At 45.5% G+C, this 122,225-nt stretch overlaps 1 protein-coding gene and 1 long non-coding RNA gene across 3 annotated transcripts; one reads left to right on the top strand and one right to left on the bottom strand.

The window, feature by feature from the left end:
- Positions 1-11,535: 11,535 nt before the first annotated feature.
- LOC134935404 (uncharacterized) lies at positions 11,536-13,048 on the bottom strand. The gene is made up of 3 exons (XR_010180115.1): positions 12,975-13,048; positions 12,750-12,861; positions 11,536-12,413 (listed from the first exon to the last, which is right to left on the bottom strand). It is a non-coding gene; the product is annotated as an uncharacterized LOC134935404 (long non-coding RNA).
- Positions 13,049-48,095: 35,047 nt separating this feature from the next.
- On the top strand, positions 48,096-114,327 carry YEATS4 (YEATS domain containing 4). Of its 2 annotated transcripts, XM_063927507.1 has the most exons (7): positions 48,101-48,493; positions 63,186-63,305; positions 80,483-80,549; positions 80,893-80,987; positions 95,393-95,485; positions 113,058-113,145; positions 113,843-114,327. In XM_063927507.1, exons 1-7 carry the CDS (start codon positions 48,443-48,445, stop codon positions 114,010-114,012), a joined length of 684 nt encoding a protein of 227 aa, XP_063783577.1. In that variant the 5' UTR covers positions 48,101-48,442; the 3' UTR covers positions 114,013-114,327. The 2 variants fall into 2 exon arrangements, with proteins under 2 accessions (XP_063783578.1, XP_063783577.1); XM_063927508.1 differs by lacking the exon at positions 95,393-95,485 and having other exon boundaries at positions 48,096-48,493.
- Positions 114,328-122,225: the final 7,898 nt, after the last annotated feature.

Below are 122,225 nucleotides of genomic sequence, written 5' to 3' on the forward strand. Positions count from 1 at the left end.
GGCGTGAACCGAGACAGGATAATAACAAGGGGACCTCTAACTAAAGCAAACAGAAGGCTAAGGGCTACTAACAACCCTAAAACTAAATATATGCGCGGCACGCCGCCAAAGAAAAAGAACAACAAAAGATACCACTGTCCACACCCCCACACGGCACCGTCGTGTACTGGAGAAGACAGTGAAAAGCGGAAACCTCCGCAAAACCACCAGTACAAAATAAACGCAAGGACTAAGCGGCCTAGGCCGCAACACGCGGCAGAAGCCGCTACTCACGAAACCGGGAGAGAACCCCAATAAGCGAGAACCCCCAGATGACTGCAACAGGTTCACTTGGACTGGAAGGATTCCCAGGACCGGCTTCAGAACTCCAGGACTCAGGAGCACAGGGAGCAGGAACGACCAGATACAGCTGACCAGAAACAAACGTTGCAAGGCAGGAACAGCATACAGGAAGCTATCACCGGCGAGGCTGCGGTGTGCTGGCTCCCATAAAAAGGCCCTGCTGGCCAATGACAGGAGGGCCAGCAAGACCAGCCCCCAGACCCTAATTACTAGTTGCCGTGCAGCTGCCCTGCTGCACGAACAACTAATCAATTTTATCTGGCAACGGGGAACGCGGTCCGCCAATGGCGTCCCCGTTGCCATGGACCCAGCGGCTGTGAACGCCCAGCGTCCTAGCGTTGCCAGGGACCCGGCGGCTACAGTATGCACGGCGTCCTGGCGTTGCTAGGCGCCGGGCGGGCAGGGAGGGAGGTGCGGTGGCCGTGAGCGTTGCTCGGAAGCAGACCGAGCGGTGCCGCGGACCGCGGCACCTAACAGATGCCCGGTTTCAATCTCCATCGGCGGCAGCGGTAGGGGATCAATCTGAATAAGGCACCGGTTTACTAGCCAATCAGAGCTCATGGACCGGCAGCCAAGGCTCCTGAACGGGCGCCTCATTTCAGATTGACCCCACCGCTGCCGCTGGAGAGTGAGACCGGGCATCAAAGAAAATTTTGCGGCAGGAGAGGCGCTGCGCTCTCCTCTCCTCACATAGAAGAAACAGCCAGCAGGAAGGGGGGGAGGAATGAGCGCACAGTGGGGCAATGTAAATCTGGCACTGGGGGGCATTGTATATCTGGCACAGTGGGGCATTGTATAGCTGGCACAGGGGGGCATTGTATATCTGGCACTGTGGGGGCAATGTATATCTGGCACAGTGGGGGCATTGTATATCTGGCACTGTGGGGGCATTGTATATCTGGCACAGTGGGGGCATTGTATATCTGGCACAGAGGGGCAATGTATTTCTGGCACTTTGGGGGCATTGTATATCTGGCACAGGGGACATTGTATATATGGCACAGGGGAGCAATGTATATTTGGCACTGTGGGGGCATTGTAAATCTGGCACAGGGGGGCATTGTATATCTGGCACAGGAGGGCATTGTATATTTGGCACTGTGGGGGCATTGTATATCTGGCACTGTGGGGCAATGTATATCTGGCACAGGGGGGCAATGTATATCTGGCACTGTGGGGCAATGTATATCTGGCACAGGGGGGCAATGTATATCTGGCACTGTGGGGGCAATGTGTATCTGGCACTGTAGGGGCATTGTATATCTGGCACTGTGGGGCATTGTGTATCTGGCACAGTGGGGCAATGTGTATATGGCACAGTGGGGCATTTGCATATCCGGCTCAGTGGGGGCATTTGTGTATCTGGCACAGTGGGGCAATGTATATCTGGCACTGTGGGGCAACATGTGTCTGGCACTATTGGGGTCATATGTGTATCTGCCCAAAACATATGTGTATCATGCCCCCATTTTCATTGGCCACGCCCCATGTGACATTTCTATATCTGGCACTGTGGGGGCATTGTATATCTGGCACAGGGGGCATTGTATATCTGGCACAGGGGGGCAATGTATATCTGGCACTGTGGAGGCATTGTATATCTGGCACAGGGGGCATTTTATATCTGGCGCAGGGGGCATTGTATACTGGCACTGTGGGGCAATGTATATCTGGCACATGGGGGCAATGTATATCTGGCACTGTGGGGACATTGTATATCTGGCACTGTGGGGGCATTGTGAATCTGACACTGTGGGGGCATTGTATATCTGGCACTGTGGGGGCATTGTGTATCTGGCACAGTGGGGCAATGTGTATCTGGCACAGTGGGGGCATTTGCGTATCCGGCACAGTGGGGGCATTTGTGTATCTGGCACAGTGGGGGCATTTGTGTATCTGGCACAGTGGGGCAATGTATATCTGGCACTGTGGGGCAACATGTATCTGGCACTATTGGGGTCATATGTGTATCTGGCCAAAACATATGTGTATCACGCCCCCATTTTCATTGGCCACGCCACATGTGACATTTGAATACACCCATTTTTTGATGCACGTGCGCACACAATACCTATAAGACATTTTTTCTACTTGCACCACTGGGGCATGCATTTACTTCTCTACCGAAGGATTCACTTGTCGCCCCAGGCCAGGACCTCGTTAATTTGGTGGTCGGTCCACAATGGATGGGGAGCAGTACTGGACAACCATCAGTTTCAGGGAAGATGGTCACCGCAGGAGAGCAGTCTTCCAATAAATGTACTGGCGCAATGCATTTTTTATGGCGGAAGACCTAGTATGGGCTTAGCACGTGAGAGTGCAGTCGGAACAATGTGAAGGCAACAGCATACGTAAACCATCAGGGAGGGACAAGAAGCCTCATGGCTTTAAAAGAGGCCACAAAGATTCTGTCTTGGACAGAAAAGCGCAACATAATCCTGTCAGCAGTCTTCATTCCAGGAGTGGACAATTAGGAAGCAGACTACCTCAGTCGTCAAGATATGCATCCAGGAGAGTGATGTCTACACCCACAGGTATTCAATGCAGTGGTAAGAAGGTGGGGTCTACCACAGATAGACCTAATGGCCTCTCAGAACAACCATCAGCTGCCAAGATATGTGGCCAGGACATGGGATCCAGCAGCAGAGGGTGTTGGAAAATGTGAAATGGGAAGGAGCGTGGGTGATTTTAACAGCACCAGACTGGCCTTGCAGAAGTTGGTACTCTGACCTTAGGGGACTCCTGGCAGAAGATCCTTGGAAACTGTCACAGAGGGAGTACCTGTTGTCACAAGGCCCATTCCTTCACCCAGATCTGAACCATCTACGTTTGACGGCGTGGTTCTTGAAACCCGGAATCAGCTATTCCTACCATATTAGGGGCAAGGAAGTCAGTCACGGCGACACATTACTATAGAATTTGGAAGAAGTACATGGACTGGTGCCAGCCTAGGGGATGGAATCCCAGAGAGTACCACTTTACTAGACTGTTAAGGTTTCTCCAAAAAGGTTTGGATATCGGTTTGAGATTGGGATCCTTGAAGGTACAGGTCTCGGCCCTCTCGATCCTTTTCCAGCAACATTTTTACAAGGTGTGTTGAGAATACAACCACCTTTCGTCTGCCCATGGCCCCAAGGGATCTAAATTTGGTGCTAGAATTTTTGATATCGGACACTTTTGAGCCTTTGGAAAGGGCAGATCTAAAATATATGAGCTGGAAAGCAGTCCTGCTGCTAGCTTTAGCATCAGTAAGAAGGGTCTCAGAGTTAGGTGCCCTGTCATGTAAAAGTCCTTTCTTAGTTTTTCATGAAGACAGAGCAAAGCTCCGCACAAAGGTAGAGTTTTTACCTAAGGTGGTTTTGGGTTTCCACATAAACCAGCCGATTGTGGTTCCCTCCTTCCAAGGATTGTCTGAGGGGGACCTGTTCTTAGATGTGGTCAGAGCCTTACAGGGGTATGTTCAGGCTACTAGTCCTATTAGAAAGTCAGATGCTATGTTTGTACTGTATGATGGCCCCAGGAGGGTTTGGACGGCTTCAAAACAAATCCTGGCCATACGGATACGACTATCCCTCAAACAGGCATATATTTCTTGTGGTAAGAGAGTTCCTTTTCGGGTAGGTACTCATACCACCAGATCAGAAGGGGCTTCGTGGGCTGCGACCAGAGGAGCTTCCACTGACCAACTTTGCAGAGCTGCAACGTGGTTATCAGCGTTTCTACAAGTTTGATACATTTGCATTTGATAGAGAAAAGAGGATTTTGGTACTTACCAATAAATTAATTTCTCTGAATCCACTTGGGGACACTGAATGCCCACCTCGGTGCTGTCAGCCTAAATTTAGTTCAAACAGTTTTGTTAATGTGTCATTAGTTCTTGGTTGTTGTTTGACGTGTTGGTACGGTTGGTTCTTTCCTGTATGGCTTTGATCTTCCATGTTCCCTCTTATCTCCATTAAGTTTTCAAACTGGAGGGATGGGGGGAGCGTGAAGGGGGAGAAGTCAGCTATGCATAATTTTTTAGTTTTACATTGTGCTACCTCCGGTTTGCATCCTTCTAGATCTCCAGTGTCCCCGAGTGGATTCAGACAAATGGATTTATCGGTAAGTACCAAAATCCTCTTATTTATATAAATTCATTTATAGGCATTTGAACAATTCCTGCAGTGTGGTATGCGTGACCAGCGGACCACCGGTCACATAACTACATCCCGTACATTAGCATATATGCAGACCCTCTATTAATGGCATCACAGTGAAAGGGATTTTACTGGTCAGCAATAAATGTTTAAAAAATATTGTAATGATTTCGGAAATTGTAAGTTCATGAGGTTCAATCTGCTATTATAGATCAACTTATTGAAGTACATGGTTTATGTTTCTGATCCAGCTAATGTTCAGTCTGTTTATTCCCATAAAATTCATGTGTCATGTTAGTCTGGTCATGTAAATGCTACATTTAAGGCAGGTAACAGTTCAGGTTACAGTAATTCTGATTAATATATGTTAATTCTGCAATAGGTTAGAGAGTAAGTGAAGACTTTAACAGTGTCCGCTTTGGAACAAAATGTTAGAGGTGGCAGAACTGGGTAGATCGTAACAGTGGCGTGCGGTGAGGTCAATGGCTGGTGAGGCACGGCAGCCATAATGTCTGTCAAGTCCCACCTAAGACTCTTATCCACCGCCAAGCCAATTCCCGCTACTGCCGCTGCTAATGGTCGCTGCCCCATTTTTTGGGGGGGTACTATGTATAGGGGGCCAGTGTGCAGGGTGGCCAATGTGTGTTCCTGGGGCCGTGGGGAAGAGGTAGTAAGGTGGGTAGTGTATGTACCCGCTGGTCTGTATGTTAAGGAGGACAGGGGTAGAGCATATTACGGGTATGTTCCAGAGGCAGGGGTGTTTGTTAGGATGGGTACTGTACTGTGAGGCATGGAGCACAAGCTTTACACACTCTGCCACACCAGGGGTCAGGGTGGGAGTAATAGTTGGAAGCAGAGGGCAGGATGGAAGTAGTAGAAGTGCAGAGCAGGGAGCAGGCTGAGAGTAGTAGTAGCGAGGAGCAGTCTCTCCCTAGCCCTCCCCCTGCGTTCCTCTCAGCTGCTCACTACCTAGCCCTCCCCCCTGTGTGCCGCTCACCTGCTCTATCCCTAGCTCTCCCCCAGTGCTCCTCCCACCTGCTTACTCCCTAGCTCTCACCCATTGTGCCAGGATGACACTATACGCAGCAGCTAATGTAAGCTGGACGGGTGGCTAACGTTTGCAGTAGCCAGCCCGAGAATAGGGGTGGTTTTGTGATGGGCAGCACAGATGAAACAATGGCACCTAAAACCATCCTGGCATCCGGCCAGGCCAATCTGCCCTGCTGCTGAGCACAGCATGTTTGCTGCTCATTTGGACCGGCCCATATAACCCTCCTCTTCCCCTATGGCACCTGGGTTAGTTCTAAATCCAAGTTGGGTAAGGGACCTCTGACATCACCAGGAGGAGGAGCCACGTCACCAGGGGGAGGTGCCATGCGCAAACAGGTTACCCGGGTACTCCGCTCCGCTTCGCTCGCCACCGGTTAACTAAAGGTAGTAGTTGGAGGCATGGATAGTAGAAGAATATCCCGCTGGCCTAGCTCCTGCCCCTGGTGATGTGGCTCCTCCCCGTGATGTCATAGGTCCTTTAGGCAACTTGATTCTAGCATCTACCCTGTCTCCTGTGTCCTCACCTCTTCCTCCCGGGGCTGGGCATCCGCAGAAAGGGGGGCGTGTCCCGGGGAAGTCTCATACAGCTACCGGGCCCCCTCATCCTCCTCACCCCAGGGCAGCAGCAGCGGCAGTAGTGACAGAGCGGAGGAGGGACACGGGTGCTCCAAGCAAGCAGGGGATGGAGCGGCGCAGTGGGCATCAGGCAGACGTAGAGTAGCAGCAGAGGTTGGCAGCGGGGGAGAAGACGGGAGGTGGGAGGCATCTGCAGAACAGCCAGTTTGGCCCTGCCCGCTGCCCAATTACATCTGCTCTAGTGACAGGGGCGTGCTTTCATATGGGCTGAAAGCACGCCTCTGTCAAAGAGGCACCTCTAGAGGTGCCGCTTACAGGGCTTTTTTTTAATGGGCTATTACTGCCTGATGCTTGCCCCTCTCCCTCCCTCACTTCCAGCCCTATCACAATGACAGCAGGAGGCACCGAGAGCATTTAAAACTTTTTTTCACACAATACAAATAATAAAAATAATATAAAGGCTGATGCATATACTTATGACACAGTAGCTGTGTCATAAGTATCTTCTTTGTATTATTTTAATCATTAATGACAGGGGAAGAACTGCCTTCCCTGCCTCACATGACTGCACGTCCCTGGATCATAATGAATGTAAAGATAAAATTGGTGGGGGGATTTAAACATTTGTAGACAGACCAGGTGGTTTTGTTTTGAATACCCCTTTCCATTGTGAGAAATAAAAGGGAGATAAAGCCCTGGCTATTGTAGAGAGGCACTGCCTGATTTAAGAAACCCCTGCACAGGAGGTATGCAATCTAGTTGGGATCCTGTTTTCCAATAAGCTGCAAAAGTCGGGAAGACCAGAAGCGGTGGGTGAAAGGGACTTTCAAGTACCTACTTGGATGGTCAAGTACACCCTGCAAATCTCACGTGCATGCCATAGCCATAGCCGAGTACACATCAGAACGACGTGTCCCCGCCCAATCCGCGAGTCGACATATTGCACCGTGCAAACACACTGTAGGATGCAGTGGTAAGACACCATGATGTAACATGCCATTCAGCATGGCATCGTGCACGATATCTTCTGATTGACCGTGCAGCACGGGCAACCAGAAGAAATTGTTAACGACCTGCGGGAGCACTCAGTTGAGGGTACACACTGAACGATCTGCACAATTTGTCATTCGAATTAGCATGGAATTACAAATCATGCCAATGTCTTGGTCTGCACACAAATGACCGAGTGTCGCTAACAGTGGTTCTTCCTTGCGGTTATTCACCTCCTCCTGCAATTGAAACAACAACACTCCCTCCTGCCAGGACTATCTGCACCAACTATAGTGCCGACGGTAACAGTGGTTTCCACGCTCATACTGAGCAGCTATCCAGAGGGGTAATTATTTAGTGGTTATTCATGCTGCCTTCAAACTCTTCCCACTTGCTGAGGTAAATATATTATTGGGAATTGATCGTGCACTGGGACGCAAGTGTCAGGCGGGTTGGAAATATTCCCTTTAAACTGAATAATTACAGGACTGCACCATTGCATCCTCATGCACACTAGATGTAATGGCGGCGCCCACAGTCAGAGGGCCTGCCGGAGGCAGCACTACCCGCACACCGGGACCCGGAGACACAGCGCATCTGAAGGGATAAGCGTGGCGGCCGCCGCTACTTGTTGGTGAAACTAGGAGATTCATTCCGACCCGTTCGCTCGCTGCGTTTTCACGCAGCAGAGCGAACGGGTCCTTGCTGCACATGCGCCGGCGCCTTTGTGCGCCGGCGCCTTTGTGCGCCTGCGCATGCAGAACGGCCGATGGCCGTAGCAGGACAGCGATCGCCTCTGCCTGATTGACAGGCAGAGGCGATCGATGGGCGGGAGGGGGCGAAACGGCGGCATTTGGCTGCCATTTCGGAGGCGCGGTCCGGCCAATGCAGGCGTGGGGGCGGGCCGCAGCGGTTGCGTGACATCATACACAGCCACTGCGGGCCAGGGAGCGAGGAGTAGCTCCTGGCCAGCATGCTAAAGCTGCGTTGACCGGGAGTTACTCCTGAAGTGTAAAGGCATCGCTGCTGTGCGATGCCTTTGCACTTCTGCGAGAGGGGGCCGGACTGACATGCGGGGCGGACTAGCCCCATGCTGGGCGTCCCCCCGCATGTCAGGAAAGTTGATCATAGCTGTGCAAAAGTATTGCACAGCTACGATCAACTCGAAATGACCCCCCCATGTTACAGTGTATTTCTGGAAATCACTGTAATGTAGCATTTCATATGCAGACACAGTCACAGTTGCGCACAGAATATAGGCATGCTGCATATCATTTTAATCAGCAGAAGCTGCTTATGCATCCTAGCCACATAGTAATGCAAATAAGACACATTTTCATCAAAAAGGCGCCCAACGTTAGCAGTGCTGCCAGTTGACTCATGCCAGACATCTCCTGTTGCATGGCATATTGAGACAAGTGAGGTAGATAGATGTATTGAGCTTAAGCAGTATCAGCCATTTTGTTCAAGTAGCAGCCATGATGTAGTGAATAAGAAGTATGCTTTGCTAATAAATCATAATAATGCTGACATTTCACAGTTAGTACGTTCTGTGCGAAGCAAGGTCATAGCTATAAGTCTTGAAAACATGTTATTAGACAGTTTCTGTGTGTTTAGACTTCTTGTGAAGGACACGAAGGAGGGTGTCAGCTAAAAAGGAGTTATGAGAAGAGATGCATTATTGTTTTAAAATGTGCCGTGTATCAAGTGTTCATGCAAGTACCTTTTTGCTATATAATGTCATGCTGAATAAAGTAGCTTCAGTCTCATTTTGTGGACATAACTGTGTGTGTTGTCTGCTTCCTGGGATTCCCAATCGATTGGTAAACAAACGGTATCATACAGACAATTGAAGGGACTTGATAGAAGGAGGTTTATCTCCAACAGTTACATGGGGGCTATTGTTCCAGGATCGATTTGCTTATCAATATCAGATGACAATATGACTGCTGGATGTGTGCAACTACTGACATACCTGGGTAAGTAATCTGAAGATTGAGCATTATATATCAACCTGATTACTCTGTATTTGTATACAGTCCTCTGGTCTGTTCATCTGATTAGGTAAGCAATACTCGATCATTTGGACCCAATGGTCTGTTTGAAAAGCATTTATTATTTTTCTGTGTACGCTGATAATGTTATAAGTTTTAGTTTCACTGTTGCAAGGGAAAATGTGTTTGTTTAAAGTTATAAGTTTCAGATTCAATTTTGCAAGGGGAAAAATTGTGGTTTAATTTTTAAATGATGTGTCAGACCTGCAAATGCTCATTACTTCTATGGTATAATCCTGCTATTTAGTCTGAATATTGTGAATTTAAAGGTATATTGCAAAATAGTGATTTCAATTTTATAGGGAACCTAAGACAGGTTTTGCAACAGTTGTGGGATGGCATGTTGATAAGGTGGTGATAGAAAAAATTATTGGTGATAAATTTCCGTATTATCTTGATAAATTACCTGTTAATTATATACCCCTTGGTTCCACAGTTATAGTTAGTGAAGGAAATTCTACTGATTGTAAACAAGTACGGTAAACAGTACGGTTAAGACACTGAACACTCACATACTCAGCCTTTTTAAATCCAGAATCTGCAGCCGAGATTTAACATACAAGGTTTGGTAATAATGGTATCAGGTTTTTTTCAGCGTAAAGCATACTAAGTCTTTTTGTCACTTAAAATGTATTCCTGGCTAACTCAAAGAGATTAACGTTGTTAGCAGATGTTAAATCCATTATTGACAAAGGTAACTTATTCATATATTTAATAAAAAACTATGACTCAGTTATTTAAGAAGTCTTTGTAAACTAGATAAAGTCAAGTCAGTAATAACAGAATTTTGGTTGGTTGTGTCAGAGGATTAATATCCAAGTGGTTTGCTTCATTTGATCCTTTTTTGTGGAATACAGAAAACACTTAAATAATATAAGTGTGATGTTTAAAAGAAGATATATCTTTTAAACTGAGGTATTTTCCTAAGAAAACACTTAATCCAAGTGTAATGTTTAGAATACTACATTTTCTAAACTGAGAGTTCCCTAGAAAACACTTATTACTATAAGTGTGATGCTTTAAAGAGTAAATCTTTTAAGCTATGGTTTATATTGACTTTTATTTTTGATACTGCGCAGTATAAGTAAAGGTGCAGCACCGAAGGATTTCGCAAAGTGAATTGATCAATCACACGTGAAGGGACAGCACAGTAAATTGTCAGTACTAGGGAAGGAATAATAGGCACTTATTGGTGCAATTTGTGTAAGGGGCAAACTTCCCAGAGGAAGGGAAGTGTTGACTAATGAGGGAGATTTGAAGTAAACAACAAACACTGGATTGAAAAACGAGGTTTTACTGACACTGATAAGAATTTGGCAGACTGTTTCAGGGGCATATTGTTTAATACATCACCTGTATTAATAAGTAGTTAAAAGCGTATACACATGTCAACAGAAGACATATACTCAGAGTTTTTGTGTGTGGCAGTCATAGAAAAGAAAGGGCAGGGCCCTTTTATATTGAGAGCTATTTCATTTTGTGCTGATCCAGGAGTGTGGAGAAACACTACAGACTCAGTAGAAAGTGTTTATATATTGATGGAGTGTCACTTTATTCCAAAACCAAGTGATATCGGCAAAGAGTGGTTGGGTTTCCTAGCTAGTTCAGGAAATCAAGCACATAGCTGTATATCCCACGATCCTTTACATCCTGGATATTGATACTTGGAAAGTACCTAAGTGTTAATGTTACCTAAGGTTAATATACTTGAGTGTTAAAAATACTTAATGGTTTAGTTGTACCCAACCCCCAGAATAATTTTTTTATGTCATCCACAAGAACAGTGGATCCAAATTGTTCCCTGGTTTATACAAAAGTATCTGGATGGAAATGTACAAATAGAGATTGTCAAAATTGTAATGTTCCTAGGTCTGAAAAATGCAGACCTAATAAATCTGGGGTACTGCCCACAGTACGTAGTACTAGAAGTACTAGAAGCGGTAATAAGGGAAAGTTAAGGGTTACTCCCTATAAGCAAGGTTCCTGGAAATGTGAATGTGATAAGCAAAGAGAAAGGAACAACAGGCAAAGAAATCATACAGCTACAGCCTGTTTATGTTGTAAATCCCTTAGGGAAGCCACAAAAGCTGATTGTATGTGGACAAAGTCCCAGTGTGTAAATCCAAAATATTACAAAATCTGAATAGATAATTGATATATCACAGTTTATCGTAATAGTAACATTATCAATTATAATCTGTTATTCTATGTGCTCTGTAAATATACAGGCTGGGGATGGGATGTAAGGTAACAATTCACCTGTTAGTTCTACGTGACTAATGACATGCGGATGTACATATGTTTATGACTACAGAATATGGATAATATAACAGTAAGCAAAAATTGCATTAGAAAAATAATTGTCATTTTATTCCTGAATGCCTTAGAAGGTTTTAAAGATAATTAGAAAACAGTAAGTTTCATAGAACATGCTACTGCAAAGTATATTAATGGGTAACTACGCATAATTATGCAGATTTATGTACTTCCATAAAGTCATTTTTCATATATGCAATGTGTATTTTAGTGTTGGTTTAGAGAAACATTCTCAGCTGTCAGGTAGCTGAAGATAGTAAGCATAGTGCTGACAGTGTGTTGCTATTATTTAAAAATACTAAAATTTTTGTGATGCAGGGGAAAATGAGTTGGACATTGCAGCTCCAAACATATTAATTGAGAACATTGCATACCATGGTGCCAGTCAAATGTGTTGGGAATTTAAACAAGTCACCAGGTATGAGGGAATAGAATCATGCTGCACTCTTTGAGTAAATACATGTGTGATGTATGATATATATATATATATATATATATATATATAAAACAGATACTCTCCCTTTTGCGCTATTAAACAGAAAGTGAGAAAGGATTGGGGTTGGGCTGCCAAATTCCACTAAGTCCCTTGTTAGGAGGGACTAAAAAGATACAAATATGTGCCAGTAGATGAATGGGCGCACTTGGGTTGTTTTTCCACCCAATATTCAATGGGGAAAAACAGCAGTCTCCCTAAGATATTTACTCCTAATTCGTGAGCATAAAACCACATTTAACATGTTCCATGTAAAAATGTATTACAACATAAAAGCAATGATACAAAACGGTATAGTATCTCTTCTTGCAGATAACACCATATAGTACAGAGGACCAGTTGAAATAACTTTGATAGATTCCTCCTTCTCCTTTGACAATTCGGAGATTTGATGTTTATGAACAAATAACCCGACGTGTTTCGTCTTACTCTAAGACTTCATCAGGGGTATGTCTAAAAATATATATAAAATATTATATCAGAATATTATCCTGATTAAAACAATAATATGAGGGAACATGTCAATAAAAGAGGAAAAATGCAAGACAGAACTTAAAACATGTCAAAATAAACAAATATATATATATATATATATAAATATGTGAGGAAAAAATATACATACACATATGGTATAACATACAAGGAGGATGATCTTAAAATACACCCATGGAAAACAATTATGTGATACAATCTCAGAACAAAGAATTCACAATTATACCAAAGAGAAAGAAAAAGACACATAAAGAGGAGTTCATCATCACAAGAACATAATAATTACATATGGCATACCTCTAGTGCTTGATAAATACTGCTAGTGCATCAATGAAATGGCAATTACGTATTCTGGATACTTGAAAAAACCACACACCGGTGGGGTACACAGGTGAAAGTTAGATTAAGCCTAATTGGGGAAATATACGTTTTTAGTACTAACAACAATTAATAACATATTCTGCATAATACTGGGCTCAATAATAACAAATAAATGAATATATCTGTACATTGAACACATACCTTATGGTTAAGTGCTTGAATAACAAGTTCAAACGCATAGGCCTGAACGCAAGTTCATATAGGTATGTGACCTATCAAAAATTATTAATATTCACTAATTAGAGATATATAATGTAACAGCCTTTATATAAATTGGTTAATGTGCTAGTAGATTGAAACACATACCTTATGATTCAGGGATTTGGATAACAAGTTCAAATACACAGGTCTACCACAATTTCATATGCGTGTGTAAACTGGTAAATTAGAGGAATATGATTCTTGAGACAGAGAACTTGCTCATAACAGGTGTGAGAAGTTTTAATTTAATAAACTCCCTTTAGAAAGGGGGGGAGAAGGATACACTAGTTTTGAAAATTCATTAATTCGATTAAATCCTACGTGAAATTAGTTCCCCAAGGGGGTATAAAACGTATTAAAAATATCGATAACCATATGTTATCCTTGAAATTCAGAACGTTGAGTTAATTCTCATCATCTCATAAGATAATATTAATAAACTTTCATATTGTTACTAATAGTCATAATAACACCCCCTATTTACAAAATAAGCAGGACACAGTGAAAACAAGGGATTCCATTCACATAAAGTGCTAAATGGAGCCATATTTAAAAGCGGTGCTCACAAATAATAAATAATGAATCTTACCTTACCAGTAGCTACAATAGCTTCAAGTCACAACCAGTGTAATGAGGCTGTGTGCTGAGACTTACCCTTAAATAGGAAACAGAAGTGACCTCACTTCCCCTAATGCAGTGATTGGGGTATTAAAAACCTTAAATAATATTGGAATAAGTCCTATGTTACTAGCTGAAATCGTTACAGTGATTAAACATTAAAGTGAGAAAATTGATGGCTTTAAAGTGAACTTTTAAAATACACTATAAGGGATAAAAAAACCCTTAATTGTAAATACATCCCATAATGCATCTGGTCGTTACAGACCAAACTGACATGATTGACAGGGCTACTCACCAATAAAACTGGTTAAGTGAAAACAGACCTAATCTCTATCCCATACGTCCCATAATGCATCTGGTCGTTACAGACCTGACTGACATGATTGACAGGGCTATTCACCAATAAAACTGGTTCAGTGGAAACAGACCTAATCTCTATCATTATAAGTATAATAGTATTAATCTCCTCTGTGCATTACAAACAAAGTGTGAAAAAAGCTGTCCTGGTGTGAATTATAAACACCTCAGTAGTGGGGAAACTTATCCCCTTAAACAGTGTTTTCGTGATAAACTAATCCCGCCGCGCTGGGACTAGAACACTGATGTCTCGGCGTCGATAAGGCCAGTGTCCCACAGAGCTAGTTACATCTAGATTGCGCCGCTGAGTAAAACGGCTTGCGTTCCAGCGGCGCGATTGTTTGCGTTCCACAGTTCCGGGATGGTGTCACGTGATTGTATCACCTGACACTCGGACACATGATCTGAACTGGCCAATAGGTGCTGAACAGGGCAGCTGGTGTTCAGTGACGCGGACGTTAGTACTCCACGCAGCTGTATCTCACCACATGACCACCCCACGTGACAATTAGACATGTGGTTTGGGCGGCCAATAAACGGATCAAACTAGGTAACCTAGGAGACCGCTACGCAATCGCTACCAAAAATAACATTTGTTAGTGTATAATAATGTGTATATACACATAGTAATGAATAATGTGATAAGTGCGATACTCTACCTAATCTATTAACTAACACCTACATTATTAGCTACATATATATGATGATTATATAATTTATATATTTTTCTAAATCATCATATATATGTAGCTAATAATGTAGGGACACTGGCCTTATCGACGCCGAGACATCAGTGTTCTAGTCCCAGCGCGGCGGGATTAGTTTATCACGAAAACATTGTTTAAGGGGATAAGTTTCCCCACTACTGAGGTGTTTATAATTCACACCAGGACAGCTTTTTCACACTTTGTTTGTAATGCACAGAGGAGATTAATACTATTATACTTATAATGATAGAGATTAGGTCTGTTTCCACTGAACCAGTTTTATTGGTGAATAGCCCTGTCAATCATTTCAGTCAGGTCTGTAACGACCAGATGCATTATGGGACGTATGGGATAGATATTAGGTCTGTTTTCACTTAACCAGTTTTATTGGTGAGTAGCCCTGTCAATCATGTCAGTTTGGTCTGTAACGACCAGATGCATTATGGGATGTATTTACAATTAAGGTTTTTTTATCCCTTATAGTGTATTATAAAAGTTCACTTTAAAGCCATCAATTTTCTCACTTTAATGTTTAATCACTGTAACGATTTCAGCTAGTAACATAGGACTTTTTCAAATATTACTTAAGGTTTTTAATACCCCAATCACTGCATTAGGGGAAGTGAGGTCACTTCTGTTTCCTATTTAAGGGTAAGTCTCAGCACACAGCCTCATTACACTGGTTGTGACTTGAAGCTATTGTAGCTACTGGTAAGGTAAGATTCATTATTTATTATTTGTGAGCACCGCTTTTAAATATGGCTCCATTTAGCACTTTATGTGAATGGAATCCCTTGTTTTCACTGTGTCCTGCTTATTTTGTAAATAGGGGGTGTTATTATGACTATTAGTAACAAAATGAAAGTTTATTAATATTATCTTATGAGATGATGAGAATTAACTCAACGTTCTGAATTTCAAGGAAAACATATGGTTATCGATATTTTTAATACGTTTTATACCCCCTTGGGGAACTAATTTCACGTAGGATTTAATCGAATTAATGAATTTTCGAAACTAGTGTATCCTTCTCCCCCCCTTTCTAAAGGGAGTTTATTAAATTAAAACTTCTCACACCTGTTATGAGCAAGTTCTCTGTCTCAAGAATCATATTCCTCTAATTTACCAGTTTACACACGCATATGAAATTGTGGTAGACCTGTGTATTTGAACTTGTTATCCAAATCCCTGAATCATAAGGTATGTGTTTCAATCTACTAGCACATTAACCAATATATATAAAGGCTGTTACGTTATATATCTCTAATTAGTGAATATTAATAATTTTTGTTAGGTCGCATACCTATATGAACTTGCGTTCAGGCCTATGCGTTTGAACTTGTTATTCAAGCACTTAACCATAAGGTATGTGTTCAATGTACAGATATATTCATTTATTTGTTATTATTGAGCCCAGTATTATGCAGAATATGTTATTAATTGTTGTTAGTACTAAAAACGTATATTTCCCCAATTAGGCTTAATCTAACTTTCACCTGTGTACCCCACCGGTGTGTGGTTTTTTCAAGTATCCAGAATACGTAATTGCCATTTCATTGATGCACTAGCAGTATTTATCAAGCACTAGAGGTATGCCATATGTAATTATTATGTTCTTGTGATGATGAACTCCTCTTTGTGTCTTTTTCTTTCTCTTTGGTATAATTGTGAATTCTTTGTTCTGAGATTGTATCACATAATTGTTTTCCATGGGTGTATTTTAAGATCATCCTCCTTGTATGTTATACCATGTGTATGTATATTTTTTCCTCACATATTTATATCGTTTATTGACATGTTCCCTCATATTATTGTTTTAATCAGGATAATATTCTGATATAATATTTTATATATATTTTTAGACATACCCCTGATGAAGTCTTAGAGTAAGACGAAACGCGTCGGGTTATTTGTTCATAAACATCAAATCTCCGAATTGTCAAAGGAGAAGGAGGAATCTATCAAAGTTATTTCAACTGGTCCTCTGTACTATATGGTGTTATCTGCAGGAAGAGATACTATACCGTTTTGTATCATTGCTTTTATGTTGTAATAAATTTTTACATGGAACATGTTAAATGTGGTTTTATGCTCACGAATTAGGAGTAAATATCTTAGGGAGACTGCTGTTTTTCCCCATTGAATATTGGGTGGAAAAACAACCCAAGTGCGCCCATTCCTCTACTGGCACATATATATATATATATACCCTGTTAAGTAAATTTAGAACAGGTTTTAAAAGCACGCCAATAGGTTTCTTATCAGCCATATGTTAGGCAGCACACATGAGATGATAGAATGTGAGGGTGTGCAACCCCTGTGTCAGCGACAGCAACAGTGTACCCAGCCGCCACTGGCAATTTGACAAAAGTTACTTTACCCACAGGAGACACAAGGGCTTCAAGAACTTTTTTTTTAATGCACAACTAGATTTCTCCACATTTGCTTCCAGATCAGGCCATCGAAGCAACTGGATTGGGAGGTCAAGCCCTACCCCCTGCAAGAAAGCAAGATGTACCTACAACATTCCAGCAAAGATGTAACCTGAAATATAAGCTGCTATACAAGTCTACCTCTCACAGGGAAAGTAAAACAAAGAGGGACAACAACTCCCAGCATGGACATCATTATGTTGAACACCAGCATGAGTGGACTTGGACTAAGAAGATGACATGCCAGCAGCAGAAGGGAAAAATATGCAAGTGAAGAAAGGACAAAGTATGTAGAATAATGGATGGATCATCAAGAAAGGTGATTGGAAAAAGAAAAGTTGAGAAGCAATATGAAGGTTGCATGAAAGTTTGAAGACTAAAGAGTCTGTTTTAAGAGAGACAAAGAAAGACACCTGACAGTGGTCAGTATTATATGGCAAGATTACAGCGGTAATCCATGAGAAGACGATTTGAAGCACCAGCAGCTTCAGAGTTAAAGCAAGTTCTAAGGAACAAGACAGGAGAAGTCCCAGAAGACAAATGAATGATGCTTCTTCTGCCAAAGTGAACGGAGTACATGTCCAGTGACTTTGCTGAAGAACAATGTACTGAAGCTTATCCAAGCAAAAATACAGTACACCCCAGCAGAAGTTGAGTTTTCCAGCAACTTATCAAAGGAGATGCAGAACCATTTAGAAGCAAGTTGGAACAGAAGTTCAGTATTGGCTCATTCCCAGTACCAGTTGTAGAAGAAAGTAAGCAATACTGCTAAACCAGTGTACCCCAGGGAGGGGCTACATCACCAAGTGATTTATCCAAAAGACACACTGCTAACACAGTATGTGAGTGACCTGCTGATTGCCACCACCAATGAAAGAAGTACCAAGAAGAGACAGTGTCCTTATTGCAGTTTCTGGAAGAAAAAGACTGCAGAGCCTCAGAAGGAGAAATTGCAGCTAGCAAAGTAAGAGCTAATCTTCCTAGAACACTCAAGGTATCCGACATCTAACAGAAGAGAAAAATACATTCATACTGCAAGCTAAGATGCCAACTAGTGTCAAGAAAGTCAGATGATCATTCCTGGGCCTAGTAGGATACTGCAGAGAATGGATACCTCTAGCATCAGTCTACATGCAAGCATTGTATTACAACACTGAAAGGGAGGAGGGTCCACATCCTACACACAGTAACAGATGAATGAGGCAATTGAACAATTGGAAGCAGCAGTTGTCTCATCTCAAGCCCTAGAACTACTTGACTATTGAAGAAGAAGACCATACATAGAAGTCCTTACGCAAAATTATGGACTGAGGTGAAGACCAGTGGCCTACCACTCAAGCAAGTTTGACAGCAGTACTCTAGGAGCACCTACTGGCATCAGAGCAGTGGCAGCAGCAGCAGTCCTAGAAGAGGCAAGAGCACAGGCATAGTGCTGAAGCATGAGCTTATCATCCAGGTACCGTATGCAGGTACAGCAAAGCTTCAACAAGCAAGAACCAAACACCTGTCAGCGGCAAGGCTGACCATGTATGTAGTAGCATGGCTAAAGTGCAACAACGTAACCATGAGAAGATGTACTACTCTCAGCCCAACAATCCTTTTTCCAGCATTACTAAATGAAGGTGTTGAATCTCCAGATTCAAAAGGAGGGAGAAACAGAATATCTTCATTATATACTGATGGATCAGCAAGAAAATAAGATGATCATAAGGGCCAGGAAGGTGGTTCAGAAGAGCAAGACAGAAACAGATCATCATGGATGCAGGACCAGAGTGATGGTCCAGAAGAGGAAGAGAATAATTCTAGTAATAATGTTTTTTTCCCCTTTTCCGTGTGTGGCGTTAATGGAACAAGAAACTCCACTTGCCATATGTTACAGACGCAGCCCTACCCAATGCTCAGCATGGGCTATATCTGGATGGATCAAGGTACTATGAGGATGATAAAAAAACAATCAAAAAGTGGGCGCTAAAAATTAATTTATGTGTTATTGAAAATATACTATTAAACGGCAGCTCACACAAAGAGGATCTGGACATCCTCAAATACAGGACTCAAGGTCCAAAAAGTTAAATATCTAATGTGAGCGCACTAGTGGGTGTAATCATGAACATCTAGTTTATTCAAAGGCTGCTGGTTTAATAAAAAATACCTTTATTCAGCTGTTAAAAACAATAAATTTAAACATAATCAAACCATCATGATAAAACAGTCAAGACTGAAGAAAAATAGATAAATTGTACAATATAAGCTCTCGCCAATTAGGCTTTGGTGTTAGTAACTATTCATTACTGCTAAGCATTTTGCCTTACAAAACTGCCAAAACCAACAAACTTTTCTACCATTATTAGTGCGGGACTGTGACTTTTCAAATGTGGCACTTGCTATGCTTATTTAACAACAACTAATATTGATATTAATAAGTCCCTTGGAGGGAGATAACAGCTTTACTAACCAGTAGATCTGTATGAAAAGATTGTGCTGTGCCTAACGGACCATTACATCGGATTGCATGCCTTCTACTAACACCAAAGCCTAATTGGCGAGAGCTTATATTGTACAATTTATCTATTTTTCTTCAGTCTTGACTGTTTTATCATGATGGTTTGATTATGTTTAAATTTATTGTTTTTAACAGCTAAATAAAGGTATTTTTTATTAAACCAGCAGCCTTTGAATAAACTAGATGCGCTCACATTAGATATTTTACTATGAGGATGGAAATACTTATATAAGCAGTGACCACTGAACATTAAGTTGTGGATTCAGGATCCTTACCATCCCAGTACAAGAGTGTGGAAAAGCGGAGGCTTCAAGAAGGCAAGTGGCGAAGACATACAACATGTTGCACTGATCAGACACCAGTTCAGAGCTCTGCAAGGGCCACAGAAAAGATTGCAGTAATGAAGATCCAGGCACATGCAGGAAATGACACTCCTGAAACAAGAGGCAACAATCTGGCAACATGCTGAAGCCAAGAGGGCAGCAAGATGCCCCAGCAGGAAAGGCAAGCCTATCCAGTAACCACTCCAGTGCCAGACCAGATGCCTGATTATGCTACACTGATTGAACTTCAGAACCAAGCAGGAGAGAGTGAGAAAGTAGCCTGTGGAAAAAGAAAGCAACCAAACAACCAACCAGTAAAGGTAGCCGTCTACACCACACATACAGAAGTAACAGAAAGAAGCAAAGCCTCAAATGCCTGATCTACAGGATTTGAAGAAATTTTAGGAACAAGCAGGTCCTGAAGGAAAAGCAACATGAAAGAGAAGAGGAGCCAGACAAGAAGAAGACACTGGCTTATGGAAATGAGAAAAGAAGTTATGCTTACCCAGAAGCTTATATCCACTTATGTGTCAAGTCAGCCATGGACTCACACACCTGGGAAAGGATCAAATGGGACATTCAGTTAATAAAAGATGGATAGTTCCAGGATGTTATCCTGCCGCAGCCAAGTTTGTACAAGCCTACTGGATATGTAGGCCTACTGAAAATGTCCAATCCAGGACAGAAGGTCAAGACAGCAATCCCCCAAAAAGTTATTTTCCATTTCAAAGACTGCAAATTGACTATATTTAGTTGCCAAAAATGTATTGGTAGCCACATACATTTTCAGTTATTTGCCAATGGCAGGAGCCATAGCAAAATCAATAGCTAGAAAATTAGTTTCAGAAGTTATTTGCAGATATGGAGTACCAAAAGTTATAGTAGCAGATAGCGGTATTTATTTCATTAAAGAAATAATGTAGCACATAAGGTATGATTTGGGAATACAACAAGCATTCCATGTATCCCCCACAGGTTAGTGGGTGTGTCACAGAAACCACAAAGTGTTTATTTTTAGTACTGGTTAATAGTAGAACCATATTCAGTAAAAAAAAAGAATTTACTCACCGGTAATTCTATTTCTCGTAGTCCGTAGTGGATGCTGGGTACTCCGTAAGGACCATGGGGTATAGACGGGCTCCGCAGGAGACTGGGCACTCTTAAAAGAAAGATTAGGTACTATATCTGGTGTATACTGGCTCCTCCCTCTATGCCCCTCCTCCAGACCTCAGTTAGGGAAACTGTGCCCGGAAGAGCTGACATTACTAGGAAAGGATTTGGAATCCAGGGTAAGACTCATACCAGCCACACCAATCACACCGTACAACTCGTGATAACTATACCCAGTTAACAGTATGAACCATAACTGAGCCTCTCTCAACAGATGGCTCATACAATAACCCTTTAGTTAAGCAATAACTATATACATGTATTGCAGAGAGTCCGCACTTGGGACGGGCTCCCAGCATCCACTACGGACTACGAGAAATAGAATTACCGGTGAGTAAATTCTTATTTTCTCTGACGTCCTAGTGGATGCTGGGTACTCTGTAAGGACCATGGGGATTATACCAAAGCTCCCAAACGGGCGGGAGAGTGCGGATGACTCTGCAGCACCGAATGAGCAAACTCAAGGTCCTCCTCAGCCAGGGTATCAAACTTGTAGAATTTTGCAAAAGTGTTTGAACCCGACCAAGTAGCAGCTCGGCAAAGTTGTAAAGCCGAGACCCCTCGGGCAGCCGCCCAAGAAGAGCCCACCTTCCTCGTGGAATGGGCTTTTACTGATTTAGGATGCGGCAGTCCAGCCGCAGAATGTGCAAGCTGAATCGTGCTACAGATCCAGCGAGCAATAGTCTGCTTTGAAGCAGGAGCACCCAGCTTGTTGGGTGCATGCAGGATAAATAGCGAGTCAATTTTTCTGACTCTAGCCGTCCTGGAAACATAAAGTTTCAGGGCCCGGACTACGTCCAGCAACTTGGAATCCTCCAAGTCCCTAGTAGCCGCAGGCACCACAATAGGTAGGTTCAAATGAAACGATGATACCACCTTAGGGAGAAATTGGGGACGAGTCCTCCATTCTGCCCTTTCCATATGGAAGATCAGATATGGGCTTTTACATAACAAAGCCGCCAATTCTGACACACGCCTAGTCCAAGCTAAGGCCAAAAGCATGACCACTTTCCACGTGAGATATTTTAGCTCCACGGTCTTAAGTGGCTCAAACCAGTGGGATTTTAGGAATCCAACACACGTTAAGATTCCAAGGTGCCACTGGAGGCACAAAAGGGGCTGAATATGCAGCACCCCTGTAACAACGTCCGAACTTCAGGCAGTGAAGCCAGTTCTTTTTGATAGAGAAAGGGACAGGGACGAAATCTTGGCCTTTATGGATCCTAATTTTAGGCCCATAGTCACTCCTGACTGTAGGAAGTGCAGGAATCGACCCGCCTGGAATTCCTCTGTAGGGCCTTCCCGGCCACACACCAAGCAACCTATTTTCGCCATATACAGTGAAAAAGTCTTGCTGTCACGTCTTTCCTAGCCTTTATCAGCGTAGGAATAACTGCATCCTGAATGCCCTTTTCCGCTAGGATCCGGCGTTCAACCGCCATGCCGTCCAACGCAGCCGCGGTAAGTCTTAGATCAGACAGGGTCCCTGTTGCAACATGTCCTGACTGAGAGGCAGAGGCCATGGGTCCCCTGAGAGCATTTCTTGCAGTTCCGGGTACCGTTGGCCAATCCGGAGCAAAGAATATTGTTCACACTCCTCCGTTTATTACAATTCTCAGCCCTTGGGTCTGAGAGGAAGAGGAGGGAATATATAGACCGACTGGAACACCCACGGTGTTACTAGTGCGACCACAGCTATCGCCTGAGAGTCCCTTGACCCAGCGTAAAACCTTTTTTATCTTTTTATTGAGGTGGGACGCCATGTAGTCCACCTGAGGCAGTTTCCATCAATATATGGCCCTTAGTTTCAGGATATTGATGTGAAGGCAAGTCTGTTGGCTTGACCACAAACCTTGGAATTTTCTTCCCTGTGTAACTGCCCCCCACCCTTGGAGGCTTGCATCCGTGGTCACCAGGACCCAGTCCTGAATGCCGAATCTGCGGCCCTCGAGAAGGTGAGCACTCCGCAGCCACCACAGGAGAGACACCCTGGCCCTGGGGGATAGGGTGATTAACCGATGCATCTGAAGATGTGATCCGGACCACTTGTCCAGTAAGTTCCATTGTCCTTGCATGGAACCAGCCGAAGGGGATGGCCTCGTATGATGCCATCATCCTTCCCAGGACTCGAGTGCAGTGATGCACTGACACCTGTTTTGGTTTTCAATAGATTCCTGACCAGTGTCATGAGCTCCTGAGCTCTCTCTATCGGGAGATAAACCCTCTTCTGGTCTGTGTCTAGGATCATGCCCAGGCGAGGCAGATGAGCTGTAGGAACCAACTGCGACTTCGGAATATATAGAATCCAGTCGTGTTGCCGTTTCACTTCCAGAGAAGGTGATACGCTGTCCAGCAACTGCTCTCTTGATCTCGCTTTTATGAGGAGATCATCCAAGTATGTGATAATAGTGACACCTTGCTTCCGCAGGAGCACCATCATATCCGCCATTACCTTGGTGAAATTGGTAATGACAATCCCGTACCGCAATTCTGAGGTACGCCTGATGAGGTGGATAAATGGGGACACGAAGGTATGCATCCCTTATGTCCCGATTCATTTCAGGCTTGCAATGACCGCTGTTAGCTATTCCATCTTGAACCTGAACCTTTTCAGGTATATGTTCAGGGATTTTAATTCAATATGGGTCTAACCGAACCGTCTGGTTTCGGGATTATAACATGGTCGAATAATAACACCCTCTTGTTGAAGGAGGGGACCCTTGACCACCACCTGTTGAAGATACAATTTACGAATTGCAGTTAACACTGGCTCCCTCTCTTGGGGGGAAGCCCGCCGGGTCCTCGGTGAGGGGGCATCTTCTCACAGTCCAGCCTGTATCCCTGCGATACAATTTCTAATGCCCAGGGATCTAACAGGGAGTGAACCCACTTGTGGCTGAACTTACGAAGGCGTGTCCCCACCGGGCCTAGCTCCGCCTGTGGAGCCCCAGCGACATGCGGTGGATTTTTGTAGAGGCCGGGGAGGACTTCTGTTCCTGGGGACTAGCTGTGTTGTACAGCTTCTTTCCTCTGCCCCCGGCTCTGACAAGAAAGGACGCACCTCAGACTTTCTTGTTTCTTTATTCGAAAAGCTGCATTTAATAATGTCGTGCTTTCCTAGGCTGTGCAGGAATATAAGGCAAAATATCAGAATTACCAGCTTTAGCTGTGGAGACCAGGCCCGAGAACCTTTCTCCACACAATCCTCAGCCTTCCATATGCCTCTTAAGTCGGCATCATCTGTCCAATGTATATTCTACAGGACACGTCAAGCAGAAATCGACATAGCTTTTGTCTCTAGGACCCAGTATACTCATGTCCCTTTGGGCATGCTTTATAATTATATATCTATCACTTAAGATAGCATCTTAAAATATTTATATGCATACTAGGGTCTCAATCTCTGCTGATAAGGTACCTGTCCACGCTGCCACAGCGCTATAAACCCATGCCGACACAATCGCCGGTCTGGGTAGTATACTAGAATGTGCACACTATCTGCAGGATCCCTGAGAATAGCTAGTGCAAACAGGACACCCAAGGGGAAGATTCTCAACACATCCTGGCCCTAGTGGGGAAGTATCCAGCCTGAGAATTCTCTTGTGGGAAGCTGCCGTCTCTTGTCTGGAGATTCCCGCTCTTTTTCCTCATGAGAGGAGGGAAATTTACCTCAGCATTCTTCCCCTTAACATGTGTACTCTCGTGTCAGGGACAGATGAGTCATCAGTGATATGCAAATCATCTTTTATTCCAATAATCATATATTGAATATCTTTTAGCCCTCTTGGCTGTAACTTTGCATTATCGTAGTCGACAGTGGAGTTAAACTCCGTGTCGATACTTTGTTATTTTGGATAGTGAGCATAGAGAGACTCTGAAGGACTCTGTGACATAGGGACAGACCAGGGTAGATTTCCTTTCTGTTCCCTAACCTTTTGTGCAATAATTTTACCTCAGCACTTACACATATCCAAACAGGTGTCGGCGTTGTTGACGGAGACACCCTCCCACACACTTATCCGCTCTATCACCTCCTTAGAGGAGCCTTTTACCTCAGACATGTCGACACACGCGTACCGACACACCACACACACAGGGGATGCTCTATTTGATGACAGTTCCCCCACCAGGCCCTTTGGAGAGACAGAGAGAGAGTATGCCAGCACACACCACAGCGCTATATAATACAGGGATGTACACTATACTGAGTGATTTTTCCCCTATAGCAGCTTATATACACAGTTTTTCGCCTAAATTTATGTGCCCCCCCTCTCTTTTTTACCCTTTGTGTACCAGGATACTGCAGGGGAGACAATAGACAAGAAAAAGCGCTGGGATACTGGATGAGAAATTTCTGACAATTTTAATATGGAATATAAATTAATTACTGTTGCAACAGATAGTTAGAAAATTCATTAGAATCGATTAAAAATAGGGCCTTGTATAGCACTGCAAAATATTTTAAAAAAACCATATATTGCATATGGTGTATATGCTTTGCCGGTACTCAAATGAAACAGTTCATCCCAAAAGCTTATTTGCCACAGTCCAGGAACAATATTGCAAATGGAAAGAAGAATTACTGCAATTAGATGACCTTACGTAGCTAGGTTCAAGATGCTGCTTGATCCATTAATTTGCTCAGGTCCAATGATGCAGTTGTCCAAATAGCTGATGCAAAAAGTTCCTATATCCGACTTCTAGGCGTTTGTAGGGGGATGTATAGTCAGAGTCCAGCAGCTCCACCGACGCGTTTCGCTGTTATACACAGCTTTCTCAAGGTGATTGTAGTGCAGTGACTAGGTGCCCTTTATATAGCAGTGCTAATAGCCCATTCAAAACAGGTGTAACAAATTAGAAACATGTAAATATTATTAAAAATGAAATTCCATCCAGTTTCCCTAAATAGTGACAGACACTAAGACTTAAATATTCAGAATTGGTAAAGTTATTATAGGTATAAAGCCTTTTTTAATAGCATTAAATGATCATGAAGATCGGTTCCCGATCACATGATCGCAGCCTCACTTCCTGTGTTTGGAACGCAAGCTTGTTCCAATTTCCTGTATGTGGAACACAACCTGCAATACATTGGTTAGCGTGGAGCAAAATGTTTGGATACACTATGTTTAGTGACCCCATTGATGATGTTCCTTCTATGTTCCATGAATCTTGTTTTTAACATCCTGGTCGCTCTGCCCACGTATTTAAGGTGACATTCACATTGTAAGAGATACACAACCCACATGGTGTTACAATTGATAAAACTTTTTATTGAAATATTTCTCCCCTCTGAAGCTAGGGGGATGGTTGTAGTTTTATCACATGTATGAGTACATGTTGTGCATCTTGTAGTACCACATTTATAAAAACCTCTAATATTGCTTTTTAACCATGTTGTGCCATGTCACCTTAAATACGTGGGCAGAACGACCAGGATGTTAAAAACAAGATTCATGGAACATAGAAGGAACATCATCAATGGGGTCACTAAACATAGTGTATCCAAACATTTTGCTCTCCATCATAATAAAGATCCATCCTCTCTAAAAATTACGGGATTAGAGCATATCCCTAAAACAACGAGAGGAGGTGATAGGTTTATCAGACTATGCAGACAGGAAATCTTTTGGACGTTTCAGCTCAATACCCTTTTTCCTAGTGGCCTAAATGAGGCCCTAGAATTAAACGCTGTTTTATATTTATATTCAAAACTCCCTGTAGATTTTTCCATATAATATAAACATTCATGTATATATTTATGGTATCATGATGAGTGTATTAAGTCATGTCCTTCATGTTCTTTCTTTGTATCATAGATTAAGACCGGTGATTGATTGTAATAATTCTTTCTTCCTTTATAAACTGATATTTATCTATTGATTTAATCCATTTCCGATAATTGTTGATTAAATGAATTTTTTCCGGATTCTATATGAGTTTTGAATAAAGATATTTGGTAATTCTCTGATGAATAAATAAATAACAAGAAAAAATATGAGAGGAGTGCCATGCTATACCATTTTTTCACCACAAGATGGCACTAATTCAACAATACATATAATATAATATATACTTATCTAATGTCTTTCAAATATCCACCTTTGTTGATATATTTATATTGAAAAAATATTTAGTGATGATTTGTCTGTAATCTTTAGTAAAAAAATTTCTGTAGGGCATAACAATATTTCATTTAATCTGTTACCAGTTGAACGAATTTCTAAAATGTCATTGGTCCGGACGGTCACGTGCTATGTAAATTTGCTTTACTCCAAACACCATTCATACAAACAGTGACGTCTGGAGTCCGGTCACGTGACTGGAACGGGCCTCCTCGTGTAGTCTGTCTCCTGGTAACAGGATGCAGGGTCTGCCGGGGGGTGGCCTAGTTCCGGTCACGTGTCCGGACGCTAACCAATGTATTGCAGGTTGTGTTCCACATACAGGAAATTGGAACAAGCTTGCGTTCCAAACACAGGAAGTGAGGCTGCGATCATGTGATCGGGAACCGATCTTCATGATCATTTAATGCTATTAAAAAAGGCTTTATACCTATAATAACTTTACCAATTCTGAATATTTAAGTCTTAGTGTTTGTCACTATTTAGGGAAACTGGATGGAATTTCATTTTTAATAATATTTACGTTTCTAATTTGTTACACCTGTTTTGAATGGGCTATAAGCACTGCTATATAAAGGGCACCTAGTCACTGCACTACAATCACCTTGAGAAAGCTGTGTATAACAGCGAAACGCGTCGGTGGAGCTGCTGGACTCTGACTATACATCCCCCTACAAACGCCTAGAAGTCGGATATAGGAACTTTTTGCATCAGCTATTTGGACAACTGCATCATTGGACCTGAGCAAATTACTGGATCAAGCAGCATCTTGAACCTAGCTACGTAAGGTCATCTAATTGCAGTAATTCTTCTTTCCATTTGCAATATTGTTCCTGGACTGTGGCAAATAAGCTTTTGGGATGAACTGTTTCATTTGAGTACCGGCAAAGCATATACACCATATGCAATATATGTTTTTTTTTTATATTTTGCAGTGCTATACAAGGCCCTATTTTTAATCGATTCTAATGAATTTTCTAACTATCTGTTGCAACAGTAATTAATTTATATTCCATATTAAAATTGTCAGAAATTTCTCATCCAGTTTCCCAGCGCTTTTTCTTGTCTATTGTTTCAGTTATAGGGTCTAACTAACCCTGGTATATCAGCTGCTCTAAGAAAAACCACTCACTACGAGCGCCAAAGGTTTTACTTGTTAATTCCATTATTTTTACATATACTGCAGGGGAGAGCCTGGGGAGCTTCCTTCCAGCTGAGCTGTGAAGAGAAAATGGCGCCGGTGTGCTGAGGAAGAAGGCCCGGCCCCCTCAGCGGCGGGCTTCTGTCCTTTTATGTACTTTAATGGCGGGGGTTAATGCACATATACAGTTTATCAGACTGTATTATGTGCTTTTCGCCAAGTAAGGTAATCTAATTGCTGCCCAGGGCGCCACCCCCCCCCCCAGCGCCCTGCACCCTGCACCCATCAGTGACAGGAGTGTGTGGTGTGCTAAGGGAGCAATGGTGCACAGCTGCAGTGCTGTGCGCTACCTTAATGAAGACCGGAGTCTTCAGCCGCCGATTTTCAACTTCTCTTCGTTCTTCTGGCTCTGCAAGGGGGACGGCGGCGCGGCTCCGGGAACGGACGACCGAGGACTGGGCCTGTGTTCGATCCCTCTGGAGCTAATGGTGTCCAGTAGCCTTAGAAGCCCAAGCTAGCTGCAAGCAGGTAGGTTCGCTTCTCTCCCCTCAGTCCCACGTAGCAGTGAGTCTGTTGCCAGCAGATCTCACTGAAAATAAAAAAACCTAACAAATACTTTCTTTTCTAGGAAGCTCAGGAGAGCCCCTAGGGTGCATCCAGCTCTGGCCGGGCACAGATACTAACTGAGGTCTGGAGGAGGGGCATAGAGGGAGGAGCCAGTGCACACCAGATATAGTACCTAATCTTTCTTTTAAGAGTGCCCAGTCTCCTGCGGAGCCCGTCTATACCCCATGGTCCTTACGGAGTACCCAGCATCCACTAGGACGTCAGAGAAATCATAGGTTATTCACCTTTTGAAATATTGTTTGATAGCATACCTAAGATAGGATGTTATTGTCCACAAAAGTTACAGCATAAATATGATGATAATAATATGACTGCATATGTAAAAAGTCTTACTAAAGAAACTGACACCTCTGTATTTTCAAGTTTTGCCTCTCTCCCAGACTCAGGAGCAGATCTGAATCCCCACAAGCTTTAACCAGGAGATTGGGTGTATCTGGAAAGACACATGAGTCACTTGAGCCCAGATTTGATGGTCCATATCGAGTGTTGCTGACCCCGCCCACTTCTGTGTCAATTATGGAAAGAGAGACTTGGGTTCCACTGCAATTTTGCTCAGGTTAAGCTTGAACAATGAAATACATAACCGTGCAGAGGCCAATTGGGCCTAAACTAGACAGACCACTATGGGTCATTATATTGGGAACTTCAGTACTTATTGTAATCATAATATACTCTAAATCCCTCACAGGAGAGGGCAGAGGGAAACTGGCATGTCTGCCAAGCCAAAGTTACGTACCAGTGTTTAGTATATAAGTATGTGCTTCTTATAAATGTGGTATATATATATATATATATATATATATAGTATATAAGGAGTGTTGTATCAAAGTCACTAGATCTTATGTTAAGCAAATTAAAGTAAAGATCATGAAATCTCTAGGATTTCAAAAATACCAGTTAGTTAAGAAATGCTGAGCTCACATGGACCCACATCTGGAAAAGGAGGGGAATGGACATCTGTCCCCACTACATATAAGTGTATAAGGGTTTTAATTTTTTTTTTAAATACATACTACTAAATAGAGTGTAATATTTTTTAGAATATGTATGAAGAGAACTCCAAAAATGTGTTGTATATTTATTACTAATGAAACAAATAGTGCGCAAGAAGTGGTTTAGAGAAATGTCCTGCTTAAGCAGTATCAGCCATTTTGTTCAAGTAGCAGCCATGATGTAGTGAATAAGAAGTATGCTTTGCTAATAAATCATAATAATGCTGACATTTCACAGTTAGTACGTTCTGTGCGAAGCAAGGTTGTAGCTATAAGTCTTGAAAACATGTTATTAGACAGTTTCTGTTTAGACTTCTTGTGAAGGACACGAAGGAGGGTATCAGCTAGAAAGGAGTAATGAGAAGAGATGCATTATTGTTTTAAAATGTGCCGTGTATCAAGTGTTCATGCAAATACCTTTTTGCTATATAATGTCATGCTGAATAAATCAGAATCAGAATCAGCTTTATTGGCCAGGTATACTTGCGTATACTAGGAATTTGTCTTCAGTTTGCTATACAACAGCCAAGTAGGTAACAGATAAGCAGGGGGGGGGGGGGGGAAGTAAAGTCACACAGATAGGAATACCATAGGGACGCAAGTTAGTTACATGTACGTCTAGTCAGTCAATGTTCAGGAGTTCAGCAGGCAGACCGCTTGAGGAAAGAAACTTTTGAGGCTTCTGGTGGACCTGGCGGGGACGGCCCTGTAACGCCTGCCTGAAGGAAGCAAGAGTAGCTTCAGTCTCATTTTGTGGACATAACTGCGTGTGTTGTCTGCTTCCTGGGATTCCCAATCGATTGGTAAACAAACGGTATCGTACAGACAATTGAAGGGACTTGATAGAAGGAGGTTTATCTCCAACACAAGATGTATGAGGACACATCTGTATCCAAGCAGAGGCAGAGGTCACAGTGTTAGCAGCCATGTAAGTGCTGTGTGTAGGTGGGTTGGTTGTACAGTAGTGTTCGGCATATTTGTAAGGGGCATTATGTGTGTCATGTGTATAAATGCATTAATAATGTGCGGCAAATGTGTAAGGGGCACCATGTGTGTCATTATGTGTATAAGTGCACTAATAATGTGTGGCATATGTGAAAGGGACATTATATGTGTCATTATGTGTATAAGGTCATTAATAATATGCAGCATATGTATAAGGGACATAATGTGTCTAAGAGCATTAATAAAGGTTTGCATAATGTGTTAGGTGCATTATGTTTATAAGGACAGTAATAATGTGTGTCATATGTGCAAGGGGCATTACTGTGTGGTATAATGTGTTTAAATGCATTACTAATTTGTGGCATTATGTGTATAAGGTGCTCTACTGTGTGGTGTAACATGTATTAAGGGCACTACTGTGTGGTCTAATGTGAATAAAGAGCAATATGGTGTGGTGTAATGTGAATAAAGAGCAATTCAGTGTGATGTAATGTAAATAAGGGGCACTACTGTGAGGAGTAACATTTATAAGGTAAAGTGGTACTACTGTGTGATGTAACATGAATTAGGGACACTATTGCATGGTAAAATGTGAATAAAATTGCACTACTGTGTGGCGTAATTTCAATTGTGGGTACTATTGTGTGGCCATGCCTTCCCAGCAAGAACACACCACTTTTTGGACTGTTCGCCGAGTGTGCGCATTGTTCTATTTAAAATATAGGGGGTAGGAACACCAAAATGAGGACTTTTGTGGGTGAGGGGTGATGATGCTGGGAAAGTGCTAGGGTGCAGCAGCCAAAATCTTGCCTAGGGCATCATATTGGTTAGGGCCGGCTCTGACCAGGACTCTTCCTAGAGCTGGCCGGCCGTCTAAACTGAGCGATCGGGTGAGAAGGGCCCTAGTCAGGGAGGTGACTAAGAACCCGATGGTCACTCTGCCAGAGTTACAGCATTCCTCTGTGGAGAGAGGATAATCTTCCAGAAGGACACCCATCTCTGCAGCAATCCACCAATCATGCATGTATGGTACAGTGGCCAGACGGAAGCCACTCCTTAGTAAAAGCACATGGCAGGCCACCTGGAGTTTGCCAAAATGCACCTGTAGGACTCTCAGACAATGAGAAACAAAATTCTTTGGTTTGATGAGACAAAGATTGAACTCTTTGGTGTGAATGTCAGGCATCATGTTTGTGGGAAACCAGGCACTGCTCATCACCAGGCCAATACCATCCCACCAGTGAAGCATGGTTGTGGCAGCATCATGCTGTGGGGAACTTGGAGACTAGTCAGGATAGAGGGAAAGATGAATGCAGCAATGTACAGAGACATCCTGGATGAAAACCTGCTCCAGAGCGCTCTTGACCTCAGACTGGGGCGACGGTTCATCTTTCAGCAAGATATCAAAGTGGCTTCAGGACAACTCTGTGAATGTCCTTGAGTGGCCCAGCCAGAGTACGGACTTGAAGCCGATTGAACATCTCTGGAGAGATCTTAAAATGGCTGTGCACCGTTGCTTCCCATCCGACCTGATGGAGCTTGAGAGGTGCTGCAAAGAGGAATGGGCGAAACTGCCCAAAGATAGGTGTGCCAAGCTTGTGGCATCGTATTCAAAAAGACTTGACGCTGTAATTGCTGCCAAAGGTGAATCAACAAGGTATTGAGCAAAGGCTGTGAATACTTACGTACATGTGATTTATTAGTTTTTTATTTTAATAAATTCAAAAAAAATCTCAAAAAACTTTTTATCACGTTGTCATCATGGGGTATTAGTGGTCATTCTGAGTTGATTGCTAGCTGCATTTGTTCACAGCGCAGCGATCAGGCTAAAAAATGGCCTTTCTGCGGATGTGTATGCGCCGCAATGCGCACACGTGACGTACGGGCACAATGAACGATGCAGTTTTGCACAGAGTCTAGCGATGCATTTCAGTCGCACTGGTTGCCGCAGAGTGATTGACAAGAAGTGGGCGTTTCTGGGTGGCAACTGACCATTTTCAGGGAGTGTTCGGAAAAACGCAGGTGTGCCAGGGAATACGCAGGTGTGGTTTGGCGAACGCTGGGCGGGTGTGTGATGTCAAATTTGGAACTGAATAGTCTGAAGTGATCACAAGCGCTGAGTAGGTTTTGAGCTACTCTAAAACTACACAAACATTTTTTGCAGGCACTCTGCGATACAACCGTTCGCACTTCTGCTAAGCTAAAATACACTCCCAGTGGGCGGCGGCATAGCGTTTGCACAGCTGCTAAAAACTGCTAGTGAGCGATCAACTCGGAATGACCCCCATTGTGTGTAGAATTTTGAGGGGAAAAAAATTATTTATTCCAGTTTGGAATAAGGCTGTAACATAACAAAATGTGGAAAAAGTGAAGCTCTGTGAATACTTTCCTGATGCAATGTAATTATGTCAAGTGAATAATAACTATTACTGTTAATATTACGATGTGTATGTATATGTATCTTTTTTAAGAAACTAAGTAAATATTTTTATCTTTAAGCAAGTCTCTTGTGTATCAATTGAGTGAATGCAAACACAGACATATACTAAATATTTTATATTTTTGTAGATATTTCCTGTCAGTTTGCCAAGCGCAAAAATTACTTTTCTGTTTTTATACAGTGATGTTATTCATTATTAACAGACCCAGAGAATATATTAGAATATGAAGACTAAAGAATTTCTAAGGAAGAAATCATAGTAATTTGATTCAGCTGTATAATTAATAATCTTCCAGGCAACAAAATTTGAGGTTTGCTTTGATTATACTTGATAAAGCTGATTCTATACTCTACAACACAAGCTATTAAATCTATACTGTGAAGCCGTAATGGCCGCTGCACCTCGTGCACGTGCTACGCACTCAGTACGCTATTTGCGTAAGAATACCTTGCACGTGGTACGCAAGTTACGTACAAACGCTGCGCTGGGTGTACGGAAAACACACAGCGAGCGTACGCGCAGATGATAACCTTTTAAACCTTACACAGCGTATGAATATACTATAATGATAAGACACTGGTTAACCTTGTTAATCTAAAAAGCTATTTGAGCGATCGAGACGCTCCTATTACCCATAGTAATGTAATAAACACTCGATACTTTGCTAAGGTTCCAAAACCTTTACTAACAAGCTTTTAGTTATATCGGAAAGGGGAAAACAGTTGACAAGTCATACACTACAAGCTAACATATAATTCTAACAGAATATCTAGACAGAAATATACACAATAGTAGACGATCACAAATACAAATACATAGACTAAGAATGAATGGCTAACATTACACGGGTAACAAAATGGTCACAGAGAAACATACCATACGGGGAACACTCGCAAGCGCAACCGGAATCCAGTCCTCCAATTATCAGAGATAAATGTTGAAGAGAGAGAGTACTGGCCGGTCTGGGGACAGTGACCCTTATATACACAACATACAGTGTACTACAAAGGGCCCTACAATCTTATTGTTCATTGGACACAGGAATGTCTCTCTGCACTGTAACAAAAGGTCATAGGTGGATTTGAACAGGTGGGCTGTGGCTATTACAAACTGCTCAGGTGGGAGGGAATCGCCGGATTCCCGCCGCATGGATAATGAACTGCAAATATGAGAAATGTCCAGAAACTACTAATGGGCATAACTATATGCAGGAGCGATTAATCTTTACCTAACCAACACCGGATTGTAGCTATTAAAATACTCTTCGGTTAGGTACCAGACACCACTGTTCAACCTTAATCAGACCCTTTGTACCACGTAAAGAGGGATTCCCAAGTCCATGAACAGGTTACCTTAAACAAACTTACAGTTATCATTAAGGGGAACACAAAAAACAATTCCTGCGCACTGATCAAGGGTATAAGACACTCTATTAGATGTCAGTAAATAAAAAACCCAGAAGTCAGTTGGCAGGTTTGTCCTGGCCCTGAGCCTGAATTACCCTAGATGCTGAACCTTGGTCAAGATGTTCTTCTTATCTATCTCTTCCACAGAGTAGGAGGATACCACAGCTACGATCAGACTTATATACTTTACAACAATCGAATACACACGTTAAAATAAAGAATTTATTGAACTGGAAACGGGAACCCCGTTGTACTCTATACCGTAGACACAGAAAAGGTCTAGATAAAGCTTGAGGACAGAGACAAAGAATTGAAAAATGGTTGGGTTGACTGAATTCAAGTTTTATCACGTTTACTGTTTGGTTGGAGGACCCAGAACGAGGCCAGATAAGAGAATCTACATTTGACTGTTAAAATTAATTTTATTGGGACATTGCTTCAAACTATTGGCCTGATCTTCTATATTTAAAGGAGATCTGCAAAAGGATTGACTGTAGTATATACATATATTTTTTTGAATTTTAACCGTCTCTGAAATTGATCCACTGAGACTGTTCTTTCATACCCATTCTGAACGCTAAACATAGATGGGTTTTTTCATTTACTGACATCTAATAGAGTGTCTTATACCCTTGATCAGTGCGCAGGAATTGCTTTTTGTGTTTATATTGTGTCTTAGTGATTGGTGCGAGTCACGTTTAATTTCTGCAGCCAGACTTTAAGCAAGGAGCGCAGTTGATTATTCATTTTTTGCATTCACGTATCATTAAGGGGAACATTATCTATAAAACATACTATTTGGTTTTATTATTTAACGATTGAGTCGCCCGCTAGACGCACACGAACTCTACCGTAAATGCACATACCATGCGCTCGAGCGCACGCCCGTAGAGGCGCCGTCACGCAATTGCGAATATGTGCACGCACGCCAGAGAAAGTGCATGTGCAGCGGGCAAGCGCATGAGGTGAATATATGGCAATGTGTAGCATGATATTTTTCCGACTTTGACATACTGTACTTAAAATTTGATCTGTAGGGAACTTTGACAGAATATAGACAACAGCAAATCATAATTTATATACCGTACACTTAAGCAACAAAAGTCATGGGACAGGGGCTTATGGTGCCCATACACTTGTGCGATGCCCTGGCAGTTCAGGTGCGATAGATCGCATGGTAATCACGTGATGGGCACGTCACCGCCGAGTGGGAGCAGCTTCAGGCCGCTCCCGGCGGTTGCCCATCGCACATCGCAGTGCGATATATTGCATGTGTTAAAAAAAAACACATGCTACCGCACTGCGATGCAAGAAATATTATGTGCAGCACTTACTATCATGCCGCTCGAATATCGCGTCTCATGGTACCTTAAATGTGCATATAATCCTTCGATTTCTCTCACAGATGCTATCGAAATCGAAGGATTGTATGCCCGATCACACAAGTGTATGGGCTACATAAGTATCGTGTATGACTCCCTCTATCCTTGCGAAAATGCAGCAACTCAACATGGCATCGATTCCACAATTGGAAAGAAGACCTCTGAAGTGGTGTTGACCCATACCATCTGGATAGATTCCCACAGCTCCCTAATATTTGTAGGTGCAGGATCTTGGGTATGAATGGACTTCTACACCATGTCCCATAAATGCCCGATTTAGTTCATGTCAGGCAAACGTGGTAGCCACACCATTCGTTAGAACTCTCCAAAATGCTCCTCGAACTAATCCTGGACAACTTGGGACCAATGACATGGTGCATTATCCTGATGGAATATTCCACCATTGTGGGGGTACATGAAGTCCATGAAAGTCTACAATGGTCATCAAGCACTGCAATGTAGCAGTTGCCGGTCAATGATATGTCCAGGCGGACCAGCGGATCCTACCCATGCAATGTGAACACAACCCACACCATTATAGAACCACCACAAGCCTCCACAGTGCCTTGTTGACAACTGGGGTCCATGGCATTATGAGGTTTGCACCACACCTGGACCCTACCATAAGCCTGAAACAACTGGAACCATGACTTATCAGACCACACCAACCATTGCTAGTCCTCCAGGGTCCAATTAACTACATTACTATAGTTAGGTGCTGTGCCCAGTGTCATAGTGTTAACAGGAGCAATCTGGTGAGTCTTCTGCTCCCATGGAACCTAAAGAATGCTGCACTGACCTGCTGGATATGTGTCTGTTATTCTTACATTGAATGTGGATGTGATTAAAGCCAGTGTCGCTTGTCTGTTACAACGGACAATTCTAATTCTGGCCAGGGGCTGTCTGGCAACTTTCAGCCTGGGGGGCAGACTCAACCAAGCAGCCCAGCTTTTACAGGGAATCTGTAGTCAGGTGGCCCTGGAACACTTAAATTACACTGGCCCGGGAGGCAGATGGCACCCTGCCCCCCTGCCCAGCCAGCCCCTAATTCTGGCTACACGCCGCTGGTCACGTTCATTAAGTATCTTTGGTCGGCCACTGCGCTGTCCACCATTAGGTATTCCCATTACACATGTGACATCGTAGATAAAGGAATGTTGAATGTTTGCACAAATTCGGAAATGGAATGTCCCATCTGTCGGGTGCCCACTATCATGCACTGTTCAAACTCCTATAAAATTCAGGTTGCCTAGCCGGTGTTCAAACTGACTCACGAGATGTCAGACTACAACTGATGCAACTCTGCCCTTTTCCAAGATGTCACAATACAGTGGCGCCACCTACCGTTAACTTTACATACTGCTATCCTATGACTTGTTTTGCAGATGGTTCTTGTGCATTCCGAGTAATATGCAACTTATTTGAATCTCCCCATGCGGCCAAATGGGAGTAACTGGGTTGCAACAGGGCATTTGCATGTAAGCTAAGTGTTCTGTGGGCATTTGGGCAGAATTGTGGGCCATTCTGAGATGAGCATGTGCAGTTATCTGTTTAATTTAGGTTGGATCTCTTGAACTAGATGTAGGGCTGGGGCAAATCCAAGCTCATAGTGAGTATAATAGAAATGTATTGCAGACAGGTGTCATGCGCAGGGAGTAGTAACGGCGTGATCACGTCATTGTGGTCCTGCACTCCGACTATACAATGCCGAAATTACCTGCATAGTAAAGTCCGGGACATGGCCACAATGACACAAATCAGTGCAGATTGCGTCATCAGCCGCCCACTTTACTCAGGAAATGGAGAGCTCCCGGAGACTTGAATGCTATTCCGGACAGCCGGGAGCACCACCTGAGATTTAGGAGAGACGACTGTTCTGGGAAAAGTAGGCATGTATTTACTACAGACAGGGGCGGAACTCCTGGAGTCATCGGATGCCGCCGGGCTCCAGCCCTGAAGGGGGCACCTGGCTCCTCCATTGTCTCCTGACCGTCGCAGTGGCTGGCTGGGCGGGGGGCAGGATGACATCTGCTCCCTGGGCTGGTACTCTTTAAAGCATTTGGGGCCACTGCGACAGCAGCAAGGGAAAGGCTCCAGCCTCCTCGTTCTCCCTTCACTTACAATCAGCGGCTGCAACCCGGCTTACAGGGCTCTGCAGCCCCTCTCTAAGCCGCAGGCAAGGAGATGTGGTCGCTACCTCAAGCATGCTACAACAAGCCAAATTGCTGAGCTGCCGGCCGCTGCTTTGAAATGCTAGCAGCACACCGGCCCGTGCTATCCCCGTCTCCCTTTCACGTGTTTGGCTCCAGCTAGCTCCACTTCCTGCTCCAGCATGCAGAGACTAGAGCTGCTGCCTGACATGGTACCTCTCATCCTAGGAGGAACAACCACAATCAGCATAAAAATGTTAAAAATGCATGGTATGGTGATCATTAGGTATATAAGTGGACGGTAGGAGGGGTGATTTGATAGGTATATACTGCAGTATAGGTGATAGGCATTATGTATATAAGGGGAGTGAAGTATAAAGTATATTATGGGTGTGGGGGGAGGGGTGATAAGCGTATACATATATATATATATATATATATATATATATATATATACCATACTTGCCTACATTTTGGAGCAGCCAGGTCGCATAGGAGGGGGAGTGAAGGATGTGGTACGGGGGTGTGGTGATGCGATCGCGTCATTGTAGCCCTGCCCCGCACTTTTTTTTTTTTTAAACATTACATTTTTATTGAAGAGTTTACACAAAGAAATGGGGAACAGAAAAAAGAGATAAGGGAAACACAGGGGAAGTCCGGAATGGTTACCATATGCAAATACAAACAACGCACAGTCGGAGCAATATACAATTGGCTACATTAGGCGTACAGATACATGAGAAGGAGAAAGCACTGAGAAAAGACATGGAAGAAGAAAAAACAATAAGGACTAAAATACAATAAACTTAGAGAATACCTGATAGCACAACATTCTTGTAAAGGTCAATCTAGGTGGGGTAAAGCACAGACAAATCAATTGGAGAGCTATAAACGGTTAGCCTACCTTCTCTACTCCTATAATCGGACCATCCTAACCATTTCAGGTGGATAGAGTTAGCCGAGGAGGAATATTTAGCCTCCGCTGTTTCGAAAATGAAATGTTTGTGAATCTTATTTTGAATAATCGCTAAGGTAGGAATATTCTCAGATTTCCACAATTGTACTATAGCAGCTTTAGTGGCTATCAAGATATGCCCCAAAACATAGCGATCACCTGCGGAGAGGCGATCTACGTACAAATGAAATAGTGCTAGAGCTGGGTCCATGGGGATGCTGAGCCCTAACACCATGCTAGCCATATTTAAAACTTCTCTCCAAAGTGGTTGTATACGAGGGCATGCCCAGAAGATATGAAAGATATCCCCCGTAGAGCCGCATTTCCTCCAACATGATTTAGATTGTGAAGGCCAGATCCTGTGTTGTCTATCAGGGGTGAAGTAGGCCCTCTGTATAAGCTTGTAGAACATTTCGGAGTGGTTAACACATTTGGAGACTTTAAAACAAGATCTAAATATACTGTCCCAATCTGCATCAGTAAAGGACCTATTCAAATCTCTTTCCCATAAAGTCTGAGCTTTTAATTTTGTCTGTGGGCCATTAGTCAATTGAAATTGGTACCACCACGTAATCCCATATTTATGCGAGGACGTCTCCAATCGGCTTATAATATAAGCCGGAAGAGAAGGTTTATGGAGATGTGAGGGAGTAAATTAGTGTAACCAACTTCTCACCTGCAGGTACTTGAAAAAGTCTTGAGTCCGAATCCCAAATCTCTCTTGCAGTTGAGAAAAGGACATCAAGACGCAGAGCCGGCCATAGGTATAGGCAAACTAGGCAATTGCCTAGGGCATTTGATATGCCTAGGGGCATCAGCAGCTTCTGCTGATTAAAATGATATGCAGCATGCCTATATTCTGTGTGTAGCATTTCATATGCAGATACAGCCACAGTCTCACACAGTATATAGGCATGCTGCATATCATTTTAATCAGTAGAAGCTGCTTGTGCATCCTAGCCACATAACAATGCAAATAAGATGCATTTTCTTTAAAAAAGGTGCCAGATGTTAGCATTGAGGCAATATTTATGAGGACACATCTGTATCCAAGCAGAGGCAGAGGTCACAGTGTTAGTGGCAGTGTGATTGCTGTGTGCATGTGAGTGGGTTGGTTGTGCAGTAGTGTTCAGAATATGTGTAAGGAGCATTATGTGTGTCATGTAAAAAATAAGAATTTACTTACCGATAATTCTATTTCTCGGAGTCCGTAGTGGATGCTGGGGTTCCTGAAAGGACCATGGGGAATAGCGGCTCCGCAGGAGACAGGGCACAAAAGTAAAGCTTTTACAGGTCAGGTGGTGTGTACTGGCTCCTCCCCCTATGACCCTCCTCCAGACTCCAGTTAGGTACTGTGCCCGGACGAGCGTACACAATAAGGGAGGATTTTGAATCCCGGGTAAGACTCATACCAGCCACACCAATCACACCGTACAACTTGTGATCTAAACCCAGTTAACAGTATGATAACAGAGGAGCCTCTGAAAGATGGCTTCCTAAACAATAACCCGAATTAGTTAACAATAACTATGTACAAGTATTGCAGATAATCCGCACTTGGGATGGGCGCCCAGCATCCACTACGGACTCCGAGAAATAGAATTATCGGTAAGTAAATTCTTATTTTCTCTATCGTCCTAAGTGGATGCTGGGGTTCCTGAAAGGACCATGGGGATTATACCAAAGCTCCCAAACGGGCGGGAGAGTGCGGATGACTCTGCAGCACCGAATGAGAGAACTCCAGGTCCTCCTTTGCCAGGGTATCAAATTTGTAAAAATTTACAAACGTGTTCTCCCCTGACCACGTAGCTGCTCGGCAGAGTAGTAATGCCGAGACCCCTCGGGCAGCCGCCCAAGATGAGCCCACCTTCCTTGCGGAATGGGCCTTAACAGATTTAGGCTGTGGCAGGCCTGCCACAGAATGTACAAGTTGAATTTTGTTACAAATCCAACGAGCAATCGACTGCTTAGAAGCAGGTGCACCCAACTTGTTGGGTGCATACAGTATAAACAGCGAGTCAGATTTTCTGACTCCAGCCGTCCTTTAAATGTATATTTTTAAGGCTCTGACAACGTCCAACAACTTGGAGTCCTTCAAGTCGTCTGTAGCCGCAGGCACTACAATAGGCTGGTTCAGGTGAAACGCTGATACCACCTTAGGGAGAAAATGCGGACGCGTCCGCAGCTCTGCCCTATGTCGAATGGAAAATTAAATAAGGGCTTTTATAAAACAAAGCCGCCAGTTCAGATACTCTCCCGGCCGAAGCCAGGGCCAGTAACATAGTCACTTTCCATGTGAGATATTTCAAATCCACCTTCTTTAGTGGTTCAAACCAATTTGATTTGAGGAAATCTAAAACTACATTTAGATCCCACGGTGCCACCTTAGGCACCACAGGAGGCTGTATATGCAGTACTCCTTTGATAAAAATCTGGACCTCAGGGACTGAGGCCAATTCTTTTTGGAAGAATATTGATAGGGCCGAAATTTGAACCTTAATAGATCCCAATTTGAGACCCATAGACAATCCTGATTGCAGGAAATGTAGGAAAACGACCCAGTTGAAATTCCTCCATCGGAGCACTCCGCTGCTCGCACCACGCAACATTTTCGCCAAATACGGCGATAATGCTTCGCGGTGACTTCCTTCCTTGCCTTTATCAAGGTAGGAATGACTTCTTCTGGAATGCCTTTTCCTTTTAGGATCTGGCATTCAAACGCCATGCCGTCAAACGCAGCCGCGGTAAGTCTTGAAAAAGACAAGTACCCTGCTGAAGCAGGTCCCTTCTCAGAAATAGAGGCCACGGATCGTCCGTGACCATCTCTTGAAGTTCCGGGTACCAAGTCCTTCTTGGCCAATCCGGAGCCACTAGTCTTACTCCACTTTGCCGTATAATCCTCAATACCTTTGGTATGAGAGGCAGAGGAGGAAACACATATACCGACTGGTACACCCAAGGTGTTACCAGCGCGTCCACAGCTATTGCCTGCGGATCTCTTGACCTGGCGCAATACCTGTCCAGTGTTTTGTTGAGGCGAGACGCCATCATGTCCACCATTGGTTTTACCCAACGGTTTAATAGCATGTGGAAAACTTCTGGATGAAGTCTCCACTCTCCCGGGTGAAGGTCGTGTCTGCTGAGGAAGTCTGCTTCCCAGTTGTCCACGCCCGGGATGAATACTGCTGACAGTGCTATCACGTGATTCTCCGCCCAGCGAAGGATCCTGGCAGCTTCTGCCATTGCCCTCCTGCTTCTTGTGCCGCCCTGTCTGTTTACATGGGCGACTGCCGTGATGTTGTCCGACTGGATCAACACCGGTCTTCCTTGAAGCAGAGGTTCCGCCTGGCTTAGAGCATTGTAGATTGCTCTTAGTTCCAGAATGCTTATGTGAAGAGACTTTTTCAGGCTCGACCACACTCCCTGGAAATTTCTTCCCTGTGTGACTGCTCCCCAGCCTCTCTGGCTGGCACCCGTGGTCACCAGGATCCAATCCTGCATGCCGAATCTGCGGCCCTCCAATAGATGAGCCTCCTGCAACCACCACAGAAGGGATACCCTTGTCCTCGGCGACAGGGTTATCCGCAGGTGCATCTGAAGATGCGACCCTGACCATTTGTCCAACAGATCCCTTTGCATGGAATCTGCCGAAAGGGATTGCTTCGTAAGAAGCTACCATTTTTTCCCAGGACTCTTGTGCATTGATGTACAGACACCTTTCCTGGTTTTAGGAGGTTCCTGACCAGGTCAGATAACTCCTTGGCTTTTTCTTCGGGAAGAAAAACCTTTTCTGAACTGTGTCCAGAATCATCCCCAGGAACAGCAGACGAGTTGTCGGCATTAATTGGGATTTTGGAATATTCAGAATCCATCCGTGCTGCTTTAGCACCTCTCGAGATAGTGCTAAACCCATCTCTAGCTGTTCTCTGGACCTTGCCCTTATTAGGAGATCGTCCAAGTATGGGATAATTAATACGCCTTTTCTTCGAAGAAGAAATATTATCTCGGCCATTACCTTTGTAAAGACCCGAGGTGCCGTGGACAAACCAAACGGCAGCGTCTGAAACTGATAGTGACAGTTTTGTACAACGAACCTGAGGTACCCCTGGTGTGAGGGGTAATTGGAACGTGGAGATACGCATCCTTGATGTCCAAGGATACCATAAAGTCCCCTTCTTCCAGGTTCGCTATCACTGCTCTGAGTGACTCCATCTTGAACTTGAACTTCTTTATGTACAGGTTCAAGGACTTCAGATTTAGAATAGGCCTTACCGAGCCATCCGGCTTCGGTACCACAAAAAGAGTGGAATAATACCCCTTCCCTTGTTGTAGAAGAGGTACCTTGACTATCACCTGCTGAGAATACAGCTTGTGAATGGCTTCCAAAACCGTCTCCCTTTCTGAGGGGGACGTTGGTAAAGCAGACTTCAGGAAACGGCGAGGTGGCTCTGTCTCTAATTTCAACCTGTACCCCTGAGATATTATCTGCAGGATCCAGGGATTTACCTGCGAGTGAGCCCACTGCGCGCTGTAATTCTTGAGACGACCGCCTACCGCCCCCGAGTCCGCTTGCGAAGCCCCAGCGTCATGCTGAGGCTTTTGTAGAAGCCGGGGAGGGCTTCTGTTCCTGGGAAGGAGCTGCCTGTTGCTGTCTCTTCCCTCGTCCTCTGCCTCGTGGCAGATATGAATAGCCCTTTGCTCTCTTATTTTTAAAGGAACGAAAAGGCTGCGGTTGAAAGGTCGGTGCCTTTTTCTGTTGGGGAGTGACTTGAGGTAGAAAGGTGGATTTCCCGGCCGTAGCCGTGGCCACCAAATCCGATAGACCGACCCCAAATAACTCCTCTACGCATCGCCTGTCCACTGTCGTGTCCATAAAGCTCTTCTGGCCGAAATGGACATAGCACTTACCCGTGATGCCAGTGTGCAGATATCTCTCTGTGCATCACGCATATAAAGAAATGCATCCTTTATTTGTTCTAACGACAGTAAAATATTGTCCCTGTCCAGGGTATCAATATTTTCGATCAGGGACTCTGACCAAACTACCCCAGCACTGCACATCCAGGCAGTCGCAATAGCTGGTCGTAGTATAACACCTGCATGTGTGTATATACCTTTTTGGATATTTTCCATCCTCCTATCTGATGGATCTTTAAGTGCGGCCGTCTCAGGAGAGGGTAACGCCACTTGTTTTGATAAGCGTGTTAGCGCTTTGTCCACCCTAGGAGGTGTTTCCCAGCGCTCCCTAACCTCTGGCGGGAAAGGGTATAAAGCCAATAACTTCTTTGAAATTAGCAGTTTTTTATCGGGGCACCCCACGCTTCATCACACACGTCATTTAATACTTCTGATTCGGTAAAAACTACTGGTAGTTTTTTCACACCCCACATAATACCCTGTTTAGTGGTACCTGTAGTATCAGCTAAATGTAACATCTCCTTTATTGCCAAAATCATATAACGTGTGGCCCTTTTGGAAAATACGGTTGATTCGTCACCTTCACTACCGGAATCAGTGCCTGTGTCTGGGTCTGTGTCGACCGACTGAGGCAAGGGGCGTTTTACAGCCCCTGACGGTGTTTGAGGCGCCTGGACAGGCACTAAGTGAGTGTCCGGCCGCCTCATGTCGGCAAACGACTGCTTAAGCGAGTTGACGCTATCCCGTAATTCCACAAATAAAGGCATCCATTCTGGTGTCGACCCCCTAGAAGGTGACATCCTCATATTTGGCAATTGCTCCGCCTCCACACCAATAACGTCCTCATACATGTCGACACACACGTACCGACACACAGCAGACACACAGGGAATGCTCTATACGAAGACAGGACCCACTAGCCCTTTGGGGAGACAGAGGGAGAGTCTGCCAGCACACACCAAAAAGCGCTATATATGACAGGGATAGCCTTATGATTAAGTGCTCCCTTATAGCTGCTTTTATATTAATATATTGCCATTTATTTTGCCCCCCCTCTCTGTTATACCCTGTTTCTGTAGTGCAGTGCAGGGGAGAGACCTGGGAGCCTTCCTGACCAGCGGAGCTGTGACAGAAAATGGCGCCGTGTGCTGAGGAGATAGGCCCCGCCCCTTTTCCGGCGGGCTCGTCTCCCGCTATTTAGTACATTTAGGCAGGGGTAAATATCTCCATATAGCCTCTGGGGCTATATGTGAGGTATTTTTAGCCTTTTTAAAGGTTTACATTTGCCTCCCAGGGCGCCCCCCCCCAGCGCCCTGCACCCTCAGTGACTGCCGTGTGAAGTGTGCTGAGAGGAAAATGGCGCACAGCTGCAGTGCTGTGCGCTACCTTAAGAAGACTGCAGGAGTCTTCAGCCGCCGATTCTGGACCTCTTCTTGCTTCAGCATCTGTGAGGGGGCCGGCGGCGTGGCTCCGGTGACCATCCAGGCTGTACCTGTGATCGTCCCTCTGGAGCTTCATGTCCAGTAGCCAAGAAGCCAATCCATCCTGCACGCAGGTGAGTTCACTTCTTCTCCCCTCTGTCCCTCGTTGCAGTGATCCTGTTGCCAGCAGGAATCACTGTAAAATAAAAAACCTAAGCTAAACTCTCTAAGCAGCTCTTTATGAGAGCCACCTAGAATTGCACCCTTCTCGGCCGGGCACAAAAATCTAACTGGAGTCTGGAGGAGGGTCATAGGGGGAGGAGCCAGTACACACCACCTGACCTGTAAAAGCTTTACTTTTGTGCCCTGTCTCCTGCGGAGCCGCTATTCCCCATGGTCCTTTCAGGAACCCCAGCATCCACTTAGGACGATAGAGAAATGCATTAATAATGTGCAACATATGTGTAAGGGGCACTATGCGTGTCATTATGTGTATAGGGGCATTAATAATGTGCGGCATATGTGTAACAGGGTACTACTGTATGTGTGTCATTATGCGTATAGGGGCACTAATAATGTGCAGCTAATATGTAGCGGCACTATGTGTGTCATTATGTGTATAAGGGCATTAATAATGTGCGGCTTATGTGTAAGGGACATTATGTGTAAAAGGGCATTAATAAAGGTTGTCATAATGTGTAAGGCGCATTATGTTTATAAGGACATTAATAATGTGTCTCGTATGTGTAAGGGGCATTACTGTGTGAAATTATGTGTATAAATGCATTACTAATGTGTGGCATTATGTGTATAAGGTGCTCTACTATGTGGCGTTGCATATAGAAAGGGCACTACTGTGTCATCTAATGGGAATAAAGAGTAATAGGGTGTGGTATAATGTGAATAAGGAGCAATTCAGTGTGATGTAATGTGAATAAGGGGCTCTACTGTGAGTAGTAACGTTTATAAGGTAAAGTGATACTACTGTGGGATGTAATATGAATTATGAACACTATCGCATGATCAAATGTGAATGAAGTTGCAGTACTGTGTGGCGTAATTGGAATTGGGGTTACTATTGTGTGGCCATGCCCCTTGCCAGCAAAAACACACCCCTTTTTGGGCTGTGCGCCAAATGTGCAAACTCTTCCTATTTAAAATATAGGGGGTACAAACACCAAAATAAGGACTGCTATGGGTGAGGGGTGATGGTGCTGGGAAAGAGGTGCAAGGTCAGAGGCGGAACCAGCGGTGGTGCTAGGGGGCACCAGCCAAAATCTTGCCTAGGGCATCATATTGGTTAGGGCCGGCTCTGTCAAGACGTCTCCTACAAATAAATCACCCACAGTGGAGAGCCCCTTCCGAAACCACTCCTCTAGGGAAACATTAGGAATCAATGACATAAGAGCAGTTAACGAAAGGCAGGGGGCGGGTAAATTAATCTCTTCCGAAGAGAGTACTAATTTATGCCATGAATCTAGGGTCGTTTTAATAGACTTGCAGGATCCGGCCCTACTCCGAGCAGCAGACAGTGGTAACCAAAACAAATCAGGGAGAGAAACAGCGTCTAAGCATGAAACTTCCAGGATAACCCAAGGTTTCAGACTCGAGGTGTCGAACCAGTCTCTAGACTGACTCATCAGACATGCAGCATGGTATTTTTCTACCTGCCCCGCACTTTAAAATGCCCACATTACTGGCATTGTAAAGCAGGGGGAAAGGCTACGATGACATGATTTAGCACAAATTGCTTCATCGCCCCGCCTACTTCTGTGTGACGTGATGCTGCGGGGAGATAGGGTGGGGTGTGGTGGGGGGTGAGCAGCATGCGGGAGACTTGCCCACTTTCCTGGGGAAGGGGGGTGGGTGGGAGTGCCACATGATTTTCGTCAACCTCCCGTCCTTTCTGGGAAAGCAGGCAAATATGATTACATATATATATATATATAAACAAAAAAATAAAGAACCCTTTTTTTGCGCTAATAGATAATATAGCTCGTACCACTAAGAAATGCCTCCTGTCAGACAAGGCACAAAATTAAGAATAGGAAAAAAGAATTCTCATGGGAGCTGAACCACCTCAGATGTCACATATAGATGTATTTATTCTTAAAATTTAACAGTAAATACTGCAATATTACATAAAAACATCAATAAAACAAGTAGATAACTTTATACCATAAGTGAACAATATAGATTGATAATCATCTGGCGAATTTTGTTTAGTGATAACTACACTTGAATCGAATATCAATTCTTCCACCAGAGAGTTCAGATGTATACTCAAATTCACAAATTCGTGAAAACCCTCGGAATATTTGGATATGGGATACTCAACCTGTAGTGATCATTTAAGAGGGACACTATAGCAGCACGCCGCAGCGCCCCCTACACCACAATCAAATAAGTTACACTGGGAGGTTCAAATGACGGATGACCTGTTCTCTGGCCCTGGGGGTTAGCAGCAGCTAGTAGCGGACGGGTACAGCGACCAGTACGTCACCGCGTGGCACCACCCCCTTGATTCAATCGTAGGTGCGCCCGTTGCCCTGACAAAGAGGAGGGTGCCTGGCTGGACTGTACCATTCTCACAATAGAATAGGAGGGAGTTCGAGTGCTGCGGAAGGTTTGCATCAGGACTGCGGGAACGGCCTGAGCCGCTGAAATTCCCGCACCGGTCACCGCGGCGGCCGCTGTCTCCCCGTCACTGTCCGGTCGCTTCCCGCGGTGAGTGGCGCTGGCTCACCAGTGAGCTGCCCCTGCCCCTCCCCGGTCGCCTCCCGCTGCTGCAATATGTTCAAGAGGATGGCTGAATTCGGCCCGGACTCCGGAGGGAGAGTTAAGGTGAGGGGCCTGTGACCCTCCAGCACATCCAGCCGGAGCAGGGCATCCGTCCCTAGGTGGCCTGTGCCCGGCGCTTGTCTGCCCCTCACTTATGCATTATCCCGCTGCTTGTAGTGCAGAGATCTCATTGAAACCTCTGTGTGTGTGTGGCTGGCGCTCAGAGTGTGTGGCGTCCATCACCGTGTGCTGGGGCCCGGCAGGCAGCACATGCTGTGCGGGGGATATATACCACATTCTATAGTGTATGCACGGGCCGGCTGCTGGCACTGTGGGCACACCTGTTATAGAACTTGCTGTGAGCGGCCGCTGCCTGTGGGCACAGGGATTTACACTGCTCCGGTGTGCTGCTCCAATTACAGCGATGAGAATATCTCGCCGGCTGTATGGAACTTATGTAAATACAAACAAAAAGTATTTTATAAACAACGGTTTAAAAACAAAACTAAAACGACAGCAGCAGTGTGGAAATGAGAGCGTAATGCCAATAAGGGGACGCAGGCTGCCTAGACAGTGATGGCTAACATTGACACTCCAGCTGTTGTTGAACTACACATCCCAGCATGCCCTGCTACAGTTTTGGAATTTGGCCTATCTAAAACTGATGCAGGGCATGCTGGGATGTGTAGTTCAACAACAGCTGGAGTGTCAAGGTTAGCCATCACTGGCCTAGGAGATGGGTGACTGATTGATTAGAGCGATGCTTCAACAGGACGGACAAGCTCCTCTGTTTTGCAGCCCTGGTCACATTGTGTAACATTGTATATCACAGGGATATAAATATTGTTCACTAGATACAATAATGATATGTCTTAAATCTACCACTTTTCTTGATATTGTCGCCTTTCATTCTATCTCCAAGCAGCTTTAGGCTAATTAGAACTCTGTAATGTACTGCTCCTGTGTGGTCTGAGTTTTACAGGCACCAGGTTTGTTCTTTAATACCAACAATTGTTTAAAAACTTTGTTCTTACTGATCCCTTTTCCCAAAATGTCTAAATTGCTGCTTGTTCATGTCTGGAGTTCACAAAAGCATCAATAGCACATATTTATTTACTAGGTGGTTCATCGCGCCCTACGGGCGCTCTTCACACCGTCGCAAGGGGTTACGCCCCCTTAAGCCTTGCACGGCCTTTGGGCATGCAATATGTTGTTTATATGGAGTATTACCTCCACACATAATTGTGTGATTGGTTAAATAGTGCGCGGACAAAGGGCGTGTGATGGTTAAGGGGCCGTAGCCCCTTGCGACTGTGTGAACAGCGCACGCAAGGCATGATGAATCACCTAGTATGGTGGAGGGGGGCTGGGGGAGGGGTGGTTGCAGGAGTGCTTAGGGCGGTAGAGGGGCGGATGAGGTGGGGACTGCGGATGGAGGAGGGTGAAGGGGGTGCGGATGGGAGAGGAGGCCGGAGGTGCTGTGGATGGGTGTTGGGTGTGGGATAGACGCGGATGGGGAGGGTGTCCAGGGGTGCGGGGAGCGGGGGAGAGTCATGAGTCACTGTGGTAGGGGGGGTGCAGTTGGTGGGGGTGGGCCGGGTGCGGTGGTTGGGGGAAGGGCGGATGCAGGGGTGCCGCGGTGGGGGTGGTGGGCCGGAGCCACCGCTGGTGGGGGAGGGTGTGGTGGTGCTGCGGTTGGGAGTGGTGCAGGATTGCATGAGGTGCATCCAGGTGGTGCACCGCAGAGGTGACAGTATAGGGGACACAGGCACAGCATAGGTGACACATGGCGCCGCAAAGGTCATGACCGGCAGAGCCGCGACACAGCAGCAGAGCTCCCGGAGACAGGCAGCGCAGAGCCGGGCCATGTGTTGTGCACGGCAGAAAAGGGGAGAGCAGCAGCACACTGCCGGCCTCCTGCAACCCTCCGCTGTTGCAGCCGTGCTACTTACTGAAGTCCAGCCGGTAGTCTCCTGTGTGGAGACGCCTCCTCTCCTTGGTGCTGTAGCGCAGCATGCAGCTGAGCCAGCCGCGGTGACACGCTACGGTGCTCCCTCCACGGCACGGCTTCCGGGCAGCGGGAGCTGCTCGGCAGAGGCTAAATGGTGGTCCGGAGCGCCACAGCACGTGCATGTTACTCTGGTGGCGGAGGCGCGGGCCCTACACACAGCCGCAGCAGTGCTATCCGACACTGCCGCTAATACCAAGTTGTAAAGTGACCTCTGATGTCACCAGGGGGCGGATCTACGCTATCGCTAACCCAATGAGTGCTCCTAGCCACGTTAGCCACACATCACTCTGGGCTATTATGTAGGAAATGCACGACGAAGGGGGCGTCCGATGGTGAAGGGGGCGTAGCCCCTTGCGATGGTGGAGGGTGTCTGGAGGCGCTGCGGTTGGAGGAGGGGTGGGTTTGGGGGTGCCGCAGGTGGGGTAAGGAGGTTACGGAGATGGGGCGGGTGGGGGAGGGGCTTGGGTGCGGCAGATGGGGAAGAGGTCTGGAGATGGCGCGGGTGGGGGAAGGGTTGGTGCGGGGGTGCCGCGGATGTGGGAGGAGGTCTGGAGACGCTGCGGTTAGTGGAGGGGCGGGGGTGCCACGGATGGGGTAGGAGGTTACGGAGGTGGGGCGGTTGGGGGAGGGGCATGGGTGCGGCAGATGGGGAAGAGGTCTGGAGATGCAGCGGTTGGAGGAGGGGCGGGTGCGGGGGTGCCGCGGGTGGGTGAGGAGGTATGGAGAAGCTGCAGTTGGTGGAGGGGCAGGTGCGGGCGTGCCACGGGTAGGGTAGGTGGTTCCGGAGGTGGGGCGGGTGGGGGAGGGATGTAGGTGCGGCGGATGGGGGAAGAGATCTGGAGATGCGGTTGGTGGAGGGTCGGGTGGGTGGGTGCCGCGGGTGGGCGAGGAGGTATGGAGGCGCTGCGGTTGGTGGAGGGGCAGGTGCTGGGGTGCCACGGGTGGGGTAGGTGGTTCCGGAAGTGGGGCGGGTGGGGGAGGGATGTAGGTGCGGCGGATGGGGGAAGAGATCTGGAGATGCGGTTGGTGGAGGGTCGGGTGCGTGGGTACCGCGGGTGGGTGAGGAGGTATGGAGGCGCTGCGGTTGGTGGAGGGGCAGGTGCGGGGGGTGCCACGGGTGGGGTAGGAGGTTCTGGAGGTGGGGAGGGACATGGGTGCGGCGGATGGGGGAGGAGGTCTGTATACACTGCGGTTGGTGGAGGGGCGAGGGTGCCGTGGGTGGGGGAGGAGGTATGGAGACGCTGCGGTTGGTGGAGGTGCGGGGGTGCCACGGGTGGGGTTGGAGGTTCTGGAGGTGGGGTGGGTGGGGGAGGGACATGGGTGCGGCGGATGGGGGAGGAGGTCTGTAGACGCTGCGGTTGGTGGAGGGGCGGGTGTGGGCGTGCTGCGGGTGGGGTAGGTGGTTCGGAGGTGGCGCGGGCGGGGGAGGGGTGGATGCGGGGGTGCCAGAGAGTACTGCCCTACATACACACACATGTAGCTGCAAACACATGTACACACCCCACATGTCACAATGTCCCCCTAGCTGCAGGATATAAGTAATGGCCATCCTCATCTAGTGGCAGGGCCCCCTGCGCAGCCATTGTGTCAGCAACAGGCAGAGAATGATGGGGGCAGCTCATTGTGCGGGGCCGAGGCCGGACCCGGGCGCTCCCTTCGTGCAGCTGCAGGTCCGGCTGCTCCAGGCCGGGAGCAGGGATGGCGATGGGCCGCAGGCATCGGGGTGGGGGCTGCCTGCTCTCGCTGTGCGCTGTGCTCTCCTGAGCGGTGGCTGCCGCCTCCTGCTGCACAGTGCCCAGCATACACACAGCAGCAGGCAAGCCAGCAGAGGAGAGGAGGAAGGCGGCGCTTACCGGCTCCCGGCACCACACACCGCTGATCACCCGCGTGAGACGAACGGGTGAGGAGGACGGGGCGGTGCAGGGGAGTCGGTCTCCTTGGTCGGGGCGAGAGCCGGACAGTAGGAGGCGGGGTGATGGGGGTTTGTGTGGTAACCTATTAGGCCAGATCTGTGACTCCGCCCAGCATTGTGACTCCGCCCAGCGTTAGCAAATGAGTCACAAAGTCACAGATCTGGGCTAATATATAGGAGATTTATTAAGAACTACAGTGTCAGCATCCCTTGCAGGGTAAACATACAAACCTTTTAAAGGAAAAGTACCAAATATAAAAAAAAAGTAGTTAATATGGGTAAGTGCATGACAATACGCAAAAGCTAGCAGAAGAATAATACAGAAGTTAAGATTGATTTCAGTACTCTGTGATCCTGAAATCATCATTTATGCAAGAAAACAGTGTTGTTAAAGGGGAGAATGAGACAAGGGAGCAAAGCGCTAGTGACATAATAGGCTTTATTTACGAAACGCTTCCTGGCAGGTTGGAGGTAAACATGTGAAATCTGTACTCGCACACGGTGTAAAGCATGATAGACTGTAAACTGACTGCAAGGACCGGGTTTTTTTTTCTCTTAAATTCCTTTTCCCCTCCATTCCACCAGAAAGCGGAAGCTTACCAAAGCTGCCGGCTTTCTAAATAAAGCCCTAAGGGGGGATTGTATTATAGTGTCTCTTCCTGATTCCCCTTTTCTCTGACGTCCTAGTGGATGCTGGGACTCCGTAAGGACCATGGGGAATAGCGGCTCCGCAGGAGACAGGGCACAAAATAAAAGCTTAAGGATCAGGTGGTGTGCACTGGCTCCTCCCCCTATGACCCTCCTCCAAGCCTCAGTTAGATTTTTGTGCCCGGCCGAGAAGGGTGCAATCTAGGTGGCTCTCCTGAGCTGCTTAGAATAAAAGTTTAGTTAGGTTTTTTTATTTTCAGTGAGTCCTGCTGGCAACAGGCTCACTGCATCGTGGGACTAAGGGGAGAAGAAACGGACTCACCTGAGTGCAGAGTGGATCGGGTTTCTTAGGCTACTGGACACTAGCTCCAGAGGGACGATCACAGGTTCAGCCTGGATGGGTCACCGGAGCCGCGCCGCCGTCCCCCTTACAGAGCCAGAAGAGACGAAGAGGTCCGGTGAAATCGGCGGCAGAAGACATCCTGTCTTCAGACTAAGGTAGCGCACAGCACCGCAGCTGTGCGCCATTGCTCTCAGCACACTTCACACTCCGGTCACTGAGGGTGCAGGGCGCTGGGGGGGGAGCGCCCTGAGACGCAATATAACAGAATACCTTAGGTGGCAAAACAGAATACATCACATATAGCTCCTGGCCTATATGGATGTATTTTAATCCCCTGCCATTTTACACAAAAAAGCGGGAGATAAGGACGTCGTGAAGGGGCGGAGCCTATCTCCTCAGCACACAAGCGCCATTTTCCCTCACAGCTCCGCTGGAAGGACGGCTCCCTGACTCTCCCCTGCAGTCCTGCTTCAGAATCAGGGTAAAAAAGAGAAGGGGGGGCACGTTTGGCAGCAAATAAATATATTAACAGCAGCTATAAGGGAGTAACACTTATATAAGGTTATCCCTGTATATATATATAGCGCTGGGTGTGTGCTGGCAGACTCTCCCTCTGTCTCTCCAAAGGGCTAAGTGGGGTCCTGTCCTCTATCAGAGCATTCCCGGTGTGTGTGCTGTGTGTCGGTACGCGTGTGTCGACATGTATGAGGAGGAAAATGATGTGGAGGCGGAGCAGTTGCCTGTGTTGGTGATGTCACCCCCTAGGGAGTCGACACCTGACTGGATGATTGTATTTAAACAATTAAGTGATAATGTCAGCAATTTGCAAAAAACTGTTGACGACATGAGACAGCCGGCAAATCAATTAGTGCCTGTCCAGGCGTCTCAAACACCGTCAGGGGCGCTAAAACGCCCGTTACCTCAGTGGGTCGACACAGACCCTGACACAGATACTGAGTCTAGTGTCGACGGTGACGAGACAAACGTAATGTCCAGTAGGGCCACACGTTACATGATCACGGCAATGAAAGAGGCATTGAACCTTTCTGACACTACAAGTACCACAAAGAAGGGTATTATGTGGGGTGAGAAAAAACTACCAATATTTTTTCCTGAGTCAGAGGAAATAAATGAGGTGTGTGAAAAAGCGTGGGTTTCCCCCGATAAAAAACAGCTAATTTCTAAAAAATTATTAGCATTATATCCTTTCCCGCCAGAGGTTAGGGCGCGTTGGGAAACACCCCCTAGGGTAGATAAGGCGCTCACACGTTTATCAAAACAAGTAGCGTTACCGTCTCCTGATACGGCTACCCTCAAAGAACCAGCTGATAGAAGGCTGGAAAATATCCTAAAAAGTATATACACACATACTGGTGTTATACTGCGACCAGCAATCGCCTCAGCCTGGATGTGCAGTGCTGGAGTCGCATGGTCGGATTCCCTGACCGAGAATATTGATACCCTGGATAGGGACAATATTTTGTTAACTATAGAACATTTAAAGGATGCATTACTATATATGCGTGATGCACAGAGGGATATTTGCACCCTGGCATCAAGAGTAAGTGCTATGTCCATCTCTGCCAGAAGAGCGTTATGGATGCGACAGTGGTCAGGGGATGCGGATTCCAAACGGCACATGGAAGTATTGCCGTATAAAGGGGAGGAGTTATTTGGGGCTGGTCTATCGGACCTGGTGGCCACGGCAACGGCTGGAAAATCCACCTTTTTACCCCAGGTCACTCCACATCAGCAGAAAAAGACACCGTCTTTTCAAACTCAGTCCTTTCGTTCCCATAAGTACAAGCGAGCAAAAGGCCACTCCTTTCTGCCCCGGGGCAGAGGAAGAGGAAAAAGACTGCACCATGCAGCCGCTTCCCAGGAGCAGAAGCCCTCCCCTGCTTCTGCCAAGTCTTCAGCATGACGCTGGGGCTTTACAAGCAGACTCAGATATGGTGGGGGCCCGTCTCAAGAATTTCAACGCGCAGTGGGCTCACTCGCAAGTGGATCCCTGGATTCTACAGGTAGTATCGCAGGGGTACAAACTGGAATTCGAGGCGTTTCCCCCTCATCGGTTCCTGAAGTCTGCTTTACCAAAGTCTCCCTCCGACAGGGAGGCAGTTTTGGAAGCCATTCACAAGCTGTATTCCCAGCAGGTGATAATCAAGGTACCCCTCCTACAACAGGGAAAGGGGTATTATTCCACGCTGTTTGTGGTACCGAAGCCGGACGGCTCGGTGAGACCAATTTTAAATCTGAAATCCTTGAACACTTACATAAAAAGGTTCAAATTCAAGATGGAGTCACTCAGAGCAGTGATAGCGAACCTGGAAGAAGGGGACTATATGGTGTCTCTGGACATCAAAGATGCTTATCTCCACGTCCCAATATACCCTTCTCACCAAGGGTACCTCAGGTTTGTAGTACAAAACTGTCATTATCAGTTTCAGACGCTGCCGTTTGGATTGTCCACGGCACCTCGGGTCTTTACCAAGGTAATGGCCGAAATGATGATTCTTCTACGAAGAAAAGGCATTTTAATTATCCCTTACTTGGACGATCTCCTGATAAGGGCAAGATCCAGGGAACAGTTAGAAGTCGGAGTAGCACTATCTCAGGTAGTGTTACGTCAGCACGGGTGGATTCTAAATATTCCAAAATCGCAGCTGATTCCAACGACACGTCTACTGTTCCTAGGAATGATTCTGGACACAGTCCAGAAGAAGGTGTTTCTCCCGGAGGAGAAGGCCAGGGAGTTATCCGAGCTAGTCAGGAACCTCCTAAAACCAGGACAGGTCTCAGTGCATCAGTGCACGAGGGTCCTGGGAAAAATGGTGGCTTCTTACGAAGCGATTCCATTCGGAAGATTCCATGCAAGAACGTTTCAGTGGGATCTACTGGACAAATGGTCCGGATCGCATCTGCAGATGCATCAGCGGATAACCCTGTCGCCAAGGACAAGGGTGTCTCTCCTGTGGTGGCTGCAGAGTGCTCATCTACTAGAGGGCCGCAGATTTGGCATTCAGGATTGGATCCTGGTAACCACGGATGCCAGCCTGAGAGGCTGGGGAGCAGTCACACAGGGAAGGAATTTCCAGGGCTTGTGGTCAAGCATGGAAACATCTCTTCATATAAACATTCTGGAACTAAGGGCCATTTACAATGCCCTAAGTCAAGCAAAACCTCTGCTTCAGGGTCAGGCGGTGTTGATCCAATCGGACAACATCACATCAGTCGCCCACGTAAACAGACAGGGCGGCACGAGAAGCAGGAGGGCAATGGCAGAAGCTGCAAGGATTCTTCGCTGGGCGCAAAATCATGTGATAGCACTGTCAGCAGTGTTCATTCCGGGAGTGGACAACTGGGAAGCAGACTTCCTCAGCAGACACGACCTTCACCCGGGAGAGTGGGGACTTCACCCAGAAGTCTTCCACCTGATTGTAAACCGTTGGGAAAAACCAAAGGTGGACATGATGGCGTCACGTCTAAACAAAAAACTGGACAGATATTGCGCCAGGTCAAGGGACCCTCAGGCAATAGCAGTGGACGCTCTGGTAACGCCGTGGGTGTACCAGTCAGTGTATGTGTTCCCTCCTCTGCCTCTCATACCAAAAGTACTGAGAATCATAAGAAGGAGAGGAGTAAGAACTATACTCGTGGTTCCGGATTGGCCAAGAAGGACTTGGTACCCGGAACTTCAAGAGATGCTCACGGACGAACCGTGGCCTCTACCTCTAAGAAAGGACCTGCTACTGCAGGGGCCTTGTCTGTTCCAAGACTTACCGCGGCTGCGTTTGACGGCATGGCGGTTGAACGCCGGATCCTGAGGGAAAAAGGCATTCCAGAAGAAGTCATCCCTACTCTGGTCAAAGCCAGGAAGGACGTAACCGCAAAACATTATCACCGCATTTGGCGTAAATATGTTGCGTGGTGTGAGGCCAAGAAGGCCCCTACAGAGGAATTTCAACTGGGTCGTTTTCTTCATTTCCTGCAAACAGGACTGTCTATGGGCCTAAAATTGGGGTCCATTAAGGTTCAAATTTCGGCCCTGTCGATTTTCTTCCAGAAAGAACTGGCTTCAGTACCTGAAGTTCAGACTTTTGTAAAAGGGGTGCTGCACATACAGCCTCCTTTTGTGCCTCCAGTGGCACCTTGGGATCTCAATGTTGTGTTGAGTTTTCTAAAGTCACATTGGTTTGAACCACTTTCCACTGTGGACTTAAAATATCTCACATGGAAGGTGTCGATGCTGTTAGCCTTGGCTTCAGCCAGGCGTGTGTCAGAATTGGTGGCTTTATCATATAAAAGCCCTTACTTAATTTTTCATTCTGACCGGGCGGAATTGAGGACTCGTCCTCAATTTCTACCTAAGGTGGTTTCTGCATTTCACATGAACCAACCTATTGTGGTACCTGCGGCTACCAGGGACTTAGAGGACTCTAAGTTGCTTGACGTTGTCAGGGCCTTGAAAATATATGTTTCCAGGACGGCTGGAGTCAGAAAATCTGACTCGCTGTTTATCCTGTATGCACCCAACAAGCTGGGTGCTCCTGCTTCAAAGCAGACGATTGCTCGTTGGATTTGTAGTACAATTCAGCTTGCACATTCTGTGGCAGGATTGCCACAACCAAAATCAGTAAAAGCCCATTCCACAAGGAAAGTGGGCTCATCTTGGGCGGCTGCCCGAGGGGTCTCGGCTTTACAACTTTGCCGAGCAGCTACTTGGTCAGGGGCAAACACGTTTGCTAAATTCTACAAATTTGATACCCTGGCTGAGGAGGACCTGGAGTTCTCTCATTCGGTGCTGCAGAGTCATCCGCACTCTCCCGCCCGTTTGGGAGCTTTGGTATAATCCCCATGGTCCTTACGGAGTCCCAGCATCCACTAGGACGTCAGAGAAAATAAGATTTTACTTACCGATAAATCTATTTCTCGTAGTCCGTAGTGGATGCTGGGCGCCCATCCCTAGTGCGGATTGTCTGCAATACTTGTATATAGTTATTGTTACAAAAATTCGGGTTATTATTGTTGTGAGCCATCTTTTCAGAGGCTCCTTTGCGTTTATCATACTGTTAACTGGGTTCAGATCACGAGTTGTACGGTGTGATTGGTGTGGCTGGTATGAGTCTTACCCGGGATTCAATATCCTTCCTTATTATGTACGCTCGTCCGGGCACAGTATCCTAACTGAGGCTTGGAGGAGGGTCATAGGGGGAGGAGCCAGTGCACACCACCTGATCCTTAAGCTTTTATTTTGTGCCCTGTCTCCTGCGGAGCCGCTATTCCCCATGGTCCTTACGGAGTCCCAGCATCCACTACGGACTACGAGAAATAGATTTATCGGTAAGTAAAATCTTATTTTTACTGAGGTACAGCAGGAAGCAGTACTGACAAGATATATTGACATCTCATCTGCCGGAATGGGGGAGTGAAAAGTCCCTCCTTCGGCGGTCCCTGTCAGAGCCCACAGCGAATCAGCCCAGAGCTAATGCTCCAGTGGGTATGTGCGAGATCTCGTAATGCATCGCAAAATCTCGCGTGCAGCCTGGAGCCTAGAAGCCAGGTACACTGCTGTGGTGCTGCTATGACAGCTGCAGCTGTCGGAATTGTCAGTGCCACTGGCTGGCACATCGATGCACTATCTTGTAGATAGCGGCGGCTGCTCGCCATCATTGCACACACATCACATTAATACATGGAGAAGTGATATTGGCGAATATAACATGCGCTGATACCACTAAACTTCATAACACCTAATAATACTTCTCCCCCTAAGTATGCTAGGGAAGGATGGTCCTACTGTAAGAGTGTACATACTAAGAGTAAATAATGAACTGGGAAGGATACATGATGGAGGGGTAGAGTAGAAAAGTATTGTGTAATGTTGTGTGGAGGGCTGATACGCTATAATAAGTGGAGTGGCTGCTGTATGGTGGGTTGAGGAATATATTGGGAGAAGTCATATTATTGAGTTCTGAATTCTTAGTCATCCTTAATTGTGATTGCTATCAAGTAATTGTGTTACGGGGTTAAATACTGTAGAATGCTGGCTGTTTATCAAGCAGTGGATATCATACTGCTTATGGTATGTTTAATATCAAGAATATATATGCTTTTAGGTGTACCCAAACCTAGAAGACTGCTGTAATATTTCTTTAATGCAAATGGAAAACCCCCCAAAACTTTCACAACGGTAAAGGAAATGGAATCTATGGGGGTTATTCAGTTTTGTTAGAAAATCCAAAAGGCTCACTAATGGGCAAAACCATGTTGCACTTTTGGGGGTGGGGGTGGGGGGGGGGCAGACATAATTTGCAGAGAGAGTTAGATTTGGGTGGGTTATTTTGTTTCTGTGCAGGATAAATACTGTCTGCTTTATTTTTACACCGCAATTTAGATTTCAGTTTGAACACACCCCACCCAAATCTAACTCTCTCTCTGCACATGTTACAGTGCATCCGGAAACTATTCACAGCACTTCACTTTTTGCACATTTTGTTATGTTATAGCCTTATTCCAAACTGTAATAAATTAATTTTTTTCACTCAATATTCTACACACAATACCCCATAATGACAATGTGACTTTTTTTTTTAGATTTTTACAAATTTATTAAAAACAAAAAACTAACAAATCACATGTACAGTTGTGCTCATAAGTTTACATACCCTAGCAGAATTTGTGATTTTCTGGCCGTTTGTCAGAGAATATGAATGATAACGCACAAACTTTTCTTTCACTCATGGTTAGTGGTTGGTTGAAGCCATTTATTACCAAACAACTGTGTTTACTTTTTTTAAATCATAATGACAACAGAAACTACCCAAATGACCCTGATCAAAAGTTTACATACCCCAGTTCTTAATACCGTGTATTGACCCCTTTTACATCAATGACAGCTTGAAGTCTTTTGTGGTAGTTGTGGATGAGGCTCTTTATTTTCTCAGATGGTAAAGCTGCCCATTCTTCTTGGCAAAAAGCCTCCAGTTCCTGTAACTTCTTGGTCTGTCTTGCATGAACTGCACGTTTGAGATCTCCCCAGAGTGGCTCAATGATATTGAGGTCAGGAGACTGAGATGGCCACTCCAGAACCTTCACTTTATTCTGCTGTAGCCAATGACGGGTCGACTTGGCCTTGTGTTTTGGCTCATTGTCATGTTGGAATGTCCAAGTACGTCCCATGCGCAGCTTCCGGGCTGATGAGTGCAAGTTTTCCTCCAGTAGTTTCTGCTAACATGCTGCATTCATCTTGTCATCAATTTTGACCAAGTTTCCAGTGCCTTTGTAGCTCACACATCCCCAAAACATCATCGATCCACCTCCGTGTTTCACAGTAGGAATAGTGTACCTTTCATCATAGGCCTTGTTGACTCCTCTCCAAATGTAACGTTTATGGTTTTGGCCGAAAAAAGTTCAATTTTGGTCTCATCACTCCAGAAGTTTTGAGGCTTGCCTCTGTGCTGTTTGGAGTATTGTAAGCGGGATGCTTTGTGGCATTTGCGTAGTAATGGCTTTCTTCTGGCAACTCGACCATGCAGCCCATTTTTCTTCAAATGCCTCCTTATTGTGCATCTTGAAACAGCCACACCACTTTTTTTCAGAGAGTCCTGTATTTCAGCTGAAGTTATTTGTGGATTTTTCTTTGCATCCCTAACAATTTTCTTGGCAGTTGTGGCTGAAATTTTTGTTGGTCTACCTGACCATGATTTGGTTTCCACAAAATCCCTCATTTTCCACTTTTCAATTAGCGTTTGAACACTGCTGATTGGCATTCTCAATTGCTTGGATATCTTTTTATATCCCTTTCCTGTTTTATACAGTTCAAACACCTTTTCCCGCAGATCCTTTGACAATTCTTTTGCTTTCCCCATGACTCAGAATCCAGACACGTCAGTGCAGCACTGGATGAAAGATGTAAGGGTCTTTCAGGAGTCCAGAAACTCATTGACCTTTTATACACACACACTGATTACAAGCAAACAGATCACAGGTGAGGATGGTTACCTTTAGTAGCCATTCAAACCCGTTTGTGTCAACTTGTGTGCATGTTATCAGGCCAAAATCTCCAGGGTATGTAAACTTTTGATCAGGGTCATTTGGGTAGTTTCTGTTGTCATTATGATTTAAAAAGAGTAAACACAGTTGTTTGACAATAAATGGCTTCACCCAATCACTAACCATGAGTGAAAGAAAAGTTTGTGAGGTATCATTCATATTCTCTGACGAATGGCCAGAAAATCACAAATTCTGCTAGGGAATGTAAACTTATGAGCACAACTATATATAAGTATTCGCAGCCTTTGCAATGAAGCTCAGAATTGAGCTCAGGTGCATCCTGTTTCCACTGATCATCCTTGAGATGTTCCTACAGCTTAATTGGAGTCCACCTGTGGTAATTTCAGTTGATTAGACATGATTTGGAAAGGCACACACCTGTCTATATAAGGTCCGACACATGATAGTGCATGTCTGAGCACAAACCAAGCATGAAGTCAAAGGAATTGTCTGTAGACCTCCGAGACATTGTCTCGAGGCACAAATCTGGGGAAGGGTACAGAAAAATATCTGCTGCTTTAAAGGTCCCAATGAGCACAATGGCCTCCATCATCCTTAAATGGAAGAAGTTCAGAACCACCAGGACTCTTCCTAGAGCTGGCCGTCCATCTAAACTGAGCGATCGGGGGAGAAGGGCCCTAGTCAGTGAGGTGACCAAGAACCCGATGGTCACTCTGTCAGAGCTACAGCATTCCTCTGTGGAGAGAGGAGAACTTTCCAGAAGGACAACCATCTCTGCAGCAATCTACCAATCAGGCCTGTAAGGTAGAGCGGCCAGACGGAAGCCACTCCTTAGTGAAAAGCACGTGGCAGCCCACCTGGAGTTTGGCAAAATGTACCTGAAGGACTCTCAGACCATGAGAAACAAAATTCTTCGGTCTGATGAGACAAAGATTGAACTCTTTGGCGTGAATGGCAGGCGTCATGTTTGGAGGAAACCAGGCACCGCTCATCACCAGGCCAATACCATCCCTACAGTGAAGCAAGGTGGTGGCAGCATCATGATGTGGGGAAGTTTTTCAGTGGCTGGAACTTGGAGATTAGTCAGGATAGAGGGAAAGATGAATGCAGCAATGTACAGAGACAACCTGGATGAAAACCTGATCCAGAGCACTCTTGACCTCAGACTGGGGCGATGGTTCATCTTTCAGCAGGACAACGATCCTAAGCACACAGCCAAGATATCAAAGGAGTGGCTTCAGGATAACTCTGTGAATGTCCTTGAGTGGCCCAGCCAGAGCCCAGACTTGAATCCGATTGAACATCTCTGGAGAGATCTGAAAATGGCTGTTCACCGACGCTTCCCATCCAACCTGATGGAGCTTGAGAGGTGCTGCAAAGAGGAATGGGCGAAACTGCCCAAAGACAGGTGTGCCAAGCTTGTGGCATCATATTCAAAAAGACTAGAGGCTGTAATTGCTGCCAAAGGTGCATCAACAAAGTATTGAGCACAGGCTGTGAATACTTATGTACATGTGATTTCTTAGTTTTACATTTTTAATAAATTTGCAAAAATCTAACAAAAAAAAGTTTCCACATTTTGAGGGAAAAAATGAATTTATTCCAATTAGGAATAAGGCTGTAACATAACAAAATGTGGAAAAAGTGATGCGCTGTGAATACTCTCCGGATGCACTGTACATCTGCCCACCTGCAATGCACATGGTTTTGCCCATTAGTATGCTTTTTTTTGGTTTGCTAACCAACCTAAATAAGGCCCTCTGTCATTAATGATTTTAATTGAGAATATTTATGCACTTTGATTATAATTTATTTTTATTCATAGGGAATTACAATTGTGAAACCTATAGTTTATGGAAATGTGGCACGATATTTTGGTAAGAAAAGAGAAGAAGATGGACATACTCACCAGTGGACAGTTTATGTGAAACCCTATCGTAATGAGGTACAAATAACAAAGCATATCTGTATTTTGTTAAAGAAACCTTACTATGGCACTGAATGCAAGTCGGGTGTAATTATACTGCATTGTGTGCATTGACAATTATGTGTGTATTTCTTATATATAAAGTTGTATGCATCTATGCTACTGCTCTGCCCGTATACATAGACTTCATTTCATAGCTGTCCTCATTATCAATGCCTACTTGCCATAGCCCTATAGTTGGTGCAAGATCTCTGTCGGCAAACAGGCATAATTACATGTACACACATCTCTGCATGACCTGCTATACTACTGACATACCTTCACTGAGTGCACAATTACAGCCTATGTACCCTTAAGCCATTCTTGTTGTTTCATGTGACTTTATTGTGTATGACTTTCCACTGCACATACAGATATGTCCTCTTACAACTTTGCACTTCAAGTCGCATTACACATAATGCGTAAATGCTATGTGACTCAGAAGCGACGAGCATTGATGCAAAAAAAAAAAAAAAAAAAAGACGCTCGGCGCTACTGAGTCCCGCCGCGGCATGGCGCGACTTGAAGGGCTATTTAGCGTGACTGCAGCAAGGCTGTAAGAGGACACATCTGTAGATGCCTGGGCTCAGCGTGAGATCCATCTGTAAAACTGCAGAAATAGGCCCCTATAACTAATCTACAGTATCATGAAGAATCTGTATTTTCATTCACAAATGTATATCCAAAACCTCATTAACCAAGCTAAGGTATGAGCTCTGGGAAAGTTTTCATGTGCCTCTAGTCTTATTAAAGGACCCCCAATGGTGTCACTCTGCTTAGTGATAAAGTAAAGACGTGCCGTTACCATTTTCCCCTTTCTTGGTAATAATCGTTTCTTGGGCACCGCAAAGGAGAAGGAGCAAGTCAGGGATATTTACACAGTAAGTGTAAACACTTAGGGGGTTATTCTTGTTAAGTGCTGTTTTTTCAACTGGTCGTAAAAAATGGCACTAATTCGACACAGGGTATTCAATAACGGGCATTTTTTTATCTATTTTCGCCCGTGCGGTTTCACTTTCTTTTTTCTTTTTTTTGTCGAATCGGCATGGACAAAAATTGCGCCAAAAATTGGGCGGAAACACCCGCAAATTTGCCGAAACACGTATATCAGCGGCGAATTCACCGATGCACATGGTTTTCGCCAGTGCAGGATTTTTTGACCAGTCAAAAAAACAGCATGGGCATTGAACAGGTCGAATATAAATTCGACCTATAAAAGTGCAGTTTTTTCGACTGGTCGAAAAAATGGCACAAATTGAATACCCCCCTTTAAACTCTTGATTAATTAGCCATGTAAAGTTTCCCATCAACATTGAAACGTGAGTGGTGCAATTTTATGAAGGATAATAGATAGGCTTCTGCTGTTCTATTTTTATTCTACCATACTTTTCAGTGCCATTTTTATTCCATACTAGCTGGAGTACCTGGCGTTGCCCGGGATTTTAAGAATGTCTGTTTACAGAAATAATTTAAAATATTAAACACACAGTATAAATAACATTGTAGATAGCTGAATACCCGTGCTTTGCTACAGGATGAGGATGGTAAATTAGGATGTTAAATTAGAATGATAGCTGTTCGTTAATTTACGTTGGTTGGAGATCTAGTATATAGGCATATCTTGCTTCCTTGATGCACTTTGTATAGTGGCCGGACCCCTTTTTGGTCCCCCAAGGAACCCTGCTCTTCCCACTATACAACTCTCTGTGGCTTCCTGCTGCCTCCATTCCCCTCCTCACATCATGTCAGTGCCTCTGTGAAATTATCTATTTTCTTATTTTTATTTTACAGTTTCTTATATAGCGCAGCACATTATGTATCTCCTGATATACTCTGTGCTGCTGGGGGACCGTGCTACTTCCACTATATAACTCAATGTGTGGGTTCGTGCTACCTCCATTCCCCTCCTCACATCATGTCACTGGCCCTGTCACATGCAGTCCTGTCATCACTGACATATCATGCATGTCCTGATATAGTCTGTGCTGTTGGCCCACCCCTAAGGGTGCTAGGGGTGTCTGGCCCCCACAGTTTGTTCCCAGATTGTAAGTCATATGTTTAGGAAGTTTGGTGTAAATTGCTCCAGGCCTTCCACAGTTTTGCTGTCTGCTGACATACTCTGTGCTGCTGTCCCACCCCTAGGGGTGTCTTCCTCCCACAGTGTTTGTTTCCAGCGTGTAAGGCATATGTGTACCAAGTTTTGAGTACATTGCTCCAGCAATTGCGGAGTTATGCTGTCTCCTGATATACTCTGTGCTGTTGTCTCCCCCCTAGAGGTGCTAGGGATTTCTAATTGTTTTACTTGCCTCCGCCGTGTTTTAATACGCTCGTATGTAAAGTTTCACGATCTTCGCTTGTAAACTGTGGATTTGTATAGAAAGACAGAAGGACACATTTTCGCTTTTATATAGTAGTAGATAATGAGCCCACATAAATAAATAAAATGTTACAACAGAAATTTATTTATTAAAAGCAAAGTATATATAAATTCATCATTAGAGCAATCAAATTGGGACACTGTATTTTTTTTATTTGTTTTATCCCAACTTTGGACGATATCCTATTAGCCACGGTAATGTGATCGCTGCTAATGTGATCGCACCTATCTCCTGAATAATCAGCTTATCGTAGACTTTAGGGTACTTTAAAAAAAAAAAAGAAAAGACAAAAGAAATGGACCGATTACTCTAACAGTATCCCACTCATAAAGCACCCCAATATACCTGTCCCGTGCCTTGTACCCCAATTTTACAATTTTACCTCCAGGGGGTCTGATCCAAATCACAACATTTTTACCTTTTTTTAAAATATGGATTTTGCACTACTTCGCCTCTGATCAGAGATGGTGAAGAGAAAGTTGTGCCAAACGCTATGGGGGCAGATGTATTAAGCCTGGATAAGTGATAAAGCAGCAATAAAGAAGTGGAAGGTGATGACGCACCAGCCAATCATTACGAGTTTGAAAAATGACAGGAGCTGATTGGCTGGTGGGTTATACCCTTCTGCTTATCACTGCTTTATCACTTCTCCATGCAGGGGTTATTCAGATTGGATTTCAGATTCTGCTAAAAATCTGACTCTGCAATCCATTCTATCGCTTGCTGGGGGCCGCCCAGCATGCTAATTGGCATCCAGCAATGCGATTGCAAAACAGTTGCGATTGCATCGATGTGTCCAGATTTAATGACAACCGCCTACAGCTATAGCTAGGCTGCTTATGCAGGCAGTCTGGTGTCATTTTCTTCATCGGAGGGGCTGCTTTGATGACATGCAGCTGCCCCGAAAACAGTCCTGCCACGTCTGCATTGGTTGGACCACTCGGCCGCAACGTTGCCTCCCCTGACGGCCCCTGCAGTCAATCACAGTGTGATCGCATCCTTCAGGGATACGATCAAACTGTGATTGCATACGCATGTGGTGTGCGGCCGCAGCGCATGCGCAGTGTACAGAAAATTGCTCGATTGTGATTTATGGAACACTGCAATCCATACTAAATAACCCCCTTAATATATCTGTTCTCTTGGGGGAATTTTCTCTAGCATCCATAAGGGATATTGGGGAATTTAGTACGATGGGGTATAGACGGGGTCCAAGGAGCCAGTGCACTTTAAATTTAAAACTTTTATTATTTTCGGTATGCTGTCTGGGCAACAGCATACCTGCACCGTGGGAGTTGGAGGGGGGGGGGGGGGGGGGGGAGCTCACTGGCCTTACGAGGTGCAGAGCCGCTTCCCGGCTGCAGGACCACCGTCCTGAGGGGTTGTTGTTCAGCGGGGCACTGTGCCTTGGCTGTCACAGCCGCAGCATGACGCACACCCCTAATGCTGCCTGAAGGTGACATCGGTGATGAGTACAAACCAGGGGCCCCGCTAGGGGATCCTCCCATTCAAAGTGGGGCTGACCACAGGTGCGGCGTACGGGACCCTTCCGAGGGGGTCCCGCTAAGTTCCCCCCGTGTAGAACTGGCACAAAAGGGCTTGACTAGCACTTGTGTGATGTTTTAAGCTAATAAGACTTTTGCCAGTATAATATATGTATGTAACTCTGGCGCCATTGGAGGGGGCGGAGCTACCTCAGAGCGGGACCTGAGGCATTTTGGCGCCTTCCTCTGCTTAATGCAGCCATATACAGCACACACAGCGCTTCTTCACTCCTCAGCCACTCTGGATATCTGATACAGGGTGTAGCAAAATGGGAGAGCTGCGTGTGTACACTAGCCTGATCCTATTTAGGGCCAAAATTCTTAGTGTTTTAGTGAGCTGACAGCTTCACTGGGGCTGTGCAGTTTAGGGTGTGCTGGTGTCCCCCCCCCCCCCCTCCCCCTCTCTCTCTCTCTCTCACAGTAGGGCAGGCTTGCTGCATTATATCTGTCTGTGTGTATGTTATTGTGCTTACTATGAAATATGGGTAAACACAAGCTGTGCAATGTATGTCACACCAGATTCTCTCCATTATATACTGACTCTGTTTCCTGTGAACAATGCAGTCAATCTTCACAAATCAGTAAAGGAGCTGGGGGAGAGGGTCCAGAGCCCCACTGGTTAGGGTCTCTTAAGACTATGATGTCTGATATGTCATCCTAGCTCACTGCTAATGTGCAGAAAACTCAGCTACTACAACAAGCTGTTGCAGATTTAGCTGCTAGGGCAGATGCACAGCGCCCCTCTCTCATGCAGGTCCTCAGAAGCGTGGTTTACCTGCTATACTATCTGATACAGATGATGATATGCAGTATGATGGGGATGACCTGGATCTCGTTAGTGGGGATCCCCATGCTGCTCAGAGTATTGAACCCCTCATTTTGGCTTTAAGGGATGTGTTAAAGCTCCCTCTAGAGGACGCTGCATCACAGCAGTCGTTTTTCTTTGTAAAAACAAGCCTAATGTTACTTTCCCTGATTCTACAGAGTTAGATGACTTATTCAAACAGGCCTGGAAAAATCCAGGCAAAAAATTCCAAGTGTCCAAAACGTTTTTGCGCACTTTTCCCATTTGCTCCTGAAGGTAGAAAATTTTGTGAGGAACCCCCTAGGGTGGATGTCTCTCGCTTGTCTAAAAAGGCGGTGCTGCCCACCCTGGGCTCCATTACCATGAAGGATCCTGGGGATAGGAAGATAGATACTGCACTATAATCTATATAAACAGCAGCCGGTATATCACAAAGACTGGTCATTGGGGGTTGCTGGATGACCCATCTTATTCATTTTTGGGTCACTCAAATTCAGGGGGGCCTCTCGGGGGATATGCCCTTAGTTACTAAGGTAACCCTCTGAAGCACATTCAGGACACTACCCGTGTCCTCTGTGATTCCTTCAAGGAGATGAGGAGCATTAATGCTCGGACTTCTGCCATGGCGGTGTCGGCGCGCAGGGCCTTGTGGTTGCATCGGTGGATTGCGGACGCGGAATCCAATTGTAGTGTGGAATCCCTCCCCTTTTCGGGGGAAATGGCTTTTTGGGGTTGAATTGGATACCTGGATTTCCAAAGTTATGGCTGGAAAATCCACGTTTCTCCCCTCTGGGGCCCCGCCGGCGAGACGCTCCTATCTGGGGCCGTCTGTCCAGTCCTTTCGGTCTCCCAGATTTCGGTTCAGAGACACCAGAGGTAAGTTCAGAAAACCTGCAAGTACCAGTTCTCAGGAACAGTCCACCGATTCTGCTTCCACAAAGGCCTCCGCATGACGGTGCCCACCCACCCCGAGGGGATCTCGAGGTGGGAGCTCGACTGCGTCACTTCAGCCGCGTCTGGGAGACTTCCTGCCAGGATACCTGGGTCAGAGAGCGCGTTTCTCAGGGCTACAAGCTAAAGTTCAAAAGCATTCTTCCAAACTGCCCCCACCCCCCTTCCAACAATTTTTCAAATCAAGCTTACCAGCTTTGGAGGATATGCAAGTTGCGTTGCAACGGGCTATCCAAAAGTTGGTCTAGTCCCACGTCATTGTTCCAGTACCACTACTGCAACGCAGCAAGGGGTTTTACTCAAACCTGTTTGTGGTGCCGAAACCGGACGGTTCAGTCGGGCCCATTTTGAATCTGAAATCATTGAATACTTATTTGAGGGTGTTCAAGTTCAAAATGGAATCTCTGTGAGCAGTGATTGCAGGCCTGGAAGAACAGGAATTTATGGTCTCCTTGGATATCAAGGACGCCTATCTCCATATTCCGATTTGGCCGCCTCATCAGGCGTACCTGCGGTTTGCCCTGCTGGATGATCATTTCCAGTTCTAGGCTCTGCCCTTCGGCCTATCTACAGCCCCGAGGGTATACACGAAGGTGATGGTGGAGATGATGCTTCAACTCCGGGTCCAGGGGGTCAATGTGGTCCCTTATCTGGACGATCTTCTGATAAAGGCAAGATCCAGGGAGCTTTTGTTGCTCCATATCAACCGCACCATCCATCTTCTGTCAGACCATGGGTGGATCCTCAACTTACAGAAGTCCCACCTGGAGCCAACCCAGAGGCTCCTGTTCCTGGGGATATTGCTGAATACTGTGGCCCAGAAGGTGTTTCTACCAGAGGACAAGGCGAAAACACTTAATTTAATGGTCCGCATGGTGCTCCGACCTTCTCGAGTGTCCATCCATCTTTGCATAAGATTGTTGAGAAAGATGGTCGCCTCATATGAGGCGATCCAGTATGGGAGGTTCCATGCCAGAACATTTCAGTTGGATCTCCTGAGCAGCACCGAATGATTCGTCTGTCACCTCAGACCAGGATTTCCCTCCTGTGGGGGCTACAGTCCTCCAGTCTCCTGGAAGGCCGGGGTTTCGGGATTCAGGATTGGACCCTCCTCACGACGGATGCAAGTCTACGGGGATGGGGAGCTGTCACCCAGGGGGCGCAGTTCCAGGGCAGGTGGTCAACCGACGAGGCCCTCCGTCCGATCAACATTCTGGAACTTCGGGCAATCTACAATGCTCTGTTTCAGGCCTCTCCTCTGCTCACGGATCAGATGATCCAGGTACAGTCGCACAATGCCACGGTAGTGGCGTATATCAATTATCAAGGAGGGTCATAAAGCAGATCCTGCATGTGAGAGGTGTCAGATACTCCTCTAGGCGGAAAGAAATGCAAGAGCAATGTCTGCAATCTTCATTCCGGGTGTGGATAACTGGGATGCGGACTTCCTGAGTCATCACGATCTCCACCCGGGGGAGTGGGGACTTCACCCTCTGGTGTTCCAGCGGATCATCGCCCGGTGGGGTTGCCCACAAACAGACATCATGGCTTCTTGTCTCAACAAGAAACTTCCCTGGTATTGCTCACGGACCAGGGACCCTCAGGCGAGGGCAGTAGATACACTGACAACGCCTTGGGCTTACCGTCTGGTCTACCTGTTTCCTGTGATTCCGTTGCTCCCAAGGGTGCTCAAGCGAATCAGAAATCAGGGAGTCAAGGCAATTCTGATTGCCTCGGAGGGTGTGGTATGCGGATCTTCTGGACATGTCTGTCGAAGACCCTAGGCCTCTACCACTAAGAAGCGATCTTCTTCAACAAGGACCGTTCGTCTACCCGGACTTACGGCGACTTCGTTTGACAGCATGGAGGTTGAGCCGAACATCCTAGCTCATAAAGGCCTTTCCAAAAAGGTTATTGCTACCATGGTTCAGGCTAGGAAACCTGTGATGTCAAAACACTATCATCATATCTGGAGGAGATATGTATCTTGGTGCGAGGAACGCATGTATCCGCCTGCAGAGTTTCACTTGGAACGTTTCTTACATTTCCTGCAGGCTGTTGTGGATAAGGGCTTACGTCTGGGTTCCATTAAGGTCCAGATTTCAGCCCTCTCCATTTTCTTACAGAAGAAATTGGCAGTGTTGTCAGAAGTTCAGACCTTCTTGCAAGGGGTGCTTCACATACAACCTACTTTTATGCTGACTATGGCACCCTGGGATTTGGATGTTGTGTTGGCGTTTCTACAGTCCTCCTGGTTTGAACCTCTGACTGTAGAAGACAAGTACCTCACGTGGAAGACTGTGATGTTGCTGGCCCTGGCTTCTGCTCGACCTGTCTCGGAATTGGGGGCCTTATCGTGTAAAAGTCCGTACTTGGTCTTTTATGAGTATACAGCGCAGCTCCAGACTAGACAGCAGTTCCTGCCGAAGGTTGTCTCCGCGTTTCACTTGAATCAACCTATTGTGATTCCATCCAGTTCTGACGCTTCTGCTTCTCCAGAGGCATTGGATGCTGTGCTTGCCTTGAAGATCTATGTCAAGCGCACAGCTCGGGTCAGAAAGACGGATTCCTTGTTCGTGCCCTATGATGCGCAGAAAAAGGGTTGCTCTGCTTCAAAGCAGTCCATTGCTTGTTGGATTAGGCTTAGTATCCACCAGGCCTATGTGTCGGCAGCCTTACCGGTTACCAAGTCTCTGAAGGCCCACTCCTACAAGATCGGTGGGCTCTTCCTGGGCGGCTGTCCGTGGAGTCTCGGCCTTGCAACTATGCCGGGCTGCTACCTGGTCGGGGAAGAACACCTTTGTGAAGTTCTACAAATTTGATACCCTGGCCAAAGAGGATACCCAGTTTGGGCAGGCGGTACTGCAGCAGTCTCCGCACATTCCCACCCGTTCTGGAAGCTTTGGGACGTCCCCATCGTACTAGATTCCCCAATATCCCTTATGGATATTTTAATACCTACCGGTAAATCCTTTTCTCGTAGTCCGCCTCAGTGCGTTGACTTTTCTGCAGGTTCTTGTTATGTAGTTACCTGTTCAGCTGCTGTTGTTATTACCAGCCGTTGCTGGTTGTTTTATGTTAGTGGTGTGCTGGTGTGTAAATCTCACCCCCCTATGTTCCTTCTCTCATATATGTCCTTTCTCCTTAGGGCACGTTTTTACCTATAACTGCCTGTGGGAGGGTACGTAGAGGGGAGGAGCCAGCACACCCAGTTGAAGAAATTTGAAGTGCACTGGCTCCTTTGGACCCCGTCTATACCCCATCGTACTTGATTGCCCAATATCCCTTATGGACTACGAGAAAAGGAATTACCGGTAGGTAATTCAAATCCTTTTTTTTTTTTTTTATTTAACCCTAATAATGTAATACATTTTTACAGCAGACTACAGAAAGGGAAGTTCATCAAGCTATCTTGCTATATCAGCAAGTTGTAGGTCTTAAAAGTTAGCTTCCTGTGAATAAGTACACTTACACTAGTGCTTTGTAAATGTAAAATGTTAAGGTGATCCCAAAATTTATCAGCCAATAATAGCTAAGCAATTGCATGATTCTACCCAATGGGAAATCTTGTGCTGTTATATACACATGTACTTACACTGAAAGCTCACAATCTATATAATATTTCTTGCTGTGTTGAACAGTTGGAGACGATGCCTGGGATGTAATAAAGTCCGAGTTTGATGGTCATATGGGATGCCGGCCGAACTCGAATGTTATTTTAAAGGGGCAATTATGTACAATGCTAAACTATGGTGGTTGTGGTTCTTTTAGGTAATTTAAAGTATAATGGAGATTCCTCTTTATATATTTCTCTAACGTCCTAGAGGATGCTGGAACTCCGTAAGGACCATGGGGGTAGACGGGCTCCGCAGGAGACATGGGCACTTTAAGAAAGACTTTGGATCTGGGTGTGCACTGGCTCCTCCCTCTATGCCCCTCCTCCAGACCTCAGTTTGATACTGTGCCCAGTGGAGACTGGGTGCTTTCAGGGAGCTCTCCTGAGTTTCCTGTAAAAGAAAGTATTTTAGTTAGGTTTTTTATTTTCAGGGAGCCTGCTGGCAACAGACTCCCTGCATCGAGGGACTGAGGAGAGAGAAACAGACCCACTTCTGAGTTTCAGGGCTCTGTTTCTTAGGCTACTGGGCACCATTAGCTCCAGAAGGATTGGTACGCAGGTCTCACCCTCGCCGTCCGTCCCAGAGCCGCGCCACCGTCCTCCTCGCAGAGCCGGAAGAAAGAAGCCGGGTGAGTATGTGAGGAAAAGACTTCAGAGGTGACAGAAGACACATTGATCTTCATAGAGGTAACGCACAGCAGTGAAGCGGTGCGCCATTGCTCCCATTCACCTCACACACTTCGGTCACTGTAAGGGTGCAGGGCGCAGGTGGGGGCGCCCTGGGCAGCAATAAACACCTCCTGTGGCAAATACACATATATACATGTACAGCTGGGCACTGTACATGTATAAAAAGAGCCCCCGCCATGTTATTAGTAAATTTGAGCGGGACAGAGGCCCGCCGCCAAGGGGGCGGGGCTTTTCCCTCAGCACTCACCAGCGCCATTTTTTCTACACAGCACCGCTGAGAGGAAGTTCTCCGGACTCTCCCCTGCTTGACGCACGGTGAAAGAGGGTTTTAAAGTAGAGGGGGTGGGGGGGCACATAATTGGCGCATATACATGAGACAAAAGCGCTACTGGGTAAACATTCTGTGTTTTTTCCTGGGTCATATAGCGCTGGGGTGTGTGCTGGCATACTCTCTCTCTGTCTCTCCAAAGGGCCTGGTGGGGAACCCGTCTTCAGAAAAGAGCTTCCCTGTGTGTGTGTGGTGTGTCGGTACGCGTGTGTCGACATGTCTGAGGTTGAAGGCTCACCTAAGGAGGAGGGGGAGTGTATGAATATTAGGTCTCCGTCGGCAGCGCCGACACCTGACTGGATGGATATGTGGAATGTTTTAAGTGCTAATGTTAATTTATTGCACAAAAGATTAGACAAAGCTGAAGCTAGGGTACAGTCAGGGAGTCAACCCATGTCTGTCCCAATGTCGCCGGGACCTTCGGGGTCTCAGAAGCGCCCACTATCCCAAATAGTTGACACAGATACCGACACGGATTCAGACTCCAGTGTCGACTACGATGATGCAAAATTGCAGCCAAGGGTGGCTAAATGTATTCGATATATGATTATCGCAATTAAAGATGTTTTGCATATTACTGAGGAACCCCCTGTCCCTGACACGAGGGTACACATGTATAAGGGAAAGAAACCTGAGGTCACTTTTCCCTCTTCACATGAGCTGAACGAGTTATGCGAAAAAGCGTGGGAAACTCCAGACAAAAAACTGCAGATTCGCAAAAGGATTCTAACAGCGTATCCTTTCCCGTCACAGGACAGAATACGGTGGGAATCCTCCCCTAGGGTAGACAAAGCTTTGACACGCTTATCAAAAAAGATAGCGCTCCCGTCCCAAGATACGGCTACCCTCAAGGATCCTGCTGACCGCAAGCAGGAGGTTACCTTGATGTCCATTTACACACATTCTGGTACGTTACTCAGGCCGGCAATTGCGTCGGCCTGGGTTTGTAGTGCTGTAGCAGCATGGACAGATTCTTTATCAGCGGATATTGAGACCCTTGATAAGGATACCATTTTAATGACCCTAGTGCATATAAAAGATGCTGTCTTATATATGAGGGATGCTCTAACAGACATTAGTTTACTGGGTTCCAGAATAAACGCTATGTCCATTTCTGGTAGGCGAGTCTTATGGACCCGACAGTGGACGGGGGATGCCGACTCAAAGAGGCATAGGGAGTTTTTGCCTTACAAGGGTGAGTAATTGTTTGGAGAGGGCCTCTCGGACCTCGTCTCCACAGCTACGGCAGGTAAATCAAATTTTTTGCCTTATATTCCCTCACAATCTAAGAAAGCGCCTCATTATCAAATGCAGTCCTTTCGTTCAAATAAAAGCAAAAGAGTACGTGGATCGTCCTTTCTTGCCAGGGGTAAGGGCAGAGGAAAAAAGCTGCACAACACAGCTAGTTCCCAGGAACAGAAATCCTCCCCGGCCTCTGCAAAATCCACCGCATGACGCTGGGGCTCCCCTGAGGGAGTCCGCTCCAGTGGGGGCACGTCTTCGACTTTTCAGCCATATCTGGGTTCAATCATAGGTGGATCCCTGGGCAATGGAGATTGTTTCCCAGGGATACAAGCTGGAATTTGAAGCGGTGCCTCCTCGCCGGTTTTTCAAATCGGCGCTACCAACTTCTCCCCTGGAAAGGGAGATAGTGTTACATGCGATTCAAAAATTGTGTCTTCAACAAGTGGTGGCCGAGGTTCCCCTGCTTCAGAGAGGGAAGGGGTACTACTCAACTCTGTTTGTGGTCCCGAAACCGGATTGTTCGGTCAGACCCATTTTGAATTAAAAATCCCTGAACCTTTACTTAAAACGGTTAAAGTTCAAGATGGAATCGCTCAGAGCGGTCATCGCCAGCCTGGAAGGGGGGGATTTTATGGTATCGCTGGACATAAAGGATGCATACCTGCATTTTCCCATATATCCTCTTCATCAGGCGTACCTGAGATTTCTATCTAATGTGGATTTTATTTTTCCTTAAATATTAATATATCCTAAACGCACATTATATACTTATAGTGCCGGCCGGCAATACACAAAATCAATAAAATGTCACAATAAACACAATATTTATGCTCTAAATACTTAGTTTCATATGCACATTTGGGTTATAACCACAGCAACTCTGGCTTGAGAGGGATAAAGTGATTGTCATTTAAGCTATGTCCATTTAACTGTGTGCATCTTACATAGAAGGATAAAATACATTTCGTTAAAAAGAAGGGGGGAGGGGGGGGGGGCTAATATATTTACAGCAGGGATGATATAGGTGTTATCCATAAATAGAATGGTTATCTGTCCATTATAGCCAATCCTGGCAGGGATTTAATGGTTAATCGAATATCAGGGGTGAGAATAATTAAATCATATGAGGGGGTTCAGTTAAGTTAAGAAAAGAGGAAGAATATTAATATAAATTGATAAATATGACTAATTATGGTTGTCATATACTTTCAAATATATTGGATTGGAAGATAATTAGTATATATTTGTTGTAAACCGCAATAACTAATATGGAAGGATGGAGTGCGGTTTGGTATGATAAATAATTGCTCATTATGCTCTGCAATATAATTACATTGGGAAAATATATGAGTATTTAATGCTTGATAGAATACTATTAAAATGTCAAAATAGGCAATTATGATAGGCGCCCAGTAGAGGGTGCCGTATTGGCAATATCTAAATAGGGAGATATATACTCCCGTTTTTTTATGTGTGTGTCCCTTTATATATGAATTACGCACTATATATATATATATATATATATATATATATATATATATATATATATAATAGAGAGAGAGAGAGAGAGTTGTTTTTACATAATTTTATAATAAGCGTGATTAATATAGTTGTATGTGTTTGTTTAGAAATAATATGGAGACTTAAGAAGTAATTTAATGCACATGTACCAATTAAGGAATCGGCTATTTAAAAAGAGGAAGTAGAGGAGAGAGTTTATGACACTGTGGAAGCCGCCGATGCTTGCGAGTAGGCGGGGAAACGTGTCTGTCAGCATCTCCGTTTGCACACTACAGCGGACAATCTCTATTAGCCGGCCAGCTGAGCTCTATCCCCATAGCAGGGGGACGCCTCTTCAATCACCTGCCCACGGACTCCGGATAAGGCCGAGGGTACTTGCACCGGCCGGGAGGGAAAAAGTCACCGCACCGTGGAAAAAGCAGATACTTGTTCTACTCCGTTAAAAGGCTACCCGTGAAAGATTAGCCAGGAGGACCGTTGCTTGCATTGTGACTGAACAGAGGCTTTTGTACGGTACACAAATCTATTATACATCACTGCGGGACAGTGATTTTCTTTTACAATCAGCTGCTGCATTAACTGCTTTAAGTATCACTAACAAGCTGATATTAAGACTGCTCAGTTCATTGCTATTAACACGTGTTTTATTAACCATATTAATGGACATATGGACATAAGTACTATATAACATTGCTACAAAGGTACATGGTCCATTGTTAACTTGGGTAAGTTATTACAATGTATCTGAATGTAAGAGTTCGTTACATGTTTTGCACATAATATCTGTCTCACTAGAGAGACGTTACAAGCCAGAGTTGCTGTGGTTATAACCCAAATGTGCATATGAAACTAAGTATTTAGAGCATAAATATTGTGTTTATTGTGACATTTTATTGATTTTGTGTATTGCCGGCCGGCACTATAAGTATATAATGTGTGTTTAGGATATATTAATATTTAAGGAAAAATAAAATCCACATTAGATGTGAATAGCGCTCTCTCGTTTGGTTTTTCCTTTTCTTTTTCTATTGTAGGGGTAAAATACCAATTGCCCCTGAGAGAGCAGCATACACACCTATTTAATCACAGCGCCAGGAATCTTTCTTGTTTTGTACCTGAGATTTGCGATACAGGATTGTCATTACCAATTTCAGACGTTGCCGTTTGGGCTTTCCACGGCCCCGAGAATTTTCACCAAGGTAATGGCGGAAATGATGGTGCTCCTGCGAAAGCAGCGTGTCACAATTATCCCGTACTTGGACGATCTCCTCATAAAAGCGAGATCACGGGAGAAGTTGCTGAACAGCGTATCCCTTTCACTGAAGGTGTTACAGCGACACGGCTGGATTCTCAATATTCCAAAGTCCCAGCTGAATCATACGACTCGCCTGTCCTTGGGCATGATTCTGGACACAGACCAGAAAAGGGTTTTTCTTCCGGTAGAAAAAGCGCAGGAACTCATGACTCTAGTCAAGAACCTGTTGAAGCCGAAACAAGTGTCAGTGCATCATTGCACTCAAGTCCTGGGAAAAATGGTGGCGACATACGAAGCCATTCCCTTCGGCAGGTTCCATGCAAGGACTTTCCAATGGGACCTATTGGACAAATGGTCCGGGTCACATCTGCACATGCATCAGCGGATCACCCTGTCCCCCAGGGCCAGGGTATCTCTCCTGTGGTGGCTGCAGAGTGCTCACCTTCTAGAGGGCCGCAGGTTCGGCATTCAGGATTGGTTCCTGGTGACCACGGACGCGAGCCTCCGAGGATGGGGAGCAGTCACACAGGGAAGAAATTTCCAAGGCCTTTGGTCAAGAGACTTGTCTTCACATCAACATCCTGGAACTGAGGGCCATATACAACGCCCTACGTCAAGCGGAGACCTTACTTCGCGACCGACCAGTGCTGATTCAGTCGGACAACGTCACCGCAGTAGCTCATGTAAACCGCCAAGGTGGCACAAGGAGCAGAGTGGCGATGGCGGAAGCCACCAGAATTCTTCGCTGGGCGGAGAATCATGTAGGTGCACTGTCAGCAGTGTTCATTCCGGGAGTGGACAACTGTGAAGCAGACTTCCTCAGCAGCCACGACCTGCATCCAGGAGAGTGGGGACTTCATCAGGAAGTCTTCGCACAGATTGCAAGTCGGTGGGGATTGCCCCAAATAGACATGATGGCGTCCCGTCTCAACAAAAAGCTACAAAGGTATTGCGCCAGGTGAAGAGATCCTCAGGCGGTAGCTGTGGACGCCCTAGTGACACCAGGGGTGTTCCAGTCGGTCTATGTATTTCCTCCTATTCCTCTCATACCCAAGGTGTTGAGAATAATAAGAAAAAGAGGAGTGAGAACAATACTCATTGTTCCGGATTGGCCACGAAGGACCTGGTATCCGGATCTGCAGGAAATGCTCACAGAAGATCCGTGGCCTCTTCCTCTAAGACAGGACCTGTTGCAACAGGGTCCCTATCTATTCCAAGACTTACCGCGGCTGCGTTTGACGGCATGGCGGTTGAACGCCGGATCCTAGCGGAAAAAGGTATTTCGGATGAGGTCATTCCTACGCTAATAAAGGCTAGGAAGGACGTGACATCTAAACATTATCACCGAATATGGCGAAAATATGTTTCTTGGTGCGAGGCCAGGAATGCTCCTACGGAAGAATTCCATCTAGGCTGTTTTCTTCATTCCTACAGACTGGAGTGAATTTGGGCCTAAAGTTAGGCTCCATTAAAGTTCAGATGTCGGCCTTATCCATTTTCTTTCAAAAGGAATTGGCCTGTCTGCCTGATGTACAGACTTTTGTGAAGGGAGTACTGCATATTCAGCCCCCATTTGTGCCTCCGGTGGCGCCTTGGGACCTTAACGTGGTGTTAAGTTTTCTTAAGTCACATTGGTTTGAACCACTTAAAACAGTGGAGTTGAAATATCTCACTTGGAAGGTGGTCATGTTGTTAGCCTTGGCTTCGGCTAGGCGAGTTTCGGAATTGGCGGCTTTATCACATAAAAGTCCCTATCTGGTTTTCCATATGGATAGAGCGGAATTGCGGACCCGTCCTCAATTCCTACCTAAGGTGGTCTCATCCTTTCATATGAACCAACCTATTGTCGTGCCTGTGGCTACACGGGACATGGAGGATTCCGAGTCCCTTGATGTGGTTAGGGCTTTGAAGATTTACGTGGCCAGAACGGCTAGAATCAGAAAAACAGAAGCACTGTTTGTCCTGTATGCAGCCAACAAGGTTGGCGGCCCTGCTTCAAAGCAGACTATTGCTCGCTGTATCTGTAACACGATTCAGCAGGCGCATTCTACGGCAGGATTGCCGTTACCAAAATCGGTTAAGGCCCATTCCACTAGGAAGGTGGGCTCGTCTTGGGCGGCTGCCCGAGGGGTCTTGGCACTACAGCTGTGCCGAGCTGCTACTTGGTCGGGGTCAAACACCTTTGCAAAGTTCTATAAGTTTGATACCCTGGCTGAGGAGGACCTCCTGTTTGCTCAATCGGTGCTGCAGAGTCATCCGCACTCTCCCGCCCATTTGGGAGCTTTGGTATAATCCCCATGGTCCTTACGGAGTCCCAGCATCCTCTAGGACGTTAGAGAAAATAAGATTTTAAACCTACCGGTAAATCTTTTTCTCGTAGTCCGTAGAGGATGCTGGGCGCCCGTCCCAAGTGCGGACTATTTCTGCAAGACTTGTATATAGTTATTGCTTTCATAAGGGTTATGTTATAGTTTCGTCGGTTTTGGACCGATGATATGTTGTTGTTCATACTGTTAACTAGATTTTATATCACAGGTTATACGGTGTAATTGGTGTGGCTGGTATGAATCTTGCCCTTAGATTAACTTTCCTTTCCTCGTACTGTCCGTCTCCTCTGGGCACAGTTTCTCTAACTGAGGTCTGGAGGAGGGGCATAGAGGGAGGAACCAGTGCACACCCAGATCCAAGTCTTTCTGAAAGTGCCCATGTCTCCTGCGGAGCCCGTCTATCCCCATGGTCCTTACGGAGTCCCAGCATCCTCTACGGACTACGAGAAAAAGATTTACCGGTAGGTTTGAAATCTTATTTTTTCACTTATTTCAGGACATGTCTGCCTATGTCAAGAAAATTCAGTTTAAATTGCACGAGAGCTATGGAAATCCTCTAAGAGGTAATGTTACTCTCCCAGCTCCTCAAAGTGTCTGTGTATGGGTATGCCATAATCCCGACAGGGGTGCTGAACTAAACTAACCCTAACCCTTACCCGGCAAACTTACATTTGAGATTCCGGCCTCAGTCTCTTGTCCCGCCGGCATACCGTACATTTGGATACCAACTACATCTATCTCATCTGTCTATCTCATCTGTCTATCTCATCTGTCTATCTCATCTATCTATCTCATCTATCTATCTCATCTATCTATCTATCTATCTATCTATCTATCTATCTATCTATGTTTACTTTTTGTTTGTTTATATGCAATAATTATGAAATTGTTCTATTTTAATTATAGTGGTTACCAAGCCCCCTTACGAAATTACAGAGACTGGCTGGGGAGAATTTGAGATAATCATAAAAATATTTTTTATCGATCCAAATGAAAGACCAGTAAGTATTTTATAGATGCCACAGTATGTGTGTTCCCTGCCCCCATGACTTGTAATAGAGGAGAATGATTTTCAACATTTGAACACAGATTAAGCTTTTATTTATTTGCAGTTTTTTTGATGCAGTAACATTTGTTTGCTTTTCTTAGTCTAATTTGAGGGAATTTTACATTTGTATGTTTGATTTTGTGTTTTCCCTTGATGTAAAATACTCCTGAAAGGACTGGTAAACATACAGATGTGTCCTCGTACATCCAGCCTCAATACACCATGCAGAGTGAAATGCCTGGCATGGCATGGCTGAGCTTCCAGGTCCTGTGAAACTGCTAATGTCTGGCTTTTTTTTTTTTATGCTGAAAATGTGTCTTATTTGCAAGGCAATGCTAGGATGCTGAGGAGACTGAGCTGATTAATTTAATATGACACTTTTTATATATGTGTGTGACTGAGACTATTCAGCTGAAACTCAGAAAATTAGAATATTGTGCAAAAGTTCATTTTTTTTCAGTAATTCAACTTAAAAGGTGAAACTGATATAGTCTCATTACATGCAAAGTGAGATATTTCAAGCCTTTATTTGTTAAAAATTTTGATGATTGTGGTTTACAGCTTAAGAAAATCCAAAATCTCAGAAAATTTTAATATTGTGAAAAGGTTCAGTATTGTTGGCTCAAAGTGTCACACCCTAATCAGCTAATTAATCCAAACCACCTGCAAAGGGTCCCTGAGCCTTTAAATGGTCTCTGTCTGGTTCAGTACAATTCACAATCATGAGGAAAACTGCTGACCTGACAGTTGTGCAGAAAACCATCATTTACACCCTCCACAAGGAGGGAAAGCCTCAAAAGGAAATTACAAAAGAAGTTTGTTCTCAAAGTGCTTGTATCAAAGCACATTAATAGACTGTTAAGTGGAAGTGAAAAGTGTGGAAGAAAAAGGTGCACGAGTTGCGAATAAAACACATTTTCGGCAAAAAAAATGCCTGACACTAGAAGATTCTCACGTGACCTAATGTGCCAAGAGGGGTTGTTTGACGTGACTACAGCAAAGATGTATGAGGACACATTTGTAGTCCTAAAACCCTATATTGTGATGTACTTTCTACCAAGTAGTGTAAACATAGACCTATATAAAAAAAGAATAATATCCTAGTACTCCTGAGCATAGAGAAAACTAATATGTGTTCTTTATGCAAGGTTTATACTTCTATTGGTTGAAACGTACTGTATATTTCTTCTTCAGTCTCCATGGCAGCCCTTACGGTTGGTTAGTACTCCTATCCCCTATAAGCAGATGGGAAGTTTTTTCCACAGGGACCTCCCACTGAGTGTATATAAGATAGCTTCTGCTCATGTGAACTGTGGCAGTAATGGCGGTTTTGTGTGACCGCCCGGCGGGGGAGACCATGATGCAGCAGTCTAGCATGCATTGCTGCTTGGTACTGCGCATGTGCCCACCCAAATCTGATTTCACAGGGCTTCAAAAATGGTGCCACTGAGAGAAGAAGCTGCTTTGGCCTTACGTTTTCTGTGAAGCTGGAACAGTGCAGTTATGGAAAAGGAGCCTTCCCCAACAGCCAAATTGCGCCCAAATGATGTAAATCCTCATAAACGGGGGGGGGGGTGGGGGCTGGCTATGCGTTTTTATAGATTAGTTTATGATACTGAGAAAATGACTTATTTTATTTTCTGCAGTGTGCCTAATTCAGTGGAGCGTTAGAAGTTATCAAAAAAGTAACCTATAAATGCAAGATGTGCAGCACGTGACCTATACTTCACTGGGGATCAGGATATAGTTTTCTATGATAATTATATGCAAAAAACTTACACCAGTGCATAGTCAACAGTCTAGTCAGATTAAAGAGCTAATGGAATGGATGAAGAGATTAATTGTTTCTAAGGAGTATTTTTTTAGCACTCCAGGGGTCTAGGAGATTTAGATCCTGGACAAGACTTGATTATGAAGACTTAGATTCCTCAGAGTATGGTAAAGAGAACATTTTGTGAAAATTTCCAATGAAGAAAAAAGGACTTTTATTATGCACATAATAGAGTATGCTGAAAAATATTTACAAATCTGTGAATTACAGGTTGAGTATCCCATATCCAAATATTCCGAAATACGGAATATTCCGAAATACGGACTTTTTTGAGTGAGAGTGAGATAGTGAAACCTTTGTTTTTTGATGGCTCAATGTACACAAACTTTGTTTAATACGCAAAGTTATTAAAAATATTGTATTAAATGACCTTCAGGCTGTGTGTATAAGGTGTATGTGAAACATAAATTAATTGTGTGAATGTAGACACACTTTGTTTAATGCACAAAGTTATAAAAAAATATTGGCTAAAATGACCTTCAGGCTGTGTGTATAAGGTGTATATGTAACATAAATGCATTCTGTGCTTAGATTTAGGTCCCATCACCATGATATCTCATTATGGAATGCAATTATTCCAAAATACGGAAAAATCCCATATCCAAAATACCTCTGGTCCCAAGCATTTTGGATAAGGGAGACTCAACCTGTATAAAGAAATGTCTGAAGAGGTTGATCAGCAGGATTTATTGTTTGGAGACAGATCAAAAGAAACAAAGTTTTTCCTATACACAAGGTTGTGAAGGAGATTGTGATAAAGGAGAGACAGAATTTGAATAAAGGACAGGGAAGTCTTGCCAGTATTGATCATATGTATCCAGTGAAGGCCGAACAATGTCTTAAATGTTGTGTTGTACCTAGAGTGGATTCCGCTGTTGCTGAATTAAGGTCTAGAACAACCATTCCTCTAAAGGATGGAGCTTCATTTAAAGACTCAATGGATAAGAGGATGGAGGTCTCAAAAAAAAAAATTAAAAAAATCTGCATGTTTCTGTCTCTGGAGCCTTGAGATTATGGCGCTCATCTGTACACACAGATTTGGAAGGAAATCTATCGAAGCAATATTTATTTAAAAAATTGGAAATAATGCAGAAAGCTCTATTGCCACCAGGGTAGTAACAAGTAGGGCAGTGTGGCTACGTTCTTGGTCGGCATATGCTCATTACAAAAACAGGTCATCAATATTACCCTATAAGGTCATTGTTTGGAAATAATTGGAGTCTACGATACAAAAAAAATTACACGTGGCAAATCTACTAAATTTTACTTTAGTATAGGTGGACAGTGTATCAGGTGCCACCTTATTTTAAAGAGGCCAGAAGCTACAAGCCGGGGAAATCATACAATAGAAAATATTCTGCGGGTATGACAAAGCGGTACTTTCGTCAGGCCTATTGTAGATCCAGTGCAAGAAGGCAATGACTATGCCCAGTCCTTTTCAGTCATGCTACTAGGGATCAGCCTTTTTAGGTTTGCAAGAAATTATAAATAAGTCACTCAAGACAAATGGGTTCCTAGAGATAGTATTCAAAGGTTACCAGCTAGGTTTCAAGAAAATTGCCAGGAGGGACATATTTGTAATATCAAAGGTATCTTCTGCAGAACTGATTGTTCTAAAAGAAAGTTTGACAAAGTTAATCAACTTGCAAGCAATAAAGTTAGTACCTCGAGAATGAAAGCCTTTCCCTCTTTCTGCTAAATTGTTTCTCTGAAAGAAACCTACAGAAGATTTCAGAACAATATTAGATTTAAGGGACTTAAACAAGTTTGTTCTAGCAGAAAAGATTTTGTATGGAAACTTCAAAAACAATTCTGGCGAAAGTAAAGAGATTTTCTGGCTTCAGTATTCTCTGTAAAGGACTGCGGAATATGTGTGTGCTATATAAATAACTGGTAATAAATATATAAATAGACTTAAAAAATGCCTATTTTTAAGTACCAGCCAACAAGTGACATCCAGGCTAATGAAGATTTTGCATCCTAGGCAAACAGTTTCCAGTTTGTTTGTCTTCCTTTTTGGTCTGGCAACTTCACCAAAAATATTCACAGAGGCTTTAATAGCTCTTATATCTCATCTATGAAAACAGGGACTGTTGATCTGGCTGTACTTCAGTAATATGTTGATTTCAGGAAGATCAGAACAGAAATTACGATCAAAACCATGCGCTCGTATGGTTGGATCACAAAATGGGAAAAAATCCAATTAGTACAATTTCTAGATAAACACTTATCTGTCTGAGGTTACACTCTCAGAGGAGAGATATGGGAAGATCAAAGAACTGTCCACATTAGTACAGTGGTGCAACAAGGTACAACTTTGCATGTGACTTTGTCTATAAGGTATTGTGTTGTCAGCCATAGGTATAGTCCCACGTGGTTGGTTCTTGACTTTGCGGAGCTCAGGGCGAAAGTTTCCTTTGGCACCCCCCCACCCCATATGAATCGTGGTCATGTCTGGAAAAAAGATCTAAAAAATAGTAATTGTGGGGCTGCTTCAGAGTTGGTGTGGGTCAGTTTGCCAGGAAGCCGGAGGAAATCAGTACCTCCTCTTTGCTTCTGCTTGTTCTATCCGCAGTGTGTTGGGGTCAGGACGGTCGGGACTGTCACAGGGTCTTCTCCTTGGACTCAGGAAGGCAGCGCACAAGTGGAGTGGAGATGCGCTGCTACTGCCCTGGGCTCTGACTAAATTACATCCTACCATTACTGCACACCGCACTGCACTACATCCTACCATTACTGCACACTAACATACTGAGTTTGGTGCTGCAGATCTTTATATGAGTATTTTGAGCTCCTTCTCTGCAGGCCACTATAGTTTGCCAGGCTGTCGCTGCCTCACACACTGTGCCAGTGTCGCAGGGTCAGTCCCTGGCGCTGGTGTGTCACTGATCAACAGCAGGAGCACAGTTAAGCTATATTGACAATCCCAGCGACCAGGGCTGGTTCTAGTTGGAGAAATCTAAAAAGGAGGAACAGGTCTGTTTCACTATTGCATCCACAATTCTGGAAATTAACAACAGATAACAGTTCAATAGGATGGGGGGCACATCTACTACAATACGTAGCACAAGGATGGTGGTCCCCACAGGAAAAATTACTCTCCTAAAATCAGGGAGAAGTGAAAGCAGTATGAAAGGCAATAGTCTATTTCCAAGATCAGCTCAAGGGTTCTCATCTAAAAATTTTCTCAGACAATGTGACAGTATTTGAATAATCAAGATGGCACCAAAAGCAGAAAGAAGATTCTACCAGGAGAATGAGAACTGAATACACAGTATTCCATGCAATAGTAAGGAGATTTGCTTGTCTAGAAATAGACCTGATGGAGAATAATCTGAATACAAACCTTCCACAATTTTATTTACATATAGTGTTCCTGGCGGGTGTACTACAATTCACCAATGCTTAGTATCCCGGTGCCCAGTATACCAGCACCGGGATCCTGACCGCTGGAATGCTGGCAGCGGGGCGAGTGCAATAGAGCCCCATGCAGGCTCGCTGCGCTCGCCACGCTGCGCTCGCCACGCTGCGGAAACGGTGGCGTGCTGCGCTATTTGTTCTCCCTAAAGGGTTGTCGTGGACACTCCAAGAGGGAAAATAGTTGTTGGTATCCCAGCAGTTGGGATCATGGCGCCGGTATGCTGCGCGCCAGAATCCCGACAGCCAGGAGATGGAGTGCCACCCGTTCCTGAGACTCAGGCCATAGATGCTCTTTCAATGAGATGGAGCGTTCAACTGGGTTATGTATTCCCCCCCCATTTCTCTAATGTCCTAGAGGATGCTGGGACTCCGTAAGGACCATGGGGATAGACGGGCTCCGCAGGAGACATGGGCACTTCAAGAAAGACTTTGACTCTGGGTGTGCACTGGCTCCTCCCTCTATGCCCCTCTTCCAGACCTCAGTTTGATACTATGCCCAGTGGAGACTGGGTGCATTTCAGGAGCTCTCCTGAGTTTCCTGTAAGAAAGCATTTTTGTTAGGTTTTTTATTTTCAGGGAGCCTGCTGGCAACAGACTCCCTGCATCGAGGGACTGAGGAGAGAGAAACAGACCCACTTCTCTGAGTTCAGGGCTCTGTTTCTTAGGCTACTGGACACCATTAGCTCCAGAGGGATCGGTACGCAGGTCTCACCCTCGCCGTCCGTCCCAGAGCCGCGCTGCCGTACTCCTCGCAGAGCCGGAAGAAAGAAGCCGGGTGAGTATGTGAGGAAAAGACCCATCTGAGGCGGCAGAAGACACTTGAATCTTCACTGAGGTAACACACAGCACTGCAGCTGTGCGCCATTGCTCCCATACACCTCACACACTCCGGTCACTGTAAGGGTGCAGGGCGCAGGGTGGGGGGGGCGCCCTGGGCAGCCATATAAACCTCTCTTATGGCACAGATGTATATATACATGTACAGCTGGGCACTGTACATGTATAAAAAGAGCCCCAGCCATGTATTGAAAAAATTGAGCGGGACAGAAGCCCGCCGCCGAGGGGGCGGGGCTTCTCCCTCAGCACTCACCAGCGCCATTTTTCTCCACAGCACCGCTGAGAGGAAGCTCCCCGGACTCTCCCCTGCTTGACACACGGTGACAGAGGGTTTTAAAGTAGAGGGAGGGGGGGGGGCACATAATTGGCGCAGATACATAAAACAGCGCTGCTGGGTAAACATTAATTTACTGTTATTCCTGGGTCATATAGCGCTGGGGTGTGTGCTGGCATACTCTCTCTCTGTCTCTCCAAAGGGCCTGGTGGGGAACCTGTCTTCAGAAAAGAGCTTCCCTGTGTATGTGTGGTGTGTCGGTACGTGTGTGTCGACATGTCTGAGGTTGAGGGCTCACCTAAGGAGGAGGGGGAGTTTATGAATGTTAGGTCTCCGTCGGCGGTGCCGACGCCGGACTGGATGGATATGTGGAATGTTTTAAGTGCAAATGTTAATTTATTGCACAAAAGGCTAGACAAAGCCGAAGCTGGGGCACAGTCAGGGAGTCAACCCATGCCTGTCCCTATGTCGCCGGGACCTTCGGGGTCTCAGAAGCGCCCACTATCCCAAATAGTTGACACAGATACCGACACGGATTCAGACTCCAGTGTCGATTATGATGATACAAAATTACAGCCAAAGTTGGCTAAAGGTATTCGATATATGATTATCGCAATAAAAGATGTGTTGCATATCACTGAGGAACCCCCTGTCCCTGACACGAGGGTACACATGTATAAAGGAAAGAAACCTGAGGTCTCCTTTCCCTCCTCACATGAGCTGAACGAAGTATGTAAAAAAGCATGGGAAACTCCAGACAAAAAACTGCAGATTCCCAAAAGGATCCTAACAGCGTATCCTTTCCCGTCGCAGGACAGGATACGGTGGGAATCCTCCCCTAGGGTGGACAAGGCCTTGACGTGCTTATCAAAAAAGATAGCGCTTCCATCCCAAGATACGGCTACCCTCAAGGATCCTGCTGACCGCAAGCAGGAGGTTACCCTGAAGTCCATTTACACACATTCTGGTACGTTACTCAGACCGGCTATTGCGTCGGCCTGGGTTTGTAGTGCTGTAGCAGCATGGACAGATTCCTTATCAACGGATATTGAGACTCTTGATAAGGATACCATTTTATTGACCCTAGGGCATATAAAAGATGCGGTCTTGTTATATGAGGGATGCTCAAAGAGACATTAGTTTACTGGGTTCCAGGATAAACGCTATGTCGATTTCTGCTAGGCGTCTCTTATGGACCCGACAGTGGACTGTTGATGCCGACTCCAAGAGACATATGGAGTTGTTGCCTTACAAGGATGAGGAATTGTTTGGAGAGGGACTCTCTGACCTCGTCTCCATGGCTACGGCAGGTAAATCAATTTTTTTGCCTTATATTCCCTCACAATCTAAGAAAGCGCCTCATTATCAAATGCAGTCCTTTCGTTCCAATAAAAGCAAGAGAGCACGTGGATCGTCCTTTCTTGCCAGAGGTAAGGGCAGAGGGAAAAAGCTGCATAACACAGCTAGTTCCCAGGAACAGAAGTCCTCCCCGGCCTCTGCAAAATCCACCGCATGACGCTGGGGCTCCCCTGAGGGAGTCAGCTCCTGTGGGGGCACGTCTTCAACTGTTCAGCCACGTCTGGGTCCACTCACAGGTGGATCCATGGGCAATAGAAATAGTTTCCCAGGGTTACAAGCTGGAATTCGAAGAAGTGCCTCCTCGCCGGTTTTTCAAATCGGCCCTACCGAAACAACCCCTGGAAAGGGAGATAGTGTTACATGCGATTCACAAATTGTGTCTTCAACAAGTGGTGGTAGAGGTTCCCCTGCTTCAAAGAGGGCAGGGGTACTACTCAACTCTGTTTGTGGTTCCGAAACCGGACGGTTCGGTCAGACCCATTTTAAATTTAAAATCCCTGAACCTTTACTTAAAACGGTTCAAGTTCAAGATGGAATCGCTCAGGGCGGTCATCGCCAGCCTAGAAGGGGGAGATTTTTTGGTATCTCTGGACATAAAGGATGCATACCTGCATGTCCCCATATATCCTCATCAGGCGTACCTGAGATTTGCGATACAGGATTGTCATTACCAATTTCAGACGTTGCCGTTTGGGCTTTTCACGGCCCCGAGAATTTCACCAAGGTAATGGCGGAAATGATGGTGCTCCTGCGCAAGCAGGGTGTCACGATTATCCCGTACTTGGACGATCTCCTCATAAAAGCGAGATCACGGGAGAAGTTGCTGAACAGCGTATCACTTTCACTGAATGTGTTACAGCGACACGGCTGGATTCTCAATATTCCAAAGTCGCAGCTGAATCCTACAACTCGTCTGCCCTTCTTGGGCATGATTCTGGACACAGGCCAGAACAGGGTTTTTCTTTCGACTAAAAAAGCGCAGGAACTCATGACTCTAGTCATGAACCTGTTGAAACCAAAACAAGTGTCAGTACATCATTGCACTCAAGTTCTGGGAAAGATGGTGGCAACATACAAAGCCCTTCCATACGGCAGATTCCATGCAAGGACCTTCCAATGGGACCTATTGGACAAATGGTCCGGGTCGCATCTGCAATTGCATCAGTGGATCACCCTGTCCCCCAGGGCCAGAGTATCTCTCCTGTGGTGGCTAAACAGTGCTCACCTTATAGAGGGCCGCAGGTTCGGCATTCAGGACTGGATCCTGGTGACCACGGACGCGAGCCTCCGAGGTTGGGGAGCAGTCACACAGGGAAGAAATTTCCAAGGACTTTGGTCAAGTCAAGAGACTTGTCTTCACATCAACATCCTGGAACTAAGGGCCATATACAACGCCCTACGTCAAGCGGAGATCTTACTTCGCAATCGACCAGTTCTGATCCAGTCAGGCAACATCACCACAGTAGCTCATGTAAACCGCCAAGGCGGCACAAGGAGCAGAGTGGCAATGGCGGAAGCCACCAGAATTCTTCGCTGGGCGGAGAATCATGTCAGCAGTGTTCATTCCGGAGTGGACAACTGGGAAGCAGACTTCCTCAGCAGACACGATCTGCATCTGGGAGAGTGGGGACTTCATCAGGAAGTCTTCGCGCAGATTGCAAGTCGGTGGGGACTACCCCAAATAGACATGATGGCATCCCGTCTCAACAAAAAGCTACACTGGTATTGCGCCAGGTCAAGAGACCCTCAGGCGGTAGCTGTGGATGCCCTAGTGACACCGTGGGTGTTCCGGTCGGTATATGTGTTACCTCCTCTTCCTCTCATACCCAAGGTGTTGAGGATAATAAGAAAAAGAGGAGTGCGAACAATTCTCATTGTTCCAGATTGGCCACGAAGGACCTGGTATCCGGATCTGCAAGAAATGCTCACAGAAGATCCGTGGCCTCTTCCTCTAAGGCAGGACCTGTTACAACAAGGTCCCTGTCTGTTCCAAGACTTACCGCGGCTGCGTTTAACGGCATGGCGGTGGAACGCCGGATCCTAGCGGAAAAAGGTATTCCGGATGAGGTCATTCCTATTCTTATAAAGGCTAGGAAGGATGTGACGTCTAAACATTATCACCGAATATGGCGAAAATATGTTTCTTGGTGTGAGGCCAGGAATGCTCCTACGGAAGAATTCCATCTAGGCCGTTTTCTTCACTTCCTACAAACTGGAGTGAATTTGTGCCTAAAATTAGGCTCCGTTAAGGTTCAGATTTCGGCCTTATCCATTTTCTTTCAAAAGGAATTGGCCTCTTTACCTGAAGTACAGACTTTTGTGAAGGGAGTACTGCATATTCAGCCTCCTTTTGTACCTCCGGTGGCGCCTTGGGACCTTAACGTGGTGTTAAGTTTCCTTAAGTCACATTGGTTTGAACCACTTAAAACAGTGGAGTTGAAATATCTCACTTGGAAGGTGGTCATGTTGTTAGCCTTGGCTTCGGCTAGGCGAGTTTCGGAATTGGCGGCTTTATCACATAAAAGCCCTTATCTGGTTTTCCATATGGATAGAGCGGAGTTGCGGACCCGTCCTCAATTCCTACCTAAGGTGGTCTCATCCTTTCATATGAACCAACCTATTGTCGTGCCTGTGGCTACACGTGACTTGGAGGATTCCGAGTCCCTTGATGTGGTCAGAAAAACAGAAGCACTGTTTGTCCTGTATGCAGCCAACAAGGTTGGCGGCCCTGCTTCAAAGCAGACTATTGCTCGCCGGATCTGTAACACGATTCAGCAGGCGCATTCTACGGCAGGATTGCCGTTACCGAAATCGGTTAAGGCCCATTCCACTAGGAAGGTGGGCTCGTCTTGGGCGGCTGCCCGAGGGGTCTTGGCACTACAGCTGTGCCGAGCTGCTACTTGGTCGGGGTCAAACACCTTTGCAAAGTTCTATAAATTTGATACCCTGGCTGAGGAGGACCTCCTGTTTGCTCAATCGGTGCTGCAGAGTCATCCGCACTCTCCCGCCAGTTTAGGAGCTTTGGTATAATCCCCATGGTCCTTACGGAGTCCCAGCATCCTCTAGGACGTTAGAGAAAATAAGATTTTAAACCTACCGGTAAATCTTTTTCTCGTAGTCCGTAGAGGATGCTGGACGTCAGTCCCAAGTGCGGACTACTTCTGCAAGACTTGTATATAGTTATTGCTTACATAAGGATTGTTATAGTTTCATCGGTTTTGGGCCGATGATATGTTGTTCTTCATACTGTTAACTAGATAGTATATCACAAGTTATACGGTGTGATTGGTGTGGCTGGTATGAATCTTGCCCTTGGATTACAAAAATCCTTTCCTTGTACTGTCCGTCTCCTCTGGGCACAGTTTCTCTAACTGAGGTCTGGAGGAGGGGCATAGAGGGAGGAGCCAGTGCACACCCAGAGTCAAAGTCTTTCTTGAAGTGCCCATCTCTCCTGCGGAGCCCGTCTATACCCATGGTCCTTACGGAGTCCCAGCATCCTTTACGGACTACGAGAAAAAGATTTACTGGTAGGTTTAAAGTCTTATTTTCCTCTCATAACTTGCATATTGAGAAAATCAGAGACTAAGTGCAGGTAGTAGCTGTATCTCCCTTTGGCCAAGGAGAACATGGTTTTTAACCTCTTTGGAAATGGCAATAGAAGAGAGTACTACCGGTGAGGTCAGATCTACTGAGTCAGAGGCCCTGCTTCATCCAAATGTAGCAAGCCTCAATTCAGCGGTATGGAGGTTGAGCAAACATTGCTGAAACAAAGAGAACTCTGACCAGGTAATTTAGATTCTGCTGAAAGCAAGAATGCGTTTCTTCAGAAGTATATTATAAAATCTGGAAAACTTTAATTTTTTTTTAGACAAACAAAATATGATCCTATAAAAAGCGGAAATTCCACAGGTTCTTCACTTTTTATATGATGGCTTTATGAAGGGTCTGACAGTGTTGACTATTAAAGTACAGATATCCGCTTTGAGTATACTGTTAGAGAGGAAGTTAGTGGAAGAAGATTTAAGTAAAAGATTCTGTCAGGCCATAAAGAGAATTTGTCCACATAAGGGAATTTGTAGTTCCATGGGATCTAAATTTAATCCTGAAAGGTCTAATGCTGTCTTAGTTTGAAACTTTGGGAGAACCAGCTCTGAAATGTGACTTGGAATGTGGTTCTCCTAATTGCAATCACTTCAGCCAGGAGAATAAGTGAACTACAGGCCCTATGGGCAGAAGAACCTTTTTTTAAATTTTATGCCAGATAAGGTACTGTGAACAAATCCAGCTTTCGTTCAAAATGTTGTATCCTCTTTTTACCTGTATCATCCTTCTTTCCTCAACTAAAGAATGATGAAGAATGGATGTTCCAAATGCTAGACTTGGTAAGATCCACATCTATTTGCTCAGAGTGGATGAATTTAGGAAAACAAAGCATCTGTTTGTTATCCCTATGGGAATAAGAAAAGGTTGTGTACCAGCTAAGCAAACCATTTCAAGATGGATCAGAGAGTTAATTGTCTTCGACTATATAAGAGAAGAACGTTGGATACCAGAAATTATAAAACTGCACTCGACTAGAGCAGTATTGATTTTATGGGCATGCTTCCCCAAAGGACATTTGCGGAGCAGCAACTTAGTCTTCAGTACATACTTTTTCAAAGCATTATGCTTTAAATATTTTGGGCCTCCACTTTGGAAGTCTGGTGTTCAAGAGGCATTAAATAATGTGCATTCAGATCTTGGAGTCTTGACTGTTTGTTGGCCCTCCCTATGTATATCCCACCGTAAGGGCTGCCATGAAGACTGACGAAGAAAATAGCGAATTATACTCACAGATAATTCAGTTTCTTCTAAATGCTCCATGGAAGCTTTTAGATCATGGGTCTTCAACCTGCGGTCCTCCAGCTGCTGTGGAACTACACATCCCAGCATGCCCTGTCACAGTTTTGCTATTAAGGCATGCTAAAACTGAAGCAGGGCATGCTGGGATGTGTAGTTTCACAGCAGCTGGAGGGCCACAGGTTGAAGACCTATGCTTTAGATTGTCCCCCCATTATTGTGTATTTTTTTCCCACAGAGTAGGAGAGAGACTCAAAAGAGACAGGGGAGCAGGAGGCGCTAGCTTATTTACAAAGTGTGAGGTTCCTGTGGAAAACACTTCCTGTCTGCCTCTTGGTGATTGGAGTACTAATCCACCGTAAGGTCTGCCATGGAGCATTTAGAAGAAACTGATTTTTCGGTGCGTATAATTTTCTATTATTTGTAGCTGCATATGTTTTCTAGTCTGATGGTAGGCCACAAATGTATATAGTGAAAATGTAACCTCATCTCTTACTACTGTGCATCATAGCTTTAAAGCTATTATTAATTATTTAGCCCTTTGGCCACAGGATATTGTTATTACTTCCACCTGCAACCATGGTATATGTGTATTTTATTATTGCATTTTAGTGTATAATTGTACAATAAATATTGTGTATTTTTTTTTTTTTTTCAAACAAGCAGCAGTGTTTGTGAGCACACCTGTTTTCTTACTTTTATTCATCTCATTTTAGTCCTCTCTAAAGGAATGTCTGAGTGCCTCTCAAATTTCCTGCTGATATCCTTGGCAGCCATACACTGGACAATTATGGCCCTGATGAGCTGATAGTCACTGTGTGTGTGGCTGAGACTGAGCACCAATTACACTCAGTTGGGCATGAGAAATCTTCCAGCATGCACAACAGCTACTCTAATTGCTGCTCGGACCTGACAGTGGATATACTTGTCATCAGACCAATAATATAGGCCAATTATCTGACAGTGTATTGCAATGTCAGATATTGAGGGTATATTTACTAAGGGGCAAGGTTTATAGAAGTGGAGATGTTGTCCTTAGCAATCAAACAGATTCTAGCTATTCAAGCCTTTATGAAGCAGCTAGATAAATGTTAAGTAGAATCTGGTTGCTCTGGGCAACATCTCAACTTCTGAAAATCTGCTCTTTAGTAAATATACCCCAAGCCTTGTCTGATGGTGATCTCAGTGTAGAGTCAGCCTAAGCCAACCTCCTGCTTCTCTTTATAAAGTACAGTGGTGGGTGGTGTATGGTAATGCATGTAGTGATATGAACCTTCTTCCCCCACTACTGTGCGGTGACTTGCATTGTGTTAAACACACTCTTGGTTTAGTCCCTACTTGGTAGGGAATGGCTGTGTAGGTGGTACTGCGGGCATGGATCCGGGCTTGCTCTATATTTCTTTCATTTTGATTTACGTTATTTGTATCTTAAATTGGACAATGCCGTTGTCAAATGTATGATGGAATAAGCTTTATTATACAATGGATAGTTATTCACGATGTGTGTTAACTCATATATACATAAAGATGTACATTTGATGTAATCTCAGGTCATGCTTTAATAAAATACATTTTTGAAGAAATGCACTCTTGGTTTACATGAAATGTTTTTCGAATTATTTCTACATAGCTCTCCGTAATCTCGGCATTTATACTATACATTTTGATTGCTGCGTTAGACCTTTATTGATAACTGGCATACAACTCATGGTGCTGGAAACCTGGGTACATGTCTGTTCTCTATTTTGTTATTTTTCCTGGAGACTTACTTTATTTTTTTCTGTTTAATGCTGCTCAGGTTACATTATACCATTTGCTGAAGCTGTTTCAGTCTGACACAAATGTGATGTTGGGGAAAAAGACCGTAGTTTCAGAGTTCTATGATGAAATGGTAAGAATCAGTTTGTCTGAGTTTGTGCTTCCTGTGAGAATTTGCTATTTTGAGAAGATAGTTCTGCAGTTTGTTGACCTTTGCTACCCCTTCTAGATGTTGGCCGGGGGCGTTGCCACTTTAGTCCATGTGTAGAGAAGCAGAATTAAAATGATCTTCCCACATGAAATAAATCCTATTCCCTCACACTAATAGCATGGGAACTCCACCATTGCTAACATTTCGCAGGGTTCCAGGACTTGCATGTGACTTGGACCTGCTAATCACCTTTAGGGGGATATTCAATTTGGCCCGAAGAGACATCGGGAGTACAAAGCCCCGATGTTTCTTCGGGTGCTGCGGTCGGGCTATTTATTTTGCTCGGCTGGTAAAACCTGCTTTTTCATCCGTAAACACACAGGTTCAGTGTATTTAATGCGCCGGCTTATCGGGGCCAATTAAATAGCCCCCGGCGCCAATACTTATCACCCGGCACCCTCGGGACAAATTAAATAACCCCCTAAGTCTGTCCATAGGAGCAAAGATCTGGATCAGATATTTAAAAGAAATCACTGTGAAGTATGGCTAGCATTAGTTATATGTAAAATTCCAATTGTCTTATTTTAAAATTAGAATTGTGTTGTGACTGCACCAGCAAGTAGAATGGTGTGGACCAAAACGTTGCAGCCAGGAAAAAGTCATTCAACCAAGCTTCTGTTTAACAGTCTTTAGAAAGGAAATAGGACTCCTGACAATATGTATAGGATCTATTGTTTTGAAATGAAAGAGAAATGGATTTTCAGGGTGCAGACACAGAGTAGGTTGCCAGTTGTAAGCTATTAAGACCATACTGTCATCCGACCGTGTGAGTTCTCAGACTTAAGGCTGCAGAATGTAATAAAATAAGTGTTTAAATTAGAGATGTGCGGCGGACACTTTTCGTGTTTTGGATCTGGATCCTCGCTCGTGTTTTGGATCTGGATTGGTTTTGCCAAAACCACCTTTCGGGTTTTGGTTTTGAAGCTGGATGATTTTTGAAGACAAACATAAAAACAGCTAAAATCACAGAATTTGGGGGTAATTTTGATCCTACGGTATTATTAACCGCAATAACATTAATTTCCACTCATTTCCAGTCTATTCTGGACACCTCACAATATTGTTTTTAGGCCAAAAGGTTGCACCGAGGTCGCTGTATGATTAAGCTAAGCGACCCAAGTGGGCGGCACAAACACCTGGCCCATCTAGGAGTGGCACTGCAGTGTCAGACAAGATGGCACTTTTAAAAACTAGGCCCCAAAGAGCACATAATGCAAAGAAAAAAAAAAGGTGCACCGAGGGCCGCTGGGTGGCTAAGCTAAGCGACACTAGTGGGCGGCACAAACATCTGCCCCATCTAGGTGTGACACTGCAGTGTCAGACAGGATGGCACTTTTAAAAACTAGTCCCCAAACAGCACATGATGCAAAGAAAAGAGGTGCAAGATGGAATTGTCCTTGGGCCCTCCCACCCACCCGTATGTTGTATAAACAGGACATGCACACTTTAACAAACCAATTATTTCAGCGACATGGTCTGCCACACGACTGTAACTGAAATGACTGGTTTGTTTTGGCCCCCACCAAAAAAGAAGCAATTCATCTCTCCTTGCACAAACTGGCTCTACAGAGGCAAGATGTCCACCTTATCCTCCGCTTCCTCACCCCTTTCAGCGTGTACATCCTCCTCACAGATTATTAATTCATCCCCACTGGAATCCACCATCACAGGTCCCTGTGTACTTTCTAGAGGCAATTGCTGGTAAATAAAATACCAAATAACAATAGAAGTAGCCACGCACTCTGTCACTCCAATCTATGTGCTGCCAGTAATATAGGGCTACTCAACCCTATTAGTGGAAAAAATCAAGATGCAAAAGGAAGTATTACAGCGCATATAGATTGGACTTAAAAATTCATTTATTAAAATAAATACATTAACAATCCATATCCACCGGCCGGTTATCTAAACACACAATGATAACAAAATTAAAAAACTTTAAGATACAGCCTAGTTTCTAAATAGTAGCAACCAGTCCTGTAGAGACAAATCTCTGAACTCACTTAATTGTATCACTGTGAGCACTGCTTGTTAAATGAAACAAAGTAGTACACTATAAACTGCTTTGTACAACTAATGAAAGTCACTTCCGTCTGTAATCGATATTTCTCTGACGTCCTAGTGGATGCTGGGAACTCCGTAAGGACCATGGGGAATAGCGGCTCCACAGGAGACTGGGCACATCTAAAGAAAGCTTTAGGACTATCTGGTGTGCACTGGCTCCTCCCCCTATGACCCTCCTCCAAGCCTCAGTTAGATTTTTGTGCCCGACCGAGCAGGGTGCAATCTAGGGGGCTCTCCTGAGCTTCTTAGATAAAAGTTAGTTTTAATTTTTTTATTTTCAGTGAGACCTGCTGGCAACAGGCTCACTGCATCGAGGGACTAAGGGGAGAAGAAGCGAACCTGCCTGCTTGCAGCCAGCTTGGGCTTCTTAGGCTACTGGACACCATTAGCTCCAGAGGGATCGAACACAGGCCCAGCCTCGGAGTCCGGTCCCAGAGCCGCGCCGCCGGCCCCCTTACAGAGCCAGAAGCAAGAAGAGGTCCGGAAAATCGGCGGCAGAAGACATCAGTCTTCATCAAGGTAGCGCACAGCACTGCAGCTGTGCGCCATTGCTCCTCATGCACACCTCACACTGCGGTCACTGATGGGTGCAGGGCGCTGGGGGGGGGCGCCCTGAGCAGCAACATTAACACCTTGGCTGGCAAAAATACATCACATATAACCCCCAGGGCTATATGGATGTACATTAACCCCTGCCAGAATCCATAAAAATGCGGGAGAAAAGTCTGCGAAAAAGGGGCGGGGCTATCTCCTTCAGCACACTGGCGCCATTTTTCCCTCACAGCTCCGTTGGAGGGAAGCTCCCTGGCTCTCCCCTGCAGTTAATACACTACAGAAAGGGTTAAAAAGAGAGGGGGGGCACAATTTAGGCGCAGTATACAATATATATGCAGCTATAAGGGAAAACACTTTTTTATAGGTGCTATCCCTGTGATATATAGCGCCCTGGTGTGTGCTGGCATACTCTCCCTCTGTCTCCCCAAAGGACTTTGTGGGGTCCTGTCCTCTATCAGAGCATTCCCTGTGTGTGTGCTGTGTGTCGGTACGGCTGTGTCGACAGGTATGTGGAGGATAATGAGGTGGAGGCGGAGCGAATGCCTGTAAATATGTTGTCACCCCCTGCGGGGTCGACACCGGTGTGGTTGAACTTATGGAAGGATTACGTGAAAGTGTCAACTCCTTACAAAAAAGGTCGACGACACGGAACAGCCGGCTACTCAGCTTGTGCCTGTTCCAGCGTCTCAAATGTCATGGGGGGCTCTAAAATCGCCCGCTACCTCAGATACCAGACACAGATGTCGACACGGATACTGACTCCAGTGTCGACATCGATGAGACTGGTGTACCCTCCAAATAGGTCCACCCGTTACAGGATTGAGGCAATGAAAAATGTATTACACATTTATGATTATACCCCAGGTACCACATAAAAGGGTATTGTGTTTGGTGAGAGAAAACTATTAGTAGTTTTTCCTGCATCTGAGAAATTAAATGAGGTATGTGAGGAAGAGTGGTCTTCCCCCGGTAAGAAATTGATAATTTCTACAACGGTTATTGGCAGCGTACCCTTTCCCGCCAGAGGATAGGTCACGTGGAGAAACACCCCATAGGGTAGATACAGCGCTTACACGCTTATCAGAAAAGGTGGCACTACCGTCTCCGGGATACGGCCGCCCTGAAGGAACCTGCTGATAGAAAGCAGGAGGTTACCCTATAAGATATGGTCACACACTAGGGCATTATATTGCGACCAGCCGTTGCTTCGGCATGGATGTGCAGTGCTCCCGCTGCGTGGTCAGATTCTCTGTCGGAAAATAACTATGGATAGGGACAATATTTTGCTGAAAATAGAGCATATAAAAGACGTGGTCTTATACATGCGTGATGCACAGAGGGATATTTGCCGGCTGGCATCAAAAATAAGCGCTAGGTCCATTGCCGCCAGACGGGGGTTATGGACTTGGCAATGGTCAGGCGATGCCGACTCGAATCGGCACATGGAAGTTGCCCTATAAGGGGGTAAAACTGTTTGGGGATAGTTTTTCAGACCTCGTTTCCACAGCTACTGCTGGGAAATTGATTTTTTTCCCACAGGCTACCCCACAACAAAAGAAAGCACCGTATCATCAAGTACAGTCCTTTCGGCCCCAGAAAAGCAAGACGGATAGAGGCTCATCCTTTCTGCCGAGAGGCAAAGGTAGAGGAAAAAGCTGCAACACACAGCTAGTTCCCAAGAGCAGAAGTCCTCCCTGCGTCCGGTAGGTCCACAGCATGGTGCTGGGGCTGCTCAGGCGGACCCGGGTACGGTGGGGGCCCGTCTCAGATATTTCAGCGGACAGTGGGCTCTCTCACATGGATCCCTGGGTCCTTCAAGTAGTATCTCAGGGGTACAGGCTGGAGTTCGAGATGTTCTTCCCCCCGCCGTTTCCTAAAATCTGCCTTACCGGCACCTCCCTCTGCCAGGGAGACGGTGTTGGTGGATATTCAACACTATAATCACAACAAGTGATTGTCAAGGTGCCCCTCCTTCAGCAAGGAAGGTGTTACTATTCCACAGTGGTTGTGGTACCGCAACGGTTCGGTGAGACCCATCTTGAAATTAAAATACTTGAACCTTTATATCAGAAGATTCAAGTTCAAGATGGAATCGCTCAGGGCGGTTATTACGAGCCTGGACGAGGGGGATTACAGGGTCTCCCTGGACATCAAGGATGCGTACCTGCATGTCCCCATTTACCCCCCTCACCAGGAGTACCTCAGATATGTGGTACAGGACTGTCACTATCAGTTCCAGACGCGGCCGTTGGAGTTGTCCACGGCACCGAAGGTCTTTACCTAGGTAAAGGCCGAAGTGATGATACTCCTTCGCAAGAAGGAAGTTTTTATTATCCCGTACTTGGACGATCTCCTGATAAAGGCGAGGTCCAAAGAACAGTTGGTAGTGGGGGTAGCACTCTCTCGGGAAGACTGGATTCTCAATATTCCAAAGTCACAGCTGGTCCCGACGACACGTCTTCTGTTCCTGGGAATGTTTCTGAACGCAGACCAGAAAAGAGTGTTTCTTCCAGTGGAAAAAGCTGAGGAGTTGTCATCTCTAGTCAGAGACATCCTAAAACCAGGACAGGTGTCGGTACATCAATGCACACGAGTCCTGGGAAAAATGGTAGCTTCGTACGAAGCATAATTCCATTCGGAAGACTCCACGCAAGGACGTTCCAGTGGTACCTGTGGGACTAATGGTCCGGGTCCCATCTACAGATACAACAGCGGATAACCCTGTCAGCAAGAAACAGGGTGTCGCTGCTGTGGTGGCTGCAGAGGGCTCATCTACTAGAGGGCCGCAGATTCGGAATACAGGACTGGGTCCTGGTGACCACGGATGCCAGCCTTCGGGGCTGGGGTGCAGTCACACACGGAAGAAATTTCCAAGGAGATTTCGCTTCACATAAATATTCTGCAGCTAAGGGCCATTTACAATACCCTAAGCCAAGCAAGGCCCCTGCTTCAGAACCAGCCGGTACTGATCCAATCAGACGACATCACGGCGGTCGCCCATGTAAACAGACAGGGCGGCACAAGAAGCAGGATGGCGATGGCAGAAGCCACAAGGATTCTCCGATGGGCGACCTACACCCAGGAGAATGGGGACTTCATCCAGAAGTTTTCCAAATGCGGGTAAACCGTTGGGAATGACCACGGGTGGACATGATGGCGTCCCGCCTCAACAAGAAGTTGAAAAGATATTGCGCCAGGTCATGGGACCCTCAGGCGATCGCTGGGGACGCTCTAGTGACACCGTGGGTGTACCAGTCGGTTTATGTGTCTCCTCCTCTACCTCTCATACCCAAGGTACTGAGAATAATAAGAAGGCGAGGAGTGAAAACCATACTAGGGGTTCCGGATTGGCCATGAAGAGCTTGGTACCCGGAACTTCAAGAGATGCTGGCAGAGGACCCTTGGCCTCTGCCGCTCAGACAAGACCTGCTGCAGCAGGGACCCTGTCTGTTCCAAGACTTACCGCGGCTGCGTTTGACGGCATGGCGGTAGAACACCGGATCCTAAAGGAAAAGGGTATTCCGAAGGAAGTCATCCCTACCCTGATCATAGCCAGGAAGGATGTCACCGCAAGACATTATCGCCGCGTTTGGCGAAAATTTGTTGCTTGGTGGGAGGCCATGAAGGCCCCGACGGAGGAATTTCAACTATGTCGATTCCTGCACTTCCTGCAAGCAGGGGTGACGTTTGGGCCTCAAATTGGGGTCCATCAAGGTCCAGATTTCGGCTCTGTCGATTTTCTTCCAGAAAGAACTGGCTTCACTGCCTGAAGTTCAGACTTTGGTTAAAGGAGTACTACATATTCAGCCTCCTTTTGTGCCTCCTGTGGCACTTTTTGGATCTCAACGTGGTGTTGGATTTCCTAAAGTCGCATTGGTTGAGCCACTTAAAACCATGGAGCTAAAGTATCTCGCGTGGAAAGTGGTCACGCTGTTGGCCTTGGCCTTGGCCAGGCGTGTGTCAGAATTGGCGGCTTTGTCATGTAAAAGCCCTTATCTGATTTTCTATATGGATAGGGCAGAGTTGAGGACTCGTCCTCAGTTTCTCCCGAAGGTGGTCTCAGGTTTTCACTTGAACCAACCTATTGTGGTGCCTGCGGCTACTGGGGACTTGGAGGATTCCAAGTTGCTGGACGTAGTCAGGGCCCTGAAAATTTTATTTTTCCAGGACGGCTGGAGTCAGGAAAACTGACTCACTGTTTATCCTGATGGCACCCAACAAGCTGGGTGCTCCTGCTTCTAAGCAGTCTATTGCGCGCTGGATTTGTAGCACTATTCAGCTGGCGCATTCTGCGGTAGGATTACCGCAGCCTAAATCAATAAAAGCCCATTCCACAAGGACGGTGGGCTCATCTTGGGCGGCTGCCCGAGGGGTCTCGGCTTTACAACTTTGCCGAGCAGCTACTTGGTCAGGGGAAAACACGTTTGCAAAATTCTACGAATTTGATACCCTGGCTGAGGAGGACCTGGAGTTCTCTCATTCGGTGCTGCAGAGTCATCCGCACTCTCCCGCCCGTTTGGGAGCTTTGGTATAATCCCCATGGTCCTTACGGAGTTCCCAGCATCCACTAGGACGTCAGAGAAAATAAGAATTTACTTACCGATAATTCTATTTCTCGTAGTCCGTAGTGGATGCTGGGCTCCCATCCCAAGTGCGGATTGTCTGCAATACTTGTACATAGTTATTGTTAACTAATCGGGTTCTTGTTGTGAGCCATCTATTCAGAGACTCCTCTGTTATCATGCTGTTAACTGGGTTTCATATCACAAGTTGTACGGTGTGATTGGTGTGGCTGGTATGAGTCTTACCCGGGATTCAAAATCCTTCCTTATTGTGTACCCTCGTCCGGGCACAGTATCCTAACTGAGGCTTGGAGGAGGGTCATAGGGGGAGGAGCCAGTGCACACCAGATAGTCCTAAAGCTTTCTTTAGATGTGCCCAGTCTCCTGCGGAGCCGCTGTTCCCCATGGTCCTTACGGAGTTCCCAGCATCCACTACGGACTACGAGAAATAGAATTATCGGTAAGTAAATTCTTATTTTATGCAGGCACAGAGTAACGAAAAGTTCATTCACCAGTTTGAATCCATTAAACTGAAAAGTATATTATGCAAGTTAAACGTCTGGCCAGACAGGGAGTTCAATCTCACCGCTCCTTCCAGCCCTTAATTGCAGAGAAGTCCTCCCGGCTGCTGGTGCTTTAACCTTTGTAGGCAGTCATCTCTGGAGGATCGTATCCATGCAAAGTATGTGCTGTGGCTGGAGCTGCAGCTGGCGGTTAGAATCTCCAGTAGCAGTGGTATGGGTAACAGTATGGTGAGTCTTACTGTTACCCATACCGTCTATTTTAACATCCATATATGCATATTATTGCTAAAGTGCTAAATGAACAATAACCGCTATGAACCCGCTACAGATGAAATATCATTGCATACATATCAGTCCATATTAATATGACTAGTAGCAGCAGCCACTCAGTATCCACTTTGATTCCAAGGTTACTTTTATATGCTTATGTGGCTAATCACTTAAAGCAAGCGGTTGGCTTGTGGTGCGGGACAGACGGCTACATTGTAGCTACATAAGCATATAAAAGTAACCTTGGAATCAAAGTTGATACTGAGTGGCTGCTGCTACTAGTCATATTAATATGGACTGAAATGTATGCAATGATATTTCATCTGTAGCGGGTTCATAGCGGTTATTGTTCATTTAGCACTTTAGCAATAATATGCATATATGGATGTTAAAATAGACGTTGTTGTCTTTTTTAAATTATAATAAAATTGTATGAAGCTTTATGCGCTCTCTTATTTATATATATATATATATATATATATTTATTTATTGTGTGAAACTTTTTGGTATCACTTCAGATTACCAAGTGGGAGCTGCATTTAGCTTTTTATGAATTTGTGGTGATCTTCAAAATATAATAGAATTGCATTTGCGCCTGAATCAATATTCACCCACAGACACAGATAGATATCAATTGTGTTGTCTGTGGTTGTTTATAACTGTATTTATTGTGTTACCCATACCACTGCTACCGGAGATTCTAACCGCCAGCTGCAGCTCCAGCCACAGCACATACTTTGCACGGATACGATCCGCCAGAGATGACTGCCTACAAAGGTTAAAGCACCAGCAGCCGGGAGGACTTCTGGAATCTAGATGGGATTTGATATCGGGGACACACTATCTCCATCAATTGTCTAAATCCCACTGCACCAAATGCGGATACCGGATGCACGTCTAACACCAACATAGCTGTCAAAGCCTCAGTTATCCGCTTTGCAGCAGGATGACAGCTGTCATATTTCATCTTCCTCGCAGAGGACTGTCGGACAGTCATTTGCTTATTTGAAGTAGTACAAGTGGTCTTCTAATTTCCCCTCTGGGATTACGATCGACTCCCAGCAGCAGCAACAGCAGCAGCAGTAGTAGGCGTACCACTCAAGGATCCTCCGGAGGAATCCCGGTTAGGAGAGGACTCGTCAGTCATGCCAGTGACCTAGCCTACAGGACTTCTGACGTTCCTGACTGAGGAGGAAATTGAAGTTGAGGGAGATGGTGGTGTGACTTGCAGGAGCTTGGGTACAAGAGGAAGAAGGGATTTAGGTGTCGGTGGACTGCTTATGCTCTTACCCAAAGTTTCTGAACTTGACAGTGCCTTCTGATGAATGCGCTGCATGTGATGTATAAGGGAGGATGTTCCTAGGTGGTTAACGTCCTTACCCCTGCTTATTACGGATTGACAGAGGCAACACACGGCTTGACACCTGTTGTCCGGATTTGTGGTGAAATAATTCCACACTGTAGAGGTGGCTTTTTTGCTATTTTGCCCAGGCATGACAATGGGCCTTCTCATTCCACGAACAAACAACTGTCTACCCCGGTGCCTGATTTAATCAAACCACATCACCATCAGAATCCTCCTCGTCAACTTGCTCCTCTGCGCCAGCAACACCCATATCCTCATCTTGGTGTACTTCAACAGTGACCTCTTCAATTTGAATATCAGAAACTGGACTGTGGGTGCTACTTCCAGCACTTGCAGAGGGCGTGCAAATGGTGGAAGGAGCCACCTCTTCCCGTCCAGTGTTGGGAAGGTCAGGCATCGCAACCGCCGACACACTTGGACTCTCCTTGGGGATTTGTGATACCATCTTAGAACACACAGTTCTTTGCTGTGCTTTTGCCAGCTTAATTCTTTTCATTTTTCTAGCGGAAGGATGAGGGCTTCCATCGTCATGTGAAGCTGAACCACTAGTCATGAACACAGGCCAGGGCCTTAGCCGTTCCTTGCCACTGGACTTATACGGCAGTACCACTGGACTTGTATGGCAGTACCACTGGACTGGACTTATACAGCAGTACCACTGGACTGGATTTATACGGCAGTATCACTGGAATTATATGGCAGTACCACTGGACTGGATTTATGTGGCGGTACCACTGGACTGCATTTATGTGGCAGTACCACTGGACTGCATTTATATGGCAGTACCACTGGACTGCATTTATACGGCAGTATCACTGGATTTATATGGCAATACCACTGGACTGGACTTATATGGCAGTACCACTGGAATTTATACGGCAGTACCACTGGAATTATACGGCAGTATCACTGGAATTATGACAGTACCACTGGACATATACGGCACTATCACTGGCTTTATACGGCAGTACCACTGGACTGGACATATATGGCAGGTCCACTGGACTGGACTTATACGGCAGTACAACTGGAGTGGATTTATGCGGCAGTACCACTGTATTTATGCGGCAGTACCACTGGATTTATGCGGCAGTACCACTGGATTTATATGGCAGTACCACTGGATTTATACGGCAGTGCCACTGCACTGGACTTATACAGCTACACTGGACATATGGCAGCAGAGGACACCACCACTGTGACTGGACTGATGCAGTATAAGACACTACACTGGACTGAGCAGCACAAGACAGCACTGGAATTGCTACCCCACTTTCCCGCACAGATACTGAGTGAGGACGGAGACACGTCTTCTCGCCCCACACTCCAATGCCGGAGTGAAAATGGCTGCGACGCGCGGCTCCTTATATGGAATACAAAACCCGCGAGAATCCAACAGCAGGATGATGACGTTTTGGCTCGTTCTGGTTTCCGAGTCTGGCGGGAAGTCCCGAGCCGGGCTCGGATCCGGACTCAGGACGTGATGTTCAGTAGGGTTCGGTTCTCTGAGAACCGAACCCGCTCATCTCTAGTTTAAATGTACACGATGCAAACATAGTATTCTAGTATACAGTGGTAGCAAATGTGGCCATCCATACCAATAGCTGAGAGAGCTGGTTGCAAATATCCAATAAGGATCCTGTCATTAGTCACATTAATGCAGTAGCATGCACCAGGGATGTAGGGAAACAAAGTGTACTGATTATGAGAACCAGTACAGCTACAGTACATGATATTTCAAAGGGCTAACCCTCCTCCTTAAGCCCTGATGTGTGTACGCATGGATCGGACTCCGCCATGCTAACGTCATTAATAAATATTAGCGTTTGCCTGCGGCTTCACTCGCGTGGATGTCTGTTATTGCTCAGCAGAACTGATTTCACAGTAGTGCCATCTGATATTGTGATGTATATTTTATATTGTACACTAATAGTCATTTTGAACTTGAAGAGCCTGCACACAGACTTTCTAGGTCACTAAGCTATACAAAATGTGATCCAAATTCATGCAGCAGCTTTTATGTGATGTAAACAGACAGACAAAAATTATGATTTCTCTAACGTCCTAGTGGATGCTGGGGACTCCGTAAGGACCATGGGGAATAGACGGGCTCCGCAGGAGACAGGGCACTTTAAGAAATAATTAGGAATACTGGTGTGCACTGGCTCCTCCCTCTATGTCCCTCCTCCAGACCTCAGTTTGAATCTGTGCCCGGACGAGCTGGGTGCACCTTAGTGAGCTCTCCTGAGCTTGCTAAATAGAAAGTATTTTGTTAGGATTTTTTTATTTTCAGAGAGATCTGCTGGCAACAGACTCTCTGCTACGTGGGACTGAGGGGAGAGAAGCAGCCCTACTCACTGTGGATAGGTCTTGCTTCTTAGGCTACTGGACACCATTAGCTCCAGAGGGATCGTACACAGGAACGCACCCTTGGTCGTCCGATCCCAGAGCCGCGCCGCCGTCCCCTGCGCAGAGCCAGAAGCCGGCGTGAGAAGCAAGAAGACTTCAAAAGCGGCGGCAGAAGACTCCAGTCTTCATATGAGGTAGCGCACAGCACTGCAGCTGTGCGCCATTGCTCCCACATTAAACCCACACACTCCGGTCACTGTAGGGTGCAGGGCGCAGGGGGGGGCGCCCTGGGCAGCAATTAGAGACCTCTTGGCAAAGTGGGCATATATACAGTTGGGCACTGTATATATGCATGAGCCCCCGCCATTATTTTACACAAAATCGCGGGACAGAAGCCCGCCGCTGAGGGGGAGGGGCTTCTTCCTCAGCACTCACCAGCGCTATTTTCTCTCCACAGCTCCGCTGAGAGGAAGCTCCCCAGGCTCTCCCTTGCAGATTCACGGTAGAAAGAGGGTAAAAAGAGAGGGGGGCACATAAATTTTGCGCAAAATCAGTATATACAGCAGCTACTGGGTAAACACTAAGTTACTGTGTAATTCCTGGGTCATATAGCGCTGGGGTGTGTGCTGGCATACTCTCTCTCTGTCTCTCCAAAAGGCCTTGTGGGGGTTCTGTCCTCAAATAGAGCATCCCCTGTGTGTGTGCTGTGTCGGTACACTTGTGTCGGCGTGATTGACGAGGAAGGCTATGTGGAAGCAGAGCAGGTACAAATGAATGTGGGATCGCCGCGGACGCCCGATTGGATGGATATGTGGAAGGTTTTAAATGATAATGTTAATTCCTTGCATAAAAGGTTGGATAAAGCTGAAGCCTTGGGACAGTCAGGGTCTCAACCCATGCCTGCTCCTACAGCGCAGAGGCCGTCAGGGTCTCAGTAGCGCCCACTATCCCAAATTGTTGAGACAGATATTGACACGGATTCTGACTCCAATGTCGATGGCGATGATGCAAAGTTGCAGCCTAAAATGGCTAAAGCCATCCGCTACATGATTATAGCAATGAAGGATGTATTGCACATCTCAGAGGAAAACCCAGTCCCTGACAAGAGGGTTTATATGTTTGGGGAAAAAAGGCATGAGGTGACCTTTCCCCCTTCACATGAGTTAAATGAGTTATGTGAAAAAGCTTGGGAATCTCCAGATAGAAAAATGCAGATTTCCAAACGGTTGCTTATGGCGTATCCTTTCCCGCCAAAGGACAGGTTACGCTGGGAATCCTCCCCTAGGGTAGACAAAGCTTTGACACGCTTATCTAAGAAGGTAGCCCTGCCGTCACAGGATACGGCCACCCTAAAAGATCCTGCGGATAGAAAGCAGGAAGGTATCCTGAAGTCCATTTATACACATTCAGGTACCCTACTAAGGCCGGCAATTGCGTCGGCCTGGATGTGTAGTGCTGTAGCAGCATGGACAGATACTTTATCTGAGGAACTTGATACCTTGGACAAGGATACTATAATACTGACCCTGGGGCATATAAAAGACGCTGTCCTATATATGAGAGATGCCCAGAGAGACATTAGCCTACTGGGCTCTAGAATAAATGCAATGTCGATTTCTGGCAGAAGGGTCCTGTGGACTCGGCAATGGACAGGTGATGCCGACTCAAAAAGGCACATGGAGGTTTTACCTTACAAGGGTGAGGAATTGTTTGGGGACGATCTCTCGGACCTAATTTCCACAGCTACGGCTGGGAAGTCAAATTTTTTGCCATATATTCCCTCACAACCTAAGAAAGCACCATATTACCAAATGCAGTCCTTTCGATCACAAAGAGGCAAGAGAGTCCGAGGTGCGTCCTTTCTTGCCAGAGGCAGGGGTAGAGGAAAGAAGCTGCACAATACAGCTAGTTCCCAGGAACAGAAGTCCTCCCCGGCTTCCACTAAATCCACCGCATGACGCTGGGGCTCCACAGGTGGAGCCAGGATCGGTGGGGGCGCGTCTCCGAAATTTCAGCCTCCAGTGGGTTCGCTCACGGGTGGATCCCTGGGCTATACAGATTGTATCTCAGGGATACAAGCTGGAATTCGAAGTGATGCCCCCTCACCGTTACCTCAAATCGGCCCTGCCAGCTTCCCCCATAGAGAGGGAAATAGTGTTAGCGGCAATTCACAAATTATATCTCCAGCAGGTGGTGGTAAAGGTTCCCCTCCTTCAACAGGGAAGGGGTTACTATTCGACAATGTTTGTGGTACCGAAACCGGATGGTTCGGTCAGACCCATATTGAATTTAAAATCCCTGAACAGTTACCTGAAAAGGTTCAAGTTCAAGATGGAATCGCTCAGAACGCTCATTGCAAGCCTGGAAGAGGGGGATTTTATGGTGTCTCTGGACATAAAGGATGCTTACCTGCATGTCCCCATTTATCCACCTCATCAGGAGTACCTCAGATTTGTGGTACAGCACTGTCATTACCAATTCCAGACGTTGCCGTTTGGTCTGTCCACGGCACCGAGAATATTTACCAAGGTGATGGCAGAAATGATGGTGCTTCTGCGAAAGCAAGGAGTCACAATTATCCCATACTTGGACGATCTCCTCATAATTAAGGGCATATGATGAAGCTAGGTGACCGTGCCTAGGGAAACGCGTTAAGTGTGAAAAAGCTGCCATCACCACTATCACCAGTGCTCCACTTCATCACAGGATCCAGATATGGACTTTTGACAATCTATTTTGGAACACCTGCCTTGGATTTGTTCTCTGTGGGACATATCAATTACAGCATTCATCGGAGAGACCCAGCTTGAATACAAGTGATACAGCTCGCCTGCTGTTTTCAAAAGCAATTGGAAGCCTCCGCATATACGGGTAAAACCAGCTGTATTCCATTTCTCTTCCCCAGGGAACTTTTGTCCAGTGTTCTAGTCCGGGATCCTCAGTGGACACTCATTAGCAGCACATTTGAATTTTTTCTCAGCTCCATATATGCCCTTAATTTTATATGATTGTGTGAATTTTATATTTTATTCATGTTTTTATTCACTAATTAGTGTCAGTTAATAAATACAAGTGTTTTTCAATCATCCATAGTTGTTTTAATTATTGGAAAGACAGCCAGCGCCGGCTTACTTGCCTTTTGTTGTAAAAACTCTGTATTGGGACTGACAATCCCTTGCTGGCAGCTGTGACAGCGCGTCTGGAATTGTTCTTCTCTATCTCTCCTGTGGTGGCTGCAGAGTGCTCACCTTCTCGAGGGTCGCAGGTTCGGCATTCAGGACTGGGTCCTGGTGACCACGGATGCAAGCCTCCGAGGGTGGGGGGCAGTCACACACAGGGAAGAAACTTCCAAGGTCTTTGGTCAAGTCAAAAGACTTGTCTTCACATCAACATCCTGGAACTGAGGGCCATATACATCGCCCTACGTCAAGCGGAGACCTTACTTCGCGACCAACCAGTTCTGATCCAGTCAGACAACATCACCGCAGTGGCTCATGTAAACCGCCAAGGCGGCACAAGGAGCATAGTGGCAATGGCGGAAGCCACCAGGATTCTTCGCTGGGCGGAAAATCATGTAAGCGCACTGTCAGCAGTGTTCATTCCGGGAGTGGACAACTGGGAAGCAGACTTCCTCAGCAGACACGACCTGCATCCAGGAGAGTGGGGACTTCATCAGGAGGTCTTCGCACAGATTGCAAGTCAGTGGGGACTGCCCCAGATAGACATGATGGCGTCCCGCCTCAACAAAAAGCTACAGAGGTATTGCGCCAGATCAAAAGACCCTCAGGCGGTAGCTGTAGACGCCCTCGTGACACCGTGGGTGTTCCAGTCGGTCTATGTGTTTCCTCCTCTTCCTCTCATACCCAAGGTGTTGAGAATAATAAGAAAAAGAGGAGTGAGAACAATTCTCATATTCCAGATTGGCCACGAAGGACCTGGTATCCGGATCTGCTGGAAATGCTCACAGAAGATCCGTGGCCTCTTCCTCTACGACAGGACCTGTTGCAACAGGGGCCCTGTCTGTTCCAAGACTTACCGTGGCTGCGTTTGACGGCGTGGCGGTTGGACGCAGGATCCTAGCGGAAAAAGGCATTCCGGATGAGGTCATTCCTACGCTGATAAAGGCTAGGAAGGACGTGACAGCTAAACATTATCACCGTATATGGCGAAAATATGTTTCGTGGTGTGAGGCCAGGAATGCTCCTACGGAAGAATTCCATCTGGGCCGTTTCCTTCACTTCCTACAGACTGGAGTGAATTTGGGACTAAAACTAGGCTCCATTAAGGTTCAGATTTCGGCCTTATCCATTTTCTTTCAAAAAGAATTGGCTTCTCTTCCAGAAGTACAGACTTTTGTGAAGGGAGTGCTGCATATTCAGCCTCCTTTTATACCTCCGGTGGCGCCTTGCGACCTTAACGTGGTGTTGAGTTTCCTTAAGTCGCACTGGTTTGAACCACTTCAAACGGTGGAGTTAAAATTTCTCACTTGGAAGGTGGTCATGTTATTAGCCTTGGCTTCGGCTAGGCGAGTGTCGGAATTGGCGGCTTTGTCTCCCCCTATCTGGTTTTCCATATGGATAGAGCGGAATTGCGGACCCGTCCTCAATTCTTGCCTAAGGTGGTGTCATCTTTTCATATGAACCAACCTATTGTGGTGCCTGTAGCTACGCGAGACTTGGAGGATTCCAAGTCCCTTGATGTAGTCAGGGCTTTGAAAATTTACGTGGCCAGAACGGCTAGAGTTAGAAAAACAGAAGCACTGTTTGTCCTATATGCAGCCAACAAGGTTGGCGCCCCTGCTTCAAAGCAGACTATTGCTCGCTGGATCTGTAACACAATTCAGCAGGCGCATTCTGCGGCTGGATTGCCGTTACCAAAAACGGTCAAGGCCCATTCCACTAGGAAGGTGGGCTCGTCTTGGGCGGCTGCCCGAGGGGTCTCGGCACTACAACTATGCCGAGCTGCTACTTTGTCGGGTTTAAACACCTTTGCAAAGTTCTATAAGTTTGATACCCTGGCTGAGGAGGACCTCCTGTTTGCTCAATCGGTGCTGCAGAGTCATCCGCACTCTTCCGCCCGTTTGGGAGCTTTGGTATAATCCCCATGGTCCTTACGGAGTCCCCAGCATCCTCTAGGACGTAAGAGAAAATAAGATTTTAAACCTACCGGTAAATCATTTTCTCGTAGTCCGTAGAGGATGCTGGGCGCCGCGCGCCCGTCCCAAGTGCGGACTACTTCTGCAAGACTTGTATATAGTTTTGCTTACATAAGGGTTATGTTATAGTTTTCATCGGTTTTAGACTGATGCTACGTTGTTTTCATACTGTTAACTGGTTAGTATATACACAAGTTATACGGTGTGATTGGTGTGGCTGGTATGAATCTTGCCCTTGGATTAACAAAAATCCTTTCCTCGTACTGTCCGTCTCCTCTGGGCACAGTTTCTCTAACTGAGGTCTGGAGGAGGGGCATAGAGGGAGGAGCCAGTGCACACCCATACCTAAAGTCTTTCTTAAAGTGCCCATGTCTCCTGCGGAGCCCGTCTATCCCCATGGTCCTTACGGAGTCCCCAGCATCCTCTACGGACTACGAGAAAAAGATTTACCGGTAGGTTTAAAATCTTATTTTTGCCAGAGCAAAGGTGCTTTTTGCTGTTGTATGGGGAATAAGTTTGCATTTTATCTGAGAAGTTGAAAATATACTTGTGGTCCCTAGATTATTCAGCGTAACAGATCCAATGGCTGCTTTTCTGCACTTTATAAAAAAGTGGGTCAAGAGTAAGAATTGTTTTGTTATCACTGTAGATCTTCCAGGACCCTACAGCCATGATGCAGCAGCTTCTGACTACATCCCGCCAATTAACCCTTGGAGCATATAAACATGAAACAGAATGTAAGTCTTGTATAGCATGTTAAATTCCATTTGATTTTTCTTAATTGCATATAAACCAAATTACCTGATGTTGGCGTATTATATAATACTAAATTTAAATTCGGCAACTGCTTAAAATGCTTTTTCTCCTTCTACCATGGGGGACACTGGAACATTAGAGAAATTCTTGTTATAATCTGTAGCGGGCCTGGCCAACCTATAATTCTCCAGCTGTTGTAAAACTAGAAGTCCTAGCATGCCCTGCCACAGTTTTGCTATAATGGGAATGCTAAAACTCTGGCAGGGCATGCTGGTATGTTTAGTTTCACAGCAGCTGGAGAGCCACAGGTTGTCCAGGCCTTATCTATAGCATCTGTCTGGTCTTCCAGTGTCCCTCATGAACTTGGAGAAAAAGATTTATTGGTAAATGCAAACCATCCTGCTTTTTTAAGTAACATATCTGTATCTGCTTTATTATTCATTTGTGTCAAGCCGTGCCTTGTTGGATAGCTAGCAGAAAAAGTAAAAACATAAGAGCAGAAAAGACCTGGACCTACACGAACTACTTTATAAAAAAAACCCACCCAAACAAACAAAGATTTTGGCATGATTTCTCTTTATTGGAGATAGTTGTAAGTCATATAAAAGCATTAAGACCTCTCTTGCTACAGGCTATAGTTTTAGTGCATTCAGTTTTTGCTGTTTTTTTTCCATTTAGTTCCAGATTTGGAGGCAAAAACCAGAGAAAAGGTTGAGGCTGCCAAGAAGAAGACCAGTTTTGAAATCTCTGAGCTAAAGGAGAGATTAAAAGCCAGCCGGGAAACTATAAACTGTTTGAAAAATGAGATAAAGAAACTTGAAGAAGATGATCAGTCTAAAGATATATAAATGGCTGCTCTTGCTGAGAGTGCTATGGATGACTGCCAACTGCCCAGATTTTTTGTTTCTTTTTTTGTTTACTGTAAATATTTTTTTTAAACTATTTGCCAATAAGTATTTACTTGTTTGGATTCTACGGACTTACATTTTTTTTACATGTAGTTGAAACTTTTTTGCTATATTTGTCCAAACAACTGTTCACAAAGGAGAGACACCATGTAGACTTACATTAAAAGCAACACAAATGGTCTTATGAGAGAAACCTTCTAACGTATGTTATGCTTATTTTTTATTTTATTGCTAATATTCACCAGGGTTCCTGTATTGTCTGCGTTCATTGACTGAGTTGCGCTTAATAATTTCTCACAATGCAAGTCTGGTATCTGGTTTGGTCTTAGTGCTTTGTTTGTGCAAGACTGTTCCAGAATGAAAGGAGAGGTATTTATATTGTAGCATTGCTCCACTCACTACCATTTTCTCAGCCTACTGTCTTGAGGGCTAAGATATGCACACGGGGCCTGAGTCAGAGCGGTAAGCACTGCGATAGTTACGTAGCTGTGCGATTATTGGCTGACTGGCATGTGTTACAGTTGCACTGTACATGCATCAAGGTACCTTTGTGAAGTTGCTTGCAGTGAGTATTTATTGCAAACTGAGAATAAATGACCAAGGGGCCACTTGTGAGATTTAATGGGGAGAGGTGGCAAACATACAGGTGTGTCACGACAATTTTTGAGGTGTGTCTTAGCCTACAGCTGCAATCCCTAGGCAGAAAACATGATTCCAGCATCTCAGTTCCCGCTCCCATTCTGAGCGGCCAATATGTGGTTACTTAGTTTGTCGATTATTGAAGGATCTGCGACTGCTGCCAAGTGTTGTATGCAGTTGCTTGGTTATGGGCGTCGCAATACATTTCCAGGCGGCTACAGTATTAGCATATTCTCTCTTTCATCCACTAGGGGACACTGGAACTCTTCAGACAGCTGGGTGTGAAGTATGCAGACTGGAGGTAGCACAATCTAAATAAATCTATACACAGCTGGCTCCTCCCCTTCACGCCCCCAATCCCTCAGTTTTTCTCCACTAAAGAATTTATTTTTAGATGATAATCTGACTTGAGCCGAGCCAACCTATCTGAAAGGGGGGCGAAGGCTCCAAAGTGTAGGAGACAAAGATCCTGTTTGAAGAGCTCGGCATCTCTCTCAGGAGATCGTTTAGGTAACCTAGCAGACAGCAGGAGCAGAGTGAGTAATCACTGAGGGGAGGATACAGCCGGTCAGGTGCTGGGCAGCAAAGCGGCCGTCTCCCTCCGCATCTGAGTTATTGCCCGTAGCAGCTGCACAGAAGCTTAAGCAGCGTTAGTGATAGACACGCTGCTGGGGCTGTAGGAGGTCGGGCCATGGTGGGGTCGGAAGTTCCGGAGCAGGCGCAATTTACTGGGAGCCACTGGGGTCGCTGCTGGGAGAGCAGAGACCTGGCGGCGCATGACGGCATCCAGGGCAGTAGTATCTCGGGTAGAGTCGCTGATCAGGTTCCCAGGTGCGGGAGGCAGTTAACGGAGCGGGAAGAGTCTCCGCGCTGACGGAGGGCGGCAGGAGTAACTATGATGTGATCATGAAATTTTAGTTGTGGCCATTTTGTTTTTAGTGTTAGGTGCGCAGCTTGAGCAGGCTTTCCTCTCTGAGGGGAGGATATAGAGAGAGTCCAGTCCCAGAAGGGCATATAGTGATAGAAGTATGTGTTTTCTGGCAGTAGATGAAGCTGAGGCTATCTACTGGTATACTGACACTGTTGGAGTAGGAGGCTCTGCTGCTGTGATCTCTCTGAATACAATACAATATATATACAGTGGGGCAAAAAAGTATTTGGACAGCCACCGATTGTGCAAGTTGACCCACTTAAAAAGATGCGAGAGGTCTGTAATTTCCATCATAGGTACAATTCAACCATGAGAGACAGAATCTGAAGAAAAAAAAATAGGAAATCACATTGTAGATTTTTAAACAATTTACTTATATATTCTTGTGAAAAATAAATATTTGGACACCTACCAAGCAGCAAGATTTCTGGCTCTCACAGATCTGTTACTTCTTCTTTAAGAAGCTCTTCTATCCTCCACTCGTTACCTGTATTAGTGGCACCTGTTTGAACTGGTTATCTGTATAAAAGACACCTGTCCACACCCTCAAACAGTCAGACTGCTACCTCTCCACCATGGCCAAGACCAGAGAGCTGTCTAAGGACGCCAGGGACAAAATTGTAGAGCTGCACAAGGCTGGGATGAGCTACTCGACAATAGGCAAGCAGCTTGGTGAGAGAGATCAACTGTTGGCGCAATTATAAAAAAAATGGAAGAAATACAAGATCACTGACAATCTCCCTCGACCTGGGGCTCCATGCAAGATCTCACCTCGTGGAGTATCAATGATCTTGGGAACGGTGAGGAATCAGCCAAGAACTACATGGGGGAACCTGGTCAATGACCTCAAGGGAGCTGGGACCACAGTCACAAAGTTTACCATTAGTAACACACTACGTCATCATGGATTGAAATCCTGCAGCACCCAAAAGGTCCCCCTCCGTAAGCCAGCACATGTCCAGGCACGTCTAAAGTTTGCCAGTGACCATCTGGATGATCCAGAGGAAGATTGGGAGAATGTAATGTGGTCAGATGAGAGCAAAATCAAACTTTTTGGTATAAACTCCACTCATCATGTTTGGAGGGAGAAGAATGATGAATGGCATCCCAAGAACACCATACCCACTGTGAAGCATGGGGATGGAAACATCATGCTTTGGGGCTGCTTTTCTGCAAAGGGGACAGGGCGAATGATCCGTATTAAGGAGAGGATGAATGGGCCATGTATCGTGAGATTTTGGGCAAAAACCTCCTTCCCTCAGTAAGAGCATTGAAGATGGAACGTGGCTGGCTCTTCCAGCATGACAATGACCCCAAACACACCACACTGGCAACTAAGGAGTGGCTCCGTAAGAAGCATTTCAAGGTCCTGGAGTGGCCTAGCCAGTCTCCAGACCTCAACCCAATAGAAAATCTGTAGAAGGAGTTGAAAATCCGTGTTGCCCGGCGACAGCCCCAAAACATGACAGATCTAGAGATGATCTGCATGGAAGAGTGGGCCAAAATACCTGCTACAGTGTGTGCAAACCTGGTCAAGAACTACAGGAAACGTTTGATCTCTGTAATATGCCAACCGAGGTTATATTACAAAGTATTGAGTTAAACTTTTTGATTGTCCAAATATTTATTTTCCGTAAGAATATACAAATTGTTTAAAAATCATACAATGTCATTTCCTATTATTTTTTTTTTTCAGGTTCTCACAATTGAAGTGTACCTATGATGGAAATTACAGACCTCTCTCATCTTTTTAAGTGGGTAAACTTGCACAATCGGTTGCTGTTCAAATACTTTTTTGCCCCACTGTACATGTTTTTATCTTCCGAGGGACACTGCTGACAGGTCCTGCAGAGATGGAGCAACAGAATTGCCAACCCAGTCACCTCAAGCTGTATTATCAGTTGGTGGTGTGAGGGTTGCAAACGTCAGGCTGGTTATATATATTTTTTGTTACAATATAATTCCAGCTGTGTAACTTCAAGTTCTTTTTGCTCCCTACATCTCTATGGTCTTTCTCTTTCTATTCTAATAAGGTGAAAGCACTGCTAAGTGGTGTATGTTTTAATAATGTCAAAAGCAACCAAGACCACAAAAACCTGCTATGTATGCTCAAAATGTGGTAAAAAGAGCACTAATGTTGGCAGCTCCAGGGTGTGCAACACATGTTTGGGAATGGACGCTCAACCTGGGAGTGTAGAAAAGAATGTGCGTAAAGCGGTAAAGAGACCACCCCCTCTCCTACGGGAAGAGTCGGAGAAGGGAGAATCAGTGGAGCAAATCATGAATGTCAGTCCTCAGGAGGAGGATGCTGAAGTCACAGGATTAGTTTCCCTTATTGAGGAGGTAAAACAGGCCCTTAACTTCAAGGAAGAAGTAGTTAAGGAACCTGGGGTCTTTGATTTATTTGAGTCTCAGAAACCACAAACAGCGGTTTTTCCAATTCCTCAGACTCTCCAGGATCAAATGGGAGAAGCAGCCTGATAAATGCTTCCAGATTCCAAAAAAAGTTTACGGTTAATTACCCACTACCCAAGGGGGTCAAGTCTAAGTTGGAGGTTCCGCCGATTGTGGACGCCTCCCTGGCTAGACTGTCAAAGAAGACAATCTTGCCGATACACTACACTAAAGGATGTGTCAGATCGTAAGTTTGACACAGCACTGAAATCTATTTTTGTGGCTGCTGAAGCATCACATAGAGCTACAATTATTAGTGCTTGGGTGACCAAGGTTATTGTAGCATGGACAGGTCGTATTGTTCAGACTGTAGAGGAAGATAACAGCCAAGAGGAAATAGTTAGACTAGCGGAGCATATCCGTGAGTCTGCTACATACATTTGCTAGGCCACAAAGGATGCTAGCAGAATAGCATCACACATCTTGGCTTCGGCCATATCTGCTGGAAGGATTTTGTGGCTCAGAGAATGGCAAGTGGATTCTGAGTCCAAGAAGGCAGTGGAGGCAATCCCCTTTGTAGGGGAGACTTTATTCGGTCCGGAATTAGACAAGTGGATTTCACAGGCAAGAGCGGGGAAATCTACTTTTCTGCCTACCACATATCCTAGAACCACGCCATCGGTCAGAAGAAATTATTGTGGTCCGGTGTTTAATTCATTTAGGTCTCAATCCTTTCGAGCTAGAGAAAGAGGTTTTGGCGGTCAAACTTGTGAAAACAGAGGCTGTTCTCCAACCACAACCAGAAAGCAGGATCCTAAACCTGGTGACAAGACCGTGGTATGACGGTCTCCCAGCTCACCTTGGGTCTCCTATGGAGGGCGCACGGTTGGAAAGGTTTCGGGACACCTGGGCCGAAACCTCACCAGAAATCTGGGTCAACAATATTATCTCCCAGGGATACCAAATAGAGTTCCTATAACGCCCTCACAGTCAGTTCTTTACAACAGGCCTTCCTCCGTGTCCTCAGAAAGCAAGGGCATTAGATACGGCGATTCAAAAGTTACTTCAGACAGAAGTAATTATGCCTGTCCTGACTTCACAAAGAGAAACGTGATTTTATTCAAATCATTTTGTAGTGCCAAAACCGGATAGGTCTGTCAGGCCAATCTTCAATTTAAAAGTTTTGAATCAGTTCCTGAAAGTTTACAGGTTCAAAATGGAGTCAGTACAGTCAGTTACTGTGGGATTGGAACAGGAAGAGTTGATGGTGTCCATGGAAATAAAGGATGCGTACCTTCATGTCCCAATTTGGACCCCACACCAAGCCTATTTACAATTTGCAGTGGGCAGGAATTACTACCAGTTCGGAGCCCTATTATTCGGCCTATCATCGGCTCTGAGAATCTTCACGAAGATCATGGCAGTCATGGTCGCATAGTTGAGATCGTTAGGGCTAACGATAATCCCATATCTGGACGACCTTCTGATCAAGGCTCCCTCTCAGAACCAGTTGATACGGGATGCCCAAACCACTCATCAGTTTCTGATTCGACACGGCTGGATCATGAATTTAAAAAAATCCAACCTACAACCAACGCAGAGGATTGAATTCCTGGGTCTCATTTTAGACACGATACATCTGAAAGTGTTTCTCCCAGAAGACAAGATTCTAGACATGGTATGGGACAAGTAAATGGTACGTCAGGTTCTGCAGAACCAGATGGTCTCTCTGCAACTTTGTGTAAAGCATCTTGGAAAGATGGTTGCTTCCTTTGAAGCGATCCAATACGGGAGGCTTCATTCCAGACCTTTTCAGCTGCATCTGATTGTCGGGGGGCAGGCATGCATTGGCTTCTCCAGCGAAGGATTCGCCTGTCAGCCCAGGCCCGGACCTTGTTGATTTGGTGGTCGGTCCACAAAAATCTAGTGGCGGGAAAGGGGTTTGGAATTTGGGATTAAAAGATTCTGACAACAGATGCCAGTCTCAGGATGGGGAGCTGTACTGGAAAACCATCAGTTTCAGGGAAGATGGTAACCGCAGGAGAGCAGCCTTCCAATACATATTTTGGAACTAAGGGGCTCATTCCGAGTTGATCATAGCTGTGCTAAATTTAGCACAGCTACGATCATCTTCCCTGACATGCGGGGGGACGCCCAGCACAGGGCTAGTCCGCCCCGCACAAATATTTTGTATTTGTGGAGTAACTCCCGGCCAGCGCAGCTCCTGCTGCTGGCCGGGAGTTGATTGTCGCTACCACTGGCCGCAGCAGCTGCGTGAGACATTACGCAGCAGCCGTGGCCCGCCCCTCCAACGGTCCAGCCACTCCTGCATTGGCCAGACCGCGCCCCCTAAATGGCGGCTTAACGCCACCGTCCAGCCCCCTCCCGCCTCTCTGAGGCGATCGCTAGGCAACGACGGCTGCCATGCGCCGGCGCACTGCGGTGCCGGCGCATGCGCAGTTCTGACCCGATCGCTGTGCTGCGACAAACTGCAGCGAGCGATCGGTTCGGAATGACCCCCTAAGTGCCATTTACAATGCACTTCTTCTGGCGGAGGACCTAGTGAGGGCTCAACATGTGAGAGTACAGTCAGACTATGTGACAGCAATTGGATACCTGCGCTCACCCTCTCTTTGGTGTTTGTATGTGAGAAATGATGTATCTCTATGATCTGTAAATACCTTTATAAGTCACAATGCTTAGTATAACAGATGGTACAATAATTCACATATAATTGATGATATTGTGATTACACATAAATGCCCTTATAATAACATGCATGTTGTGTGAACATCCGATGTATAGGGAAATTAAACACAAGATGAAATAAAATATGGTATTGCCGCTTGATGAATATCCTAAAAAAAAAAAAAGAAAGAAAGGAGTCTTATGAGAAAAGGAGTGTCTTTGTTCCAGATATATAGGAGTCAGTCTTTATCTGAAGGGATTTCCTTTCCCCTCAGTGTGAGTCTAAACAGTGTGCCCAGAGGCGGTTCTTTTGTCAATAATTGATCGTAGGTGGAGGTCGTGTTCTGGGAGGCCGGCGTCCCGGCCTGCCAGGTGCAACTTACCCTCACGATGTGATGTTTAGTTCTCTTTGTTCACTCTGTGGTGAGTGATGATATGGCCACTTGCGCTGTTTCCGCTGTATCCGTCCCCGGTGGTGTTCCTCAGCAGACAGGGCTGGAAGCCTTCCTGGCTCTGCTGCTAGGCTGCCGGGTCCCGCCGGAAGCCGCACTGAACAACCGGAAGTTGCGTTGCTGCAACGCTCAGCTTCTTCCTATGTCCTGTGCGGTCTCAACGGCCGCTCCACTCGCCGGCCGGCGAGGAGTCTTTTGGATGTAGTTTGCGGTGATGTGCTGGCAAGCTTGAGGTGTCTGCATGGATCTGTTTCCAACCGGTTTCGGCCGCAACTGGCCTTCAAGGATTCAGAGTGCTGTCCCATGGGGTTCTTTTATTGGTCTTTCTGACCAATCGGATGCGGTGGGTGTGGTTCCAAATGGGTGATTGATGTTGTGGTGGGTGTGGTTCCAAATGGGGGATTGATGTTTCCATGGAAATGCTTCACTTAGTGCATCTGTTCATTTCAAACAGTAGTGTGCCAGACTTTTTTACTTTTATGGTATGGTGTTTGACGACAACGTGTATGTCCCATATATAGATAGTGGTTTCTTGGTCATATGTATCAACATACATGAATAGTAGTTCTACGGTTAAGTAGAGATATCATTTTCTACAAACATATCACATTTGCATATATATTCATGTCTATGTATAAGTGGATATGGGTGTCTGGTTTTCCAGTGTCCGATAGTGTGCTCCAACCTGTAATGATTATTTGACTAGTATGCTGTTCAAGGATTCAGAGTGCTGTCCCATGGGGTTCTTTTATTGGTCTTTCTGACCAATCGGATGCGGTGGGTGTGGTTCCAAATGGGTGATTGATGTTGTGGTGGGTGTGGTTCCAAATGGGTGATTGATGTTTCCATGGAAATGCTTCACTTAGTGCATCTGTTCATTTCAAACAGTAGTGTGCCAGACTTTTTTACTTTTATGGTATGGTGTTTGACGACAACGTGTATGTCCCATATATAGATAGTGGATTCTTGGTCATATGTATCAACACACATGAATAGTAGTTCTACGGTTAAGTAGAGATATCATTTTCTACAAACATATCACATTTGCA

Source organism: Pseudophryne corroboree, chromosome 6, assembly GCF_028390025.1.
Source record: "Pseudophryne corroboree isolate aPseCor3 chromosome 6, aPseCor3.hap2, whole genome shotgun sequence".
Taxonomy (NCBI): domain Eukaryota; kingdom Metazoa; phylum Chordata; class Amphibia; order Anura; family Myobatrachidae; genus Pseudophryne; species Pseudophryne corroboree.

What these genes read in the sequence shown, in the direction of transcription:
- YEATS4 (XM_063927507.1), top strand. Translation starts at nt 48,443, where the DNA reads ATGTTCAAGAGGATGGCTGAATTCGGCCCGGACTCCGGAGGGAGAGTT. An exon ending in TGAAACCCTATCGTAATGAG is followed by an intron (nt 63,306 to 80,482) that starts GTACAAATAACA and finishes CACTTATTTCAG; the next exon opens with GACATGTCTGCCTATGTCAA. An exon ending in CTATGGAAATCCTCTAAGAG is followed by an intron (nt 80,550 to 80,892) that starts GTAATGTTACTC and finishes TTTTAATTATAG; the next exon opens with TGGTTACCAAGCCCCCTTAC.